At 35.7% G+C, this 131284-nt stretch overlaps 2 protein-coding genes across 2 annotated transcripts; one reads left to right on the top strand and one right to left on the bottom strand.

Moving 5' to 3' along the window:
• Positions 1-10018: 10018 nt before the first annotated feature.
• Positions 10019-21052, top strand: pccb (propionyl-CoA carboxylase subunit beta). The gene is made up of 15 exons (XM_056475929.1): positions 10019-10290; positions 10386-10505; positions 11643-11711; positions 11802-11858; positions 11957-12070; positions 13631-13741; positions 13832-13940; positions 15544-15664; positions 15754-15835; positions 15912-16035; positions 16906-17013; positions 17142-17242; positions 17322-17420; positions 20193-20292; positions 20577-21052. The coding sequence occupies exons 1-15, from the start codon at positions 10060-10062 to the stop codon at positions 20696-20698; spliced, it is 1668 nt and encodes a 555-aa protein (XP_056331904.1). The 5' UTR covers positions 10019-10059; the 3' UTR covers positions 20699-21052.
• stag1a (STAG1 cohesin complex component a) lies at positions 21041-110446 on the bottom strand. The gene is made up of 34 exons (XM_056475916.1): positions 110356-110446; positions 58947-59088; positions 56676-56790; positions 56421-56573; positions 54731-54827; positions 54545-54621; positions 54259-54463; positions 52478-52629; positions 52237-52310; positions 52030-52153; positions 49958-50056; positions 49798-49877; positions 49615-49722; positions 48246-48360; positions 48019-48136; positions 46345-46448; positions 46161-46253; positions 45988-46077; positions 43217-43420; positions 41052-41122; positions 40862-40949; positions 38281-38361; positions 37986-38078; positions 37722-37896; positions 35837-35976; positions 35400-35501; positions 35173-35321; positions 34952-35080; positions 33297-33502; positions 32214-32385; positions 29967-30080; positions 29771-29885; positions 25967-26047; positions 21041-25450 (listed from the first exon to the last, which is right to left on the bottom strand). The coding sequence occupies exons 2-34, from the start codon at positions 58973-58975 to the stop codon at positions 25427-25429; spliced, it is 3777 nt and encodes a 1258-aa protein (XP_056331891.1). The 5' UTR covers positions 58976-59088; positions 110356-110446; the 3' UTR covers positions 21041-25426.
• Between the last annotated feature and the right edge of the window lie 20838 nt (positions 110447-131284).

Genomic DNA, 131284 nt, shown 5'->3' with positions numbered 1-131284 from the left:
CCCCCCCATACACTCTATACATATGATACCCCCCGTACATTCTATACATATGATACCCCCTACATTCTATACATATGATACCCCCCATACACTCTATACATATGATACCCCCCATACACTCTATACATATGATACCCCCCTTACATTCTATACATATGATACCCCCCATACATTCTATACATATGATACCCCCCATACACTCTATACATATGATACCCCCCTTACATTCTATACATATGATACCCCCATACACTCTATACATATGATACCCCCCCGTACACTCTATACATATGATACCCCCCTACATTCTATACATATGATACCCCCCCATACACTATACATATGATACCCCCCATACACTCTATACATATGATACCCCCTATACATTCTATACATATGATACCCCCTTACATCTATACATATGATACCCCCCATACACTCTATACATATGATACCTCCCTTACATTCTATACATATGATACCCCCATACACTCTATACATATGATACCTCCCTTACATTCTATACATATGATACCCCCCCCTTACACTCTATACATATGATACCCCCCTTACATTCTATACATATGATACCCCCCGTACATTCTATACATATGATACCCCCCATACACTCTATACATATGATACCCCCCCTTACATTCTATACATATGATACCCCCGTACATTCTATACATATGATACCCCCCATACACTCTATACATATGATACCCCCCTACACTCTATACATATGATACCCCCCGTACATTCTATACATATGATACCCCCATACACTCTATACATATGATACCTCCCTTACATTCTATACATATGATACCCCCCATACACTTTACATATATACACTGCCATAGACCATACATATACACACATGAAACATATACACACATGAGACATTGCCATGCATTAGGCACATACATACTTATACATATAACCATTCTATACATGATACACTCCTGTCAGGGTCTGGGATAGAACCCGGGTCTCTGGTGTGAGAGGTCAGTCCACATTACCACTCAGCTACTGGAAGGACACATGATACAATGCATACATGTACACCCCATACACATGATACCCCCCATACACTCTATACATATGATACCCCCCATACACTCTATACATATGATACCCCACTTACATTCTATACATATGATACCCCTCATACACTTTATACATATGATACCCCCCATACACTCTATACATATGATACCCCCCATACACTCTATACATATGATACCCCCCTTACATTCTATACATATGATACCCCTCATACACTCTATACATATGATACCCCCCATACACTCTATACATATGATACCCCCCTTACATTCTATACATATGATACCCCTCATACACTCTATACATATGATATCCCCCATACACTCTATACATATGATACCCCCCTTACATATGATACCCCTCATACACTCTATACATATGATACCCCCCCCCGTACACTCTATACATATGATACCCCCCATACACATGATACCCCCCATACACTCTATACATATGATACCCCCCATACACTCTATACATATGATACCCCCTTTACATTCTATACATATGATACCCCCGTACATTCTATACATATGATACCCCCCATACACTCTATACATATGATACCTCCCTTACATTCTATACATATGATACCCCCCATACACTCTATACATATGATACCTCCCTTACATTCTATACATATGATACCCCCCGTACATTCTATACACATGATACCCCCCCATACACTCTATACATATGATACCCCCCTTACATTCTATACATATGATACCCCCCATAAACTCTATACATATGATACCCCCCATACACTCTATACATATGATACCCCCCCCATACACTCTATACATATCATACCCCCCTTACATTCTATACATATGATACCCCTCATACACTCTATACATATGATACCCCCCATACACTCTATACATATGATAGCCCCCTTACATTCTATACATATGATACCCCTCATACACATATACACTGCCATAGACCATACATATACACACATGAAACATATACACACCATGCATTAGGCACATACATACTTATACATATAACCATTCTATACATGATACAGTCCTGTCAGGGTCTGGGATAGAACCCGGGTCTCTGGTGTGAGAGGTCAGTCCACATTACCACTCAGCTACTGGAAGGACACATGATACAATGCATACATGTACACCCCATACACATGATACCCCCATACAGCTCAAACTTACTTACGTATTTGGCAGAGCCAACATGATCTACACAATCATCTATTCGAGGTAATGGAAAACAGTCTGGTTTGGTAAAGGAATTTAATCTTCTATAATCTGCAAAACTGATATGAACCAGCAGGTTTGTTCACCAATACACAAGGGGAACTCCAGGAACTAAAACTTTGTTCAGCCAAATTATAAGCAAGTACGTAATTCACTTCTCTTTTTAAAAGCTCTCGTTTTGCTGGATTGACCATATAAGCATTTTGATAGGACAAGAAGTTCCTACATCAATGTCATGTTCAATGACAGTGGTGCGACCAGGGACATGTAGAAAAAGTGAAGGAAATGACACCACTAACTCAATGATGTCATTGTGATGTCATAAGTGAATTTACACTGTATTTAAATGATGATGGTTCAGGATCAACATTAGTGAATTTACACTGTATTTAAGTGATGATGGTCCAGGATCAACATTGGTAAATTTTTTTTCTAATTGTTATTTTTTGGGGGGGGGTCACCTTTAATCGATAGGATGGTAGAAAGTAGAAAATGTGTTCAGCCAACATAATAATAACTTTTTGATTTAGTGGCTAATTCGTACAAATTTGTACAGTTTAGTACAATTTGCTCATCCCCCAATGACGGTTGGGTTTGGGGGTGGGGTTAGATGCCACGCCTCCTTTTTAAATTGTACAATTTCGTACGACTGAACTCGTACTAATTTGCCACTAAACTGACAAAAACGTGAAATACTTGCATTTTCTTGTGAGATCAGGCTGGTTCAGCAGAGAAGTATCCAGCATAGGACTGAGAATCAAACTCAGGTCACCATGAGCACCAGAGTGTCACGTGCAAACACACTAACCACTACACCATTGGTTCTGACAATTTTCATTGTATTTACATGATGATGATGGTCCAGGATCATCATAAGTGAATTTACACTATTTAAATGATGATGGTCCAGGATCAACATTAGTGAATTTACACTGTATTTTTATCATTCTTATTTTTCACTTTTAATTGATAGGACGGTAGAAAGTAGAAAATGTGTTCAGCCAACATAATAATAACTTTTTAAAATAAATATAATATAATATAAATAAATATAATTTTTATCATAAATTTAATTAATAGGACGGTAGAAAGAAAAAAGTGTGTTGAACACAGAGGTTGGAAGGATCAGCATAGGATTGAAAGGTGAGAATTGAACTCAGGTCGTCCTGAACACCAGAGTGCCACAAGTATACGCACTTACCACTACACCATTGGTGCTGACAACCTACATCGTATTTAAAAAATGATGATGGTCCAGGATCAACATTAGTGAAGTTCATTTTTAATTGATAGGACGGTAGAAAGTAGAAAATGTGTTCAGCCAACATAATAATAAATTTTTGATTTAGTGGCTAATTCGTACGAATTCGTGATGGTCGAATTCAGGATCATAATTCGTACAGTTTAGTACAATTTGCTCATCCCCCAATGAAGGTTGGGTTTAAGGGTGGGGTTACATGCCACGCCTCCTCTTTAAAATCTTACAATTATGTACGACTGAACTCGTACCAATTAGCCACTAAAGTGACAAAATGTAAAATACTTATGTTTTCTCGTGAGATCGGCCTGGTTCTGCAGAGAGGTATCAGCATAAGAGTGCGAAGTGAGAATCGAACTCAGACCACCATGCACAACAGAGTGTCACGTGCTGATGCACTATCCACTACACCATTGCTTCTGACAAGTAACATGGTATTTAAATGATGATGATGGTCGAGTATCAACATTAGTGAATTTTTCACTGTATTTAAATGATGATGGTCCAGGATCAACATTGGTGAATTTTTTTTATCATTGTTTTTTTTTTGGGCGGGTCACCTTTAATCGATAGGACGGTAGAAAGTAAAAAATGTGTTCAGCCAACATAATAATAACTTTTTGATTTAGTGCCTAATTCGTAGGAATTCGTACGATCTACTTTGTACAGTTTAGTACAATTTGCTCATCCCGCAATGACGGTTGGGTTTGGGGGTGGGGTTAGATGCCACGCCTCCTTTTTAAAATTGTACAATTTCGTACGACTGAACTCGTACTAATTTGCCACTAAACTGACAAAACGTAAAATATTTATATTTTCTCTTGAGATCAGGCTGGTTCAGCAGAGAAGAACCAGCATATGACTGAGAATCGAACTCAGGTCACCATGAGCACCGGAGTGTCACGTGCAAACACACTAACCACTACACCATTGGTTCTGACAATTTGCGTTGTATTTAAATGATGATGGTCCAGGATCAACATTAGTTAATTTACACTGTATTTTTATCATTCTTATTTTTCACTTTTAATTGATAGGACGGTAGAAAGTAGAAAATGTGTTCAGCCAACATAATAATAATTTTTTGATTTAGTGGCTAATTCGTACGAATTCGTGATGGTCGAATTCAGGATCATAATTCGTACAGTTTAGTACAATTTGCTCATCCCCCAATGACGGTTGGGTTTAAGGGTGGGGTTACATGCCACGCCTCCTCTTTAAAATCTTACAATTATGTACGACTGAACTCGTACCAATTAGCCACTAAAGTGACAAAATGTAAAATACTTACGTTTTCTCGTGAGATCGGCCTGGTTCCGCAGAGAGGTATCAGCATAAAAGTGCAAAATGAGAATCGAACTCAGGCCACCATGTGCAACAGAGTGTCACGTGCTGATGCACTATCCACTACACCATTGTTTCTGACAAGTAACATGGTATTTAAATGATGATGATGGTCGAGGACCAACATTAGTGAATTTTTCACTGTATTTAAATGTTGAAGGTCCAGGATCCACATAAGGGAATTTACACTGTATTTTTTAATCATTGTTACTTTTAGGGGGGGTTTCACCTTTACTTAATAGGACGGTAAAAAGTGTGTTGATTAGTGGCTAATTCGTATGAATTTGTACGATCTAATGCACACAATTTAGTACGATTTGCTCATCCCCCAATGACGATTGGGTTTAGGGTTGGGCTTAGATGCCACGCCTCCTTTTTAAAATCGTACAATTTCGTATGACTGAACTCGTACGAATTCGTACAAATTAGCCACTAAACTGACAAAACGTAAAACTCTGATGTTTTCTCGTGAGGTCAGGCTGGTTCAGCAGAGAAATATCAGCATAAAACTGCAAGGTGAGAATCGAACTCAGGCCACCACGAGCACCAGATTATCATGTGCTATCGCACTAACCACTACACCACTGTTATATAAGGTTACATAGTATTTAAATGATGATGATAGTCGAGGATCAACGTAAGTGAATTTACACTGTATTTAAATGATGATGGTCCAGGATCAACATTAGTGAATTTACACTGTATTTAAGTGATGATGGTCCAGGATCAACATTGGTGAATTTTTTTTATCATTGTTCTTTTTTTTGGGCGGGTCACCTTTAATCGATCGGACGGTAGAAAGTAGAAAATGTGTTCAGCCAACATAATAATAACTTTTGATTTAGTCGCTAATTCGTAGGAATTTGTACGATCTAATTTGTACAGTTTAGTACAATTTGCTCATCCCCCAATGACGGTTGGGTTTGGGGGTGGGGTTAGATGCCACGCCTCCTCTTTAAAATTGTACAATTTTGTACGACTGAACTCGTACTAATTTGCCACTAAAGTGACAAAACGTAAAATACTTATATTTTCTCTTGAGATCAGGCTGGCTCAGCAGAGAAGTACCAGCACAGGACTGAGAATCGAACTCAGGTCACCATGTGCACCAGAGTGTCACGTGCAAACACACTAACCACTACACCATTGGTTCTGACATTTTTCTTTGTATTTAAATGATGATGATGGTCCAAGATCATCATAAGTGAATTTACACTGTATTTAAATGATGATGGTCCAGGATCAACATTAGTGAATTTACACTGTATTTTTATCATTCTTATTTTTCACTTTTAATTGATAGGACGGTAGAAAGTAGAAAATGTGTTCAGCCAACATAATAATATAAGAGTAACATAACAGCATAAGAGTGCGAGGACGAAATCGAACTCAGGCCACCATGCGCACCAGAGCTAGGACGATTAATTGATGGGACGATTAATTGATAGGACGATAGAAAGAAGAATGTATGGACAGCACAGAGATGGGAAGGATCAGCTTGGGACCACAAGGTGGGAGTCAAATTGAGGTCGCTGTGAGCATCATAGCGCCACATGTTAATGCACTAACAACTACACCACTGGTACTTACAATTTACATGGTTTTAAATGATGATGATGGTCCAAGATCAACATTAGTGAATTGGGGGGGGGGGGGGGGGGGTAGAAAGAAGAAAATGTGTTCAGCCAACACAATCTCACAGCAATTGGTAACTTTTTGATTTAGTGGCTAATTCGTACGAATTAGTACGATATAATTCGTCCAATTCGGTATGTTTTGCTCATCCGCCAATGACGGTTGGATTTAAGGGTGGGGTTAGATGCCATGCCTCCTTTTTAAAATCATTCAACTTCATACGACTGAAACTTAAAACTGAGAATCAAACTCAGGTCACCATGAGCACCAGATTGTCATATGCTAACGCACTAATCATTACACCACTGTTATAACAAATTACATAGCATTTAAATGATGATGATGGTCAAGGAACAACGTTAGTGACTTTACAATGTAGTTAAATTTTGAAGTCCAGGATCAACGTAAGGGAATTTACACTGTATTTTTTATCATTGTTATTTTTTTGGGGTGGTTTCACCTTTAATTAATAGGACGGTAGAAAGAAGAAAGTTTGTTGAGCACAGAGATGGGAAGAATTAGCATAGGATCGCACGGTGAGAATTGAACTGAAGTCACCATTAACACCAGAGTGCCACAAGTTAATGCACTTACCGCTACACTATTGGTATTGACAACCTTCATTGTATTTAAAAAATGATGATGGTCCAGGATCAACATTTGTGATTTTTTTTTATCATTGTTATTTTTGGGGGGGGGGGGGGGGGGGGGGGGTTCACCTTTAATCGATAGAACGGTAGAAAGAAGAAAATGTGTTCAGCCTACATAATCTCACGGCAATTGGTAACTTTTTGATTTAGTGGCTAATTCGTACGAATTCGTACAATTTAGTACAATTTGCTCATCCCCAATGACAGTTGGGTTTGGGGGTGGGGTTAGATGCCACACCTCCTTTTAAAAATTGTACAATTTCGTACGACTGAACTCGTACTAATTCGCCACTAAACTGACAAAACACTTACATTTTCTCGTGAGATCAGGCTGGCTCAGCAGAGAAGTATCCGGCATAGGACTGAGAATCAAACGCAGCTCACCATGAGCACCAGAGTGTCACATGCTAACGCACTAACCACTACACCATTGGTTCTGACAAGTGGTAGCGTATTTAAATGATGATGATGATCCAGGATCAACATTAATTTAACATTTAATTGATAGGACGGTAGAAAGAAGAATGTATGGACAGCATTGAGATGGGAAGGATCAGCATAGGACCACGAGGTGGGAGTCGAATCCAGGTTGTCAAGAACACCATAGTGCCACATGTTAATGCACCACTGGTAGTTGCAATTTACATGGTATTTAAATGATGATGATGGTCCAGAATCAACATTAGTGAATTTACACTGTATTTAAATGATGATGGTCAAGGCTCAACACACATTTATTCGATAGGACGGTAGAAAGAAGAAAATGTGTTCAGCCTACATAATCTCCCGGCAATTGGTAACTTTTTGATTTAGTGGCTAATTCGTATGAATTTGTATGATCTAATTTGTACAATTTAGTATGATTTGCTTATCCCCCAATGATGGTTGGGTTTAGGGTTGGGCTTAGATGCCACGCCTCCTTTTTAAAATCGTACAATTTTGTACGACTGAACTCATACAAATTCGTACAAATTAGCCACTAAACTGACAAAAGTAATGGGTTGGTTCACCTTTAATTAATAGGATGGTAGAAAGAAGAAATGGGAAGGATCAGCATAGGATCGCAAGCTGAAAATTAAACTTATGTCGCCATGAACACCAGAGAGCCACAAGTTAGCGCACTAACAACTACACCATTGGTGCTGACAATCTACGTTGTATTTAAAAAATGATGATGGTCAAGGTTGAACATAAGTGAATTCACACTGTATTTTTTTATGATTATTATTTTTTTTTTTTTTGGGAAGGAGGGGGGAGGGGATCACCTTTAATTGATAGGACAATAGAAAGAAAAATGGAAGGACAGCACAGAGATGGGAAGGATCAGCATAGGACCACAAGGTGGGAGTCATATCCAGGTCGCCATGAACACCATAGACCGTCTGTGAAAAAGGCCTATTTGAGCCACTGAATTTATGAAAGCCAATTTTTGAACTGAAATAAAATGAACTGAAAATTGCATTTAAATAATACACTTCGTATTTTTAAACAGAACTGAATATTTTGCAAGTAAAATCTGGAAATTGAATATGAAATATTCAATTTAAGTATGAAAATGTGTTTTGAATTGAAATATTCTCAGCTTAAATAAACAGCTATGTTAAATTTCAGGACCTAAAATTACAAACCCTGGCAATTCAAATAATTAAAATGCCATAGATATATACATTATATGTTGCCTACCCTGCTGTTGTCTGTTAGAAGGAATGTGTCAACAGAGCCGCCATTTTAGTACAGGGTAACACTCCTTTGAAATAAATGCGGGTACCAAGGTGCAGTGGAGGACTGTGGCCAAACAGAGCCAGAGAAATACACATATATACATATATCTATGATCAGTAGTTTTCCTGGTGGTCAGTATGCATTTTTTTTTAATTACAAAAATTATAATTTTACATTACTTTTCCAAATTGATAAAATATGTGACCGCATGGGCATTCCTGACAAAGAGTGTGTGTTTGTGTGCATGGAAATGTACTATACTCCCTCCCTGTTAAATTTGATCTAATCCGTGTCCTGAAACAACCCCCCCCCACCCCCACCCCCCCGCTTTCACTTCTCATTCTGACTGAAGGAGTGGTTTGTTTGTGAATGAATCTCCGTTATGAACGACTCGTTCACTTAGCAGACACAAGTTTGCTTATTTTATACAACAAAACTAGCTTAATCCTGGTATTTAGTGTGAGTTGGTGCTCCTTTGCCTTATGGTGAATGCAGTAAGAGATTGTTTTATCAATAACATTACTTGTTAAGCACAAAAGTTCATAACATATAAAAACGTAAAAAAAAACGAAATCTTACCTTTGAAATGTGACACCTTTGTGCTTTGTTTTCTTTGTTTGCTCGTTTCTACACCTGAACACAGCGCTAAAGTCCAACATCTTCACATTGGCACACTGTCTTGACCATGGTCTTGACCAGTGCGGTTGAATGACATTTGTCCTGGGAGCACTGTACAAATGTGGCGGCGCTATTGACGCATGGTCCGTATGCGACATCAAGTGTATATATCTATGTTACATTTTTTCGGTTAGTGCTAGTGCACATGCTTTTTATTACAATATTTTTGGCATTGATTTTGTTCCATACAAATGCTCATTTTCACGCTAAGTTTATCCTAAAACCTAATGCTAAGCGATTTTTCACATCTCGTAACGTCTGGGAATTGTAGTTTATTATTTGACATTAGCGTGGACTACATCTATCAAGTTCGCTCAGCTTCCCAAATTTCTGCAGTGATTGGTTCAGCCCCTCGCCTCCCCTTCGTCAACCGAGTCATGATTGGCTGTGAATGGCAGGATCTCGTAGTTGATTGGCCAAAGACACCACAGGTTTTCTAACATCATCCTGTCCTGTGTCCTCAGCAAGTGCAGGAGCTATGGCGACCTACAAGTTAATGCGAAGCAGCTTAGGTCTTTTAAACAGTCTAAAATGTCCTTTTAAATGTGTAGGTCAAACTCCATATGGCGTGTTTACCCAGTCGAAAGTGCTGCAGAACGCGAGATGCTATTCCTCCAGCCACATGTCCGTGCAGGAGAGAATTGAGCAGAAACGACAGGCAGCGCTCACAGGAGGAGGACAGTTAAGGATAGCAGCACAGCACAAACGGGTAAGATTTGTAAACACACTACAGGATGCTACTGACATAAGAGAAAGCTTAGGAGTCTGGAGAAGAAGAACTGTACAGTTCTGTGTTGTGCTCAGGGTAAACTGACAGCGCGCGAGAGAGTGGAGCTCCTGCTGGACGCGGACTCGTTCGTGGAGTATGACATGTTTGTGGAGCATCGATGCTCAGACTTTGGCATGGAGGCAGATCAGAATAAGGTAAAGACCTTTTAAATTGGTACAGATGCAACAAGGTTTTTTTTTCATGACGAGACTGCCATAAAAGTTATATACTATATGAAGTAAGTAGTTTTGAGCAGGTGGACAGAAGGACTCACTGTGGAACATTGAGGTAAAGTTGGTTTTATATTCACTCATTCAGACTTTCTCCTTAATAACACAATTCATGAAAGTATTATTTGCAAATTCTAAATAGGGAACTCATACTAGCAGCCAATGACGACAAAAGTACAACGTTGTTCACAGTCAGTTAAATAGTGCAAAATTTCTAAAGTCATAAATGCAATTTCATAAATAATATTCAGATTAACGTGGCAAACAATATAGGCAACATTAAAATGAATGAATGTGAGAATATAAAACCAATCCCAACCATACCTCAATCTGTGGAACTTGGTTGTTGTTAGAAGAAGAAGGGATACTGCTGTGGCCGGAAGTTATTGAGTATTAGTCATATTATTTATTAAATTACCTATCCAGTTGTATTTCATTAACGTCTACACCATATCCCAGCCCTAAACCCAACTGTCACAATAAAGAAAAAAACAATAATTAAACTGACTACTGTTTTGACTTTGTTTAAAATATGTATATTTGCTAATGAAGTTAAAATAAATAGGTTGGTGATAGGTGACAGCAAAAAAAAAAAACATGAATTTGCTGGATATTTAGCAAAACTAAACCTTAGCATGAATCATTTTTCACACATGTGGATGATGGAAACTGCTGTAGGACACTCATTTCCTCTTCGTATGCACCAGACACTTTCTTATAAACACTCCATATTACTAGAGAAATATTGTGCAACTCTAAGCGTGCTTCACACAGGTGAGTGGGCTGGACCAACCAACTGTGACACACTCTTTCCGCATTCTTTTCTGTATACCCCTGAGACTTTACTACAAACACTCCATTACAAGGAGTCAATAATAGTAATAGCTATTAAACTTTTCATGGCATCTGTATATTTCTGTGCTCTGGTTCTTTTATCCTCATTCATTTGTAAGTTGCTTTGGATAAAAGCATCTGTTAAATAAATACATGTAAATGTAACGTAACTCATTTAGTTAATAAAAACACATGACTTTTCTGTGCTCACCATCTCTGTGTGTTCAGTACCCAGGAGACAGCGTAGTGACCGGACAGGGACGGATCAATGGCAGACTGGTCTATGTTTTTAGCCAGGTATTGTAACAGCTTGCAAACCTCTAACTGCAGTGCTGAAATATTCTGTTGATGAATAACAGTACCTCAGAAATGCTCTTCTATTCACAGGACTTCACAGTGTTTGGAGGCAGTTTATCAGGAGCTCACGCTCAGAAGATATGCAAGGTAAGGCTGGCTGCTGAGTCGTTTACATTAAAAACAGATGCGTAATGCTGACAGATTTTTGGAATTTTTTTTAACACCCAGTGCAATTTAATTTCCAGATTATGGATCAGGCGATGTTGGTGGGCGCGCCAGTGATTGGTCTCAATGACTCTGGTGGAGCCCGCATTCAGGAAGGTGTTGAGTCTCTTGCAGGATATGCTGACATTTTCTTGGTAAGCTTGAATGGTTCAATATATCAATATTTGATATATGCGTTTTATATGCATAGTTTGTCAAGATAAGTTTAGGTTTAGACAAAATAATAATAACACTCAAAAACAGTGACGCTGTTAAAAGATTTGTAAGTTTTTGAAGTACTGTATGGCATATCAATACAATATCATTTATTTAATCAAAAGTATAGTAAAATGTGTAATATTTACATTTACATTACATTTACATTACATTTAATATTATGATATTAATGTGATTTTAAATAATTGTTGTTCATTTGAATATACTTTTGAATCCAATTTATCCTTGTGGTATCAAAGCCTTTCTTCAGAATCATTTCTCTAGTCTTCAGCGTCACATGATCCATCACTACTGGATCAACTATTACAGTAATCATGTACTATGTTAGATTTGATGCTTAAGAAACATTTATCATTATTAAATATGATAGTTGACATTATATTCAATGTTTAATGAATGGAAAGGAAAAATGTGGCATTTAATTGAAAACTCAAAATTAGAAAAAAAGTGAAATAAAAAAGTCTTTATGGTCTTTAAAATAGACTTAAAACACTTAATTAAAAGCACTTAATAATTCAAATACAGATTTATGGCTGGGATTAAAAAAATGGCTAACTCCAACTTTGTATATCACAATACACACATACAATTTTTTTTTTCCCTCACAGTTCAGATACAAAAGTCAGCTTGTTACAATAGTTATTTTATAAACCTATTATTAAGGATTACATCCTGGAATTCTGATACCTCTGAATTGTGATGAAAGAAAAAAAATCAGAGCTTCGGCTTCCTTACAATTTTGTGTTCATAGCTCACAGGTCACAGACAGATTTGCAATTCTGAAGAGAGTCATCCCCATTCCCAAGCATTCCCATTACTTTAAATAAATTATTATTATTTTATCTATTCAGTGGTGAAAAGAAGATTCTGTAACTTAAAGCTTTTTTTGATAGATCAAAATTTTAATTTCCTTTTAAATATTTACGTTTTATCAGTAGTATGTACACTACCAGTCAAATGTTTGGGGTCGGTACAATTTTAAAAGGTTTTAAAGTAAGCTTATTCTGCTCACGAAGGCTGCGTTTATTTCATTAAAAATACAGTACAAATTTTTAAATTGTGAAATGTTATTGCACTATAAAATAACTGTTCAAAAGTAGTTTATAATTTAATTTAATCATTTATTCCAGTGATTTTAATGATGAATTTCAGCTTCATTACTTAAGTCTTCAGTCACATGATCCTTCAGAAATCACTCTAATATGAATTATTATTATTAATATTAATGGTAATAGAAATAAAAATAATAATGACTGGATTAATAATTTCATTTGAAACTACATACAATAATAAAGCAGTTAATTAATATTTTAAGAAATATTTAACTTTTTTTTTTTTACATTTTAATAAAAGCCGCCCTGATGAACACAATCATTTAAAAAATAAAAATAAAAACATGGAAAAAAAAATGTTCCAAAGCATTTGACCGGTAGTGTATGTTCCAGCACTTACTGGTGGTGTTCATATTTGTTTTACAGCGTAATGTGATGGCCTCAGGTGTAGTTCCTCAGATCTCTCTCATCATGGGTCCGTGCGCAGGTGGAGCTGTGTATTCACCTGCTCTCACAGATTTCACTTTCATGGTGAAGGTAAAACAGTTATAAGTCGTTCCTGACGCATTCATGTTTCATTAAATGTTGTAGGTTGTCAGCTGATACACATTTTACCTGTGGTTGCAGGACACATCATACCTTTTTATCACAGGCCCAGATGTGGTAAAGTCTGTTACAAATGAAGATGTTACCCAGGAGGAGCTTGGAGGAGCAAAAACCCACACCGCTGTGTCAGGTACGCCTGTTGGTAGCAAAGCTGGGTAATATGGGTTATATGTAATCTGCAGGGTTCATACGGTCATGAAAAACCTGGAAAAGTCATGGAATTTTGACATGGCATTCTCCAGACATGGAAAAGTTGTGAAACAAACCAATAAAACTTTTGGAAAGTCATGGAAATTTGTTTAACATATCTCTATACTTGCATATGTTTCTATATAGAAATTAAATTATATAGTTCTCTCATTATTCTAATGTTTTGTGTCCAAATTATGCTTAGTTGTTGCAACCGCTTCTCTATTCTTGGCCAATCACATGCTCTCACTTAATTTAGCTAAGTCTTGTGTGAGCATTATCTAAATAAATTTGATTAGTATTATAAATTACATTGATTGTCATGTATTTTACTATATATTGTTATAAATATGCGTTTCTTATTTAATATGAATACATAGACATTACATGAAACGTTATGTCATGAATATTTTCCTGAACGTCTTGGAAAAGTCATGCAATTTTAGTCGGGAAAGTGTGTACAAACCCTGAATCTGGATTACGGAATCAATTCCAAAAATCAAGTAGTTGTAATTAAACTACTTTTTTTAAATACTTGTAATCAGACTTCTACATTTGATGGATTACAGATTATTTATTTACACAATGCCAATAAGTTGTTCAGAATTCATGGATTTTCTTTCTATGTTTTCTCTTATTCTCTCTCTCAAATATTTTAGATTAAATATTTGATATAGCAGCAATTTTATGAATTCAATTTGTTTTCCAATATTGATTTTTGTAATGTTTTATAATTAAATTTTGAGTAAATGTTTTAAAATCAGCTAGGCATATTAAGTTTAATATTTTTAAATGTTAACTGTCCATATAAAGCTCCTCAACAGCTGTTCCTCTTTTGTAATATAGAATGGCTTTTTTTTCTGTCAAAATAGTACAAGATTATTTAATTTAAATATATGTGACATTAAATAGGGGTTAGCACAAAAGTAATCTAAAAGTAATCAAATTACATTACTATAAATGTGTGATCTAAGAGATTTTACTGACTACTAATTTTGTCATGTAATTTATCAATACAATTCATGGTAAGTCTATTGCACATTTTGTTTACTAAAAGTTGCATTGCAACTACATGCCAATTACTTCTCATTTGAGTATTGGTAGACTGTCTGCTTGGTATCTGCTGATACTGCTCCTTCAATAGACATTTAACTCACTATAAGAAACTTTGCAAGCACATGTCAACTTACACTAACCCTAACCCAAACCTAACAGTCTACTTCTAATCTATTCAGAATTAGTTGGCACGTAGATGCGATGCAAAAAAATGCATTAAAGAGACCATCAAAATAAAGTGATACCCAAGTTATAAGTAATCCACCCTGATCTGGTCGTTAGACCTGTCTGAGAGTTAAATGATGAGCAAGACTTTAAGTATGGCACTCAATGCAAAAAAATAAAAGAAATCAAAGAAACAAAATTTTGTCAAACATGCTTCTTCTTTTCACACCCCTAGATATATCAGAACATGTTTTATGCCCCCACTTAAAGCATTTCAAACTGTTTTTATTTTATCTTGAATGTAAATATTCATTTTTTTTCAGGTGTTGCTCATCGAGCCTTTGAGAATGACGTTGATGCCCTTTTGAATTTGCGAGACTTTTTCAACTTTCTCCCACTGAGTAACAAAGATTCGGCTCCAGTCGTTGAGTGCCACGATCCTCGGTGAGAAGCCACATTTCTATTTTTCTTCGTCTTTGTCACTCTGTTTATCTTGACCAAGTCTTGATCAAGTCTTTTTTTTTCCCCCTCAGAGACCGGCTGGTTCCTGGTTTGGACACTGTTGTTCCTTTTGAAAGCACAAAAGCCTATGACATGCTGGACATTGTTCATGGTGTACGCACATTTTACAACACAGATGGTTCAGATAGTTATGTAAAAACTCTAACTGTTTCTTATGTCACCCCTTCAGATCGTAGATGAGAGAGAATTCTTTGAAATCATGCCCAACTACGCCAAAAATATCGTGGTGGGGTTTGCTAGGATGAATGGTCGGACAGTAGGCATAGTAGGAAACCAGCCAAAAGTGGCATCTGGTGAGTGATTTTATAATTATAATGTAAAAAAAAATCGCATTTACTTTTGTATTATGTGTTTCGATACTTGGCAGATATGTTTGATTAAAACTCTGCTGTGGTTGCTCCCATTAATGAAGCATATATGTCATCTGAGCCTCTGTGTAGACCAAACCAAAACAGAGCATGATGTCACAAGATGCAGCCATTTTCTGCCTTTGTTCCCACTAAACAAATCTAGAAAACTAATGTACAAGTGTGAACACAAACTGAATTATTTTTGGCTATCTTTATCTTCTGTGCATCACATAATCCTGAAAAAAAAAACACTGCTTCCTCTAATGTTATAGCACATTTCTGATTTGTTAACTTAACTTAAAGGGGTAGTTCACCCAAAAATGAAAATTAACTTGCAGTCAATTGGTTCAGAACCTTTGAGTTTTTTTCCTCTGAACACTAAAGAAGATATTTTGAAGACAGCTGAAAACCTGTAACCACTGACTTCCTTTTCAATTATTAGTTTTCAGCTTTCTTAAAAATATGTTCTTGTGTTTAACCCAAGAAACAAAAAGTCAAATGGGTTTGGAACAAGTAAATGGCAGAATATCTGAACTATCCCTTTAAGACTGGATTAATGGCTACTGAAAGATGTGTCTGCATTTAATTGCTAAGCCATTTACAGGATTAAATGCATGACAACATTAATTAAAATAGGAATATTTGAAGTTGTAATGATATTTTACAATATTACTGTTTTACTGTAGTATATATTTAAATTAAGGCCACATTTGTTTGCATAATATAATTTTATTTAAAAGTAAACTGTTGTATTTTAATGGATATCATACAGTATGTAAAATATTACATCTCTTTTTTTAATCTGTATTTCAGGCTGTTTGGACATAAATTCATCTGTTAAAGGTGCTCGCTTTGTACGGTTCTGTGACGCCTTCAACATTCCCATCATCACGTTTGTGGATGTGCCTGGATTTTTGCCAGGTGTCCAAAGACTTTTTTTCCTTACCTCACTTTTGCATTTAATTATTTCCTTAATTTACCCTGAGCGCATTTACCTTTTTGTAATAATAATAATAATAATAATAATAGACAGAAAATTGTTTCTACAGGCACAGCTCAAGAGTATGGCGGCATCATCAGACATGGAGCCAAACTGCTATATGCTTTTGCAGAAGCAACAGTTCCAAAAATTACTGTCATCACTAGGAAGGTAACAAGGAGACAAGATGAATTGTGTGTGTGTTTGTAACTGGCTTGTGTGCTGAACTCTGTGAGTGTCTTCACTCCAGGCTTACGGAGGTGCTTATGATGTGATGAGCTCCAAACATTTGAGAGGAGATGTAAACTACGCCTGGCCAACTGCTGAGGTCGCAGTGATGGGTGCAAAGGTAAACTATCGCACTTATGAGCTAAAGTGTGCGACACAGCTAATGCACTAACAGTAATACATTTGATTTATGGGGCTTTCTAGTAAAAAAAAAAAAATTCATTATTGATTCTAATTTGATGTTGTTCAAATGTGTTCAAATTGATCAAGTACATGGATTATATTGTGTGTTGTTTTTCTATTAATCTTGATTTCTCACAATTTAAAAACACCAACAGTTAAGGTCAGGATTTTCATTAAATGTGAATCAAATTTTGCCTTCTTTTCAACAAACGCTATTGTATAAACGTAATGTATTTTTTGCATCTTAAAATAAACTTAGGTTTGTATTTGAATATATATATATATATATATATATATATATATATATATATATATATATATATATATATATATATATATATATATTAGGGTTGGGGCAATAGACAATGCTGAGCCAGCATCGCCGATCCTCCGCCCTGCACCCGTCGTAAGCCCGCTCGTGAAAAATACACACTTATGCCCTGTTTACACTAATACATCTTGGTTTTAAAATAGCATTTTAGAACGAAAATGATCCACATCCACACTGTGTTTTACCTAGCATTTCTGAATAGCCCTCCGGACAGTTTATCAAGGATGTACCGCTGGATCGCGTCTCACTATAGTTGTTAAACGTGATATTCAGACATCCCAAGTCTCCCGGAAGTTCCGGGAGTCTCCCGCAAATGCATAGAGACTCCCGGATGCCTGTAAACGAGTGAAAATCTCTCAGAAATTGCACGTCTCCCTCCTGGTCCTCAAATAAGTCGCGCACCCTTCTCACCCCTCACCACCGCATCCCTCCTCGCTCTTCAGACACGTCGCGCGCACTCTGTCAAACACCGCCTGTGTATGTGTGTGTATATATATATATATATATATATATATATATATATATATATAATGCGCGCATACACCCTCCCACACACACATATATAAATACATGTAGATAAACATTAAATATTAATAAAGCACCAAAAAATGAAATACTTACTATCATTTTATTAAACTTACCATTTACTCACCCTCAAGTGGTTCCAAACCTATAAGATATTAGATTTTTTTCTGTTGAACACAAAAAAGATATATTAAGTTGTTGATAGCCAGTAAATACTTTGAAAGTCAGTGGTGTTCAATTATTAACATTGTTTAATTTATGTTCCTTTGTGCTCAACAGAAGGGAAAAAAACAAGTGAAGGTGAAACATAGTAGAAATTTCAGTAAATTTCATTTTTGGTGAACTATTGCTTTAAGAAATTGCTAATCCTGTAAGCAGAAAGTTAGATGTGAGAGCAGTATATCTATGTACAGGAGCTCAGTGAACGCTGATATCCACTTACACTGCAGTAATGATCAGTATGCTTGGCTCAGTCTGGTGTTAATTCTGCATTTGACCGTCACTCCTGCTCCTGTCATTTCTCTGCTGAAGCTCAGCCTGTAAGTCTGGAAACTGCTGACTCGGGTCATGCTGGTTGTTTAAAATACTAACTGTAAATATTTCTGTTGGGTGTCCATTAATGACACTAAAACAACAGCGATGGGCATTGATATTGCTACACCATGTAAAAAAGTGCACTTAGTATGAAGTAAACAGTTGACACACAGCCTTTTAAAGTACATTTCATTTGATAGCATGTGTGAACATTTTTTATAAGTGATAAAAATGTCGATTTAAACATTTTCACTCCCTCACGTAAGCACTTTTGGGCATAGACATCTATTGTTTTTTACTGTCTTCAGTAGTTTGTTGTTTGTGTTCAGTCTCAGTTTCTTTTTCAGCTGTGAATCAGTGGTCTGCTTCTGTTGACACCTTGTGGACAAAAGAAGTAGTGCACAAAAATTAAATGTGTTATAGATGTGGTCTTAAAATATGTGAACACTAGCATGAGCATAAAGATTAAATTGATCAAAAGTGACATTAAACAAGTTTCACAAGATTATGTTACAATTAAGTTTAAAGTTTCCATTTCAAATCCTTTAGAAGTTTCTAAAAATTAAAAATGTTTCATGGTGTATCATAGCACAACTATTTTCAACTTTGCTAATTAAATAGTTCTTGAGCAGCATATTAGATTGGCAAAGTATCACGTCACATGTAATGGTGCTAAAAATTCACCTTGCTATCACTGGAATAAATAACATTTTCAAATATATTACATTTAAAAAGTTATTTAAAATTAATAAAAACATTTTAAAATATAATTATTTTGGTAATGAATTTTGGAATCATGTGTTTTTGATGAATGTAGCCAAGGTAAGCATAATAACTCAAAAGTAAATAAATGATCTTGAATTTGAAAAAACTATGTGTAATTGAATGTGTATTTTTAAATATTGGAAATTATAGTTAATATTTAGTATTTATTATTATCATTCTAAAGGATCACGTCACTATAATGATGCTAAAAATTCACCTTTGCTATCACTGGAATAAATAACATTTTTAAATATATTAGAGTAAAAAAGTTATTTAAAATTATAAAAACATTTCACAATATAATTTCCTGTTTTGTTAATGTATTTTGCAATCATGTGTTGGTAATAAATGCAACCTAGATGACCATAATAACAAAATTAATTAAGCTTTGAAATTTTTGTAACATTTTTGAAATTATATTAAATTAGTTCATCTTTAGTGTTTATTATTATGATTATTATATATTTAAACATTTTTATCAATCCAAAAACAGGACAATCCTGTAAACGGGCCAAAGAGTGTAAAACTATAAAGCTGCCTTTTTCCTCCTCAAAGGGTGCTGTTCAAATCATCTTCAGAGGAAAGCAGAACCAAGCGGAGGCTGAAGCTGAATATGTGGAGAAGTTTGCCAATCCCTTCCCTGCTGCTGTCAGAGGTGCACAAAAACCCATTCATCATTACAGCTCTCACTCAACACATTCACAGATGTCTGTTCTCTCTAAATCAATGGTCTCAAACTCAATTTCTGGGGGGGCCACAGCTCTGCATAGTTTAGTTCCAACCAGCTCCAACTCACACCTGCTTAATAGTCTCTATTAGTCTTGAACACTTTGATTAGTTGGATCAGCTGTGATTAATTACAAAACTATGCAGAGCTGCGGCCCTTCAGGAATTGAGTTTGAGACCTGTGATCTAAATATTGTTTCATGTGTTTCGCAGGCTTTGTGGACGACATCATTCAGCCCTCGACCACCCGCAAGAGGATCTGCAGAGACCTGGAGGTGCTGGCCAGCAAGAAACAGACCAACCCCTGGAAGAAACATGCTAACATTCCCTTGTAAATCTCACTTTAACACTAGCTTTAGAGCAGGGGTGTCCAAACTCCTGGGATGTCCTGCAGAGTTTAGGTCCAACCCCAATTAGACACAACTGAACCAGCTAATCAAGCTCTTTCTAGATATACTAGAAACTTCCAGGCAGGTGTGTTGAAGGAAGTTGGAGCTAAACTATGGTGGACACTGGCCCTCTAGGATCGAGTTTGAGCACCCCTGCTTTAGAGCATTTCACAACAGCATCTGTGGTTAGACTGGAGAAAACATCATGACTTCACATGGTTCCTTGTGCCTTATCCCCATCCGTATGCATTATTTAAACATTCTGTAATCAATAAAACACTCCCACGGTTCATGATTACACATTTAATTTTTTTTTCTTTTTCTGAAAAAGGGAATCGTCCGTAAGTTCACAGAAGAAAAGTTTTAGAACAGTTTTCCATTAAAAGGGAAAGTGGTACATCATTTCTAGGTTGTACAAAAAGAAAACCCATTTCATATTGAAAATGTACAATTTACAGGAACACTAGCAAAACTAAGCGAGGCTCGGGATGGGAAGTCATGAGCATCTTGGGAAACTTGTGTTGTCGACGGTGTAACGTTTCACTTTTGGAGAGCACAGGACCATAGAGCACTGAAACGGGCCTCTGCAGTTTGATCCACACAAAAACACCCTGCCGTTTAGACGTTTCACACAAATAAACCTCACCTCATTAGAACTAAATCTACTGGAAATCATATACTGACCATTCAAATGTTTCTGCAGGCCAAAATTACACGACATGTAATGAAACGCACCTTCAGGACAAATGTGTCATTGAGATTTTTGGCTCGGTCTCGTTTCTGACAATAATCACTGCATTTTTAAAGGCCTGTTCACACCACGAACCACAACTATGAAGATAACAATAAAAATATATTAGAGGCCATGAATAAATCTTTTTAAAGTTTGCCAGTATGGTGTTCCATTAAGTTGTTAGAGCAGCTGACTGTAGTATTGGTAACCTAGTAACCAACAGTAAATGGGGCAAGCATAATTGAGACAGCTGATTAGTGTATATTTGGCAAATGCGTTTCCATCTCCCATTATTAGTGTTAAACAGGTTTTTTTGTGGGGGGGGTTTTTTGCGATTGAAGTGATTTTTCTTTGAAATGTGCTGTTTCCGTCATTGTTTTTCAAGATACTTTAAAATGCTCTGTAATACAAGGTGACGAAAACCCAGCTACTGATTCATGACAACGTTCTATTTATTAGCTCATGTGTGTTTCAGGAAAGCAATCGTAAGCTGTCAGCTAAGATTAATGCATTCAGTTGCGTCTCCTGTGAAAAGTTGAATTCAGATTTCATAGTTTATAATGCTTTACATTGGTTTTGCGCAAGTGCTCAGTGCGATAAGTATTTTTTGAATGAACAAAATTATGTTTTTTTGGGAGGAAAGCAAGTAAACGAAAAAGATGTGATTGGCAACTACCATTTTGAATGTCAATCTTGTTTTTGGATTCTTACAACACATCCCTTAACAATCGTGTGTATTCAGAGAACTTTTTATTACTCTTTCTGGATAATTTGAGCGTGTGATTACACTAAAAGTGGACAAACTAGAATCGTCTTAGACCTCATTTAGACCAGCATTTGTGACCTGATTGATGAAGTTGCACCTTAAGATTGGATGTAAACTGTAAACGGGGCTTCATTAGAGCTGACTGCATTTTTGTTGAATCTTTAAAATTGTTTTCTATGGATCTTAGTCACGATTTTGCCATTTCTAAATTAAAGGCCTTAAAAAAGGTCTTAAATCAGAGCAGAAATTCATAGTTTAGCAATAAAGTTTGCATGTACTTTTTTTTCCTCAATAAAACAATTTAGAAATTTCAAAGTATGCTTTTGATTTAAGTTCCCTAAATCAAGACATTTTCATGGGAACAAAAATACATGCTGAAAAAAGCCTAAAAGTCTTGTTTTCAGCTAAATTGATTGATGAAATGGTTAAAATTAAAATACAAATCTGTTAATGAGCTCAGAAAATTTGACTAAACTGAAGCAGGAAGGCTTTCAACCATCAAACAACCTTCCAGCTTAAATGTAGTTGATTTATTGAGCATATTAACAGATATGTGTTCTAATTTAAACCATTTCATTAATCAGTTTTACGGAAAAACACAAGAATTTTTACCTCATGTTTTTCCTCAAGAAAATACATTTTAGAAACTATACATTTTTAATGAAAACAAGACAAAAATAACCTTAAGTCATTTCCTTTTTTAGTGTTTAGAATCAGAGTTAGCCTTTATATGTAAAAATAGTGATGGTGAAATGAAGCTTTCTGAACCAGTGAACCGTTTGACTCAATTGTATCGGAAAAAGATTCATTACTCGAAGCTTTTCAAATCAGAGCTCGATAAGGACAAAATGTCAAATGTTCACAACTGACCAACTCACTCATGTAGTAACACAACAGTAACATAAACAAATTACTCAATTACTATAGTGTTTTTTACGTATAAGATATCTTACATTACACCACAGATGACGGTAGTAAAATCCAAGGTATTCAAAAATATTTATGTTCATTAATTCCAAACAGTCCTACAACCATTCATTTGTTCCGAACGGGGATCGAACCGGCGATTCCTGTACGGGAGGCGAATGCTCTAAGGAGGAGGCTATCAGAGTGAAGCTGTGAATTGCACTCATCAGCTGTCCTCTGTTACACACTATACTACAATATGCAGTGGCCTTCTTTAAAAAAAAGTTGTAAATAATACACTAATACACTTTAATATGGTCCAAAAGCTTTTACTATAAATTACTATTGTATTTTAGTTGGATTTCTGGTGTGTGGGACCAGTGCAGTGCTTTGAAACAGTAGAAATGTATGTAGCGATAGGGTTGTCGCGAAACCATTAATTCAAGACCACGATACTATACCAGCTGAAGTATCATGATACCAAGTAGTATTGTGATACTGTAATTCATAACTCAAATCCATGAAATAAATAAAAATGTCAGAAATACTATATTTTATTTGTTATAATTGGCCTACTTGAATTGAATAATTCCCTTATTATTGAAAAAAGTATTTGCGTGTTTCTTTATCTAAAATGTATTCGTACCAGCAAAAAATACATTAAAATAAAGATACAAATTATACCAAAGGAAATTCGTTATAAAAAGAGGATTTTTCCAAAAAAATATATGAAGTAGCCAAAAATTGATTCAACGTTTCTTGTTGCTATTTTGGGTTTTTCATCTATTGTTTTTTTTTTTCTTCTTCAATCGTTATCAGGTAAGAATCCAAAGTATTTTAAAATTTCACTTTGTGAGTTGTTCTTTTTAAGAGATTGTCATGGTTGTTGTAGCTTTTAAATATTGACAGGAGCAGAAATGTTTTGCAACCTTAGAAGGCTCCATAGCCTATTAAAATACAATGGTCTATTGTTGCCGAAACGTGAGCATTTTACTGACTTTTCCACATGCAACATTATGTATTGTAGACAGACCGTTAATGACGATACTACCATTTACAAACTACAGTGGCACTGCCAGTATTTTGGAGCCATAGTGTTACGACACTACCATAGTACCGGTAAACCGTGCAATCCTAATGTAATCGATGCCTAATCTCTCACTATACACTTTACTAACCCGCAAGGGTGTTTAAACCTTTGAATCAAAATTCGAAGCAGTCACGTGGGTATAGGCGAAAATGAAGCTTCGGACGTCACTGATCACATGATTATGGCAAAACGAATCAAGCTTCGATACACTGCTTCAATGCGAGGTGCATCTTTTTTTTTTGGTACATGCTTCAAAGCCTCGGTGCACAACATCACATCACTATGTAAAAAGAATTAAAAATTAACAGATCTGTACAAGGTAGTATTTTTTATATATGAAGTGTTGCTATTACAGCTGCACATATACTTTGGAGAACATACTGCGTTCCCTTCGGATTAAAAATACAATATTGTTTGATTTGTCATTTAAAAAGTAGTAAATTGATCTTCATAAAACCTGTATAAATCTCTGAATTCTGATTTCTCCTCACTGTTTTAATACCTCACTTGCTAGAAAAAAAAATAGCTGTGAAGTGATTACAACAATATTGTTTGTCTTCTATATTCATAACAGCTGATGTGATGTGCCTGCTATTCTCTTATGCTTAACTATTTTTAAACCCTTTAATATTATCATCATAATTCTCATCCGTGGCGTGAACAGGCCTCAACACTGACCAAACGTAACACACTTAACCAGAATTATGGCTATTGAATACTATTGGGCGTTGTGTAAATTTAGACCACCTGAAGATCGATCAACATTTACTACTGTTGCTTTTGTTGGACTGATAGTTAAAGCGACTTCATCATATTCTAACTGTACAGGGCTTCTACATAGTAGGATGGATAAACACAAATATGTACATCTTGAACATATGGGAGCGTACATTCTTACATGATAAATCTGTACCACGACGTAAATCCCATTCAGTGCGATTCAGATGAGCTGATGAAGACGGGACATTTCACCATACGTGACGTGATGGGACTGCATCTGGGTGGGGGGAAAACTCCTTTGATGTGGTGCTTGATGAAAGAGGACGATTGAGGGTTTGTGGAGAGTTTGATTCAGAGTCACTGAACATGGACATCAGTGCTTCCTCCGCTTTGTGAATGTCTCTTCAGCCCTTGCTTCAATCAAACCGAATGCTCCTCTCTTCTATCTGATGTGGCACCTCAGAACATGGGCATCGTGAATCCCTGGTAAAAAAAAAAAAAACAATTACAGATGATTCATTTTTGAGAATTTGGAGCTGCATTTAATTCACAATTAATACCCAACTGTGATTTAGCAGATGAATGTGATTTGAGAGGGGACTTTTGTAAAGGCTGCAAAATTTGATGATTATGTATATATTGTAATAATTCCCACTAACTATGTGTCCATTTATTTATTTTAATGTGCATACTGGAGTATCGCATAAAAATGCTTAATGGAAAAGCCAAGATGTGCATAAACTTTGAAAATGTGCATAAAAATGTATACGGACAACTGAGTAGGATACCGTTTTTATTCGCTATGAAAAAAACGTTCATAAACAACGATTGAAACAAATTTACTGAATAAATTCAGCATCAGAAAAGTCATGCTTGAACAAAAATGGGTGCAATGAGGCAGCATCAATGGACAAACCAGTGGACCAACTGCATTATAATACATTTGAAATGCTGTTGTGGTCATTTTAAAATCTTAAAATCGAAGATCCTGATTCTTACCGACTCATCCTCAATCATGGCTGCAGAGTCAAAGAAGTCTGGTCTGAGTTCTGCTCTCTCCCGCCGGTTCCTGGATGGAGGCTGCAGAGGATTTAACATCATCTGATATTACCATCCATGCAGAAACAACCTGAAGCCTGACTAAAAACATATCCAGTGTTTCCCCTACCATTATATTAGGCGGGCGCTAATACTCAGAAATCATGGCGAGATCAATGAGCAAGAGAACAGATCGCGAGAGGCATAGTGATGGTCTAAGCATTACATTTCTTCGGTTAAATGAATACAGCTGAGTGAAAATCCCCCTCTCTCTCTCTCTCTCTCATTGAGTGATCTGCTGTCAATAGTTGGAGACCAGCAAAATATTGGAACTGTCTTGCATGTATTTAAGCCTTTTTACATATATAACAACTGAAAGTTCTGTTTTGACAATATTGCAAATTCACTTAAGTCTGGCTGGAATTATTAGATAAATAAAACTTTATATTTTAACATGAATATTTAATCATTTAAATTCTTGTAACACACTCATTGCTATAAACAGTAGTTTATAGGCCTATTTCCTTTTAGTAAAGAAGTATTAGATTTATAGGTGTATATTTTAATTCTTATGCATCAAACATACGCTCCAAACTTGTTCTTGATTGAGATATGTTGAATTCTTCTTTTATCATTTGCATTGTTTCCCTAATTGCATTGTAATTTTTCATAATAATATTTATATCTGTGTTATATTATCTTCTGTGACGGTTCATTCCGCTGTGGCGACCCCAGTGTAAAATGAATGGATGAATTATTTTCTGTAAAGCTGCTTCAGGCCATGACACGTTCACACCTAAATGGTTATAAGAGATGTGTTTAAGGGATTATATCCAGCATCCTTGACTTATTCTCTTAGGTAAGGCAAGATCTTCTTTTAAGGTTCATACTTAGAGGGAAAATGTACTCAATGTCTTATAAGGCTTGAAGCATTAAAATTGGTGCTCAGTATCAGCCGATCACCATAACAAGGAATCGGTACTCAATATCAGCTGCAAAAATCCTGATCGGAGCATCCCTAGCTTTGACCCAACTTGGCTGTCAGAGCAGCAATACTCCCATTGGCTGTACAAGACTGATCTTGGTAAATCAGTAAATGCACCCTTAGGAAAAAGAAGTATACTTAAGTAAAGGTCAAGAATAAAAGTATACTTTATTTAGTAAGTAAATTAGCCCATTAAGATACACTGCAGTGATAAAAGCTGCACACTTTGTGGATAAAATTATATAAAAATAAATGTTAATTTTTTGCTTGTTTTTAGTTCAAATAATTGTTCAGTTTTTTACTGCTGTCATTAAAAGAAACCAATTAACACCATGACTCCTTGTGTCTGTGTCAGTCTGAACAGCCTTGCCACGCCCCGACACCCCCCACCAACTGTAAACCTAGGGGAAACACTGATTTTATTGATGTACTTTTTAAAAAAAAAAAATTTAGGACTCTTAAAGTGATGGTTCACCCAAAATGAAAATGTGTTCATTTACACTGTAAAAACTTCTTGCTGTTTTAATTGTTTTTTAAATTAGATGGACATAACAAGCGATTATAACATGTTCATGCAACACACTGTAATTTGTTTTGACAGAAAATACCAATGAGAATAACGTTCGCGCAGCATTCCAAAAATTGAATCAACATTTAAGAAGTGATAATGTGAACAGCAATATATAATGCTGTTATTTCCAATATGGCACTCAGAACAGTTTATTTTGTTGCGTTGGTCACAAAAACCCAGTTCTCAGCCCCTGGTTACTAGTTTCCTGGTTTAGAGCCAGTGCTTTGGGTGTCAAAATAAAAAGAAATGATTTGGAACAAGTCTTCGGCTCTGAACCAGCGCTTAAACTGGTGTGGTGGAACAGATTTACAGTGCATTCGGAAAGTATTCAGAGTGCTTCATTTTTCCACATTTTTTATGTTACAGTCTTATTCCAAAATGGATTATATTACATTATTTCCTCAAAATTCTACACACAATACCCCATAATGACAATGTGAAAAAAAGAGTTTTTGAAATTGTTGCAAATTTATTTAAAATAAAACACCTGAAAAATCACATAAGAATTCACAGCCTTTGCCGTGAAGCTCTAAATTGAGCTCAGGTACATTCTGTTTCCACTGATCATTCTTGAGATGTTTCAGCAGCTTAATTGGAGTTCACCTGTGGTAAATTCAGTTGATTGGACATGATTTGAAAAGGCATACACCTGTCTATATTCACCTTAAGCTGCAGTCACATTCATCAGACTTCCATTCATACGCATGCGAGTTTGTCAGAACGGAAACGCAAGGTTATGCGTCACGTTTCGCAGGTCGATGCGGTGCAGAATTCAAGCTTGGTGAACTCTGACCTGCGAAATCACATCACTTGACTGCGTGAGACCAATCGAGGATCAAAACATGACCTTTCTGGACAGAATTTTAAAACATTGGCCAATCGCTCGCTTTTTTAAATGTCTAATCATCTTGTTTAATCCCGCCCCTTTTCACAGTGCCGTACGACAGAATTTCGCACACACAAACTCCAGTGTGACCGCAGCTTTATTCTCCGAGTACGAGCGCAGGTGCAGCCATTTAAATAATTTTGGCTTGAGACTTCCGGTCACATTCACTTCCATTCATTTTTAGACGTTTAAACAGCTCATTTTGCTGCTTGGTGTTGTAAACTAATATTTTCTTATTATGTTATTCTACTTTGTCTGTATTGTCATGCAAACACTTGTTTGTAGTGTGACCGTGTTTTGCCGTTTATTATTCCTAGTCATTTCTCACATAGGCAGCTGAATCGAAAGTTCTAAAACAATCGCAAAAATGAGCGCACTTCCGCATTGAAGAATAAGGTCAATAAGGTCCCTGGGTTGAGTGTGCATGCCAAAGACCAAACCAAGCATGAAGACAAAGGAATTGTCTGTAGACCTCTGAGACAGGATTGAGTCGAGGCTCAAGGCTGGGGAAGGCTACAGAAAAAGAAGAATGGATGGTTCATCTTCGAGCAGGACAATGACTCAAAGCACACCGCCAAAATATTAATGGAGTGGCTTCACAACAACTCAGTGAATGTTCTTGAGAGGCCCAGCCAGAGCCCAGACCTAAATCCTATTGAACATCTCTGGAGAGATCTGAAAATGGCTGTACACCGTCGCTTCCCATCCAACCTGATAGAGCTTGAGAGGTACTGTAAAGAGGAATGGGCAAAAATTCCCAAAGACAGGTGTGCCATCTTGTGGCTTCATATTCAAAAAGACTTGAGGCTGTAATTGCTGCCAAAGCTGCATCAACAAACCGTTGAGCAAAGGCTGTGAATTCTTATGTACATGTGATTTTTGGGGTTTTTCTTTTTAATAAATTTGCAACAATTTCAAAAACTCTTTTTTTCACATTGTCATCATGGGGTATTGTGTGTAGAATTTTGAGGAAATAAATGAATTTAATCTATTTTGGAATAAGACTGTAACATAAAAAAATGTGGAAAAATGAAGCACTCTGAATACTTTCCAGATGCACTTTAAATGTGTCAGGAAGCTCGAGATTGTTGAGGCTGAGATACTAAAACTGTAGATAATCTTTACTTTCTAGCACAGACCAATCATTTCACTTCCTTACACATAAGTGTTTTGTCCAGAGCCACAGGTATTTATTTTGTATTATTTTATTTTATTTTACCACTCTTGACGTCTTAGTAGCCCCAGACATAGCATTTTCTATTTAGGTGTGAACTGTTTAAGCAGACAGTTTAGTTGTCACCAGTCAATCGGTTTAGATCTTACCAGATCGATGACCATGGTGTCCTCAAACTCCTCACTCATGTCCTCCAGCTGTCCCCGAGACGACATCATGACGTCCTCAAAGATGGGCTCCGCGTCATCCTCCATTAGCCCACGTCTAGATCACACAAACCAAAGCAGCATTAGCTTCAGCAAATTCCTCATGTCCAACATCCCGAACAATGGTGTCTCCACGTACACAGTCTGTCGCACTCCTCCACTGCGGGCCTTTATGTAGCTCATGGCTGTCCGCTCTTTCCTGCTCACCTCCTCCATCTTCTGCTGGCCGAGCCACGACATCTGCATCTGAGGACTGACCGAGAGGGAAAGCACTTTATGCTCAGCAAACAATAGCTGGCTGACATAATACAACCACTGAATGCCACTTGCTGCATTCCAATTCGCATACTATCCATCCTAAATAGTATTCGAAAATAGAATTAGTATGTCCCCAAACAATAGAATGTTGCAAAGAGTATGCCAAAGGTTCCCGGATGGTCTACTATAGAACCACCCATACTCTAACCACTAATATTGCCCACAATACATTGTGCGTTGGACGTGAATTTGATTAGAACTACAAAGTAGGGTAAAAAGTGTAAATAAACTACAAACCTGGCAGACACGCAAAGTAGAAAGCCTCTGTAAAGTTTATTGAATGACTAGTAATTAATATCTAGTCAACTAAAAAATTCTAATCACGTTTTCTGTGTTATATATCACCTGCAACAACAATGTGAACTTATATCAGGATATGTTTGAACATTAACTTCTGAATGCAGAATTATTCAAAGACCTAAGGAGATTTCTCTGCATGAAAGACTCGTGAATGGCAGATTAACCGGCTGCTGCTTCTCCAATAATGTAGGAAGTTAAATATGAAAGAAATGTGGATGATGTGTGGATGATTGACAGGGGACGTAATCAACATAAAGATCTGTTAACGAGGAAGTAGTATGTCTCAAAGCTTGCATACTCTTCTGTTACACACTCAAAAGTATATACTTTTCCTTCACAAAAATTATATACTTTTAGGGCGTAGTATAAGTATGTGAATTGGGATGCAGCAACTGTTAACTACAACTGGTCCATTAACATCTGTGTTTTCACCGTTATATGGTAGGGGGCGCTATTATGCCTCTTCTGAAATAATAGAGTCTCAAAAACAATCAAAGATGCATCAGGATGAACAAAGAATGTGCTTGTGAATGTAGGCTGGTGCGATTGTCAGAAATTCATTCATTTGTTCATTTTCTTTTTGGCTTATTCCCTTTATTAATCCGGGGTTGCCACAGCAGAATGAACCGCTGACTTATCCAACATATGTGTTCCAGCTGCAACCCATTACTGGGAAACATCTATGCACACTCATTCATACACATACACTACGGACAATTTAGCCTTCCCAATTCACCTGTACCACATGTCTTTGGACTTGTGGGGGAAACTGGAGCACCCGGAGGAAACCCACGCCAACACGGGGAGAACATGCAAACTCCATACAGAAATGCCAACTGACCCTGCCGAGGCTCAAACCAGCGACGTTCTTGCCGTGAGGCGATCATGCTACCCACTATGCCACCATGCTCCTGATGACGGACTCAATATTTCATCATTTTGAATATGATGCAATGTGTTTATTGATTAAAATTGGATTTTCAAAATTCACCTGTTTATACAGAAGTAATGTACGCAAAGGAAAAATTATAAACTATTTAAAAATCATGTAATTACTATTTTGTATTCTCATAAATTCATATAAGATATTCATTTATATTCATTTCATTAAAAAGTTAATGAAATGAATATTAGATTTTTTAAATCTGGATTAGAAATGTAAAAAAATGTATAAATTATAACTTGTAACAAAATGTTCCAATGACCAAAACTTTACATTATTCAAGGGTTGAGGAAATCAAAAAACAATGATGATAATAATAATAGCACTGACAAAGGGATAAATGACTAAAATGTAAAATACAAGGAAAATAATAATAAATAATGTATTAAGAACAAAGTTAACACAAGTTATACAATAAACAAAAATCTACATAATACATTTAATACGATTTCAAATATTTCGGATACTTTTCAATTACATTAATTAAACATCTCTCTGAATAAAAATGTGCATTTACATTTAAAAAATGTCACTCATAGCTAAAAGGTGAAGAACCACCATCATGCCTTCAAGTCCTTAACAATAAAAGGCATGATGGAGGTTTTTCACCTTTCAACAAAATACATTTTCTAAAATAGCTAAATAATGACTTACTAAATAATAAAAAAAAATGCATCTTACAATTTATTTAAAAAAGACTGGTCTTAATTCAATGAATAATACTTAAAAGCGAATACAACAACACACAGCACAGAATAACTTTCTATTAATGATGAAGGTTATGATATGTAATGAAAACGTCCACAGATGTGTTTGAGCACTTACTTATGAACATAGTCCGACTCCGAGCCGGGCTCAGTGTCCTGCTCAGGCAGGTGTTCGGCAGCCTGTCGAGGGTTTTCACGGAGAACGGTGGAGGTTAGCTGAGGCGTCTGCAGGCCTCCGGGCGTCTGAATGCTGTCATTCCTCATCATCCAAGAGCCCTCCATGCTCTCCTCTACAAAAACAACACAACACACAAAAAAAACAGAGAATGACTATGAGTCTTCTCAGTCAACAGAAGCATCCTGCAGTCTTCTACTCTTATTCTCACATGGCTGAAAATAAGTTTAAGTAGAAATACTGAGTGGACATTTTAATCAGTTTTAAGCACAAATATCAAGTATCTGAAAAGATATTTGAGTAAAAGTAAAAACAAAATACATCTTTGTACAAAATGAAAGAGGAAAGTCATGTTTCATAATATAGTACTATACTTTAATGTAAATTAAATATTATAATTTATCAGACAGATATAAAAAGGTTACGTGGGAATATATATTTACATTACGTTTATTTATATAAAATAAATATATATATCATTGGTTCTTGCATATTAATCTTTGGTGCAAAAGTTTCATCCTGTGCCAACTAAACATTGTTTTCTATAAGTGTATTGTGTAGTCTTTGACTTTACACCCACTGGCACTGCCATTCAGCATATCCTCCACGTCATTTAGCAACAAATAGAAAACAATGTAAAGATGTGGAGTACGGCAGTGGGCTTAAGAAACATGTCCAATCAAATGCAGCCTGGGGCATGCATATTTTTGATCTTAGGTGCAACGCAACAGTTTGTGTTTTGTTCCAATTGGCCTGATTTTAACAGGGATTTTACACACTCATTGGATTTACATGAGAACAAGGAGAAAATGGTGTTTGAGGCAAACAGTATGTCATTTCCATATACTGAACTCAGCTATATATACCTTGGTATACCCAGATTTTCACTATATGGCACATTTAATTAAAAATGTATAGAGTGAAAAGTACCGTGTCTTCTTCCAAATAGTACAGTAATCAAGTAAAATGACTGAAGTATTTTACACCCATGTATGTTAGTATGAGTATGTGTGGTGTCGTCCTGACCCTCAATGCGTTTCTTGTGCAGTGGCGGTCGGCCCTTCTTGCTGCGTATGGATCCAGCTTTGCTACTGCTGCTCCCGCTGGTGATGGACATGCGATCTTCATCCCCACCCGTCAGCAGAGAGTTCCTGTAGGAGATGAGTGGAAGCCAGATGTCCTCCCGCCGCTCCATCATCTGCTCCGTCATGAACTTCTCCAGATACGCATGTCTGCAGAGCCAAACACAAACATAAAACATGTATGATGCAAATATCCACTGATGCTCCCCACCCCCCAAAAAATAAAAATACATTTTACGTCTGCTGATGATGATGGGGAGAAGCAGAGAAAGATTAGGAGTGCCCCTGGCCAATGAGGAGTCATTAACACAAGAACTACCAGAATTCTGTAACTAGACTGGCCATAGTGGTCATTCTGACCTTTAATATAAGACTGTAAGAATAAGAATAAGAATGTAATATAAGACTGTAAGAATAAGAATATGTTTGCATACGAATAGAATTTATTTTAATTTTAAATTAATTTTTCAATGTCTGTTGTCACATTTTATGAAGTCATTACCCTAAAAAATTTATTTTTGTAATACGGCCTGTAATTGTGTACATGTTACTAGACTGCCCATAGGAGGTCCATGCATCACTTTGTCCAGTAAGTGAGAAGGTAAAGTTTTTTAAAGGTCCCGTGAAATAAAATAAAAAAAGTTTAAATATTAGTTTCTGTCTGTTAGTTTTAAGGATATCTATTAGCTAGTGTGCTCCAAAACTGTGACAAAATTTGTCTTTAGAAGATATAAACCTGATATAAACATCTAAAGCTTGCAGTTTGTCACTTCCGCCTAAATCGATCAAATTTTCACATCACATCATACTTCAGTTTCTCATCAATTATTGACCAATCAAATCCTCTCTAGTATCTGACATGCCTCCTTCAAGGTGCTTTTCATTTGGTGCACTTAATCTCAACCACTCCTGGCTGAGCTGTGATAAAAACTAAATGCTATTGGCTCTTTTTTTAAAGGGGAGAAGCCACTATATGTCCCACCCTCTCTTCATTTTTTAGTTAAGATTACATTAAACATCGAATAAAAAAACGCACCTTTCAAAGCATTTCACGGGACCTTTAATTTAATTGTTTTTTGGATTTTTTTGCCATTGTTGTATTGACCTTATTCTTTTCGTACGAGCCGGTGCAGCCATTTGAATCTTTTTGGCTCAAGTCTTCCGGTCCTATTCACTTCCATTTATTTTTAGATGTTAAAATCATCTCGTTCCGCTGCTTAATGTTGCATAGTCATAAACACTTGTTTGTAGAGCAAGTTGTTTGATCGTTTTCTGACGTTTATTCTTTCTAGTCATTTCTCTCATAGGCAACTGAATCAGAAGTTCTAAAACAATCAGAAAAAGCTAGCACACTTCTCCTTTAAAGAATAAGGTCAATAGAACAGTAGAGTTGAGACAGGAAAGTGTGGGCAGCAGAGAGAGGGGAAAAGGATAGGCAAAAGACCTTGAGCCGGGAATCAAATTCTGGTCACTGTGAGTAGGGTGGGCCCGATCAAAAGTTATTAAATTACAACATTTTAAAAATGGTCAAAATGAGCCTTTGTACTTTTAGTGTTAAGCCTACCTTCGACAATTTAAGTGCTCTTTAGAGCAACTTACACTGTTTTCTTGTCTTGGCGAAGCAGCTTGGAGGAAAATTCACAGAGAACCTCAAGAAAGGCCAGATTGGGAGGAGGATACTCTGCTCCTTTTGGATTCTGGTACTTGAAGGCAAACTCAATCCCATCTCTAAAAATGATAAGAAACAAGCATGAGAGGTAGAATAAAGAAGAGGAGGTCTTTAGGCTGTATGATTATTAATAACTCAAGCTTGAAGTTACTTGTGCAGTGTGGCTACAGCCTCTCTGGTCTTGATCTGATCTAATCCGAAGGTGAGGGCAAAGCGGCGCGCCAGTTCCTTAATGCCACTCACATGAGACGAGGTCCTGTCCAAGTTAGGCCCCTGATCTTGGATCAGCTCATTAAATAGCTGAGGAACAGAACACATAACGGGATCATTGCAATGATCTGAAATGATAATGTGGCGTCTTATATGCTGTGGTCTCACCTGTTGTAAACTCAAGATGAGTGTTTTGGCACACAGTATCTTGTCCGTCTGTCTGGTCTTACTTAGAGTCTCCTTGATGATGTCGCCATAATCGTTGTAGTACTACACAGGGTTAATAACAAGTTCAGCAGTATGAAGCATCAAACTCAAATGTTAGTGTAACGATTTAAGATATAAGTAATCATACATGTCCACTGGCATTGAGGGAACAGTAATAAGCAGTATTAACCAGGCAAGCTAGGATTATGATATTGACATGAAGATGAACGCAGATTAAATCACATAATAACAATTAAAAACAACAGAATTTCTTAAATCAGATTGCATGAATGACACTGTCTGATTTCAGATGTAGTTTGTTCGTACACTACAGTCATCTGACATTTCATTTCCTCCATGACAGTGGACACACATCAAGTAATGACCGTCTCTCTTACCCTCATGTAGTGTTTAAAGATGTCTGCAGCAGCAGGCATGTCTATGATGTCATAAATGATGAGTTTGCTGAAGGCAGCTAGAAGGTTCCTCCTCTTGTGTAAGGCCTCAATCTTGTTTGCTTCATCCTCTTCATCACCCTCTGTGTAAAAAAAACAACAAAAAAAAAACGTTAACACATTTTTTTAGCATTATTTATTTAAAACCTCAAATTTCTAATCTTTCTAAACTCATTGATGACAAACATAAACTCATAAACTCTGTAGATGATTTTAGAGCAGAATTTCATATGATTGATTTGGAATTCCAAAGTCAAAATAAAAGCACCGCACCAGATGTCTACAAAAGTCCATCGATCAAAGATGAATACAGCAGTAATAAATATCTCACCAAAAATATATGTATGTGTACATAATCATGGAAAATTGTATGCATGTATATTCAGATGCCCATGAGCATTTAGATAGCAGGTGCACATTTAAACTTTGCATTGAGGAAGAGCTTTCTCCTAAAAAACATTTTCGCATTTTTCTGGCACTTTTCATGGCCTCTAAAGTAGCATAAAAAAAAAAATACATTTTGAGGTGTTTCATACCCTGTATATCCATGCAGAATTGCATTACTGCTCACTGATTTGGAAATCACCAGGTCATAAATCATATTGTATATCACTACATCTGACCAATTTTTACACAAGTTCACTTGTGACATGTGTGTGTAAGCCTACCTTTAGTTTTTGGTGTTAATCTGGCACTAAACTCCACCAAACATTTCACTAGCTATGTTTACATGCACCAATTTTTGTCAATCTGAATTAACTGAGTCTGATTGTGGATCTGTTTACATGCACTCTAAACAATGTAATCTGAAAATGTGTTTTACATACATTCCAATTAAAACGCTTATATTTTCTGTATTTTTAAGCAGGCTATAGTGTCTGAAAAAAAGTTTCAATTTCGAAAGTCCATTCTACATACAGTATTCTTTATGCACATTAATAAAAACAATTTAATAGTTTAAATGGCATTTCTTGCAGGTGCCCCAGAAACTTCTGAATACTTTTTCAGTAGTATTCAGAGATTTCTTTAGTAAAATGGGCACTTCTTGTGTGTAATGCCTCGTCTTGTTGAATCACTGAATGTCTCCTCAATTGTAAGTCGCTTTGGACAAAAGTGTCTGCTGAAGGACTAAATGTAAATGTCAAGTGAGCTGTTCTAAAATTACTGAGGTCAAAGGGATAAAGCTTTCAGCCAAAGTAAAAGAAGTTGCTCATTCTAAATCTGTTTATTTTGAGAAAATTGTATCTCATATTTCAAAATGAAATGTTATGCCAGGTAATGCTGTAAAGTATGTTTTCACTCCCGTTATGGGGATTGGCGAGTTCATTTTTGAAAACTACAGTGGAAGTCAAAATTATTAGCCCTCCTGTGAATTCGTTTTTTCTATTTCAAATATTTTCCAAATGATGTTTAACTGAGCAAGACATTTTTCATAGTATTTTCTATATTATTTTTTCCTCTGGGGAAAGTCTTATTTGTTTTATTTCGGCTAGAATAAAAGCAGTTTAGAATTTTTTAAAAAGCATGTTAAGCTCAATATTATTAGCCCCCTTAAGCAATATTTTTTTTCGATTGTTTACAGAACAAACCATCATTATACAATAACTTGCCTAATTAACCTAGTTAGGCATTTAAACTGCACTTTAAGCTGAATACTAGTATCTCGAAAAATATCTAATCAAATATTATGTACTGTCATCAGGGCAAAGAAAAATATAAATCCGTTATCAGGTATTAAAACTATTCTGTTTAGAAATGTTCATAATTCTGGAGGGCTAATAATTCTGACTTCAACTGTATATATCATCAGTGTTGCCTGTAGGCTCACCTATGCTCTGGTTCTCGTCATCCTGATCTATAAACACATGATCAAGGATGAAGTTGAGGAGCTCGTTCTGCAGCGTGCCGTCTGGGATGAAGACTAGTGGCTGCAGACCCTCTCTGGAGCCTGTGGTGAGCTGGTGACTGAAGATCATCAGCAGGTCACAGAGCAGCATGAATGCCTGGGGCAACATGACAAACACAGCATGAATTACTTTTGCACAGAGACGTCGCTCCTGGATGAATGGAGGAAGCATCTTTAGCTGCTCACCTGCTCTTTTACCGGCGTGTTGACGTTTGATAGACACTGCTGGCATATAGCAAGAAAAGACTTGACGACCCTCCGTAGTGCTAGGAGATCGTCCTAATAATCAAGAAGAAAAGAAATGATGCCTGTTTTGTGCTTTAAATTATGCTTGTTCACATTCAATAACAAAGAGATCGCAAATGTGAGAGGGTCATTAAATGGTTTACTTTGTGTGACGGTAATGAGAAAGTTGCATTATGTTTCAAATGCAACTGCTAAATTATGTGTTAAACATTTATTAAAATGTTGCCTTACAGACCTTGGACGGAGCTCCCTCTGTGATCTTCACCAGCTGCCAGAGTATGGAGTAATGAGAACACTGAAGAGCCTGCACTGCTATCTGCACACACACAAACACACGCACACACACACACACACACACACACACACATGATTAGGATTATATCTTTCTAGTAAAAGGTTGAATTTTACAAACATGTCTACAAATAACACGGAATAATGTTGAGGGGGAAAGTGGCTGAAATGCTTTGAACTAAATTGATTTATATATAATCTGATCAATCAGAGTATTGTGCGGTGAATTGCATTTGTATTATTATACTACAGTACATAATACTGAACATGTTTAATGATACTAAATTGATTAATGAAAATAAGCATTTGATTTTGTCAAATGAATACAATAATATTTAATTCTCAATACTGAAAAATACTAAAAAATTCTAAAAAGCAAAAACGAAAATACTGCTCTGCTTGTTAACATGCCCTATGTCCTTTTATTTCTTATTTTTAAAATACAGAGTATCTGCAGGCTTTAAACCAAAATGTTTTAGGGCTCCATTTTAAAGACCTGGGTGCAGAGTCTAAACCGCATGGTGCAAAAGCATTAAGGGCGTGTCCGAATCCACTTTTGCTTTTCTAAAAAGGAAAAATTACACTCTGTGCCTCTGCGCATGGTCTATTAGGGTTGTGCTTATTCTCTTAATAAGCTTAAATATAACGTTCATTAAACCAATCAGAGTCTCATCTCACATTGCCTATAAGAGTCAGTCGCGTTGCGCCATGGTGCATTTGTTATTTACATGGTGGACTTCTTAAGTGGAAAAACTGAACGCTTCACTAGCGAGAAAAGAGTTAAACAGACCATCTGCAGCGCGCAGATAAAGAATGAGCCTCCTCCATTCGGCCTCTTTGCTTTCTCTTTACTTTAACTCTATACGTTAATCCTTTATTTTCGTGGAATAAGGAAACGGTGTTGTAGGCACTCCACTGAAGACATCCATTAGCCTACATATTTAATTTTGTTTGTTAAGTACAAAGATTTGTTTCAAAACTAAATTCAGTTCTAATTTCCAGCAAATGAATAAATGAACAATAATAACGAAGTGTGGTCAAAATACTTGTTTTTTTCTTGAGTTGTTTTTATTAAAACAAATATAAATATATTTAATAAATAATACTGCTAATAATAATAACATTATACAAATGCAAATTGTCATGAATAAACTGAAAAAAAGCCTCTCAACATGAAAAAGGTTTAGAGGCAGTAGTTTTTATATTTATATAGAAAATAGTATTTTTTGTAACATTTTAATCCTTAAATTTTTTTAAATGTAAAGATATTTGTGTATTGCTGTATATCCGGTGTGTATTAAGCAATGTGTAAGCATTTTGGATAGACATAGATGCTTAACTAATGTGCTGCACGCTGGACTTTAGCCCAGGTTTTAGTTGGTCAATGGCGCAGTCTATTTCAGTTCCTCAAAATAGCAACGCGCCAACAATGCACCTTAACACACCTCCTTTATAATCCAGCACACACATGAGTCCACAAGGTGACGCAAATGGATTTGCTATTTAAACAACATGGTGCAAAATGTGAAAATTAGGGTTGCACTGGTCTGAAAATAGCAACAAATAGCAACAAACACGTCTTATTGTGCCAGGTGCATGATAGGGCTCTTAATTTGTAAAATCTAATTTAAGGTTTTTTATGAAAAAATGTAAGACCAGCATTAATAAAACTATTGTTATACTATTACTATGCCACAGCCATATCACCCTGCAGCCCACCGGTTACTCACTGAAGCTAAGCAGGGCTGAGCCTGGTCAGTACCTAGACGGCAGTCCACTTTGGAAAACTAGGTTGTTGTTGGAAGTGGTGTTAGTGATGCCAGCAGGGGGCGCTCAACCTGTGGTCTGCGTGAGTCCTAATGCCCCAGTAAAAGTGAAGGGGACACTATACTGTCAGTGGGCGCCATCTTTCGGATGAGACGTTAAACCGAGGTCTTGACTCTCTGTGGTCAGTAAAAATCCCATGGCACTTTTCGTAAAAAAGTAGGGGTGTAACCCCGGTCTCCTGGCCAAAGTCCCTTTATCTGCCCTTATGATCATGGCCTCCCAATCATCCCCATCCGCCGAATTGGCTCTATCACTGTCTCTCCACTCCACCAATAGCTGGTGTGTAGTGGCGCCGTTGTCCTGTTGCAGCTGTCGCATCATCCAAGTGGATACTACACACTGGTAGTGGTGTGGAGAAACCCCCCCCCCCTCATGATTGTAAAGTGCCTTGGGTGTATGGCCATACACAATAAATGCGCTATATAAAATACACATTACATTACATAAATTACATACATCTGATACAAACTGATTGCAAACAATTTAAATGACTTTACAGTAAAAATAAATCAATATACAAACACAAAACGCTCCATAACTTTACTGTATTATTAATGGTTTATTTAGTACTATTTTTTAAACTCAGTACGCTCTAAACATTTTTGAAAGAGGAAATCCACCTACAAGGTTTATTCACAATCACATTAATCAATGTTGCTGATGAAATGTTACCTAGATATGTTTGTAAACGGACACACCTGCTCAGGCATGGAGCCCTGCTCTATTCCTGTCCTTAGCAACCTGTAGCAGTTTCCAAAAAAATCCCATCTGGTCAAATCGTGAGCGCTGTTGGAGAGGAAAGACAGATACATTGCTTGTTCCTTAGGTTCATTAGTGGTCAGAAGCAAGCCATTTCTCCAAAGTGATTTAAATAGACAAGAGTTGTACTTGTGAAAGGCTGTGAGTCTCTTCAGCGTGGAGAGAACATTGTAGATGTCATCATCATCCGCCTCTTCCCCCTGTAAATGAGGCAGACATTCAGATATGTTTGACTCGTCGACTGACACAATTTTATGAATCATACACAACCATTTACAGACTGTGCTTTTGGTAAATATGTGTCTGGGAGATCTAAAAGCAGAAGAATAGTTTTAAGCTCTGTGATGTGAAAGCACAGAAGAAGCAGTTCAAACAAAGCTACCTGATCAAGACCATGTGTTCTGAAAGTATACAAACTGATATGTGAAATCTTTAAAGGGATAGTTCACCCAAAAATGTTTAAAAAAACATTCTTTTTTGTCATTTACTCACACTTTATTTGTTCCAAACCTCTTTTTGTTCTGTTGAACAAAAAAGAAGATATTTTGAAGAACGTTAGAAACCAGTTATCATTGACTTTGACAGTGTGTGTTTTTCCTACTATGGATGTCAACGATTACTGGTTGCAGTAATACAGCTGAGGGTCTGCTGTTTGTCCAATCATGATTTTTTCTTCCGTCAAACAAAAATATCAGGCTACCTCAAATCAATCGCTCCACAGGAAATATGCATTTAATTAATGCTCCGCTGTTATTATTTCACAAAACCTCTGTCAACATTTTTAATAAAAGTCATTAGATTAAAGATTATGTCTTATGATTATGATTTATTTCCTCCGTCTCACTCACGGTTCATGTGTGCGCGCGCTGCGTGTGATGAAAGAAAATGACAATGAACCTCAAGGCTCATATGTTGACTTTTTGTATAACAATTTTGTCATTTATATATGATACTGCATTAATCTGCATACATGTTTTATAAGCTGAAAAATGAAAGCCTCAGTTTTGTGCAGAGTTATTCATTATAAAAAAATCAAGAAATTCTTTGTATTTGTTTAATTCGTAGATTATGTAGGCTACTTTAAAAACTGATATCATATAAGAACTATTAATAACTGTAATTTTCCAAATGGAAAAAAAGCTTGGTTTGTTGGTTGTACACTAAATCATCAATAGCCTGTCTGTTAAGTTTATGACGCGGCTCCAGGCAGCACAGAGGCGATCAGCATCAGCATTGGTTTATGTCAACTCATCTGTGTCAAACTGTGACCAGAAATAACTTTCTTTCATTTTGCTTCTTTGGCAAAATACCTCTGTAGACATGTGTGTTTGCACGTGTTACTGTCCCGCGAGTAAACAAATATTTGTTGCACATTTAGGGGCCGATCACAAAGAGCGCGTCTTACCGTTACAAAAACGCGAGGCGCACCGCACTGCCTTTTATGTTGACAGAAAAAAAGAAGCGGTGCTCTTTTGTATGTCACTAGGAAATGACAAAATCAGCTCACCCATACTGTGCGCGAGTCGTGTTGCTGTCGTTGTTATAATTGTCATTTTTAATAATATTGTGATATTCAAGATCTGTAAAGTCATACAGCTCTGGATAACCTGAAACAGCGACCACAAGTCTCTCCTCCATCACTGTTCACTGTAGTCGCCTTGATGACACAAACCCTGCTGTCACCTCAACAGAAACCCAGCAGTGCTTTCATTTGATTGAAGAATGAAAGACATTTTTCTGCTACCATTTTCTACCATTAATCGGTTACAAATGCACCCTTTCGGTTAACGGTTAATCAACTATTTTGAGCTACCCTAATTAAACAGCATACGCAGGCTCTAAAATATTTTTTGTTTTTCCCTCACGGCTGCATGCCAGAGATCCAGCATGGTCCCGGAATACTTTAAGCCCTGGTCAATGGATTCCATCAACCAGCATTTTCTAAATATCTTCTTTTGTGTTTATAAGCTCATAAACAAATTGTCTTAAACTCAGTTCCTGGAGGGCCACAGCTCTGCATGGTTTAGCTCCAACCGCCTCCAACTCACACCTGCTTAATCGTCTTTATTAGTCTTGAACACCTTGATTAGTTGGATCAGCTGTGTTTGATTAGGATTGGAGCAAAACTGTGCAGAACTGTGGCCCTCCAGGAATCCACTTTGAGACCTATTTTATAAAGGTTTAAAACCACATGAGGGTGAGTAAACAATGAGGTCATTTTCAGTTTTGGCTGAACTTTCCCTTTAACAAACAGTTTCACCTAAACCTGGCCGTCAGCTCCACAGAGCCCTCACCGCCTGCAGCAGCTCCTCCACCGAGTGGTTGAAGCGGTCGGCTAGTTCATCGATCAGTTGACTGCGGGCGATGTCCACACGGTTCATAATGGTGTATTCTTCACTGCACAGGATGCTGTATGTTTTACTGCAGGCCTCCAGCACTTCTATGTCCGTGTGCTTCTCCACTACAAACTTGATCTGCTTTAGCAACGCGTCCAAGTGCTGGAAAAATGATATTCAGTCTGTTAGACAATTTATCACATGTTTTCTGTATGAAATCACTGTGTTTTAAATTGTGTTGGATATCCTCTAAACAAATCATTTTGAATCATTTATGAATCATTTTAAACCATATGCATGGTGAAAACTGAGTGAAAGGTACTTTATATTTTCATCTGTTATGAAAAAAACATTATGCTTGGTTCACACTGCGAGGCCTAAAGCTCAAATCTAATTTTTTTCTGAGACCTGATTGTTTTGCATAGCTGTTCACATTGTTGTTATAAATGTGGACAATATCAGACTTCCAGTGTGAAAAGATCATGGTCCTAAACTGACCCGCATGAGCAAAAGTACAACTACGCACAGCACATAAATGTGTATAGTGTATGAAGTGAATAAATCACTTCATCTGCACGTTGTCAGATTATTTTTAATATGATTACTGTCATTTTTACAGACAACCGCTGTGTTTCCATGAACTGTAAATGATTGTTTTGCTGGTTATAATGTGTATTTCAGTATTTGAAACTTCTGAACATTTTTTTGCAATCGAAAACACTGATTTGTCATTTAATACAAGCGCGGGCGTGTCTCTCTGACCACCAGTGTGTAGTGAACTCATCAAGGGTTAATGAAGAGCCTCAAACTGAACTGTGAAGGCAGGGCTCACACCTGGTTCATCGATGTTGAAAATTTTATAGTTTGAAGCGCCGAATAACCTAGCCTACTGTTAATTCATTTTAATTTGTTATAAACAACATAGGCTGTATCCAGTTTATAGGCTAATGGTTAATGTTTGGTTAATGAGCGCCAGTTGTTATTCAAATAATATTCAAAATTAATTTTCAAATATTCAAAAATGTTCAATTTTTGGAGTAAAGTATTTGCCCTGTGTGCTATTCTGCTATGCTGCTGAGGAATACATGATGTTTGCAGCACAAACCAGTAAAAAATAATGACGTGTGTCGATTAAAAATTATGTAAAAGTCACATGAACTCCTACATAACCGTTCACACTGCGGTCACTTTGCAAAACATCAGATCAGTATCTGACTCAATACCACATATAAAAGTGGCACAAGTCGTAATTGAAAAGATCAGATTCCACACGGTTTGATCTGTTCACACTGTCATGACAAAAACAGATCTGAGTCACAGGTGGGCAAAAAACTCAGATTTAGGCCACATTTGCCTGCAGTGTGAACGTAGCCTCTGACAGAATGTGGCAGACAAGTTTAGCAGACATTAATGAACATTCTATCAATTCTAGACATTGTCTATATCAATTTAAAATGAATACATTATTCATTATTCAAAAATAAACTACAGTACATGAATGTTCCAAAATATCTCACCTCTTTGTGCCAAATGTAATTCAGTAGATGCTGATCTGTTCCATTGTTTTATTTCTTGTTCCAAGACACAAAGCAATAGGAATGGAATTTTTGAAGAGCCAATACTTTTAATTATGGTATTTTCTGAACAAATGCATTCATTATCAGCTACACAACACAACTTGCTCGCATACAGTTTTACTACAGCCAAGACGTTATTGCTATGATTTGTGATATGATTTCTATTTTACATTTGGAACATGCTAAGTACTGAATGAAGGACCTGAGCCTTTTGACAAAATCTGGCATCCTTTTCTTGTTAACTTAATAAAAATCATCAGTACCTATGTTAAATGTAATGTTTAAATATTTTTTATCCTACTTTGCAGTTTAAACAAGTCTTGTAAACAATCCAGGCTCAGTCTGAAAATGTACCCCTATGTACATTCATGGAAACCGTCAAATACGTCCCAGGAGCTGTGTTTTTTTGCATTTTTTGTTTTTGCGAATCCACCAGAGGCCGCTGTGTACGCTTTTTGAGATTTCAAATTTCTCTCGCAAGTGCCATTCGAGCCTGCTGTTTTCGTGTAAATCCACCAGAGGCCGCTGTTGACTGACTGTTTGACTGACTGACTGACTGACCGATCGACTGACCCACCCTCCTCCTTCCCTAAACCCAACCAATAGTACTTTAAAAAGCACAGCTTGCACAGAATGCATCCATAAGTACTTCTCGCAACATAATTCGCAATCTCCAGAAATGTATATAGGGCTACGTTTTCAGAAGGAGCCTATGTTGCTTGTAAAGGATAGTTTGTGATGTTGTTGTTGTTGTTTTTTTCTCATTTTCTGCCTTTCTGTCTTTCTTTCTTTCTTTCTTTTAATGCCGTTGTACTTTGTATATAATGTGGACAAAACAAAACTTCAATAAAACTTATCTGACAACACTTTTGAGTTCACTGTGTTTTGTTCCTCCAGATTATTTCCTGCAGTACAATAATATTCAATATAGATCCATAATATTGCTGCAAATGGTTTTTGGGGTCATTCAAGGTCTGCTGAAAGTAGTTTGTTAATGAAAGAACTGCGAGGATAATAATAGCACCTCATTGTACCCATTTTCAAAGAAAAGCACTTCATAATTGCTTAAAGTTTAATAAACGTTACTCTCATAATTCATGCAAAGTGTCATGGGGTGTAGAAAACGCAGATGTAGATGGAAAAACATCTCACCTTCTCCATTCTCCCAGCGCTGTACACGTCCAGGTCAAAATACTGTGGGATCTGCAGAAGATTAGCTACTTTCTCTGAATCTGTCTGGTACTGTAAGTGAAAAACAGCTTTATTAATACATAAATGCACAGTTTTTATGTATGGAAGCAAGAAAACAAAATACTCTGTCCTACTTTTGAGAGCAGCATGGGGAGAGCCATGATGAAGTGCTCTGTTAATTTGTTTTTGTCATCAATCTGCATCTTCCTCTCTTTCGCAGTCAAGACCTGCATAATAAGACAGACTAAACTGAATACCTTTTGGTTTTTAAAGAAAATTTTACTAAACACAGTAGCTTGCGAGATAAAGGTATTTTACCCTTTTCCCAGTCCCTCTCCCCACTGGTGGATGGGCCTCTGCGGCCTGACGAATGGTACAGACAGTCAGTTCAATCAGAGAGCTCTCCTGCCTGTCTGCCAACACTGAACACAAACACAGAGACACAGAAAGACATAAATATATTTAGGAGACAATGAGGGTGACTTGTCTAGTTAAACTAATTAACCTAGTCTTTAAATTGAACTTAAGATGAACACTAGTATCTTGCAAAATAACTAGTAAAATATCATGTTCTATCATGATGGCAAAGACAAATGAAATTTGTCATTAGAAATGACAATGACTTATATAATACACTTATATGTAAAATGTGCTGTCTCCCCTTTAAACAGCACTTAAGAAATATTTTTAAAAGTATAAATTATTAGAAAGCTAATAATGTGGTATTCAACTGTATAATAACCTCAATACCATAAAAAAGCAGCCAAACTGTATGATTTCTATGGCATCTGTTATGAAAACAATAACTTCAAGACACTGCAAGTACTAATGCTATGACATTACTATAATGACATGAAAATAAGCTAAACGGATAAAGTAAAAACAAAGCAATTATATTACTCATTTTTTGTAATAGGCAAAGATTAATCGTGATTATTCGCATCCAAAATTTGTATTTTTTTCATAATATATATATGTGTGTATTATATATATTTATTATGTATATGTGATACACGCACATACATAAAAACAAAACTACAAAACAATTTGGTAATATAGACATTTAAATGTATATATTATTTGTATAATATACATATAAATTTTATATCTAAATATAAACAAACATTTTCTCAAGTATATGCATGCCTGTGTGTATTTATATACATAAAAAATCTACACAGCACATACAGACATTATGTCAAAACAAACTTTTGGATGCGATTAATCTTTGCCCATCACTTTAATAAAATAATAAAAATAATGGAACGAAAAGCCTTCTAGCCTGATTGTTGCACTTTGTTTCAATTATTTTACTGATCATCATAATAGAGCACCACAGTGCTACAGATAAATAGCCCATTAAAAAAGGACAACACTTTAATATAAGGTAATGTAGTTACATCTGTTCCATGCACTTACTATAGTAATTATAATGAATTATGCATAATTGCATGTACAGTAACTAACCCTAACCCTCATTTTAACTCCAACCACATATAAGCACATGCAATTATTAAATATTAAGTATTAAGTAGTTAAATTAAAAGTTACAATACACTGTAACTACGCCACCTTAAAATAAAGTGTAGCCAAAAACGTTTGTGCTGTTTTTTGATGCATTCTCCAATTTTTCAATCAATAAAAAGGCTATTTGTCACATACACATCCTTAAACAATACAACATGTAGTGAAATGCTTGGATATTGTGCTGACATTCTGTTGCATATGATGACATTCTCAGTTCTGCCGACTGTTGCAAGCATTTAGTCTGAGTCTTTAGCCATGCAATGATTCCAACTTCTCTCTAAAAATAATATATATGGCACACCTAAGGTGATAGTGATAAGATGGGGCTCCTTTTACTCCAGTGAATGTCTTGCCATTCAAATGTATTTGTCAAAGTCATATTTAATACACTACTGATCAAAAGTTTGATCAAAACTATCCCATGTGCTTTCTGTCAACCAGGATCTACCGGCAGGCTGTTCGTACCCTCCTCTCCCTGCACTGGCTCCTCCAGCAGCAGTTCAGTCATGCACTCCCAGTCCTTCAGCAGCTCCTGAGAGCTCTCCCACAAACTGTCCACTAGATAGGCAGCATGTTCATGCAGCTGGAAACACAAACACAAGAGACTCCATTTAATATTAAAGGCTGGATTCTAGAGACACCTTAGGAGAAAAATATTGTGTTTTATTGTCAAAAATCAGTTGCGGCCATACCTCACTCTCCAAAAAGAAAAGCACCAGCATGCGGATGAGGTTTCCATTTGGGCTGCTCCTCCCTCTGCGTTTGGCCAGAGCTTCCTCTGCCTGAGGATCATGTCTGCTGAACAACCTATGCATGACACAGTGTTAAAAGAGTAAAATACTTTTAGTTTGTTTGTTATTTGTTAATTAAAAACCTTTAACAAAATAACAATCAATCAATATATTAATTAAAATGTAAAATTAAATACAATCACATTTTAAATAATTATAATTAAATAAGCAAAAAGCTCATATAAATAAAATAATTAAAATAAAATAAACCAAATTAAAACAGTCAAATGTACAAATATATTCAAGAGTTCACACTTAGCTGATGATTGAGAATAAAGCATATTTGGCATGCTGTCCTGGGAGGGAGCCCTGAGCTCATAATATCCTCAAGCCCAGAGCTCCCTCCCGTTTGAAGGGCGAGAGGAGATTTTTAGCTCAGGTGGTTCTCGAGAACTCCCCTGCTTGTGAACATGCTGAGATATATCTGGCTAAGGGTTGTCTTAAGATGCTATTATGGAGTAGTCAATTTACTTATGGTGTATATTTTTGGATGGTGGGAGGAAACTGGGAAACCCAGGGAAAACCCACGCGAACATGGGGAGAACATGCACTCCGCACACAATCGTGACTGGCCCGGTCAGGGGTCGAACCAGTGGTGTTCTTGCTGTGAGGCAACAGTGCTAACCACTGGCCGCTGTGCCGCCCTATCAGAGAAGGGGAGGAGTATGGGTGGAAGGGGGGTTTCTTCAGGACGAAGATGACCGGAGTGGAAAGCTCTGGTTATTTATGGTGTGTCAGTATTTGTCTGATTGGTGCAATGTACGAAGCTGATGGAGTACCAGCTGTGTTCAATCATAAACACGTGATCCTCTTGAAATTAGTTTAGAAATAAACCACACATAAAATTTATATAAAAATTCTATTGCAATTTAAAATGTAATTTAAATAATCAAACATCAAAATAAAATAACTTATTAAGTAAAACAAAATATATATTAATTAAAATTTAAATTAAATGCGTATTAATTTATAAAAAATATTTAATTAATTTAATATAAAGATAAAAAACTAAATAAAATAAATAAAATAAAAACAAGTAACAACAAAGTAAAAAATAAGCAAAATAAAATAAAAAGAAGTACAATCAACAAAATACAATATTAATAAAATAAAACAAATATACCATTAGCAGTTAAAATTATAGACAATTTAAACAAAATAAAATTTAGTTTAGCATAAAAAATACAATATTGTAAATGTTAAATGTAATTAAGAAAAAAAATTAAATAAAAAAGCAGATTTTATAGTCAAAGATGTTTAGCTGGCTCACTTCCGATGCAGAAACTCCCCAGCAGCCACTGCCACAGGCCTGTGAGCCGAGTACACCAGATGATACACATTCTCACAGTCTTCATTAGACAGAGCGTCCTCGCTACCCCTGAACAAATCAACAACATTTGATGAAGAAAAGCATCCAGTCTCCAGTCACAATCAGAATCTGAGCTTTACTTACTGCAGGATGAGCGTGACCAGTCTGATGGCTTCCACAGCAACGTCATACTCTTTATCCAGCGTCATGGACACGATACGGTCCTGTCAGGACAGTTCAGCAAGGTAAATATGGAGCGGACATTCAGAGAACACTTAATTCTGCCTCTGAACAGCACTCTTACCTTAAAGCGGTTTGTGAAGAGCTCAAGTTTTGGAAACAGTTCGCGGTTTGTGTAAAGGTTTTGTAAGGCTTTCAAACACTTCAAGCGCACTTCACCTTGCTGGGAAAAAAGAAAGTTCTGACATTAAGAAGAGACAATGGGTAAACACTGGATCTCATTCACTAATAATTAGAAAAAAACTAATAAGTTTTTTGTAACTTGTCACAAAAGCATTCTGCCTAATTCACTTAAAAATGAGTTTGTTGTTCTTTAACTCATTCTTTTGTTAGTGAATTTGGAGTGTTTAGTAAAATTATGAATTAAGAAGAGACTATTATGGCACTGAAACGAAGGGAAAAAACTTTTAATAGTAATGAAAGTTTTGAATTTGGATGTGGAACATGCTTTTAGCTCTGAAAACACAAGGTGAAACGCACTGCATTTTTGTTGACTTTAGAAAAGACTACACTTTTTATGATGCTGGGCAACCACACTATCAATGCTCTTGATGCTTAGGCCCTTTTTCCAACTCCAGGTGAACAATGAGCTCCAAACATCATAAGATAAGATAAACACCATCTTAAAGACACCTCTTGCCACAATAAAAAAAGCTCTTGTTGAGATCGGGGTCTGAATATCCATTCATCATTCAGAAAACATATCTGTATGCTCTCTAAAGGTGCAGTCACAGATGCCATGCCTCCAAACTCAAGGTGAGACACAATAATCATTCTTTATATAAGGATGGAACAAAAGTTTTAATGATTTATTAACGAAAACATCTATATGCACATTTTTCACATAATTTTGTATGGTGGCATGGTTAGTGAATGAGACCCACTGTCTCTTAACATATGCTTCAGAATATATGTAACTCATAAAATATGTCTAAACAATGGCTCTTTTAGTTTGTTTAGAATTACTTTAAATAAAACGAAGAGACTGTGAAATGATGATACATAATAGACATAAATTATATTATCAAACCTTTAAGTTTAAGTTAAATAAAAATGCAAATGTATTCAAACTTTTGTTTCATTAAATTGCGTTTGACCAACTCAACTGCATTTAATTGTGTATCTAAATTTATTGGATAGAAATCCTGCCCTCAATTAAATTGAGTTCATCCAATGAGTAACTTTTTTAAGTCCACCTAAAGTTTGAGATTTCTGAAAAAAAAGTATCAGTCTAAAGTAAACATAGCATTCAAAATACAATCTTAAGTGTTACTTTTGTGGCACTTTATGAATTTTAGCTAATAGGTTTCAATTGCATTTTTAAAAAGCTGTCAAAATGAGTTTTTTTTCTCCAGCACCAAGCCATAAATCTCCAAATCAGTATCACTTACATACACTAAACCTCAGTTTTATTCATATATGTTTTCTTTGGGGTTTTTTCTACGGTTAAAATCAAATTCATTCACCCTCCTGAGAATTTTTCTTTTCTTTTTTAAATATTTCCCAAATAATGTTTCACAGTCAAGGATTTTTTCACAGTAATATTTCCTATAAAATGTTCTCTTCTTGAGAAAGTCTTATTTGTTTTATTTCAGCTAGAATAAAAGCTGTTTTTAATTTAATTAACAATATTATTAGCATCCTTAAGCAATATTTTTTCGACTGTACAGAACAAGCCACTGTTATTCAATGACTTGCCTAGCTAGCCTCATTAACCTGATTAAGTTTTTAAATTGAAATTTAAGCTGAATACTGGCATCTTGAAAGATATCTGGTCAAATATTATTTACTGTCATCATTGCAAAGAAAGAAGAAATCAGTTATTAGACATGAGTTATTAAAACTATTCTATTCAGAAATGTGTTGAAAAGATCTTCTTTTTATAAAACAGAAACTGTGGAAAAATAGAGAGGGGGGCTAATAATTCAAAAGAGCTAATAATTCAGCTTCAACTGTACATGATTTGGCCAATTTAATTTTTTATTTGTATTTTTTCTGTCAGTTTACACTGTTTTTTAAATAATGGAGTGAAAAAATAGTTACTGAAAATCCTGTGTACATTCACTGTGTAAAAAAACAAACAAACATTGAATCCAATGTCACAAAGAAACATTAAACCAAAATCATAAGCCGTACCCGGTCATGTAAGGTCCAGCCCACGTACTTCAGGTAGCTGTCGTTCAGGAAGGCATCGCTGTACATTTTCATCCATACACCGATCTCCTCTATACAAATGGCTCTGATTTCAGCTATTGCATCCCTGGCAGAGGCACAGAAAACCAGATCAGAGCTCCACACTCATCCACATGTGCTATTACTGAGAGCAGAAACAAGTTTGAGCACCTATAGCGATGAACAAAGATTCCCTTGAAGATGGAATTCATCATGTTTTCGATTTCATCTTGGTTTTCTTGAAGCTGGGGAGAAAGATTATTTATGTGAGGAAATGATCAATGTTTGTAGCCACAAAAAACAACTCTGGAGTGGATTTAATTTATAATTAGCGTACATAAAAAAATAATGGTAAGTTATTGAATGATGAATATGGAATAATGAAAAGACGGGGTTGCTGAAGATGTAATACCTCTTTCCTCTTTTGAAGCAGGAGCTCAAGCTTCTCAGTGGCTCTCTTTCCCACTATTTTGCTGCGTTCAGCTTCGTACTGTCTCTGTGTGTTGTCCTGGTTAATGCTCAGGTTCAGAGCCACGTTCACCAGAGCTGTCATCAGCTTCATGGCTAAAAACACAGAAATAATAAATAGTTTTTTTTTGTGTTTTTTTCTAGAGAAATATATCGAAGAAACTTGCTTGTTTTTTAAAAAAAGAGTCATTCATTCCTTTTCTTTTCGGCTAAGTCCCTTTATTAATCTGGGGTCGCCACAGCGGAATGAACCAGCAATTTATCCAGCATATGTTTTACGCAGCGGATGCCCTTCCAGCTGCAACCCATCACTGGGAAACATCCATACAAACTCATTCACACACACACACTCTGGACAATTTAGCTTACCCAATTCACCTATACCACATGTTTTTGGACCTGTGGGGGAAACCGGAGCACCCAGAGAAAACCCACGCCAACATGGAAAGAACATGCAAACACCACACAGAAACGTCAACTGACCCAGCCGAGGCTCAAACCAGCAACCTTCTTGCTGTGAGGCGAACATGCTACCCACTGCGCCACAATGCAGCCCTTTTTAAAAAGAGTATTTAATAATAAAATAATGCTATTTTTATTAGAACTGTTATAATTCTCAGCCTTGTTTTAGTATTAGTTATATTTTTTACAACATTTTTTTAAATTAGTTTAATTATTATATTTTAGGCTGTACATTACACTTTCAGTAATTTGCTGAGCATTTGTCTTATTTATTTTTTTATGTCTATCAAGTTGTAATATTTTTATTTTAGTTTTTATTTGAGTTACTTTAGCATTAACTTACATACAAAACATTTTACACTATTCTAAGCTGAAATAAGCTTTCAAATTTCATTTGTTCAGTTAACATTTGATTCAAGTAATGACTTTAGTGTTTTAACACTAAAGCCCTGCTACTAAACTGAGTAACAATTAATATTAAACAGTAAACAATTAATATTAAAAACAACAACAAACTAAATCGTTATTTTATCAAACAACTTTTTAAAATGATTTACATAGTTATATAGTATACTTTGTGGTTGTTTTTTCTTTTTTCAATTTTTGTCAAATTAAATTAAATGAAAATAACATAAATATGCATATTTTATTATTATTATTATTATTATTATTATTATTATTATTATTATTATTATTATTATTATTATTATTATTATTTGGTTTGTATAGTTTTCAGTACACTGTAAAACCCAACAGTCAACTTTATCAAATGAAATGAGCATAGTTAACTCAACATTGACTGAAAGTTAATTCTACTCATTTGAAAAGAGTTTTGAACTCAGTGTTGAAGGTAATAAGTTGAATACCTCGTTACTTCAACTTAAATGTTCATAGTTCTCATTGTGATTAGTTTTTTAATTAAATGGTTTGTAGCAATCGGTTTCCTCAAACGGTTTGAGTTGCCTTAACTTATTGAGTTTTACAGTACTCAGTTGGTTTGAGTTCTCTTCATTTATTGGGTTTTACTGTACTCAAATTGCTTCATTTACTCAAATGGATTAAGTTCACAGTACTCATTAGGATTAGTTTTTGAACTTAAATGGTTTGTTGCAATCGGTTTCCTCAAACTTTAACTTTTTGGGTTTTGCAGTGTGGTTATATGTTTCCAAAAAAACCTATAAAAATAAGTATATTTTTAAAAAAAGAAACCACCAATCATTTACTCTGGCAGTAAAAGATCATTTTCACAAAATCTGTCTGTACCTGCGAGAGTGCTGGTGTGTCTGAAGGCTCGGACCTGTGAGTCTGACAGGCCTGTGAGCAGAGAGATGACTGTGTCCATCATGTACTCATCGTAGATGATGCTGTACTGGCATTGGCGGATCAGCACACAGATGAACTCACAGAAGTTGTAGCGGAACTTCTTCCACAGAGGGCCAGAAATGGTCAAAGGGTAATCGCCACTGTCCTGCATTGAAGCACAAAGATGAGCTGCTCAAGCTGGGGTACAAAGCTCATTCCACAGCATAAATCAGGGGGAAAATAATACCTCATCAAACTCTTCTGTCATTTTGCGGATGATTTCAGCATTTTGCATATTACGAAACATTTCGATTCTTACAGTGCCTGAAACGAAGGAAGAGTGTAATCACTACTGTTAACAATTACTAACATTATTATTATTGTTATTGTTTAATAATTCAGATAGACATTTCTAAGCCTGAATTACTAGTACCTTTACAGCCAGAGCACTGGATGAAGAAGTTGATGAGGTCCAGAAGTGCTAGATCTCTGTCCTGCTTATACGACTCGATCCAGTCATCAACCACAGACTGAAAGAGTCAAGAGTCAACATCATTAACACATTGGAAAAATTGCTCAATAAAAGTTTTCCAGAAAAAAAAAATCATCTGAATTTCAAAGTTATTAAGTGAGTCTGCTTGTAAAATCCCTTTAATAAAAAAATACATAATCTCTGTTGAAAAGAGTTGTGAAGGCTTGTAAATGCTATTTGTTGAAGGAACTTTTGATAAACCAAAACTAAAAAGAAGAGTATTTATTTACAATTAGTGTTCTTATAATTTCCTTCAATTTTCTTTATTTTGATCATTTTATCCTTTTAAAAGTTTTTTTTTTGCAAATGTGATGTATTTTGTCAGAATATTTTTATACTTTAATTTAAAAACCAAATATTTAATTATGTCAATATTTATATATATATATATATATATATATATATATATATATATATATATATATATATATATATATATATATATATATATATATATATATATATATATATTATATATATATATATATATATATATATATATATATATATATATATATATATATATATATATATCAGGATTTCTGCTGGTTTCACAAAATGAAATTTAAGATTTTTAAGATCTTTTTAGGACCACGAAAATTGAAATTTCAGACTTTTACATGGGCTAAACGCTAAAGAATTTTTATTGGCCCGGCCCATAAAGAAAAAAAATGTACTTGCCCTATCTAATCTGATTTGTCTATGATTCTAATTAGTTTTTTCTTAGCCACGCACTTTAAATAATGTGTCAAAACAAGTAGACCCTAGTTATATACATAAATTTTTTGCAAAATAACTATTAAACATAATTAAGAACATAAAAAACTCTTTAAAAACTAAATGTATGCACAACAGACTGTTGTAAGAGACTGTATTCAGATGTATTTGTTGGTGACTGGATGTGTGTTGAATCGATTGGGTAGCTTCACATAAACAAAGGAACATTAAGACCCATTTAAAATGATTTTAGACTTTTTAAAACCCCGCGGATAACCTGTATATATATAAATTACATTTTTATTTTTTTGACAGAATTACAATTTTTTACATCATGTCATTTTTAACACGTCATTTTTGACATCATGTCATCTTTAACACTTAAGTTTCATTGCTAAATAAAAGTAAAATTCAACAAAAAAATCCAAATGATTTTTTTAAATTGATAAATGAAAGCAAAATAAAGGAAAATCTTACCCAAAACATTTAATGGTATGGTTCAGGTTTAGTGCTATTACATTTTTTAATATTGTTTAGCACTTCATACATTTTATTCAGTTAAAATCTCATCAATTCCAGAGCATGCAAATTATGAAAGACACTCTATGTATAATAATTCTATACATGGTGAAATGATCAAAGCCCAACAAACAAAATCCCTCCTACATTATATAATTTTAGACACAAAACACAAATTGGTTGTGCTGCTCGAAATGTTTTAGTATCTTTGATGAATAAAACTTAATACAAAAGCATTTACTTAGCATTAGTGTTCTTTTAGTAGCAAGTAACTAGTGTAGTTTTTATTGATGCACATAATGATTAATAATAATGTTTTGTTGTTGTTGTTGTTGTTATTATGTTAGTTGCACACCTGCATAGCACTCTTTCCCTGTTTGACCACTTCAAACAGAGTAACAGGATCTCCCTCTCCATTCTGCTGGCTAATGCCATTGGCCTTTCTCCCCCTCTGGACTGCCATAAAGCCCTTTTCTGATGGAGATTTCCGAGGCTTCTTGTTGGCTGCCTGGAGTCAGGGGGAATAGAAATGCTGGGTTATATCAGAAATAACACACACAATACTTTCTACTGTTATAGGTCAAGAAAGGAGTGCTTATGTGAGGCATACTGGTGGTCTGCCAGGTCTTCCTCTCTTCTTCTTGATCTTTCCGTCTCCAGGGTCGTCCAGCTCACTCATGCTCATACTGAGACTCACTGTGTCCTGACCCGAATCCCCAGTGTCCCTGACAGAGAAAACACACACACACACACACACAAAGATACACACTGTCATCTCTTCTTGAATTCAGATCAACATGTGAGTCACTCAATCACATACTTTTTGTGACGACATTCACAAAACACAAAAATTTGCTGTGTTTTGCAACCTAAATTCTACAAATTAATAACAACAATAATTCAATCCTTTTTACTAATTAAATATAATGAAATAAAAGATAACAGAAGTTTCCAGAATATATAAAAAAGCTTTTATGGAACCCTTTATATGACGATACAGCATGATTAATGTTAATAGAATTAATATTTTCTATTCATTTATTTTTACAATGGTATATTTTTGCTGTATTTACCAGAATATTGATTGTTGTTATTTTAAAATATTTAAATTATTTAATAAATTGAAAGTTCTAACTACAGTATTAATATATAACTACGACAATAATGAACTGTAAATAAAAAATGCCTTTTACAAAAAAAATTATCATAAATTAATAAGCATTACTATCATTTATTATTCTCCTTATCTTTCTGAGTTTAGCATCATTGAATAAATATTGTAGTTTTTATTAATAGTTCAAATAAATCTTTCAGTTTTTGCTGTTTGCATTTTTTGTATTTGCTGTATATATACATCACAATACATATATATATATATATATATATATATATATATATATATATATATATATATATATATATATATATATATATATATATATATATATATACACACACACACACAAATATATAATACTTTTATGGCAAAGAACAGGATCTTTTCATTGCCTTTAAAGTGAAATAACTGAACATGAACATAGGCGGCTAAGAAAAATGCTCATTTTTGATGAAAAATTTAAATGCCACTTTGAGGTTTTTGCATCTCAACTCTTCATATTTATATATATATATATATATATACACACACACACACTCATTTTAATAATCTAAAACTTGCTGCATCAAGTCAGAATTATTAACCCCCTTGAATTATTAGCCCCCCTGTTTGTTTTTTTCCCCAATATCTGTTTAACGGAGAGCATATTTTTTCAACTAGTTTTAATAACTCATTTCCTAATAACTGATTTATTTTATCTTTGTCATGATGACAGCAAATAATATTTGACTAGATATTTTTCAAGACACTTCTATACAGCTTAAAGGGACATTTAAAAGCTTGGCTAGGTTAATTAGGTTAACTAGGCAGGTTAGGGTAATTAGGCAAGTTATTGTATAACGATGGTTTGTTCTGTAGACTATCGAAAAATGATAGCTTAAAGAGGCTAATAATTTTGACCTTAAAAGGTTTTTAAAAAATTAAAAACTGCTTTTATTCTAGCTGAAATAAAACAAATAAGACTTTCTCCAGAAGAAAAAATATTATCAGACATACTGTGAAAATGTCCTTGCTCTGTTAAACATCATTTGGGAAATATTTAAAAAAGAAAAAATTAAACGGGTGCTAATAATTATGTCTTCAACTGTATATTCCAAAGCAGCTTTTAATTTCACTTTGAATCAATTTGTTTTCACTTGACATTCACAATGAATGTTGTTAATACACGTTTATGTACATGCCATGTACAGTATATGTCTGTGTAGATAAAATTATAAATATTTTTTATAGAAATACTCAATGAAATACGTGAATGAAATACTCTGTTTGATATCCTGGATCTCCTCTTTGCCGAGGAAGCACCTTCTGTTCATTGAAATACTATAAAATAAATAAAATGTCCTTCACTTAAATTAAGCGGTGGAAGAATAAAAGAAAATAGTGAGTTTTGATCCTGTCGCACCTTTTATTGAGCTCATAACAATAGTGTGCTGTCACTTTGACAATAAAATGAAAAAATTAAATGACATTACTTTGGGTGATGCCGAGTTTTTTCCCATTTAAGATTAATAATGTTTTGTTTGTCATGCTAGAAAAAAATTGTCTGCGCATAACACATACACAGTATACATTTTTATGATGTAAAATTAATTATTCCGTCTTTACTGATTATATCGGTTTAGACAGCAAATGCAATTTTTAAAGTTGTTCTCTTTTCAAAACTCTATTATGTTTCACAATCGTACCTTAACTACTCTTAAGACAGAAAACAGATAGTTTATAGTAATAGTTTAGTGTGAAAGTGTAAGTGAAGAGTGGACTCACTGTAGCACCGGGAGCTCTGAGGTGATCATGATGATGGAGGGTCAGATGTTGTGTTACAAGTCTGAAGTGTGTCTGCTCTGTTGGGACGGGTCTTCAGTGTGCTTTAAAAGCTGATCACACTATTAACATGGCGACTCTGAGCCTGCAAGACATGAGGAAGAGACGAATACATCAAACATTTGTTTGTTCAGAATGGACCACAGGAAAACATGCATTCTATATATTTATACCACTCTAAAGCTGAAGGTTCTGTCATTTTTTACTCACATTTTACTAGTTCCAAACCTGTTTGAGTTTCTTTTTTTCTGTTGGACATGAAAAAAACATATTTTGAAGAAAGCTGGAAACCTGTAACCATTGACTTCTATACTTCTTTTTCCTAAAATGCAAGTCAGTGGTTACAAATGTTTAGTTTTCTTCAAAATATCTTTTTTTAGTGTTCATCAAAAGAAAGAAATGTTAAGAACTGCTTGAGGGATAGTAAATAGTGAGTACATTTTCATTTTTGGGTGAACTACCCCCTTTGACAAATCAAATATTCCAGTCAAAAATGAGAGATACATGTTTTTACAGACATATATTCCATATAAATGTAACATTATGTGAATCATGCTCCTTTCAGCTGTTCAAATGTTATAGACACGTTTTTGCGTCTATGTAACCTTGAAGACCCTCTGCAGCACTATAACATAGGCGAGAAGTCAAGTTTAAAAGGCTAAACAGCGACACCAACTGGTGATTTAATGAACTGCAGCAGCACATCATCAACAGAAGTGTCAATCTACATAATCCCTGTAAAGAGCTACAAACATACACACACAAACGTTAGGATTTCTGTTTTTATAAATAATTTTTAAACCTATTTAAACTCACACTGACATCACCAAGACCAATATCTACACGTTTTAAGTTCAGATAAATCTTTTGTTGTTATTGTTGTTCATAAAATCGCATTTTGGTATATTAAAAACAGGGTTAAATAACAAATTTGCGTCACTGACTGACCGAAAGTGAATTCATTTCATTTCTTATAAAGTTTTCACCTTTAAAACACAACAGAAGACTTATAAGTGTCAGTTTAACAGTTTATGACAACACAGTGGCAAATAATATCAAACATTTAATTTTAAAAAGTTTTAAAAATAATAAATTAAGTCAATTAACTGTCATGTGCACATTATCCTGACTAAACAACTATCACCACTAGGGGCAGTATGAGCCATAAAGTATTTGACCTTTAATGATTCTTTGAAGCGATTGCAAAACATCTTTTTTTGGAGAATTTCCAAAGCTTTAAAAATCTAAATTAATGTTCTTTTGACTCTGATAGAGGGAGTAGGGCTCACAAACCCACTTTCTGTGCGATTTTCCTCTCACTAACCCAAAGCTGAACTCCAGAGGATGTAAAGCACTTCTCGGGCAACAGTAGGGGGCAGGCTAAGAAAGTTTTCATTAAAACGTTCCCTCTCCACCAACACTTCAATGTGAAAATGCACACAAGTTGAATCACAGTATATACACTCTTCATGTTTTGTTTCAATCCTTCCTTCTATAATGCAGATAAACTCTTACAGTGATGCATACAGAAAACCAGGCCATGGTGAGGATTTCCAGAGTACTATAAACTCTGAATTTACACTCTCAAAAATGGTACAGAACGTGTAGCTGGATAAAACGACTCTTTAATATAAACTATCTTTATACAGAAAATGTAATTTGTCTCATTTCATTGAATCTTACTGAATTGTGCACTACAGGTAAGAAGATTGTAAAAGTGGTGTAAAAAGTAAGGCTTATCCACTTTAAACTGCCACTAGATGGCTGCACACTGTAGGTGTCCTGCAGGACTGGCTTTTGCAGGTGCAGTGAAGTTAAATTCGGTCGCTTTTGCACAAACTCTTGTACAAAAGTCCTGTTTATCTGTGTATTAACAACAAATAAGTAACATTGATGTTGTCAAGAGTGTGTTTGAGAGCTGCCTGGTGTGTATTTGACCCTGTGGCCTCATCCTAAGTGGCGTCGTGCGAACATGAGAGCATCTAAATATGACCTCCCCTCCCCCATTGCTGACACACTGCTGCTAAAACACTTACGAGCAGCACACGGCCACACATTACATACAGTGTGCTGCATCACACCACGGCAACACTAGCAAACACACACACACACACACACACACACACACACACACACACACACACACACACACATACATATGTATGAAATTAAACAGACACAGGTGGAAGGCAGATTTGTTTTACACTGTTATGTAACACTGGAAAGATTTCATAGTATTCAACCTTGGGCCAGTTTAGGTATTAATGTAGTAGAAAAGTAGTAGAAAAACACATACTTTTTTTAAAGATGAAGAAATACGGTGCATGTGGTAAAATTAAACTGAACGATGACTCATTCACTGAAAACTATTGACTTTTTTTCTTTAAAATATTAAGTAATAGTAATAATTAGCCCAACTAAATATTGTTGCTATTTAAGTGTCATTAGTGAATTTTTTAGGTTATTTTATGTAGGTTGTTTTAGTATTTTATGTCTATTATAAAATACTGTAATTGTTTTAATCATGTGTGAGCAGACATTGTCAAGAATGTTAAAAAAAACAGCAGACACACCACGTCACACAAGATACTAATATTAGGTTAGATTTAGGTTGCCAGCCTCTAAGGACAATGTTAATTAGACCTCCAATACCGACTTCAAATGATGTTGATATTTGGTTGATTTTAGGTTGTGTTGGAAAGTGAACAAAATCCAACGTCGAGCCAACGTCTTAAACCAATGTCATATTGATGTCAAATACTGACATTTATTCGTCAGGCATGGCAACCAAAATCCAACGACTGATAGACGTCATAGTGGTAACTTCCACACAACGTCAAGCTGTAACATCATTATACGGTGGCATCAATAACTTTTCAAAAGCATTGATTAATGAAGTCTATATAAATGCAGTTAGAATGGCTTGAATCATAATTCAAGTTAGGGCTGCACAATATACAGTATCGCTTCAGCATCGATATCGCAATGACTGCATTTGCCATAGTAACATCGCAGGATATGCAATGTTGAGTTTTAATCATAGCTGACCCAAGTTTAACCATAATAGAGTGAAATTTTATCATTTGCAAGTGTTTCAAGGCCTGTGACTGAGCATTTAAACAGAGTTTAAAACATTTGGGCACAAAATATAGGATGTTAGGAGGTGTAACAAAGATTAATTGTAGTTAATTATTTATACAATTTATGGAAAAACTTATTTCTAGTGCAAATATCTAAATTTTAACGCAAAAAATAAGATTATTTTTACTCACCCCATTGAGATAATTTAGCTTGTTTTAAGGAAAATCTGTTTCTTCTAAAGGTGAAAACAAAATAGTTTTACTTGATTTGAGAATTTTAGAAGTAAAACGTGACAAAGCAAAGAAAGAAAAGTATTTTTTTATATTTATACCAGTTTAATAAAACATTCAGTTAATATTGCGTGAGTTACATGTTAGACCCAATATAATATATTTAGAGTTCAGAAAAAGACAGAGCAGGGGTGGCATTGTGGTGCAGTGAGTAGCACTGTCACCTCACAGCAAGAAGGATGCTGGTTCGAGTCTCGGCTGTGTCAGTTGTCATTTCTGCGTGGAGTTTGCATGTTCTCCCCGTGTTGTTTTTTTTTTCAGGTGCTCTGACTTCCCCCACAAGTCCAAATAAATGCGCTATAGGTGAACTGGGTAAGATAAATTGTCCATAGTGTATGTGTGTGAATGAGAGTGAATGGGTGTTTCCCAGTGATAGGTTGTGGCTGGAAGGGCATCTGCTGCATAAAACATATGCTGGATAAGTTTGCAGTTCATTCCGTTGTGGTGACCCCTGATTAATAAAGGGACTAAGCTGAAAAGTAAATAAATGACTGAAAAAAGCCAGAGCAGAATCTTTATGCATCTCAAAGAAACACTGCAGCACTTCTTTCTTAAATTATTAAATTTTTTCTCAAATCATGGCAGATTTTGTCATATTTACTCATGACAGGCCTAACCCAGCCAAGGTATCAGCTCAAAAATACACTCATGCATGCATTCAGCTACTAGGATGATTTGTCTGTTGAATACTCAAATACAAGTGTCATTTTCCTGGCTAAATCCAAAATATCTTGTGCTCCACAATAGAAATGTCATAGACAACGATATGAATTGACATGAGTAAGCAAAGTTCTTTTGTGAAATTTCTGTGATATGTTGTAGAGCTGCATGATAAATCAAAATGAAATCAATATAACAATTTATTAAAAGCTGTGATCTCTAGTAAATCTCTCTGAAGACCAAAGGGCACTCTCGAAGCAAAGTGAACATCTATCAAACAGAGAATTTAACTGCTTCTATTGATTCAATGACACTCGACTGAAGTTATTAAGTGAGTTTGGGGTAAAAACACATGTAGTGGCAGATCACTGAGAAGCTGTCAAATTATAGACTAATTATCTTCAATTTCAGGATCACGCAAACTAAATCATCCACAGTTTTTGAGTAGCTCATCAGTGAACTATGACTCCAAATGAAAGCAGGTGCTGAAGATTTACAGCTATTTACTGAACCGGCTTTACTGACAAAATGTACTTGACAATTGCCTTCAATTAATTGTGCAGCCCTAATTTACTATGAAATGACTGGGTTTTCATTAACCATTGTTTTGTGACTAAACATACTTTTTTCATCTCTTGCATGATTCGGTAACACTTTAGTTTAAGTATCGTTTCCCACTATTAACTACTGGCTAATGAACTCCCTATTATTAAGATATTGTCTGTTTATTAGTACTTACATAGTATGATCTTATATCCCTAATCCTACCCAACCAATACCTTACTAACTATTAATAAGCAGCTAATTAGTAGTTTATTGAGCTAAAAGTCTTAGTTAATGGTTACCTTAAAGTGTGGCAAAAGATTTTATTGCAAATTTGATAAATAAGGCCCTGATCACACTGAACACAATTTTTGCGTTGAGAGGTGCTTCTTTAATTTGGCATCTTTTTTTAAAAAGAATTATTTTTGGCATTTTGCCTTTATTTGACAGAACAGTAAGTTGACAGGGTGAAATGGGAGAGGGGGGGGGCTGTAGGACTGAGAAAGGTCCACAAGCCGGGAGTCTAATTTGGGATGTCCGAAGTACTGCTTTACCATATGTCGATGCACTAACCACTGGGCTATTGCACCGACTGAATGGCATTTTTCTAATGGCAGCGAGGTGACAGCAGTGTTTGTGTTGTCAAGACGACTATGGAAACTTTTAAAGTTTGAGTTAGAGGTCTGCATTCCCAGAGCTGTACCACAGGAGCCGCGGGACTTTACCAGATTTCTTGCGGCACGGAAATACATTTTTGTATAAAACGTGGTAGCAGTCGTTAACTCTCGTGTAATTTGAACGGGAGTGGGCGGTCTAAAAATATAATGATTTCCTCATTCCTATTGAGCAGCGATGGAGCTAGTAAACGCATGGACCATTGCTTTCTGCACGTGCATTTTATTCACAGTCTGTGTGCGCATCATCTGCAGAACGGTCCTCTAAGCGGGCTTTACCAACATGGGAGAGCAAAATGAAAATGAGCTGACTTTGCAGCTTGCATTAGTAAACTGATGTTTAGCCTACAATCCTTGCACAACCTACAGTTTTATCTGTTATCTCTCTCTTTTCATAGTACCTGATTTAAACCTGAGATTTTGGAAACCAGATCTAAATTTCGGGGTGAGTAGAAAACAGGGCAGGTCGGGCAGCGGGTGAACAAAGGCTGAATATACGGCGGGAGTGGTCAAGTGAGGAATAAAACCTTGTGGGAGCATGGCTAATTTTTTAGGGTCGCACTCCCACCCAGACCTCTAAATTGATGAGAGACTTGTGGTCGCTGTTTCAAGCTATCCGGAGCTGTATGACTTCACAAATCTCCAATATCACAATATTCTTATATATTATGATTACAACAATATCAACAGCAAGTTTGTGCACAATACGCAGCAAGTTCAGTTATTGCCTTGTGACAACAGTTATTGCCTTGTCAACAAAAAAGGCAGTGCAGTGCCCCTGGTGTTCTCAGAAAGGGAAGGTGTGTTCAATGTGATCGGCCCCTAGTCACTCAAAACCCACCTCATGTGAGTGTAAAAATCATACTGCAATACATTACTTTCTAAACTTACGTGCTTCTTTTCAATACACAGTTTCAAATTGCGCAATTTGCAAGGTAATGGAAATGCAGCTAAAGATGGCAAAATGTTAAATTATCCACCTACAAAAGCATCATGCTGAACACAATTGATTATAATGATATTTTTCCATTTTCAGCCCAAAACATCACCTGCTATCACTGTAAATGCGATGCATCACCTGACACACACTGACCAAAACACTTATTATAGCCTCAGTTTTTCTCAAAGAACAGAAAATGGCAAATGCATCAGCTATTTTCCAGATCTGCTGAAGGACAGGATGAGTGATCACTGTCTAAATAAAGGTCTTGTAGAGCTTGTATTTGGAAGTGATTCAGAGTTGTCCGTGTCTGTGTTTTATTGATTCTCCGTTACAGAATTCACAGTCTGACTCACTCAAAGAAAACATGAGTCAATGCACACCATTCAACCCTACAAACATATATAATTAATAACAACATCGAAAATGAAGAGCCGCCGAGCTAGGTTCAATAAATCTTTTTACCCACACCATGAGGGCTGGAGGAGAGGAAAAAACGAAAATAACCAACAAAAAGTTGCAGTATGAAAGCATTAAGAGCGTGGGTGTAAACAGACGACCTTCATCTGCTCCTCATGTTCAGCAGAATCAATCTGAGGCGCGGTGAAATGGCCTAATGCAGTCGAGACGGACCCTCGCTTTCTCTCTCTTTCTCTCTCTCAAGTGCTTTATTGGCATAACAAAATTGCTTCCAATTGCCAAAGCAATAACAGAAAATACACCAAGAGAGCTAATGAAGCAAAGAACTTAAACGACTGGGACAAAATTCGAATATTACACAAATAATTATTTATAGCGATTAACAAACAAGAAGCATAATGTCTAAATGAACTGCACATAATTCCTATTTTTCTTAAAGGTGCTGTATGTAAGTTTTTGACTCTTCTAAAGCCTCAAAATAGCATAATATGTTTGCAGATATTTCAGAAACATGCTAAGTGAACAGTCTTGCTCATCTGAAAAACAATGCTGAAGTCAGATATTCTGCTTTGAAAATGTGCGTTAAGTGCTGAAATGTCTGTCTTTGTTTTGGTCCCTTTAACCTGCTCAATGTCACTTTAGCCAATTATATTTTACACTTCGATTTGCCTTTGTGGAAAACAGCATATTTCATTCATTCAGTAAGAATGGCTCTCAAACTGTGTGTCCACGACCGAAATGCGATCTCCGGTAGACCGTAGGACACTCCGAAATGCAGATCTAGAGTTCCACATGAGGTTATTAATTAGCAAAACATTAGGTGAGCAGGTTACATTGTAACCCCATTAGGCCGGGCCCGTTTAAGTTTCTGACGGTATGATAACCCTGGACAAAAATATCATGGTTTCACAGTAAGATGGTCTCGTGATTACTGCTCTAAAATATGTTGTTTTTAAATGTCTGGGTAAAAAACAACTACTTTTTTCCTACTTTGAACACAACAAGTTTTATTTTAATAAACATTTCAAATATTTTGTAACAGTAAACATGTCAGACTGAATAATTTAAATATCCCGTTGACCTCTGCTGTCTTCATTATTTTCAAAAACACTGATTTCTTTACATCTTTGGAAATCTTTCTTTCTTTGGATATAAAGTAAATCCACTGCACTGCTTAGCTCTATCGCTTGCTTGGATGTTGGTTTATAAGCGATTTGTTTTTTAGATGTTTGCTGAATCAAGGACTGACCAATAGCTGTTATTGTGGAGATACTCTTGCCCCAAAAATCTAAATAAAATAGTCTTAAAAACACATAAAAACTTATATTTTATCATAGGAACGGTATTACAGAAAATTATAGCAGTTTTACAACCTTGACTTTTCCAAAGTCAAAGACTTTTGGATATCTCTATGTTCTCCCCGTGTAAGTCTGGATTTCCTCCGGGTGCTCCGGTTTCCCACAAGTCCAAAGACATGTGGTATAGATGAATCGGGTAAGCTAAATTGTCCGTAGTGTATGTGTGTGAATAAGTGTGAATGTATGTTTCCCAATGATGAGTTGCCGCTGGAAGGGCATCCGCTGCGTAAAATGTATGCTGGATAAGTTGGCAGTTCATTCCGCTGTGGCGACCCCAGATTAGTAAAGGGACTAAGCCAAAAAGAAAATGAATGAATGAATGGCATGCTGAATCACTGTGTTGGTTTGCACTGAGTAACGGTTTATTTTATTTTCAAGATTTGAGGTGAACTCCTGCTGCTTTCAGTAGTCTGGCAATAAATGTCATGTGAAATGGCATTCAAACTCAAATTATTAGTATTTGACACTGACTAAAGCACGTGAGGTGTACGTGAGGTGATCATTGTCAGTTTATCCTGTTGTTCAGCTGTAAGAAATAGAAGCCATTTCTAAAATTTATATTTCAGGTATTGGTTTATTAACAAAAACTCATATTTTTATGGAAAATATTCTTTTTATCACGAGCCGTTGCTTTTATGTAGAACACGGTTTAAATCAGTCTTAAATAGGCATGGGATGATAACCGTTTTCAAGGTATACCACGGTTTGAAAAAGTAATTTTTTTGTTATACTGTTCTTAAGGTAAGTGAAAGATTTTTTTGGTTTGTTTTTTAGGACAACAGTATCTCCAGCAGAAAATAAAAACAAAGATGCCGCTTTAAATTGATGTCTGTTTTTGACATAAATAAATATTTCTGTTAAACCTATTTTCTGTTATGGAATACATGTTTTTTACATTAGTGACCAAACATCAAGATTCTTGTTCAGCAAAAAAAAGATAATAATATAAATGTGCTTCATAAAAAATAAAGCATAGACTTAGAAGGTGAGGTACTTTGGTGCTCTCTCTTATTCTCCAGTTGTGTGGAGATATGATTAATGAGCACTACTGAGGAAAAAATAGTGTCTCTTCTTTTTTTTCACAAGAGATCTGTCTTCTCTGATATAACCACCTCTGTTTCACAGCTCTCACAGACTTTCTGAGCAATCCTTCCCTTCCTCCCTCAACCTAATAAACCATAAAATACATTTTAAAAAACTCTCAACCTTCTACCTTGTTTAGGAGAGGGGTAAACTCTAGATGCAAGCTGTGATAAACTGACCCGTAAGCTAGAAAAATGTATGAACGGGGTGAATAAACCTGCACAGGTAATTGTGATACAGTAATTTACAACATAAATTATCGTCGAAGTGTAAGTAGATGTGCAGAAATGTCTTGATGGCTTAGTTCACACTGTTTCATGCATGAGGTGCTAAAAAACAAGGCAAGATGTAAATACACTGTCAAAACATGTCAAGTATGTTTAAACAATGGAAAAGCAAAACAGAAATTAAGAAAAACAATCAGTTTCATATTCATTTTCTTTTCGGCTTAGTCCCTTTATTAATTCGGGGTCGCCACAGCGGAATGAACCGCCAACTTATACAGCACATGTTTTACACAGCAGATGCCCTTCCAATCTATCTGAGGGAAACCTCCATACACACTCATTCATTATGGACAATTTAGCCTACCCAATTTACTTTTACCGCATGTCTTTGGACTGTGGGGGAAACCGGAGCACCCGGAGGAAACCCACGTGAATACAGGGAGAACATGCAAACTCCACACAGAAACGCCAACTGACCCAGCCAAGGCTCAAGCCAGCGCCCTTCTTGCTGTGAGGCGACAGCACTACCTACTGCACCACTGCGTCACTTACGTTTCATATTTCATATTTTATTTTTATAAAAGCTGTCTTAACTTTGTGTTAACCAGTAGTCTTTACATTTTATTTAATGTTATTTCTCAACATTTCTCAGCTATGTTATGACAGGTTTATTGTAAATAAATAACAAGCCATTTGCTCTACATTTGCACAATGCTGACCATGCCATGTGTGCAGCACTTGGAATAAAACATTAACTAGATGGTTAATATTGAACGCTTTTTTATTATTATGTAGTTAAATTTGTATTTTGAAATGTGAATTGTTTTTTCTAAAATCTCTAAAATCAATCAACAATTTGGATTTATTTTTTCCCATATTTCCCAACAATTTTTATGATGTTAAATTCTCATATTAAAAAATACAGTGATAAATTCATTCTTCTAAGATTTTGACACAAAACAAACAAACAAATAAACAAACAAAAAAACTACAAATTACAAGCCATCTACCTAAAGTTTCATCGTATTCTGTGAATTTTTGGCAGAAAAATCCAGTCAAATCATTTTGAATGCAACCGAGAAATTAGCAAAAGAAAATAGGCAAACTAGTTTCCCACAGGTTGGTGAATCGAAAATGACATAATGACAACAAAACGCAGAACAACAATTTTGACAACAGAGAATTAACTTTGCAAACAAAATTGAAATTTTAAAATAGCAATTTGCTTTACTCTATTACACTCTTGCTGGATTAAAAACGGCTTTACTCATCTGATTAACCCTTTCCTACTAAAATCAGGTTTGTGTTTCCACTGTCAACTGTGTTTTCCACCTGGGGATACTCATTCCGAGGTCCCTAGAGACTATGCAGCGCCATTGATGCGATCCAAGACCTGTGAAGAGATGATTCCAAGGTATCCATAATCCTGGACCAAGCCGTATTCCGAGCTGATGCAGTGGTCGTCATGGAGGAATGGAGAGCTTGAGACTGATTCCTGAAAAACCACAGTGACAAACGAGTCCCCGCATTGATCCTGTGGGCTAGCCTGACCTCCCGCCAGAGCCCTACCCACACCTGCACCTTCTCCACGATGGACGTCCTGCTTCTCCAGCCTCTGGAGCCTAGACTGCAGCTCCACACATGAAGTTTGTCCGAAATAATAAAGGTCGTGCCCAACAGAGCCTCGCTTCTCTCTAAGTTTTTTTTCCCTTCACTTCGTCAATTGGTGAAGTTTTTTTTCCTCGCCACGGTCACCACTAGCTTGCTTGGTTCAGGACTTGTGGAACTGCGCTTTAGTGGATTTGCTCTACAGTGTTTGAACTTTCAGCAGTGAAATTTAAACATCACTGAACTAAACTAAACTAAACTGAATTTCAACTCTGAAATCTGGACTTCACTAGAACTATGTTAAGCTGCTTTGACACAATCTACATTGTGAAAAGTGCTATATAAATAAACATGAACTGAATTGAATCAACAACAGCATTACTTGCAACACAGGTTCATTGGGAATATGTGCCCAGGGCTACATTTTTGAGAACAGAGAAATATGTACTCATGGGCACATGTGGCTGAATTTTGTGTGTAAAACAAACGCTACAGGGCGCTACACTGACTGACTTTTCTGGTGTGACTGGTTTGCTCAGTAGCTCAGCCTTGGATGGTTCCAGAAACCAGGTAAAACGAAACCCCAAAAAAGCAGTGTGATAACATGGTAAAAATACTGTGAAGGCTTTTCTATTATAGTTTGCTTTTGAAAACACTATCACTTAGATTTAGGTGGGTGGGTCAGTCAATATCATGTTCATACATTATGCACGAAACAAGAAGAACATTGAGAAAATAAAAATATACACAACGGCCTCTGGTGGATTCACGAGAAATCGCACGTATGACTAAAACATACCTTGGTAACGTATTTGAGATTGTCAAAAATGTACACGATGACTTCTAGTGGAACAAGACATAGTCCAGGGAACATATTTCTCAGTTCTTAAAAATGTAACTGGGCACATATTATGTCCCAAAATGCAACACAATTGCGACACCACCACAGAGTAGTTCCAAAGATTGCTCTGCCAGTAGTGGACACTTGTGTAACGTTATAAATGGCGTACATCTGAGGGAACGAGACGGAGGAAAGTTTGTGTGTGAAAAGCATATTATAATACTGGGTCTGGGCTGGAAGGGCATCAGATGTGTAAAACATATGCTGGAATAGTTAGCGGTTTATTCCGCTGTGGCGACCTCTGAAATATAGACTAACCCTAAAAAAATGAATGAATGAAGGAATGAATGTTACTTAATATATATCTAACGTAATACATATAAATTATGTAGTGCTTCTTGGACATAGGGGCTGTTGGCATATGCCTGGTATAATATTTAATTTTAGTTAAAAATACAAAAGATTGTGTGTTTTATTTTTTTGAAGGTTTTTTTAAAATGTTACAATCACAAAGATGTTCATTAAACAAGTACGCTACCACAAGATGTTTTGTTGATGTAAAATATACCTCATTTTCACATTCTAGCCTTGTTCATCTTTAATACAAAACAACTATTGCAATTTATACATTTTATGATGTATAATGAATCAGTGTTTCCTTTAAGATTTTTTCTCTATCTACCAACTAACTCTGGCATTACTTTTATTGACAAATGTCGTGAGTCGAAATCGCATTCATGTAATACGAGCATGCAAATCTCTTTGCTTGCGTGCCGATTTCCTTCTTGTACCCACTCAAATATATAAAAATTTCTTGAGTGAACTGAACCAAACACTGCTAAATTGCGATTTCGTGTGTTTATGTAAGAAGTATGTATCCAACTTTATTAGATTTACTAGGAATATTTATGAATTCTCCAATAGACCAACAGAACGACATTGATCTTTCCTAAAGTAAAGTGAAACGGCCCCTAAACTCCAGCAAGATAAAGTCATTGTATGCAGAAGCATAGACCTTTATCTATAGATAAATTATAATTATGTGTTATGTGATATAATTATGTGTTCATTATAAATGAAGGCTACGTCATGTTTGCTAGCCTCACACATCGCGCAGCCCTGTCACTCAGTCAGCATGTAACCTTAAAGGGTTAAATAAATAACACTCAGCACTACTACGATTACAGAAAAGTTTGCTCTGTTATGATTCACTTACATTTTAATACATTTTGGTGTGATTATAACCCGCTATATATATATATATATATATATATATATATATATATATATATATATATATATATATATAAAACAGCAACAACTGAAGGTTTTGAATGAGAAGCTGTAATGTAGCCATGGTGGGAATGAATTTGATGTGGCGCCCCACCATGGAGAAATGAATGTAGCGGAAACAATGTGAATAATATTATAATGGGTATAGCCCCTTATATTTACCATGAAAGTGATATCGAATATCGATATTCGTCCGGGTATCTATTGTGTCAAAGTTACAAATTCCAGTATCGTGACAACACTATTAGTACAAGACTACTATTACTGTACAGTACTGAGTCGTCTACCACCACTATATTTTATGTATTTATTACATATTTATATTACCCATAAACTTGACCTTTTATGTAGGTAATTTATTTCACCCTTTTATGAGTCGAAAATGAAGTATCTGCAACTTTACCCATTGGCATTTTATGTTGTTTTTTTGAGTAAATTTTACTGTATTTCATTAAAGATAAATTTAAAAAGGAAAATACATTTGAGAAAAAACTGCTGAATTATATGTTGTTAAAGTATTATTTACATTTTTAATGAAAAGCACGTTCAGATCAAAACAATCAATGAAACCAGCACATTTACTGCATTTATAAGCTTTATTTTTGATCAGTAAGTACATACAAAGCTGTAAAGAGGTCTTGCCAGGGCACATTTTAATAGCTTATCACTCACTCAGAATATAATTAAATTACACTGGTGGTTTGAGGGCAAAGACGAAATTGTGCAACATTCTCAAAGGGATGCAAACAAATTATGTCAGAGGTTTGCAGTGTGTTACTGTTTGCTCTTCAGTCACCGGCTGCCAACCCAGGACGGCTGCCAAGTAGAGCCGACAAAATATTATTGACCATCGGCTGCATTTTAATCCATAATAGCCTGTAACAAATGCACTGACCCAAAACAAGCCTCCAAAGAGACACTGAGCAGTGTAAAACACAGACAGTTTTGAGAATAACAACCTCTTGCTCAGGCTGATCTGTTGAGGCCCTAATGAAGCAGCACAACTTGAGAATGAATCTACTACCGTATGTTGAATTTAGGAAATTTATTTCTTCAAATATGTCAGAAGAACAGTAATAATTAGAGCTGGAATGTGCCCGAAGTGAACTAAAGCATATTTTTTTCTTTCTCTGGATGCATTGGCAATTAAAGCAGCTTGTTTAACCTTGGATTTGCTGGAATAAACATTGTCTTTTAAAGACAAACATTACAAAACCAAACGCAAAATGATGATTAAAACTGTTTCAAATACTACATTAAGGATTGTAAATGATGATATGAACTTCAATATATTATAACAACATGTAATAAACACTCCAAAAGGTTTGTTTTTAGAAGGTGGGAACAAAATTGCTGTTCACAGATGCATTTGTTTTCCTTAAGATGCTGAGTTTCCACAAGCTATTCCAGTATCTGTTCATTCCAAGCTGCACATTTGTTTCATTAACAGTAACCTTCCAGCTGCGAAAAGTCAAGCAGGACTTAAAATGACATAAATGGGACATTAATCACTGCCAGAGTACAGCTCAAGCTATAAAACAATGATGCACGTGAATTGAGAAAAGCTAGAATCTCCTCCTTTGTGAGCAGCATTAAAACACACAGACCAACATTACTTCATATTAGGACTGCACAATATTGGAAAAAACTGATTGATTTATTGCGATGTGAGCATTAGTTCACAAGACTTTTAATTTGTGATTTAACATTCATTGGATGATTTTGTAGGGGAGTGCGTTTGCATAAAATACACAAAATATACAAAATAAAATGAATTAAAGCACAAATGAAAACAAAACTACAGAGGTAAAACAAAATTTCGCCGGAGTCTAACAGTATTCATATACAGAAATTAAATAATCAAATGCAAAATAACAATTATTGTTAAAGCGGCAAATGTTATAATTTCCATTGTCCAAATGGCTTAAATTCGCTTGAATTTGTACTGTCAGAGACCTTACAAACACATCTAAATAAAATTTGTTCACACTATTAGATTATAGTTAAACATGACTCTACAAGTCATGTGCTCTGAACTGTGGTTCCTGGTTAATTATAATCCCAATTTGACATTGCAGGTCCTGCGATGTGACGATTGCAAATTTGTACATTGCAGCATAACAATGGCTTCAAAATGCAAGAATCAATCAATTTAGTGCAGGTTTTTCCAACATAAAACATTATGAGGCAGCCACCCAATATCTTCTCCTCCACATCAGGTCAGGGTGCATGTATTTTTAAGAGGTTTTTTTTCCACCTAAACGTTAGCTCAGTATTTGTTTAAAAAAAATTAAATTTTTGTGCACAATAGCTTACAATACGAGTATGTTTTATGTTTAAAAAACAATAAATGAATGTAATTTAAATTAAAAGATTATTTAAAATTACATTTAAGTCCCTTGTTATATGGGCGAACCTCCAATTGAGCAAATTCAGTTAATTGCAATTTGTTCTTGTTAATTCCCTACATATTACTGTTAATTCCCATATATTCCTGTTAATTGCCACAGAAAGATTTCAGCCTTAAAAATTTTTGAAATTCTGCAATCCCCACCAAGTTGGGACTATTGCTGTATATGGAGGATCAGAGAACTCTCAAACGTAGTATTGTCACGATACTGAAATTTGGTCCCAATCTGTACTGAAATTTTATGAACGTCCATTTCCTGCTAACATTTTAATGCTGTTGAGCACGTTCTTAAACACTGCTGATTTGCCATTGTGTTCAAATGCTCAACAGAAATGACAGTGATTGGCTGTAAAGGTCATCAGAACTCACCGAACTCACCGCTGTTTACTGAGCTTAACTACAGATACAGGGAGACTGGAGCATTTTAAAGCTCTGCTCAACAGCGCTCAAATGTTAACAGGAAATAGACGTTTTTACAATTTCAGTACCGACTGGTACCGAATACCATAATCGTGACAACAGTACTCAGATGTCATCTAAAACATCTTAATTTGTGTTGTTAGGTCTTGGGGATTGGAAAAGCATGAGGGTGAGTAAATAATAAAAGAATCTTTGAGTAAACTAACCTTTTAATGTTGTGTCTCATTTTCATCTTTGTTAATATGACATAAAATAAAATGTAAGATTACTGTAAATAATCATATTGTTTTTTTAATTTAATTTAATGTTAGACTTTTAAAATAAAATAACGTTAACTTAATGGATTTGCTTCAAAGACTGTACCACCATCAGGGTTGCAACGGTTCTCCGTAAAAAAAAAACTGTATCGTGCAGTTGTTCTCCCACGGTTCGGTGCGCTCTGTGATCCGTGGTTCAGAATATGCATTATCAATATATTTGTTAATAAAAACAACTGCAGCAAAGCAGTTCCGCCTTTGTACACTTCCGGTTACCTTTTCCATCCATTGCACGTGCGAAGACCTGTCCAATCACCTCTTAGTATGTAAATCTGTGGTTGATATCATGTTTCCTCACGTGTCAGTGTGTGCGTGTGGAGTTTCTGTGTGTTTCAGCATGGCAAGTTAAGGGGATAAAGCGCAAATGCGCAGCTGAGGCCAAATCACAGTGCATTGCTGTCAGTGTTTCAACAGACACTCAATATAAATTCAGACAGACACAAAAACATAATGAATGTCGTTTTTTGTTGTTGTTGCAAAGATAGCCTTGATCAGTGGTCACTAACAGGTGGATTGATGGCTGTGTCCAGACCAAGAGGCGTCCCATACGGACGCGGACATTCAACATGTCTGTTACTTCAGTCCCGCTCCTTCTAGGTGTTTTTCCACACCCAATCTCTCCCGCTTTTCACTCTGTTTACAGACTCTGTTGGACTGTTCCCACTGAATTAAGAGAGAAGAGCCGAACGCTCTCTCTTTGTTTAAGTTTCATTCACTACGATGGTGCTAAGGGAAACGGAGCTCTCTGGAATCATAATAAAATCATATAGAAATCATAAATAAAAATGCATTGTTGCTTTGGTAATGCAAGCATAATGTAAACAGAAGTTTACAGAAGTTATTGACATAATTATTATCTGCATAATTGGTTGAGACTGTTGAGTCAAGATGTAAAATAGAAAAAAGGGAAATTTAAGCTTATTTTCTTAAACAATTTATTTAAACATACAATTATCAAAAGGCCCTACTTTTATTTAATTAATGCAAGAGCTGGCAAATCTACAGTCATATGTGTGAAGCTGTTGCATTGTCAGGTGTTTGTTACCCAATAAATATGTTTATTGTTCTTTGTATTGTTCTGTAGGATTTTTTTTCTAAGCATAGCACAAACCGTACCGTACCGAAACCGTAAAACCGTGATACTTACCGAACCGTGATTGAACCGTTGCAACCCTAACCATAATATGTGAGTGTTTAAATGTAATGGAAAGAGGTGTAGACCAGATTATAACTGGTCTGTATTCATAGACAAATTTTCACAAATAATTATTTGAAGTGATTTTTTAAGGCTGAGAGAGAGCATTGAATATACCAAGATGGTTAATGAAAAATGTGATTATTAATTTAGAGTGAATCACAGTGGAGACATTTCATAAGAGGAGACATTCTTTATTAATTCTTAATTTCTTCAGTTTTTTTTTTAAACTAACTCCTACATGTCACAAATTTTCCATTTTTATGCTGTGATATAAAAACCACTGAGTGGGTGGAAATGTGTGCCATGCAGCAGTAGATATGTGTCAACTGATATGAATAAGGGCTGTTTATTAAGCACATTGCAAAAGAAGTTCATTTTTTTAGATGCAAAACAATGTCACAACGTCTTGGATTGTTATATATTATTACTTATGAACAAGCTTTAACCCAAAACCCATTATACATACACTGTGTCAACAGTAATTACTCAACATCTGTTAAAAAATCCGAAACCCTTATTAGTAGTGACACAAGTGGCCATTAAGTGAACTACAGCTAGCAACTCACTGCTAATGCATAGACTAAAGCAGTTAGAAAACAACAGTTAAGAAAGCATCTGAACATTTTTGAAATGTTTCACAAGTTCTGAAATTCAACAGCATCAAGCTGACAGATGAGGTACCTAAAATGACACTGTTCCGACTAGCATTGTCAAAAGTATCGAATTTGGTACCAATCCGTGATTACATTTTTAAAACGTCTACTTCCCACTAACATTTGAGCACTGTTGAGCATGTACTTGAACACCGTTAATTGGCCATTGTGTTCACATGCTCAATAGAAATGACTGTGATTGGCCGTGTGAAGGTCATCAGTTCACCAATCTTCACTGCTGTTCACCAAGTGCAAACACAGATACACTGACTCTGGAGCAGTTTAAAGCCGTAGATCAGTCAATCCATCAGTGGATCGCTCATATGTCAGCTCAAAGACAGACCAGCTGATCGACGTCACTTTGCAATGATCCAGTGACCCTGTATCTGTGCTTGCACTTTGTGAACATCGGTAAAGAATTGTGAACATGGCCAATTACAATCATTTCTGTTGAGCACAATGGCCAATCAGCAATGTTTCAATACACACTCAACAGCGCTGAAATGTTAGCCAGAAATGGACATTTTTAAATTTCAGCACAGATTGGTACAAGACTCGATACTTTCGACATCCCTAGTTACAACAGTTCATTGATTAAGTATATTTGAGTCTCTAGACTATATATAGATCTGCCTCATTAAATCAGGCTTTTACAGACAACCTGAAGTAGAGGAAACCTTCCTTTTTTAAGTTTAAAAATGTTCACAAGCTAAATAAAATATGATAAAACTACTAATAAAATAGTTGTTAACATATAACATATTACGTACAGCCAGTGTGCAAATTATACATTCGCTGTGTCCATCGTGACTATGATGGTGTCAATTTTTTTTCGTTAATGTTAATTTGTTGGGGGATAAGCAGCCTGTGTATAGCCCATTTAAATATAACTGAATGTGAAATACTACTGCTGTGGTCAGCTATACTTTCAAACATTTCAAAACCTCTTTTCAAAATAATGTTTTTAAAAGATGTTTTTCACGATAAAAACTGCTTAAAATTACTGTTTTAAAAAAATTGATGTGGCTTGAAATGTGCAGTTTTGTTTGCCATATGACGTGATTTTAACAGAAGCTTCAAGACAGAACAGGACTTATTGAGTAGCCCCTTCAATGTTGTTTTGTTTTTGTAAATACAACATACATTTTTATACATCACAGCTCGGCCAGTTATTTGGGTTATGTGCATCTGACTCATGCCAGCCGTCTATAAAAGCAAGGCTGAATCTGTCTAGAGGTTTTTCCATTTCAATACAGCATTCAGTATTTTTTCAAACTCAGAATTCCTAATTTATATGGCAACACTATCAATGCCTAAAGACAGCACCTAAATGAATCTACTGTATGTAGGTCAGGTGGCACAGTGGTCACATCATCAAAAAATTCCCAGTTTACAAGTTGTAATAACAAGATGTAGTCACTCTTGAATGCAGCTAGTAACCAATTTCAGTCACAGCTTGTAGTGGCACTTCACATACTACAAAGCATTTGATTGGTCATAATAGCTGCACAGACTTATGACCATAAGAAGCTGCACAGTGATGATGTCATTAAAAAATATTGATCCATATTAGAAAAAAGTGAGAAACTGCAAGTTTTGAATGCCTGTATTCTTCATTCATTTTCCTTCAGCTTAGTCCCTGATTTATCAGCAGCCGCCACAACGGAATGAACCACTAACTACTCTGGCATATGTTTTAGCCAGTGGATAACCAATAGAGGGAAACACCCATATTCTTTTAAATGACATTATGTGAGTTTTGAAGTACACCAGTTTACATAACCTTAAGATTAACATAGAACATGTTAACATTGTTTGTGATTTTAGGGGTACTTTAAGAAACATTTCTAATTATTACAGTTAAAAAAAAAATCGTTATATGTTTTTTCAGGATACTCTGAATTATAAAGTTCAAATGAACAAATATCATATTTTAATTTTAATGTATTTCTGCTAAATAATTATAGAGATTAATAATTATATAGTATGTATAATTATATAGATTTTTACACATAAATTTTAGTGACTACACTTAAACGTCAAGAAAAAACAACAAGCAAAACACTTAAATTAAATGATGTACTAATTCATTGCATTATCTAATATAAATCACTCAAATCAATAAAATGCTGTGATTGTGGCCTATTCTTTTTATTTAAAAGGCACCTATGATGAAAATCATCTTTTGTAAGCTGTTAGGACAGAACCGTGTGCACTTATAGTGTGTCCACAGTCATACTGGAGTGATACTGGAGTGACCTCCTATTTTGAGGTCCACCGCAACGTGACGTAGGAGTGCGGTTTCCCTGCCCACTGAATTGATTGCTGCGTATTAACATGTCTCCATAGTATAATCGCGTATAATCATATCCATATCTACAACACAGGATGTGCGCAAAGCAACAGGGATTAAAAGATCTGTTCAGCTCTCTGCGATCATCAGCACCTCAAGAATAAGTATTACAAGTTTAAAACATTTTTAAAACAGTGCATGTTTATAATAAAGACAGTAAAATCGCTGTAATTCATCACCACAAAGGCATAGTGTCAGTACAATTATAAAAGAAGACACTTCAATACCTGATCATGGACTTAATTATTATTATTTTTTATTTATTTTGTACATTAACATAATGAATATCCATACAGCAGTAGATATTAACGTGTATCCTGTCACATTTGCTGTGCAAAAACTGTGCAAAGCTAAACGTGTGTGACTCATCGTTGCAGAAAGGCTTGAATTAACTCCACATCAAATATATCAAATAAAAGTTGGGGAAGTTATTTAAGGGAGATCTGCTTTATTCTTGTCTGTCACTGTGCTGTTTATCTAGGTGGAGGGTACATGATTTCAATGGCTCTGACATGCATGTGGGAACGGTGGGCGGGGAGAACCAGTTCATTTGCTTTAAAGGCCCAGGCAACAAAAACTGATACAATGTTATAACAGCTCAAATTTCAAATATACAGAAAGGTATAATAAATAATCTGATGGATATTTTGAGCTGAAACTTTACAGACACATTCTGGAGACACAAAAGACTATTAATAAATCTTGGAAAGGGGTAAAACAGGTGCCCTTTAAAATAAATGAATGTGCTATAACAACTATGGGCATGCTGTCCAATAGTACTGTAAAACCTGCACACAAAACAAACATGCATGTGAGGAAAAAAAATCAGAAGGACAGAGATAATCTTTTCTCACTTTACACACACATACACACAAACCAAAACAGCATCCAGTACTGCAGCTCAAGCACATCAAAAACCAATCCCAATCCACAAAAGAGAAATAAAAACATGGATCATGTTTAAATACGGCAAGCCAGAGCAATTCTTAATATTGCTCTGCTTATGAAGATAAAACAGCTGAGGAGAGAAATCAGATTGGTAGAGCAGATCCAAAAGGACATCCTGTAGATAAACAGTCCTGCACGCTGACTGATCTCTCCCGTGTGCGCCTGCTTCATTCAGCCAATCAAATCAAACCTGCAGCTTATGACCTACAAGGGTTGCCATCGCAACGCCTGCCTTCTGGAATACATGTCATGCATGTTAAGTGCTTTACAGTAAAAGCAACACACGCATGCGTGGAGCACATTCACACCCCTGCCAACTACTACCTCTCTCTCTCTCTCTCTCTCTCTCTCTCTCTCTCTTTCACACACACACACACACACACTATACTAATCCACCAGACACACACGTGAGAAATAGTGGGAGTGCTTTCACAAATATTGACCGCTACAGATTTTATGAGTAGGCTTTTAATTAAAATAGCATCATCCACTTACAGTCAACTTGGATGTAATTTGATGCATCCAGAGAGAGAAGTTCATTCAATAGCTGAAGACAAAGCGCTCACATATACTACCGTGTTTGAGGAGGTGGATCACTCAAGGACATGAGCTCCGTCAGACCATTCACAGTGAATTGTATGTAATTCAAACATTATACAGCTGTATTTTGAGGCTGCAGTGCATGAGAAGACTGAGGAGAGTGGCATTTGATGACCAAGATTCATTTCAAACCATTCCTGATTACACAATTAGGCAAAACATTTCGTATAATCACATCTTTTAAGAGCTGAGTATTAGGCCCTATCCCAATTCTACTCCTTAGCTTTTCCTTTTACCCCTCGTTTTGCTCAATTATGTGGAGAGGTAGGGGTGTCCCAATTCGCTTTAGCCTGAAGACGTAGGGCTAAGGGAAAGGATAGATAGCCCTTAAAACGGATATTTACCAGGACGACACTCGAAACCAAGGGGTACAAAAATTTCCCAGAATACACCAACTACAACGGCAATATGGCTGCAAACGCGAGTCAGGAGCAGGGCTGTGCGATTTGAGGAAAATATCTAATTGTCATTTTTTTGACGGATATTGCAATTTCGATTTGATTTGCGATTTAATTCTGTAGTCAAGCTTCAGCTCAATAATCTGTATTGTAGATTCTTACTGCTAAAATGCTGTGAGTGTTAGTTGAAAAACAGGAACTTAAAAGATATTCATTTATATCTGCAAACATCTCTAAAATTGTACTTTGCTGTTGAGGTGTGAACCCACACTGGTCTCACGGTCCGGTTACGATTATCATGCCATTGATTCGGTTCAATTCAATATCTCTGTGCATCACGGTGTATTGATGATGCTTTTTATACACAGTTTTATATTTTCTTCACAGCACAGCAGTTCTTGTATTAAAATTTACAAATATATTTATATTTTTATATTATTTGTAATACAATTTTTGTCCTTTAATACAAACAGTCAGATATATAAACTGCACCTTTAAAAACTCAAGTACATGCACAGAACAACATGAGCATTTATAGCAATTAAACAAATATAAAAATCCCGTTCGCTTTCTGAGCCTTGTCTAGCGAGCTCAACAGAAAGGGCTGCGATTGGCTCTAACGCTCTGGCGCTGTTGATGAGTGACACTGATAAACGGCAGCGGTGATCACAGCAGATCCATGATAGACGCGAAGGCGAAAACTGCTCTGCAGACAAGCTCGTGTCTGTATCCAGAAGTATGTACGCTGTAACAGCCGAGAGGAAAGGAAACTTTATCTCACCACAGCATGTCAAAGGGGCCACAGTGAGAGAGTGAGAGAGAAAGAGAGAGAAATGGAGTTTACTTTCATTTTCTCAATTGCAGTGAAATAGGGGTTTCTGCTGTATGTGTCAGTGAAAGACTGTCCAGCAAACACACACGCAGTGAATTGTGCACAGTTTCTGCATTTTTAAATAGTAGGAGCGTTTTAATTACTCGCGCTTGCCTCACTCGCCATGGTATGCTACCGCAATATAGCGCATATGAGATAAATGACACCAGTACACAATAACCGGTTATGATCATTCCTGAACCAATACCAAATTGTCTGTGTCTGCATCACGGTGCACTGAAGAAACAATTCATTTTGACACTTACTTGTAGTTGACATTTTAGCACTCCTCATATAGCCGCCTATGGTGCTTTTTTCGGTGCTGGTTGTTGTTTTCCTCATTCTGCGACAGCTCTTACAAATTACCTGGTTTTGTTTGGTGTCTATGACTTTGAAACCAAGATATTCTCTTATTACCGACGTGCTGTTTTCTTTAATATTAATTAGTCTATAATTGCTTCCCGTTCGCGCTTTCCTGTTTGTTTGTTTTTTATTGTGGCCGTTCCACATAGTTCGGTGGTGCAATTCTGATTGGGCAGAACGAAAGTGTCCTCACTAAACTGGCTAATAAGACGGCAGTCACACATTTGTTAAATAATATATATTTCATTTCGCAGCCTCTTCAATATTTCAAATCGCAATTGCGATTAGATTTCAAACAGCGTCGGGAGATGCTCAAATTTGTATTTTTTGGCATTATTAAGTATTTTTACAACAAACAAGCATATGTTCTAATACATTCATGATGACATTCATGTTTTTCGATAAAGCTTTAAAAAAAAAAAACAATAAAAAAACGTTACATTTCACTATCTATAGTCCATAATAATAACTCCTGTATAGTAGTCCCACAATATACCTTCACATCTGTATACCTTCACACATATAATGACGTGTGCAGGTGTTGTAGTGCTGTCCCATTTTTAGGGGTAAATTTGAAGACCGTCCCCTTCACACTCTATTTCAAGGGGTAGGGGTACAAAAATAGAATTGGGATTGAGGCTTAATGTCCAGGTGACATAAAATGTGAAGGTTTAAAAGATTTCTGAGGAGCCAGAATGGCATTTTTTGTGACATCTTTTAAAGACATATTTTAAGAGTTGAGTGTTAATGCAGAGTGACATAAAAAGTGAAAGTGTAAACATGATCCACTGAGGAACCACAAAGAAAGTCTTTGTGATGTCTTTTTTAGTAATCTTTTTTTTAAGAGTTAATGTCTTTTAAGAGTTAATTAAAGAGTTAAGAGTTTAAGTATTAATGTCCAAGTGACATAAAATGTGAACGTTCAAAAAATCTCCATTGAGGAAACAGAATGAAACTTTTTGCTATGTCTTTTTTAAACAATTATATAGTCAACATTCATGCATGTTTTGGATGACTTTTTAAAAAAATCTTATAACTCTTTCAAATAAATCAGTTTATTTTCCAACAAACCTGTGTCCTTTATCCCCATTTTTATTTTTCCTCAGTGGTGCCATAGTCTGCAGATTATTTTTCTATTTGAATAAGAAGAATTGTTACTTGCCTTCTTTCTCATATGCATTTCAATGACACAGCTTAAATATTATAATTTTCTTGGGCATCTGAGGAGTCCAGGCTAGAAATTTTGATTTGCACATTGAGAAAGAGAAGCTCATAAAAGCAGTCCCTCCATTCAGACACTGAACGTGATTTGATTGTACAGTAGACTTCCAAAAATGGGCCTGAACTTCTAGACACTACACAGACAAGATCTGAATTTCTCCCTGACGTCACATATATGGTGGGCTAGTTAATGTGGTAACATTAAAGTATGTTACTATCTGCCTACTACATATTATAAAAATGTGGGGACACATCAAGCCAATGCCAAACAACTAGCGCCAACAAAACTCAATTGTAATTTCATCATGTCTGGACCAAAAAGCTACATGTGAACACACCAAATTGACGAGACGGTCATGAGAGAACTCGTCTTTCCACACCTGCGGTGGGCAATTAGTCTGTTTTCTCATTCAATAAGGAGAACCGGAACTTGAAACACACACGCACAAAGTTACAGTCACTTCAGTTTTTGATCTTGTGCTCTGATTCACTGCTGAATAACCAACCAGAGATTTCCCGAGAGCAGCCAACGACTGACATTGATACTACATGCTGAATCACATGAGGTGACAAGTGGAACACGCCAAACCAACTAGCCGAAACAACGCTGACCGACAGCCAGACAAAGCCCAACAGCCGATCGCCAGCTTGGTGTGTCCCGGCCCTAAGAGTGTAAGACTACAATATAAATGTGCGGTTCACAAATCAATTCATATCTACTAATGAAAAATTAGGTTATGGAATAAAATTATTAACAGATACAAGGCTACACTATTTAGACACTATTCAATTCCTTTCAATTCAAGTTTGTTTATATAGTGTTCTTCACAATAGAAATTTTCTGAACCGACTACACAAAAGCTGTGCATTATTACAATCAAAAGCATAAAAATGTGAGTAGGGTGGACACTGGATATATATTGGTATAGCTGTCAATCATATAATTGCAGATGCACAATATAATATACGTTTTCATGTCTATTCTATGTCTTTGTAACATACTGTTTTAGTGTGTTTAGAAGAAAGTGAGGATAGAGAGGTTATCTAAAGTTGTTCTTACTATTCTACAATATTAGTATTTATCTACACTAACTTTCACTTAAATTGTTGCAGTGATAAAATAAGAAATAAGCTAATTCTATAGAGAGACTGGAACATTTTAAATTTAAAACATTTAATAAGAGGGAGCTTATTGTTACTTATTCAGCCATTTCTTAGATTATTGGGCAGATATTCTGCGCAGAATCGGACAACTGTTAAATTATCAAGAAGGTGCACTTGTCGATATAGCCACAATGCACAGGAATAAAAAAAAAATCAACTCATGAAGAAAACATGTTGGAATGAAGCCCAGCAAAACATCAGCAGAGCCAGGCAAGGTTTAATCACTGAAAGGTCATTTCTGTATTGTTTATTCATTTCCTCTAACACAAATGTTTTGTTAAACAAAAATACTCTGCTAACTAAACCCAAACTGATATTTTTTTCAATTTTGTAATTTGTTCTTTTTTTATCAGTATAATGTAAGGCAGGGGTCACCAATCTCGGTTTAGCTCCAACTTGCCTCAAAACACCTGCCTGGGTGTTTCAGGTATACCTAGTAAGACCTTGATTAGCTTGTTCAGGTGTGTTTGATTAGAGTTGGAGCTAAAAACTGCAGGACACCGGCCCTCCAGGAACAAGTTTGGTGACCCCTGATGTAAGGTATTGAGTTCTATAGCAATAAATAATTATTACGGTTTCGGGTTTTAATTAAGTGCATCCAGAATATTTGGTCTTGGCTTAGATTTGTCAATTTTGTGCATTCCTAATGCCAAACCAACTAATTAGGAATGCACTGTTTGAAAAAATTTGTTTAGTTTGGCCAAAGATAGACAAACTGCACTGCAAAAACTTTATACTGCAAAGTCTATAAAGCAAATGATAACAAAGATCAGAGAAGCTAAAGGAGAACAGATGCACCAGATAGAAACATGACAATCCTGACAGGCTTTCTATGGTCTGAGTACAGGTGACAGCAGTGCTACATGGAAATTTCATTCTTCTGTGATTCAACTAGTATCGTCAAAAGTATCGACTTCTGCACCAATTAGTACTAAAATGTAAAAATTGTTAAGTTCCCGCTAGCATTTTAGTAATGTTTAGTGTGTTCTTAAAAAATTGCCAGTAGATGTCACTGCGATTGGCTGTGAAGGTCTTCAGTTTACCACTCTTCAACGCTGTTCACCATGTGCAAACACAGATTGGTGATTTCCAAATGACATATGTCAGCTCATAGGCTAACAGATCAGCTGAACGACGCAGTGAACACAATGACCAATCAGTTAAGAACTCACTCAACAGTGCTCAAATGTTAGCAGGAAAATTTTGTAGTGTGGGATTTTATTAAAGCATTTATGAGTGAAACATACTGTCATAATAAAAGTTTTGACATTTTCTACAAAACTACAATTTACTACATTCACTACTACAACAAAACCACATCAAAACAAGCGAAGGAATTCCTCAGTCAAATTCGGAGGAAATCCACAGTTGTGCATCAGGTACAACCACAAGTCTTACATCTATAGATTTCAATGTTTTTTTTTTCATATTGGTAACGCTTTCAAGAGTTCCCACTTAGATATAATTGGCGTTTAAAATAGGTTTGGCATGCTGTCCCAGGAGAAAACCCTAAGCTTGGAGATATTTGAGCCCAGGGCTCCCGCCCAGTCAATAAGCATATCTGGAGATCCGAGATCAGGTAGGTCTCGAGAGCTCCCCCTTTAGAAAAGGGGGGAAAAGGAGGAGATGGGGTGGAAGGGGGGATTCTTCCAAATGAAGATAGAGCAGTAGGAAGAAAATTATCCATTTATAGTAAACTAGGATCACTCTGATTGGATTATTACTAATTACAGATGAGCAGCCAGTCGTGCTCAATCATATCATGTGCTCCTCTCGAAATTAGTTTATGAAACTTCACGTAATGTACAATTCATCCTATTAACAGACCATTAACTAAAGCTATTAGCTCAATAAACTACTAATTATCTGCTTATTAATAGTTAGTAAGGTAGTAGTTGGGTTTAAGTATTGGGTAGGATTATGGATGTACAATAAGTAGCGTTGGGCGATATGACCTAAAATTAATATCACGGTATTTTTCATCTTTTGAACGGTGACGGTATAATATCATGGTATTACTTTAAATAGCAAAATAATATACATCTCAAGGAAGAACGGACAAAAGAAAGTCTCACTTCTATCACTCTTTAAAAGTTTTGGTTTGGGTCATTGTAAATGCTCAGTCTTGTTATGAGCTGATCTTCATTTCTCTGTGTTGGTGGAATAAAGCAGGTGAGTCAGCTGCACCAATTTACGAGCAGACAGAGCAGGATTCTCGCGATGACCACCAGCGCAATTCCGCTCTTTGTTATGAGCCGTAATTTCAGTGTAAACTTAGTAAAGGCGAGTTTCTTTGGCGATGATGTGTACAGTGTTAGATTTTATATTTAGCGGACATTTGCGCTGAACACGCGGTGAATGCAACGCATCAAGATTCGGGCACCTTCTCCGAAAACACTCGATTGATCTCAGCTGGCGGATCAACATTTACCTCATGTCATGATCGCTGTCATCTGCGCCATTATTATTATTATAACTTTAGGTGAGGTTTGGAAACCTGTGCACTTTTCACTCTTCAGCCGTTTGCATTTCCTGCAGTAACAAAAGCTCCCTGTTATCTGAAAGCGGAAAGCATAGATAGAGCTAATAAGAACCAATACAGCAGCAGGGTAGAGCGATTCAGCAAGTTTTTTAGAGAAAATCAAATCAGATTGCACTACAACCATTATATTCAGACACACAAATGCTCCCAAATATATTATGAGGGCGCAGATTAAATTTCGGGCGCTCATGCGACCAAAATGGTTGCAATTTCGAGCCCTGTAGTATAAGGACATGTATTCAGACCACAACTGAACGTTTGAAGAAAATTGAATGCCTTATTATTTAGAATTAGCGATTATTGATGTAAATGCAGCCGTTCAAGGCGCATAATTGATTTATTACGGTATTGACGGTATTAGAAAATCCATGTCGTGGCGCAATGTCACACCGGTGATGACTATGACACAGGTGTACCGTCCACCCCTAACAATAAGATTTATAAGTACTAAAAAACTGTCTCCCCGTTTAGTGTGAACCCTGCATAAAAGTGTCATTATTGCCGCCTGTTGGTTCGGGGTGCCCTTAACATGTATCACAGTGCGTTTTGGCATTTTCATGTGGAAAGAGACTTTTCAAAAAATGAAAGCGGGAAAACCCTAATTATAAAAAAAACAGTGTACGTATGGACATGGCCTGAGGTACATCACATAGATTTACATTTTAATGAAAATCAAATAATACTAGAGAATAAACGTTTGAGCAGTAGGGTTGGGTACCGAAACCCGGTGCCAATATGGCAACGGCACCCAAGTAACCGGTATGCACTTGACCGAATTTTGGTGCCTAAATTCGGTGCCACTGGTGCTGCTACAAGGACGTAAGAAGCATCAAGGGGCAAAACAAAGGCACACATATGCACGCTTTGTGTCACACCATCTCTATAGATTTAATTCTAAACAACTATGAAGGATACAGACACCGTCAACGATGTTAGGCATTTATTGTTCTTGCTTAGCAACGTATAGAAGGCAACGAATGCAGTACAGTGCTTCCGGTGAGCGAGATCAACTCCCCTCAGATTCATCAACGCGCATGATCTCATTCATCAAATTTGCTTAAAATATGCCTATATTTTACACGCAAGAATTCTGACACAGCGATGTGCAGCAGATGCTTTCTAAAAGTTGCATGTAAGGGGGGAAACACGTCAAACTTAATGAAACATTTGCGAGCACAAGGAATCAACTAAAAGGCAGAGGAATGCACATCACTTTCAGTGACTACATTTACATGGACATCAGTAATCTAATTATTTGCCTCAATCTGAATAAGACAATAATATGATTAAGCTGTTTACATGAGTTGCTTCTTGAATGTTTCTTTCATGTGTTACATGTTATAGCACATAGATCAATTAAACGTTGTTGCGTCACCACACTATCAAACGTTTCCTCTGGAGTTTCATGTAAGAAAAAAAGAAAAAAACTTTCGCAATGTGTGTGTCTGTGGTTCTATAATGTCTCGGTGGATGCAGAGAATAGTGTCAAACAGCTGCATGTGTATATGGACTATCCTGTCACAAAACGTGGCGAAAACAAGGTGGTAATAGTTTTGATTACTTTGATTGCTGCGTTTACATTTCTGCACTGCACTTCAATAATACAACTAATGCGAGTCATCCACCATAATTTTGTGGCTCAAAAGTATCGGTTCAGGCACAGTTTTGGCACCGGTACTGTTTTAAAAGTGAAATGATCTGCAGCCACGTTCCAAATGTGAAGGCATTAGCTGAATGACTCCCTCCATTCGGTCAAGGGCAAAAACCCTATTAAGAGTAAATCAATGGAGGGTGATGGGAGACTGGTGAACAGGCACAACTGATTGCCTCTTAATGTGTCACAGGGCAGAAAAAGAGGGTTGAAATGACATGCTGGGCTACCGCTGTGTGGATCACACATAAACCTTTTCCGTTTTCCTTGACTCTGACATAAATTACAGATGAAAGACTGTCAAGCAATTTGTTAGTTCACCCTTACCTCACACAAAGTAATGAAAATGAAATGAATGCAGCTATGGGGATTTCAAAGTCTTACACTACAACAGAACTGCAATGCTCTTTGTTGGCAGCACAGAAATTACACTCATTTTCTTGACTACTAAAATCCCCATCTGTTCTGCAGAGGAAGAAAACAAGATAATGGCAGCGTGCGATTTTAAGGTTATGCAAAGGCACTGTTTTCACCCAAACTCATGATCCGACTGAGTGGATAAGTGGACACTTTCTGCCTTACAGAGCAGGAGAATTACATTACATGACAAAACACATTACTGAAACGGGATCTGTGTAAGGCAGCAGCTTGACTTCTCTGTTGATTTGTTCACCACAGTCTGTAATTCCATCTGCTCCCCTTGATTCGCACATATTTCGGGACCCTCGGTCTCGTCAGTGGGAAAGAGCCCAGAGTGAACGAAACATACGGAATGTGAGGAAGTAACAGTCTTAGTCTGTACATGAATTTACAGAGTGCGCTTTTAACAAAGGGGCTTTGTTGAGACAAGCCATCGTAATGACGTACATTACAAAAAGACCATTCACCTGCAGGAGAGGAATGTCAGGTGAAAGGATAATAGCTGAATGAAACGGAGAGACATTTTACAAATCAAACATAGCACAGACTGAAAAAGAAAAGCTGAGGGTGAACTGCCAGGATATGGGAATGAGCTGAAAATAGGAACCAGCAAAAGTTGAAGAGATGTTATTAGTTATTATCAGACCAGTTCCAGTTCCTCTATGGAATTGCAAGAGCAAAATAGCCTGCTCAGTGTTACTTTAGTACGGTTTAGATTTGTTTATTAATTCATTGTTATTATTAGCCTTCATTTTTTGTATTTTCCATGCCATTTAAATATTATTACAAATGTTAGTAATTATGTTGCTTTTGTCGTTAATAAATTAAGTTTTTCTTAATGTCTATATCATTTATTGTTTGGTTGCTTTGGAAATTGGCCAAAATAAAATCAGTTGGTTATTGTTTATTAGGTTTTTTTCATGTCAACTATGCAACATAGATTAATTCTGAAAACATAGCCCTATATACATTTCTGGAGTTAGCGAACTATGTAGCCAGTACGTAGGGCTGCATTTCGTATTTAAAACAAACGCTACGGGGCGGTATGACGCCGTTCCTTTTCCCGCTAACAGCTGACCACTTCTCTCCATATGGATGGGCTTTCTTGCTGTTACCAGTTTGTCCAGTTAGCTCACCATGTATGTCAGCAAACTTGAGATGCAGAGAAGTTTACCGTGACAACAGGGTTCAAGTCCGGCAAAGAACGGTGATTTTTAAAACACTATCAGTTGGGTTTAAGGAAGGGGGTGGGTGGGGGTATTGGACAGTTGGTCGGTCAGTCGACAGTGGCCTCTTGTAGATTTACACAAGAAGAGCAGGTGTGAATGGCACTCGCGAGAGAAATTTGAGATCTGAAAAAGTGTACATTGATTGATTGGTGCAAAACAAAAACTGCTAAAAAAACGTAGCTCCTGGGACATATTTCGAGATCTTCATAAAGGTATATAGGGCTACGTTTTCAGAATGATCCTGGGTTGCCACTATAATAACATTGCTCACTATGTCAGTCTAGGATTTAACAAGACATTACTAGACAAAATTAACATGATAAAATTATGTCCTTGGCTCAATGTAAAGTTCACACTTTGCAGTGGAGCAGAGACTAACATTTTCATCAGTTTTATATGTTAAAATTATTAAAGTAATTCATTCTTAACACAAAACTAACTGAGATATTATTATACAGTTGAAGTCAGAATTATTAGCCCCCCTTTGAATTTTTGTTTTCTTTTTTAAATATTTCCCAAATGATGTTTAACAGAGCAAGGACATTTTCACAGTATGTCTGATAATATTTAAAGTCTTATTTGTTTTGTTTTTTTCAGCTAATATAAAAGCAGTTTTTAATTTTTATGAACAATTTTAGCCCCTTACTTTTACCTTTCTTTTCGATAGTCTACAGAACAAACCATCATTATACAATTACTTTAATAATTACCCTAACCTGCCTAGTTAACCTAATTAACCTAGTTAAGCCTTTAAATGTCACTTTAAGCTGTATAGAAGTGTCTTGAAAAATATCTAGTCAAATATTATTTACTGTCATCATGGCAAAGATAAAAAAAAATCTGTTATTAGAAATGATTATTAAAACTATTATGTTTAGCAATGTGTTGAAAAAAATCTTCTCTCCGTTAAACAGATATTGGGGAAAAAATTTACTGGGGGCTAATAATTCAGGGTGGCTAATAAATCTGACTTCACCTGTATGTTACCCATATTTGTGATCTGAAGCAGGCTAATATTAAATAGTTAAAGTATAGTTTAGGAAACAATTCCAGTTACCCATGGGCCTATATTAAGCAATCTAGCAGTATTCAAGTACAGAAACTGAACAATAGAACATGAAATAAAATGTGAATTCTGACCATATATCTACCGTATATGTTGGCGTTTGGTGATTTATGCCATCAGTTATTTTGTTGTTGCATCCTTTAAATGTGTACTTTACCGTATGTTTGCAGGACAACGATGTACCAAAAAGGATGTTTTTTTAACAGAATATTTGAAAAGCTTTGCATAATTACCCATTCAGATGGATGCAAAAATCTGTATTGTGCATGCCAAGCCAACAGTTGAAGATGTCAATTTGTAAAAAAAACATATCCTGTGCATAATGGTCCTGTAGTTTGCCCTTTTTGTTTTGTTTTGCATGCCTACAAATTGAACACAAAATCCTGATTTTGTCATTTTAAATAATAATGGTAATTTTAAAGAACAATTATGGTATTGTTTTCAAAAACCTGTGCTTTAAAACACATTAAATTTAGTGATGCTATATAGTTTTTTAAAAACAAAATCCTGATTTTGTCATTTTAAATAATGATAGTAATATTAATAAGACAATAATGACATAACTCCACACTTGTAATTGTAGAAAAAGCTGCAATTGTCATGCACATGTTACCCTCAAATCATTGACATTAATGATATACTACATTACGCCCTGTAGCGTTCATTTTAAAAATGCAGCCATATGTACGTTTGGCTACAAAATCACGATCTTTAGAAACGTATGCAGGCTACGTTTTCAGAATGAGACTGTGTTTAAATTTTGTCACTGCCTATTTCTTGAACATAATGTACTGGGAATGTACCAAATTATCAAAACATTTCACTACATTAAATTTAGTGATACTATATAGTTTTTTAAAAAACAAAATGCTGATTTTGTCATGTTAAATAATGATGGTAATATTAATAAGACAATAATGGTATTGTTTTCAAAAGCCTGTGCTTTAAAACACAATTTCAAAAGTTTAAAAATGATTGTTGCTTTGTAAATAAATGGAAAAAAAATATTTAAAAAAATAAAATATAAATTGTGTGGTCCTGAGAATCTGCTACTGCTATAAAAACACTGCATACTCACACACGTAAACAAAGTTGGCACATTTGAGTGCAGTTCACTTCAAATAAGCTGTAAGCTTTGAGAAAAGATATAAAATCATTTGCTGGCAGAAGCCACTTGGCTTCAGGTCTAATGCAATGACATTCATACATTTTTAACTGCATGTAAATATAAAGGAGCCTGTCTGTAGCAGCCACTCTGTGTAACATTTATTTCTCCCAGACACAGTACACCGTTTAAAGCATAAGGCTTTAACTGCACACTAATGAGATGAGGTGCTCCAAACAGCAGATGACTGACCCATGGGACACGAGAAGCCCTTAATCTTTAGGGATCTCGGGATTAAACCTGAATGCTGGGCTCGCTATAATCTTCCTTCATCACTGTCTGCTAAACAGTACTACATGCCATGCAGCAAGTGGAATAGCCCATAATAAAAGCTCTCTTATTGGTTCTCTTAAATTTGAACATGCTGCAGGATCAGATCATGTACAAACTATACTGTACATAGTTTTTCATCATCACCGGTGGACACCAACATTTCGGTTGCACAATAAATCACACTTTTAATTTAGTAAAAGCTGCAACTATCATGCACATCTTGTCAGAAAATCATGGTTGTGTGCCGCATTAAATCTCCTTCGAAGGCCAGAGGATGCTCGCACAAGTCAAACGGAACCACCAAATAAGAAAAATGGTTTATGCTAATATTGACTAAAGCAGTGACCAAAACATTTGTGGTTCTCTGATAATGAATTTCGTCATTGCCTATTTCTTCCACATAAAGCATTGGAATGTACCAAATTATTAAAACATTTCACTACATTATATTTAGTGACACTATATTGATAAAAAAAAAACTACCATTATTTAATTATCAGCTAACGTCCAAGATTGTTTGTGATATAGGCTTGGCTACCTTGTAAGACAGGACAGAGCAGAAATTTACACATGCCATAAATTTTCAATCACTCAAAACAAATAGAATTTGAAATGATCCTTTGCACTGAGCCCTGTGGATATCAGTGTTGTTATCTCTGAATGTAAAATGTGACTAAATGTATAAGGACATGGCACTAATGTTAGCATTAGCAAACCTATAGGCCATAGTTCCAGTGGGAGCTCTCAGTGTCATGTACAGAGTAGACTAAGCATGGACTAAAAACTTCTACTAAAAGATTTTTGTAAAATTAGGAAAACTGCAGAGGCTTCGCAAAATATTGAATAGCATACATTAAAGCAATAATTGGTCCCATAACCTCTGTATTGGGATATACATCAGGCTTCAACGCTAAGTATTTTTACTACAGGCTCAATCAGACCAGTGGCTGAGATTTTTACTTTTCACTGGCCCCACCAAAAAAGTTCATAGCCATTTCTTAGCCACATATTTTAAAAATAAAGTCTGCCAATCTAGAATTTAAATATTTTTACAATGTTAATAAATGTGTAATGAGCAAAATTCTAAGTTTTATGCAAGCAAAACAAGAAGTATGGAAAATACAGGTATTTTATTGCAGTTCTAAATGATTTTAAAAAGTGGCTGACCAGCCAAACTGATGGCAAACTGTGCAAAAAAGTCAATTCATTTTTTGCCGTGTTGTACCCACATAAATGTCTGCTTCCAAGACGTTAGAAATTTTTTTAGCCTCATAATTTGATGTTGCTGCCATGTTGCTGCCTCTTTTCGTTGTACTGGTTGTTACCAGGTTACAGAAAAGAACATGCTCATAATATCCAATCAGATAAGAGGAAACGAAATGCAATACACAGTTTACGACATCACAGAGAAGGTAGCATTTAAAGGCTTAAAAGCACAAACTGTTTCTTGATTGTAAGACTGTATTTGCAAGCAATTCACAAATAATTGCATTATTAAAAATGAAACTTTAGTGACAAGGCAGCGATTGGGCCAGTAACGATCCTGTCTACTGTCCTGAGCGTCTCTCAGGCTGGCCCTGGGCCATTGGGCAGTCCTTATTGTTGAGCCTAGAGTTGAACGATTTGGCCATAAAATCTAAATCTTGATTAATTTAACATTTAACTTGATTATGATTAAAGTACGATGATTTTTCTTAGATTTTTTGCCTCCGTGTCGAGTTTCTTCACGGGTGTTTTGTTTTTTTCTGAATGCTACCATAATGTACAAGTAGCTCAAACTCGCATATTCAGAGGTGGGAACCGGCAGATGTGAAACAACAATCATAAGGTAAACACAAAACAAAAGTTTCCATACGGAGCTCCTCCACAAGACTCGACACTGGTAAACACTTACTCCATCAGGCTCTCAGCTCCACCCACTAAAATGACCAATCACACAGCTTGCGCTACACATCGTTGAGACGTGTAGTTAAATTTCTTGCTCAATGCAGAAGTATAAATCAGCTTTGACAGAGCGGGGTCACTTGACTCCACACACGGTAGGGAAACTAATAAAAAACACTTTGATCAAAATTTGATCGATTATAGGTTCCTGCACATCATGTTACATAAGATTCGTGCCAATACACAGTCATACTTGTTTGACAAACAAGTGAACGTGCCAGAAATCTGGAGGCACTTCACTGTGAACAAAAACAACACTGGAGCGTAAGCAAATGGGCTAAGCTGAAATATCAAAAGCCGATTCACTGCCTAAGAGGTTCACGAATACCTTATTCAATTCATTATCTAAAAACATTACCATGAGTTTTATTATCCGATTACACAATAGTGGGAAAAAAATGACACAGCAATATTTAATTTTTTTACGATAAAATATTATGATTTCACCATATATACAATTTCACCAGATGACAAACAAAGAATATTTCATGCACATCAGACCTAATAAGTAAAGGCAAGCTGTGGACTAGTGAAAAATCACTTTACTAGGTGGGGTGCGTGAATGCAGCTGTAGCTGTGAGGCATGTCATTGTGCTGACTTCCTGTTTTTATTCTGAAGGGATTGTTCAGCAGAGACACCAAACGCACATTAACTGTGAAAAAGGTCCTGAGGACTGAGAAAGACGTTTCCCTTTCTCTAACAGACGCACACACCGGCAGCTGTATGTGTGAGTAACTACAGTAATAACTGATGAGACAGATCCACTGGGAGTTTCACTAGAGGCAAGCAATGCATTTCACCAGAGGACAACGCTCCCAGCCATTAAATCCTGCACAAACAACACTTTCATCCCCACAGCAGTGAGTCTGTGCCGGTCACAAGCAGTTGAATGGCATAGGAAGAGTGTGCTTTTGTGTTGGTGTCACTGGAGCACAGTCATGGCCGCCTCTCTGCAGGCGCTCACAAAATGGAGACTGCAGGAGCGGGAGGAGAGACACAGCATGGAGCCTTCTTACTCTCGCTGCTGCACTTTAACAAGCTTCAATCACGTTCTTTCACCAGACACAAAGGCCCCATTCATCTCTGTTTTGAGAGTAACGTCAGAGAGGAAGATAATCACATATCCATACTGTCAGTTGTATCCGGAGAAGTGTGAAGACTGAAGGTGGCAGGTGAAATAATTGGTAATCTCGCAGATCTGCTACAGACACCCAGCTGACGGAAGAACAGTTACTGGAAATATGAGGGTGGTTCTTCAAATATAGCCACTTTTATAACTAGGCTTTACCTTTAAATATCATTGTCATTTTACGCACATACAGATTTTTCTGTAATTATTTATAATTATATAAGTATTACATAAACTTTTCAACATAATCTAAAAAGAAACATAAATGTTTAGTTTCACTATTTTACAGTGGTTCTATACCCACATTTTTCTAATTAACAAAAGAAAAAAGATCCAAAAATGTATATTTTGTGAAATAATAAATTAATGAAATAATAATAAATAAGAATTTATAAGTTCAATATTGTGAATAGGTCTACACGATTAATCGGAAAAAAGATTGTGATCTCGATTCGACCCTACACACGATCTTAATTCAGCTTTTCTACAAATCAGCCAATTTTATTTTCAAAGTCAGAAGAGAAGTGTAGGCTGCCGCCCTCTTCGCATTGTTTTATATATATGGCTCAGCAACATGGACAACTCCCAAATGGTGTTAAAAGTGTCACATACTGAACAATGGGAGATAGCCCTTGAACAAATCCACAGATCATCGGTATGCGCAAGACATGGCCTCATACAATTTAAAGTAATACATCGTTTACATTGGTCCAAACAAAAACTTAATAAGATATTTCCAGAAGTAGACCCTGCATGTAATCGATGTGGACTAGAACCGGCGTCACTGGCCCATATGTTTTGGCGCTGCCCAAAATTATCATCGTACTGGGAAAATATTTCTAACATTCTCAAAAATAGGTCAAAAGCCGATAGATCCAGATCCCCGTATAGCAGTTCTAGGCATTACTGATTTCGAGATAGCTAAAAACAATACTGAACAAAATATAATTCCATTTGTCTGCCTACTAGCACGAAGATTAATATTATTACACTGGAAACAGAAAGCCGCTCCTACATATACACATCTAATGAGGATGTAATGAAACATATGGAACTAGAGAAAATCAGATTCTCCCTAAAAAAGAAAGAAGACAAATTCTATAAAATCTGCCAACCTTTCATGGCTTACTTTAAAGACATAAATTCGACAGGAAATAGTCAAATTGAAGAGGATTAGACCAATTTAGTTTAAAAACAGAAGAGTATTATTATTCTATTTTAAATTTTCTTTACTCTTAATTATTATTTAATGTTGTATTTATAATTTGTTTTCTTTTTGTAATTTTAATTTCAATTCAAATTATTATTATTTTTTTATTATTACTATTTTTTGTATTAATCTATTATTACCATATTTATATACAGATTGTTTGTATATTACACGCTTCATTGTGAATTGTGGTGTGAATGTTTGTGTTTGTTAGTCCAAAGATGTAAGTTGTTGTGTTATAAAATCAAAAAAACAATAAAGAAAGTTATAAAAAAAATAATTTTAAAAAATGTCACATACTGCATTTATAAGGTATAATTCACCCAAAAATGTCTTTTCTGTCTTAATGTTATGACATAATCGGGACCGCAAAATCACGTATGAGCTGACGAGTTGTTTGTTTACAATGAGAGGACATGCGTGTGCTCGCCAATGAAGTCTTTAGTGAACAGAACCTGCATAGGCTGTGAATAACAGGTAATAAAGTTGTTAATTTGTAATTGTCATGTTTCTCAAAGTGATGACAGCCATGACAGGAGCGCTCTTGGCAGTGAAAGTAAAAACCGGCGCGCACATCATTTAAATAATCATATTGCATTTTAGAGTTATGATTATGACAAGCATTTGATATGTTTTTGCTTTCATAGTGAACACAAAGTGTTGTGCCTGAAAATAAATGTTTAACAGTGTCACTATAACTACCCCAGCCTATTCAACATTGAATATAATGCAGGAGAGAATCTGATAATGACAAATGTCTCATTTTACTAGTGAAAAAATGGTCTAATAATGTTGTCAATGACAGATTGCAAGTATATGTCTCAAACATAATAATTTAGAATTTCATAATTATGAATAGTTATTCTGGTGTAATCACTTTACGCATTAACAACCAGGATCAAAATCCTGTAAAGTCTGTTCAAGTCCACCATTCCAAGTATACAAATTTTAGCATTTTAAGCAACAATAGAACTACACAAAGGCCTAATATTATAATAGCTGTTTTACCTTTTAACATATGTTTGAGAAATAACAGTAACAATGGGTTACTCATATTAACCTTTATTTTACATCTACAGAATCGTCATCTTGATTTTAAGCAAAAAAAATAAAGTGATTCTCACTTCAGCCAAAATTGTGCTGCCCTAATTGTGACCAGTTATGACTATCCAATAGGGTGTTCAATATTTAAAAGTAGTGGTTTTGTGCTTGAACCTGGCTAGTTTATGCCTGTCTTTATGAATGAATCATTGACTTTCTTGATTCTTTCAAAAACACTGATTTAGGAATAACAACCACAGAATTCTCTCAGAGTTTGTTTGCACAACCTACAGTATAACCAGCACAACAATGTAGCTAAAAGGAAAGGTTTTCCTTTGTGCATTGGTGTTTAAAAGGCTTGTTGTTGTACAATGATGAAACAATTGCTATTCCCATGGATTTGCAACAAAAGGTAAGACTAAAATTCATTCCAGGGCTTTAGTCGATGATGCTACATTGTAAAAAAAAACACACATACAGTCCTGTAGTCTGCCATCATTATTTTCATCGTCACATCTCACAAAAATATGTTTTTGTTTTTTTTTACACTGAGATGATACTAGATAACAGTAGCATGGAGGCAATAGCATATATGCATAGCTAGAGTTTTTCCCCTACCGATAAACTTCCGGTAACTGGTTAATGTGACTTTTTTCAATTTTATACGGTTCCTTTTTCCAGCAACGATGTTGTAATTGAATCAAAATATAATCAGTTAAATACACTTAAGCATTGATTTAGTTGTTCGAGTGCAAAACGAGACGAAAAGCTGTTTACATGCACGCAGCGTCAGAATCAGCAGACTACAACAGAAATTCCACTGAAAATACTGGTTTTAAAGACATGGTGCAGAAAAATGGAATTTAATGCAGTGCTTCTTGTACATTCTGAGACCCACTTTCTATCGTATATCAATCATGCAGTGAAGCTCATTGTTTTTTAAATAAAACAGACCTTGAACGAGGCGGTTTTGTAACAGCATACAGTTCACCGGAAGCTCTTCACTGGATTACCGAAAATTAAAGGTCCTTCTATACCCTACAGTAGAACAAAACCTGCTCTTAGGAACTCGTTTTCAGAAGTCTATTGCCATTTAAATAAAAGGCAAAAAGGCAATAAAGTTTTTCCTGTTGTTCTTTAGGCCATATAAACTGACTTTCTGTGATCAGCCTGTGATTCACCTTATTTGAAAGTATTTTAATTAGCAAAACAGCCAGGCAATATTGTCTTATCTGCAAAGTCTAAACTATTTAGAACATGGCTGCCTGGTGGTACAGTGCATATGTCAAACTTGTCCATGTGTATAAAGACAGCTTTGTGCAAGATAGAGTGAGATGCAGAAAACTACACCCACTCAGTGTTAACTTTTTGTTTGTTTAACAGTTTTATTAAATCAATATTACATTTGCAAGCATATTTTTACCATATCTTAATTAACAACTTTTCCCCAATTTTTTGTTTAAGATCAATGTTCTTGTTTACAGAAGTAAGATGAAGTATAAAAATATGATGTGATTTCCACTTCTTCACACACCAAGCACTGCTTTAGATGTTGTGGAAAAGAAATTGGTGGAAGAGACTGCATTTATGACAGTATAATTCAGCTGATGTTGCTGAACACTGTTATTAGACTAAATAAATTAATTATAAATAGACAGAAAAGAGTGTTTAAAGAGAGTTAATTTTCAAAAAATGGCCATAGTTGAAGAAACATTTATGAATTTTAGTGTAAGTCATTTTGTACCACCTGATGTGTGAAACTGCCAAACTATTTTCAATTCCAGCCAAGTATTTTACGTATGGCCACTACCAACACTGGCTAACCCGTACAATTTAATTTGTACAAAAATGCACAATATTTAAAAGGTGATGTGACCCCAAGCCCCACCTTTAAGCCCAGGGTTTCTACAGGTTTCACAAAGTCAAATTTAAGACTTTTTAAAACCTTTTTAAGACCATCAAGAATGACATTTTAGACTTACATAGGGCTAAACGCTACTGATTTTTTAATAACTTTAAAAACTTAAGAAACTAAATGTATGCACAATATACTGTTATAGTATCAGTTATAAATAGAGATTTGCTAAAACTTTGTATTATTGGTGAATAGATGTGTTGGATCAATTGGGTAGCTTTACATAAACAAATGAAAATTAAGGCCTGTTTAAAATGATTTAAGACAAACAAGACAATATTTCAGTGAATTTAAGATCTTTGACCCACGGACACCCTGAAACCCAACTGTCATTGGTGGATGGGCAAACTGAACTTACTGACTGTACATCACACTGACATAATCATCATAGTGACAACAGCCAATTACATCCAACTTGGTCCCTGACACAAACAAGGCACAGAAGTAGAACTAGCATCAAGATAAAGATTTATCATAAAGTGATTACCTACCGTGAGAATAAGCTCTGCCTCCATTTTGATTCTCTGGTGTTGCGTGAATGCCAATGTTTCCCCTACCATTTTTTAGGAGTGCGCCCTGCCCCCTTTAAAAGTCAAGTTTATATTATTATTTATTTATATAGTGACAAAAAGAAATCTCTCTGTATACCATGTGTGGTGAAATTCTGCTCAGATGCACATGCTCACACAACTGACCAGCACATTCCCACCAGTGGAGATACAGTGCGTGTTATAAAATATGTTGCATCAACTAGATGGAAATCAGCAGAACCAGGCAATAAATCCCAATTTAAATCAATGCAAACATGTGAATAATGGTTAATTATTGCAGCACGGCATGTATGACACCGAACGTGAAACGCGTTTGCCACAAGCGCGCAGAACTTGCCTCAATTGTGCAAGTTGTGGGATTTATTTACTTTCATGTGTGATGCGTGTGACCCCTGTCATATGGCGTTATGACAACATCCATTCAGCCAAAGCCTAAGTGCATTGTATCAGACGCAAAACTTCTAACAGATACCAAATACGGAGTTTATGCCATCATTCTATCTCTATTACACACACACTGAGTGGCTTTATTTATCATTTCAGCATCGATATCGCAGTGTGATCATTCACAATAGTCGCATCGCAGAATGTGAAATGCTAAGTCTGTATTATAATTCATCATTTGCATATGAGACCTGTGACAGTATAAGGGTTTTAAAAGCATTCAGACATAAGAAATTTAACCCTTTGTAACTTTAATAATGTTTCATTATATTGAATTATTTATACCATGAAGACTACAGTATTATTTTACAATTAATTATTCAATTACTGCATGGTTTCAGCTACATTCATTCCTCCGTCGCGGGGCGCCACACCAAAATTCATCCCACCATGGCTACATTACAGCTTCTCATTTAAAACATTCAGTCGTTTTTTTAATAGCGAGTTATAATCGCACAAAACTATATTAAAAGTTAAGTGAATTATAACAGCGCAAACTTTTCTTTAACCGTGGTGGTGCTGTGCGCTATTTGTTTAACTCTTAAAGGTTACGTGCTGACTGACTGACTGACTGACTGACTGACAGGTGCATGAGGCTAGCACGACGTAGCTTTCAGTTATGATGAACAGTTTCCATCTATGGCTCTGCATATAATGACTTTATCTTGCTGGAGTTTATAGCCGTTTCACGTTACTTCAGGACGCAATATCACTCTGTAGGTCTATTAGAGACATGCATAAATATTCCTAGCAAATCTAATAAATGTTGGAGACATGCTACTCACTACACAAACGCGCTAAATCGCACTTCAGCAGCTTTTATTTGAGAGCGCACAAGAAGATCTGCGCTTGAGCAGCGTATAATTGAAGGGTCGTGCAAGAAGTTTTGTGCACGAACAGAGGAAATCGGCACGCAAGCAAAGAGATTCACATGCTCGTATTAATGTAATGTAATGAAATGTAATGTGTATTTATATAGCGCAATTATTGTGTATTACATGAATGCGATCTCGGCTTCGCTCACGACATTTGTTATTGAAATAACGCCATACATAGTTTTGTAGATCTGTGTAAAAAAAAGGCCTGCTGCCACAGCTGGAAGAAATTCTAGAGGAAACCAGAGGGTGCTGGGTACACTTTTTAAGATCTCAATTTTCTCTCGCGAGTGCCATTTGCCCCTGCTGTTCTCACGTAATCCCCCAGAGGCTGCTGTCAACTGACTGTTTGACTGACTGAGCAATCCAGAAAAAGAAAAGCCCTCACCTGATTCTTACCACATTTTACCACATTCTCACCCAGTTATTTACTTGTTTATTTTATGGCTTCTGTTTTTGTCTTACGCGCTTTCTGGAACCGTTTTTCGCCGGACCCCATCGTCGTGGTCAACTCCTCTCTGCGTCTCATTCCACCAACGTACATGGTGTGCTACTGGACAAACTGGTAACTGTGGGAAATCCGTCCATACGGAGGTAAGCGGTCAGCTGGTAAGCACGGAAAGGATCTGCGCCATACCGTGATGTAGCATTCGTTTTAAAGATAAAACGCAGCCATACATACTTCTGGCTACATAATTTGGGATCTCCAGTATATAGGGCTGTTTTCAGAATGAGCCTATGTCGGAATTATATTTCCATAATGAAATATAACACTAGTAAAATATAGAATGCATATAAATTTGATGTATTTCTCTAAATCCCCCAATCACTAATCACTTATGTTGTATCTAGCATACTATGCCATGAGCTCTAAGTGATCGGAAATGAAAATAGCATGATTTATATACACATTAATGCCAATTTACCTGGTTTGAGAAGATCTATCTCTAGATAATATCCTAACAGATGGGGTTTGCCTTACTCAGATGAATTGATTTTTCCTGCATGTCTGGTCAGTAGACTCTGTTAACGTCATTCTGAACAAGCAGACTTGCAATTATAAAAAAACATGTACAATCACACGTGCATTCTAACCGACTGTTAGGAAGGAAGATGTCATTATGATTGTTTTGTTGTGAGAAGTAATGGCAAACAGATGGAGAAGAACAGGTTTTCGCTGCTAAAAGACTTGGTGAGCCACAGTTAAACTAGACGTCACAGCTATTAAAAGTAATGTTGAAATTAAATGAATAGGATAAAGAATATGTAGAGAATGAAAACAACAACATAGCCGGCTTGTTCTATTTTCAGTCTATTTTTAGTCAGGTATGCATTTCAGATACTGAACTGGAGTCAGTTTTCTCCAGATGTTTTTTTAATGGCCACACTTTCAACCACAGGATGTGCTGTGTGCTTTTGTTGACTTCTTTTGGGTAAATCTGCACAAAAAAGGCAACATCATTTGCACATCACAGAACAAGTCAGCAAGTGGTTTTCCTGCTTGTCTTGAAGTGCAACACTATTCTGCAAGAACAAATCTCTGCAACATCACTGTAATATTACAATTCTGACATAAAGACAGCGGAGAGACCACTGATGTTATCAACCTGATCTCATGGTAAAGCACAACTACTTTGGTAATACCATAAGCTTCCATTAGTTATGTTAGTTGATGTATTTAGTAGCATATCAAACTAAAAATTAGCAATTTAGTTAATCAATTACTAATGCATTGTTAAATTCCACAGTTGTGCTTACATTATAGTTAATGAACTGCGAGTTAACATGAACTAACAATGACTACGTTTACATGGACATCAATAAAATTAATAAAATGCGCTGCAATTTCTCACAATGCAAATAGAATAATAGAATGCGGTACATTTTCTCACAACGCAAACAAATTAATAAGACGTGCTGCATTTACTCACAATGCAAACAAATTAATGAAACACGCTGCATTTTCTCACAATGCAAACAAATTAATGAAACACGCTGCATTTTCTCACAATGCAAACAAATTATTGAAACACGCTGCATTTTCTCACAACGAAAACAAATTAATGAAACACGCTGCATTTTCTCACAACGCAAACAAATTAATGAAACACGCTGCATTTTCTCACAACGCAAACAAATTTTAAAAACGAGCTGCATTTTCTCACAATGCAAACAAATTAATGAAACACGCTGCATTTTCTCACAACGCAAATAAATTAATAAGTGCTGCATTTTCTCACAATGCAAATACATTCATAAAATGCGCTGCATCTTCTCACAACACAAACAAATTAATGAAATGTGCTGCATTTTCTCACAACACAAACAAATTAATAAAACGTTCTGCATTTTCTCACAATGCAAATAAATTCATAAAATGCGCTGCATTTTCTCACAACACAAACAAATTAATGAAACGTTCTGCATTTTCTCACAACGCAAATAAATTCATAAAATGCGCTGCATTTTCTCACAACACAAACAAATTAATGAACCTTGCTGCATTTTCTCACAACGCAAATAAATTAATGAAACGTTCTGCATTTTCTCACAACACAAACAAATTAATAAAACATTCTGCATTTTCTCACAACGCAAATAAATTTTAAAAACGCACTGCATCTTCTCACAACACAAACAAATTAATGAAATGTGCTGCATTTTCTCACAACACAAACAAATTAATAAAACGTTCTGCATTTTCTCACAATGCAAATAAATTCATAAAATGAATTATCCTACCCAATACCTAAATTCATCTACTACCTTACTTACTATTTATAATCAGTAAATTAGTTGTTTGAGCTAAAAGTCTTAGCTAAGGGTTTGTTAACTGCAAGAACTGTATCTTAAAATAAAGTGTGACCCAACTTTCATTTATTAATTTCAGTCATTTTCTTTTCAGCTTAGTCCCTTTATTAATCTGGGGTCGCCACAGCAGAATCAACAGCCAATTTATCAATGACATGTTTTACGTCATTAATAAAACGTTCTGCATTTTCTCACAATGCAAATAAATTCATAAAATGCGCTGCATTTTCTCACAACACAAACAAATTAATGAACCTTGCTGCATTTTCTCACAACGCAAATAAATTAATGAAACGTTCTGCATTTTCTCACAATGCAAATAAATTCATAAAATGCGCTGCATTTTCTCACAACACAAACTAATTAATAAAACGTTCTGCATTTTCTCAAAATGCAAACAAATTTTAAAAAAGCACTGCATTTTCTCACAACGTAAACAAATTTTAAAAATCGCACTGTATTTTCTCAACGCAAACAAATTTAAAAAACGCACTGCATTTTCTCACAACGCAAACAAATTAATGAAACACGCTGCATTTTCACACAACACAAACAAATTTTTTTTTAAATCGCACTGTATTTTCTCACAACGCAAACAATTTTTAAAAAACGAGCTGCATTTTCTCACAACGCAAATAAATGTATAAAATGCGCTGCATTTTCTCACAATGCAAACAAATTAATGAAACATGCTGCATATTCTCACAACGTAAACAAATCTTAAAAATCGCACTGTATTTTCTCAACGCAAACAAATTTAAAAAACGAGCTGCACTTTCTCACAACGCAAATAAATTAATGAAACGCGCTGCATTTTCTCACAACACAAATAAATTCATAATTTAATTTCTTGCTTCTCATTTGTTTGTTATCAAATGCCTGACAACTGCCATTTGTGTATCTTGTCGCAAAATATAGTGAAAAAATATTACAAAACGGTAATAGTTTGATTAAAGGTGTTTACATCTCTGTACTGCACTGCAATATTGTTACCAAAATTGGCATACTTGAGATGTGGCACAGATTCGCTTTCTGTTTAGTTCGATTATGCCTTAGTGATTATAACTTATGACAAAGTGTGTCTTAACTGTATTAAAATATAAGTATTGGTGTCCATGTAAACGTACTCACTGAACAACTTTAGGTAAAACTTCAGTTTAAGAATCAATTGTCATTAATAACTACTGACTTATTACCTGCCTATTGTTAAGATATTGCTAAGATAACTTAATAAACGTTCTGTTTGAGCATTATCTACTCTCCGTTTTCTGTTTAACCTTGACAAATTTGCTGTTTAATATAAAGTATGATCTTATTCTACATTCCTAATCCTACCCAATACCTAAATTCATCTACTACCTCACTTACTATTTATAATCAGTAAATTAGTTGTTTGAGCTAAAAGTCTTAGCTAAGGGTTTGTTAACTGCAAGAACTGTATCTTAAAATAAAGTGTGACCCAACTTTCATTTATTAATTTCAGTCATTTTCTTTTTAGCTTAGTCCCTTTATTAATCTGGGGTCGCCACAGCAGAATCAACAGCCAATTTATCAATGACATGTTTTACGCAGATGATGCCCTTCCAGCTGCAACCCATCACTGGGAAACATCCATGCACACTCATTCACACATACACAATAGACAATTTCGCCCTCCCAATTGACCTATACTGCATGTCTTTGCACTTCTGGGGGAAACCGGAGCACCCGGAGGAAACCCACGCAAACATCGGGAGAACATGCAAACTCCACACAGAAATGCCAACTGACCCAGCTGAGGCTTGAACCAGCGACCTTATTTCTGTGAGGCAATCATGCTACCCACTGCGCAACCATGACACCCTGACCCAACTTTATTTTTAAAAATTAACATTAGCAAAAATGCATAGCTAGAGTAATAAATGCATTGCTTATTGTTTGTGGACGTTAATAAATACATTAACAAATATTTACTTATGCAAAATTATTGTAAAACATTACCACTTAATCTTTTGCACTATTTTTAGAGAAATTTATCTACAAATGGGACAGCAAAAAGTCATACAAATTAGCAACTAATTCACTAAAAAAAGGCTGACATGATAGTGTATTGGTTTTACATGTCTATATGAACTTAACATTACAGCCCACTGAAATCATAAAGATCTATTCAATTCACTATACACTGATTGCATTATAAATAACATCAGCTAGCCAGCATTACCAAAATAAATCAAAAATATGTCAGACAGGAAAATCTAAGTGTACAATTTGACATTGATGTTTTAGACGATAACAAAGACAACAATTTCTAAATTAGATTTTTTACTAAAAAAAAATGCTAAAAACTTGTATTTCACAATTGTATATTTACAAGAACCAAACTGCACATCTAGAACAACACTAGGGGTTCACACCATGGATTATGACCAATAACATTTTTTCTAGCATTCAAAATCTAAAGATTTGTTTTAATCTTTATCACTGTCACAAAGCTTATGGATGTGCATATATGTTATAAAGCAGAAAATAATTTTCCAAAACTTTTCAAATATATAAATATACATACATTAGGGCTGCACAATTTACAATTTCAGCATTAATATCACAATGTGCAAATCTGCAATTTAGTCACATTTTTACTACATTTTGCAACAGCATGTCACAGGATCTGCAATGTCATGTGGGGATTAATAAAACTTGACCTAATATAATAGGTTCTGATATTAGGAAAGGCTTTTATTTTAATGTATTTTAATCCCTGTGACTGTAAGATTTCAAGCAAATGTAAACCATTTGTGCACAAAAAAATTCTAAAGTTTGATGTTTAACAAAGATTTATTCTTTAATACAGTGAACTCTACACGGTGTTAATTTACATTTGATTATTGTGTTTCTGAACTTCAATGCAGTTGGACCCCACTGAAAACTATGAAGTGCGGCTGTTTATTTCATTTGGTTTATTTGTGTAGCAGATGCGCTTCCCTAAAATTAAAAATACTTTCCAAATAGTTACTTAAGTCATCTTGTGAAGTTATATTCAAATTGCAATGTATATTGCAGAAAAACAAACTATTGCAATTTAAATTTTTTCCAATATTGTGCAGCCCATTTGTATATTCATTTGATTAATACTATGACCAGTTAGTGACTTGCTTTTAAATGTTTTATAATCCAGCTTGGAACTTGGAATTCATCAATACATCAGTGTCATTGGTACTTGTTAAGGCTGCAAGATATTGGAAAAAATTTAACATTGCGATATTTTATTTAGCTGCGATATGATTACAATCTCGGCAGATGACTTGAATAGCTCTATTTGGAATGAAATCATTAACCTTGATTGGAATAATCTTGTAGAGAAGTGAATCAAAGAAAATGCAAGAATAAAAAATAAGATAGAGCAAAGATTAAAGGGAAATAAGTAGTCAGATATTCAGATACAGTAATACGATATTATCATGATATTTTGCCCCCGATAATGATAGATCACAATATCAGCAATATATGACAGGAAATCCATCCACAATATATCATGTTATTTGTAAATGAAGAAGTAAAAAGGCATCAAACAGTTGTAAAATGCATCTCGTTTATTAACAGCACTTTTATTTCTTAGAATTGCAACATTGATATATGTTCAATCCGCCATTATGAGAAACGCCACCTCATGCATAATCGCTGTTTTGTCCTGCCCCTACCGAATAATCAAATATAATGTAAAACGTAAATACTGCACGTTCTTCATAGCTGATCAACTATAATAATTCCAACTCCACATTGCATACGATGTGACTATTGTGAATGCACACACTGCAATATCCATGCTGAAATGATGTGCGCCCTACTACTTATATATTACTACACTTTACTTTAAGGTACGATTCTTGCTATTAAAAAAAACATTACCTAAGAATTTTAGCACAATAAAGAACTCCTTTCCTGCTCTTATTAAAGTAGCTGTGTTCAGATACTGGGCAGGATTATGGATATAGAATAAAACCATATTTTATAGGTACTAATAAACTGTCAATATCTTAATAATAAGCATGTAATGAGCCAGTACTTAATTTGTTACCATTTTGTATCTTCTGTAATCTTCATTATTAATTTGTTTTTAAAATATATATTTAGCTTACTTCATTTTGCTGTTTCATTTCATTACAAAAAGTTTCTATCATTAAAGCTTTAAACTTTTCTCAACAAAACAAAACAAATATATTGGAATTCTGATGTACAACATAGCCTACACCATAGGAAGCAAGCATGTTATGCAAGAGATTGGGGAATGTTCTTGTGTTTGTGAAATGAAGCCAAACTTTACTGAGAACAACAGCTCCCTAATATTTCCTCCACATTCACCAAAGAGCCTCCAAAATCATTTATAATTCATTCGCCTCTCAGGTTTAACCCAAAACACTGCAAACCTGTCTCAGTGAAACAGAGAAATGACAGCAACAACACAGTTAAAGTGAAGTTTCACTACTAGTGTGATCTTCCTTTAGTCTGACAAAAGCACAGATGAAAACAAAAGGTGAAACATCCACCCATCCTCCTCGTCCTCCCCATCACCACACATTTACTCACAAAAGTCTCTCACATACATATTCCCCTATTACAGCAACAGTATTACACCTGTCTGGCTCCTTCTCTGCTCATCACACTGGGATTAATCATGTTAGCATGACTCAAACACACCAGATTACATTTTAAGCCTGCTGTTGACAAGTCAAATCATTTTTGGCTTTTATAGTTTAAATAACAGATGTCACACACACACACAAAAACAACTTGAAAAAACAAGCCAGCATCTACTAAAGTACCCAAGCCCGTAACAATCAGTGTTTGCCACAAACTGCTCATTATATAATGAGTGCAGATAACAGTCTGCGACAGAGCCGTTGCAGCTCTGCAAATACACATGAGCTCAATAACATTAGTGCATTCAGAAAGCCAGCCTCATGACCGGGATGTGTGTGCTCTCCTGGCCGCGGTCGAGCTGCTGGAGCCCGGCTGCACGAGTGAGGATCTGGCCTGAGGAGATGCAGCCAGTGCGAGAGCAGAGCAGCAGCACAGCCCATCCCCCACCAGCGCCACCGTCCTCCATCTTTAATCTCCAGACCCTCTACTCTTCACACCCAAATAACGGCACAAAAAACGCATTTAACTCACCTGGGATGCTCATGGTCGTAAAGGTCGGCGTTCCCGCTATTCGGAATTCGATAAAAGTTTTGCTAAATATGGATTTATTAATTGAAAATTGGACCAGGAGATGGAACCGCGCCTTTCAGAAGAGCAGCAATCCTAAACCGCCATCTGGTGGCATTTTCCACAATCGAATGGCGCGAGTCGAGACCGGAGCCCGAGCGCCCTCTGGCGGACACAATTGAGAACAGACGACGCTCAGCGGGCGGCGGGGGAGGAGGAGAGAGACCCTGATAACCAGGACGAGCAGACGTGCAGTTTACACGCTAAATAGCGCTAATTTACTGTTGATGTGTGTAGTTTTTATAAAGACGTGCTTTTCCTGAATGTAGGCGTCACAGATGTGAAATGATAAAGCGTATTTGGACAACGCTGTGATTTATTATTGATGTCTCAGGAGCTCCGTAAATTACAATCAAATATGGCGATAAAATAGCACGAATGTGTTGATTTTGTGTATATTATTTATAAAGACTTCGAGTTATACGTGAGAAGGCGTTTAAAATCAGTAACTGTTTTATTAGTTTTATATTTTATATATTTTTCTAATTTAATGTGAGCATATATATATAGCCTCTATATATATATATATATATATATATATATATATATATATATATATATATATATAGTTGAAGTTGATTATTAACCCCCCTTGAATTATTAGCCCTCCTGTTTATTTTTTCCCCAATTTCTGTTTAAAAGATTTTTTCAACACATTTCTAAACCTAAATAAAATTTAATTAAACAAAAAATTAAAAGCTGCTTTTATTCTAGCCTAAATAAAAGAAATAAGACTTTCTCCGGGAGAAAAAATATTATTAGACATACTGTGAAAATTTCCTTGCTCTGTTAAACATAATTTGGGAAATATTTAAAACTTTAAAAAAAATAAACGGGGGCTAATAATTCTGATTCTGACTATATATATAGTTGAAGTCAGAATTATAAGCCCCCAACACCCCATCCCATACCTCCCCCCCCCCCCCTTGAATTTTTTTTCGATAGTCCACAGAACAAACCATCATTATACAATAACTTGCCTAATTACCCTAACCTGCCTAGTTAACCTAATTAACCTAGTTAAGCCTTTAAATGTCACTTTAAGCTGTATAGAAGTGTCTTGAAAAATATCTAGTCAAATATTATTTACTGTCATCATGGCAAAGATAAAAGAAATCAAATATTAGAAATGAGTTATTAAAACTATTATGTTTAGAAATGTGTTGAAAATAATCTTCTCTCCGTTAAACATAAATTGGGAAAAAAATAAACTGTGGGGCTAATAATTAATATATAAATTAAAATTATATATATATATATATATATATATATATAATATATATATATATATATATATATATATATATATATATATATATATATATGACAGATTGACATCATATCTATATTGTCATATAGATTTGACAAATGACAGATTATGAAACAGATATATAAGTCTGTAAGGCAAATGTATATAAGAAAAAGTATAATGTGTTTTATGTTTTAGATTTTTTAATATTTCATTTTAATTTTGGATATATATATATATATATATCCAAAATTAAAATGAAATATTAAAAAATCTAAAACATAAAACACATTATACTTTTTCTTATATACATTTGCCTTACAGACTTATATATCTGTTTCATAATCTGTCATTTTCAGCTAAAACTCCGAATTGTTGTACTGAAAAAACAAAGTTACCTCATGATAAGTAGTCTGTAACAGTAAATTACTTTATTAATAGGTAAACTATCCATTGAAATAATATTCTAATTTGTATTATAATGATTCAATGTATTCTTTATTCTAACTTTTTCACAGTAGCCTATATCAAATCCTACTTAATGATCAATTGAATTATATGTTTTGCATCCTTTTTATTCCTCTCTTCTTCTGATTGCATTAACTGATCTTGTCAGCCAGATTTTCTTCAGCCTTATGCACTTCCTTTATGTGAAAACAACATATTAAAGCTCTTGCTCTTCAGTAATTGACTAATCTGTGGTGACCTTTGTGTAATTGCGCTCAGGGATTGGAGTGTAATGTATGTGGGTGGTCTTCACGCTGAGATAGCCTGAAGCTGTGGTCTGGTCCATACTGGTCCTCCCATCCTGTTGCAAGTGTGATGAATCATTCGAACAAGGAGAAAGGTCTGAATCACAAAACACACAGAGGATGTGCCAATATATAAAGTTTAATAAGATGACAATGAAATGTCTTTGTGATAGAAATAAAACATATATGCAAAACAAAGCCTTACAAAGTACTGACAGCCGATCGCAAAAACATATTTGTCACATTAGGATATTGTCAGGTGATTCAATACAAATTTGCATCTTAATAGTAAAATAATAATTGTGGTTTGTCTGAATAATTTTCAAGCCATTTGCGGCACTTGTCATAAATAGTGACATTAGAATAGCTGATCTTTAGATATACTTTATTTAGATACTGTAAAATGCTGTTTTAGGATGACTGCAGCTATTAAATAATGGTCTTTAAAAAATGTATACTTATTATAGTTTTGTCAAGTTTTCAATGTAATTTAATTTCAGTTTTTACACAAATATATACGTGATGTTGAATGAATATTATTACACTGATACACTTATTTTTACACTTAGTTTTATTTTTTACTGTTTTACTTTTACATCTACCTTTACTTATGTTCAAACCTATTTTTTGTAGCACAAAAACGTCTCATTACACCCATATACAGTAAAATTTGTATTTTTTAAAAATATTTTTAGGGGTTTTTCACTTTTATTTTGATAGAACAGTAGAGAGTTCAGACAGGAAAATATTGGGAGCAGAAAGAGGGAAAGGATCAGCAAAGGACCTTGAGCTGGAAATTGAACACAGGTCACCGTGAGCATATCGGTGCTATATGTTGCTGCAGAGTACCACTAGGTTATTGGCGCCGACATATATACACGAGTAAAATGTAACTTTTTTATTTTACTTTACTGTTTTGAAGTTATATAGAATTTTGTCTTAATAAAGTAACAATGATTTATTTTAATTTAGTTTCAAAAAAGTAATTTTTATAATATTTTATAAATCTAACAAAACTTATTTTTAATACGACCTGCTAGTTTAGGACTCACAACATTATTATTTTTGAATAAAACATTCAGGGCGACGCAGTGGCGCAGTAGGTCGCTGGTTCGAGACTTAGCTGGGTCAGTTGGTGTTTCTGTGCTCTGGTTTCCCCAAAGACATGTGGTATAGGTGAATTGGGTATAGGCTAAATTGTCTGTAGTGTTTGCGTGTGAATAAGTGTGTATGGATGTTTCCCAGAGATGGGTTGTAGTTGGAAGGGCATCTGCTGTGTATGACGTGCTGGATAAGTTGGTAGTTCATTCTGCTGTGGTGACCCCAGATTAATAAAGGGGCTAAGCCGAAAAGAAAAGGAATGAATGAATAAAACATTCATTTTCGGCTTAGCAGCTGGATGAGCATCCACTATATAAAGCATATGCATAATGTTTTACATAGTGGATGCCCTTCCAGCTGCAACCCATCATTGGGAAAATCCATACACACTCATACACTACAGACAATTTTGGCTTACCCAATTCACTTGTGGGGGAAACCCACGCCAACACGGGGAGAACATGCAAACTCCACACAGAAATGCCACCTGACCCAGCCGAGGCTAGAACCAGCAACCTTCTTACTGTGAGGGAGTGCTACCCACTGCGCCACTGTGCTGCCCCAGAATAAAACATATGTATAGATTTTTTTTTTACTAGCAGGAGATTATATTTAAATGTTTCATTAATTTATTAGTGTTTTTGAACAGAGTTAGATGAGCGTTAACTGAATACTGGGGTATTTTAAAGGGTACTTTACCCCTTTTTCAAGATTTAAGATAAGTCTTTTGTGTCTCCAGAATGTGTCTGTAAAGTTTCATCTTAAAACACCCATCAGATTATTTATTATATCTTTCAGAATATTGGAATTTTCTGCTCTGAACACAATGTAGCTGTTTATGTTGCCTGTGCCTTTAATGCTGGTTCTCCTCGTCCACCGTTCCCATGTGCCTTTCAGAGTGTGGCTCAATCTCCGGATGCGTCAGATAAACACAGTGACAGACATGAAGGAAGCAGATCTCACGTAATGTTTACTACAGTTAGAACTTTCCCAATGATTATTTGATGTATTTGTTGTGGAGTAAATTCAAGCCTTTCTGCAATGATGAGTCACACACAATGACATTACAAAGTTCACGCACACACACAGACACAAACTTTGCACTGTTTAACTTTGCAATGTTTTTGCATGGCAAATGTGACAGGATACATGTTAATATCCAATGCGATATGCATATCCATTATGTTAATGTACAAAATAAACATGACTTAACGTCTTTCCATTTACTATGATCTTCTATGTGAAGCTGCTTTGACACAATCTACATTGTAAAAGTGCTATACAAATAAAGGTGAATTGAATTTAATTATACGTGTTACTACGGAGACATGTTAATGCGTGGCTGTCAATCAATTTGGCGGGTGGGGAAACCACACTCCTATGTCACGTTACGGTGAGCCTCAAAATGAGAGGGATTTGGATCTTATTTTTTAAATCAGGAAATTAAAAAAAAAAAATTTATATCACTCCAATATGACAGTGGACAAACTATATCTACACACAGTTATATCCAAACAGCTCCCAAAAGATGATTTTCATCATAGATGCCCTTTAAATTAAATTAAATTAAATGTAAATGAATATGAATATATCCAATATCAGCTGATAAAATAAATAATAATAATAATAATAATAATAATAATAATAATAATAATGGTACTGATATACAGATTGTATTTAGATATATAGATATGTCCTTATACTGACATAATGGCATATGTCAGTTATAGCTGGTTTAATGATTCTCTGAATGAGAGTTCTCCTGGGAACGGTGTGAACTTCCTGCTTAAGGAGCGAAGTACGATGTATGTCTCCTTCATGCCCCATCTCCTTGCCATTCCCTTGCTTGACGATTAAAAGGCAATGTGATTCACCTCGCCTGGCCGCCTGTGAGCGCAGCAGTGTCTCTCAGGAGCTGTTAATTCTGCAACAGAGTCACAATCTCTGTGGGGACCGATCATAATCTAGAAGATATATCCCTCAATGCAGACCTCACACTGCAGTGATATCCGACGCCAAACAAGCAACTCTGTTTGTCGATTTGCTGTTTCACACTATTTACACTGCAGATGATAAGGACTAGCGTATACTGGATATGACTGCAAAACCAGTCATCTGTGAAACTGATAAAAACCTGGTTAGTATTCTCCTCACAAACACTTCAGGCTAAAGAGAGCCCTTTTTATCCATCTAAACTCGTACGCTTATGCATTTTGTATTTCCTGTTCAAGGCCTTCTGTTTTTTTTCTGCCCAGCTGCCTTTATCATTACATTAGAGGCATTGTTGTTTCTGTACACCAGTATCTCTCCCCAGCAGTGGCTTTTGTCAGAAGGCTGATGGATTCGAGACGCTCTAACCTAATTAGCTGACTCGAGATTTATGAGCAGAACAAAAGAGAATTTACTAGGCCTCCCTCTTCTCTTGGGATAAGAAGGGAATGGAAACGAGGCTGAAGTGGAAAAAGTGAGTCACTGATGGGAATGGAGACGGTGACACACATGGCTTCTGACATTCAACGCACACCTCTGGAAGACCTTTATATTTCTAAAAGTCTCATGCTCCAGAGTGCTGAAGCAAGAAGCAAGTATTTTGTATTGTAATGCTTTACTATGGAATGAAATGCAGAAAAAGAAAAAATTTACTTTGCCCATCAGATATATTTAATAAATTGTTGTGGTTTGCTATTGGTTGATTTCATGTGAGATCAAACAAATTCAAAACAAAGATACGCTAAAACATGTCATCCCAATTCTTATTCTATGTCCTATTTTACCCCTTTTATAAGATATATGATGTAAGCCTTTGGTGTCTCCAGAATGTGTCTGTAAAGTTTCAGCTACAATTACCCATCATATTATTTATTATAGTCTCCAGAATCTGCCCATTTTGGTGTCTGAGTATACTGTTAGGTTTTTGTAGCCTGTGGCTTTAATTGAAAATGAGCTGCTTCTTGCTGTCCACCGCTCTCACGTGTGTGTCAGCTTCTCATCATGTATTAAGTCAGATAAACAGCAGTCAGTGACAGAGACAGACTCTGATGAAGTTGATATACAGCTCATTAGTCAAAAATACCAAGTAAGTTTATTTCATGTATTTGTGGTGTAGTTTATTCAAGCCTTTCTGAAATGATGAGTCTCACACAAATGCCATTTGCAGTACACACAAACAAATCAAATCACTTTTATTGTCACTTCAGCAGCAACACGTGTACTATGACAAGTGTAAAGCTTAGACACAGATGTGCACGCTTACTGACACCATGCAGCCATGGTGATTATAGCGGTTAAGATTACATAGCGATTTTATAGGCCTGTAGCCGGGGGGAAGGGGGAGGGGGTTCGGGTGTGTCCGAAGACCCACCCCTCACTGACAAAGGTCCAGAATTTGTCCCATATATGAGCTCATTTGTCCTACTTTGACTACTATGCCATCATGGTGAAAATAACCCATCGAAAAAAGGCTTTAAGACCAAGCTGAGTCCTCTGTTGGCGGTCGCTTCAGTGTGACATCAGCTAATCAGTTTTGGTCAATGCTAACAAATACTTTTCCTGTGTCCAACATCCAGCTGTGCAAAAAAACATACAATCTGACAATCTTTCACTACATTGTTTTTAAATAGAGACAATATTTTACAAGTGTTTTATTGTAAATCTTGGACCTTTTTCTTGAAACAAAAAATGACCAATAAAAACATGTGAAGGACCAAAAATGTTCATTTATTCATTCATTCATTTTCTTTTCGGCTTAGTCCCTTTATTAATCTGGGGTCGCCACAGTGGAATGAACCGCCAACTTATCCAGCATTTGTTTAATGCAGTGGATGCCCTTCCAGCCGCAACCCATCACTGGGAAACACATACACACACTATGGACAATTTAGCCTACCCAATTCACCTTTACCGCATGTCTTTGGACTGTGGGTAAACCGGAGCACCCGGAGGATACCCACACGAGCACAGGGAGAACATGAAAACTCCACACAGAAACGCCAACTGATCCAGTTCAGGCTCAAACCAGCGACCTTCTTACTATGAGGCGTCAGCACTACCTACTGCGCCACTGCATCGCTGCACCAAAAATGTACCATATTAAAATTGATTTTGAAAACTATTTTGGCTAAAATAGTCAAGAAGTGTGGTTATGATGACCATCCGACAAGCTAACTCAGAATAGTGCTTAAAATGTCACTAGAAATGTCATAATTAAATAGAAAATGAGGCGTATAATTGCAAAAAGGTCCACTTTTTGAGGAAAAAAAAAGAGCCACCCCATTCACCAGGCTAGCTACGGGCCTGTTTTACTGTCTTGATTAAAAGCAAGCTCTGTTATAAAAATGTTTTAAACTTATAACACTTATAAAAATCACAGAGAGTTGGAACAAATATTTTAATTCCAGTTTATTTGCAAAAAAATTATGTTCTGTGGACATGTGTATTCATGTTATTATAGAAAAATGGTCCCTGTCAATTAATTCGGTGGGTGCGGAAAACCGCACTCCTACACTCCACTCACATTGCGGTGGGCCTTAAAATCACTGGGATTTGGGTCCTATTTTAACGTCAGGAAATTAAAAAAGCAGAGATTTGTTGAGTTTATATCCCTCCAATATGACAGTGGACACACTATACATACACACAGTCCTGTTTAAACAGGTTACAAAAGTTGATTTTCATCGTAGGTGCCCTTTAAAGCAGATTCTTTTTTGTGAAAACCTTTGAGTGTGTAACAGAAGAGTATGCAAGTTATGAGACATAGGCTGCATCCGAAACCGCCTACAACTCAGTAGGTACTTCATTTGAATTTAAACATACTAATCACCCGTCAGAAAAGTATGTTCTATACAGTATGGATGTAAGAAGTATGAATAAAATTCAGACATACTACATCCGCCATTTTGTCATTGTCATGTGACCTACCTGCATCAGTTGCGTCACTTCACTCCCATTCATGAATTCTCTCATGCGGCATCATGGGATAGCGCAGCGTGCATGAGATGCACACTTTAGAATCTCGCCGGAAGGAGTAAGTCGATTGGTCTCATGCGTGGGTCATGTGTTAAGTTTCGCAGTTCGCTGCGGTGCAAAGTTCAAGCTTGGTGAACTCTAACCTGCGAAATCGCATCACTGCGTGAGACCAATCGAGGATCAAAACAGAACCTCTCTGGACAGAAATTTAAAACATGGAGCAATCGCTCACTTTTTTAAATGTCTAATCATCTTGTTTAATCCCGCCCCTTTTTGCAACGCTGCACGACACAATTTTGCACACACAAACTCTGGTGTGACTGCAGCTTTAACTAAAGCAAGCACAGGTGAACATAATCGGTGATCCATTGACTAACCAACTAGTAATAAACAAGAGAACGAAAAGAATCATGAACATGGACTAAACAAGGAACATCCCTAAAAGGTAAACATTAATAAAACGTATCCAGTATTATGAAAATAAGCAATAATTGAAATAATTTTCTAAATCGTTTACTATGATTCACATCACAATACATTTTGCTCCTATTTCCACAACAACATACAATGTTGAAAATGCAACTATTTGTAAATATAACTAGCTTTGTCCATCATGTGATCGGTCACAATTGTGTAAAATGTATGTGTCCATTTGCAGGCCACATTAAATGATCAAGTAGACAAATTAGTGTTATTGCTGTTAAAACTTTTTTTGTCACATCACATCATGTTTTCACAGCCATAAGCTAGCTATTCAACTATATGCCATGTTATTATACAGTGTCAAATGAGCAAATTGTGCAGCTAATTAATTGTTTCCTGTTTACAATCTAATACTACAGGCAATTCAAACAAAGCCGTTCCCTGAAGCCATAAATGTTTGCTCTGATTGCTGCTCTCCTCTTTGTCTCCATAGCAACTTGACATAAGGGATGTAATTACCCTGACCAAAAGTCCTTGAAGATAACTCTTCCCTCACTTCCTTTCCTCCGGGACACCATCAATGGGAGGGATCAACAACAGGTGGAAAAAATTGCAACAATTTTACCTGACTCACGTGTTAGACATGTTAGATTCAAATCACGTTATTATCCTGCATAACTGGATGCTGTCGTAAGTGAGTCATATGCTCTATACTTAGATTGATGACATAGCACATGCTTTTCAGTTTTGAAAGAGGACAATCTATAGACTTCAGATGTATTCCTTAATATCGCTGTATAGATTTGTCTGAGCTTTAATGATGCAAATTTCCCATTCCACTACATCTGCTGGTGGTTCAGGCCATTTGAGTATTGAACTCAAACTCACTGCTGTGTTCAAGAAACAAATCTGAGATGATCTGAGCGCATTGTCCGGCTGGAAGTAGCATCACAAGAGTTCACGTGGCAGTTAAGTGAAGCTCTATTGGTACTGAGATGAACAAAGTGTACCAAGAATGCACTGTTAACAATTCCCTGTAGAATCTATAGTAACTTACTGGCAACCGTTCGCCAGTAACTTACTGTAGATCAATTAGAGTAAAAATACTGTATTTACATTTACAGCACCATTTATCTTGCTCTATATGTATTTCAGTATTCTATCTTTACTGTAAACTATACAGTCATTTTCACAATGTAACTTTAAAATACAGTAATATACTGCATTACTGTCCTACATTAAAAAAAATTCATATTACAGTTAAATACTGTGTAATTTACAAAAATCCTTAACAGTGTACATTCACCATAGCATTGCTCTGTTTTAACTGGAGTCAGAATTATACAAGCCAGGATGAATCCACGTTGTTTATCTCAAATTCTGACCATCTGAATGTTGCTGGAGATACTGAGAATTCAAATCAAATTGTCCAAATTTGGTAAATAATCATGTTTTTAGCTGACAGGCATGTCACTGGTGTGTTTTTCATGCACATCTGTTTCAAGTTTGAAATGTTCAGAAATTATCTTTTGCAGACCTCATCTTAACAATTGGTTATTTGATTTTCTTTTGTTCTTTTTTCCAGCTGAACCAATCTGGTCTTTCTTCTCTGGCCTTCGGCATTCGCAATGCATTTCCTCCTACAGAACTGACACCCACTAGATCTCTCCTGCTGTTTCTTTTTTAGAGATAGTTGAGGGTGAATATATATACACCACATATTCATTTTCTGAAATTCTAACAGCCATACAGATTATAAATCTGAAAGATACTTGAAGAAGGCTTATACAAGATATTGATAAAAATATCAAATGAGTTCAAATTAAGTGAGCAGATCCTTGTTTGAAGGACCTCAGATCACCTGTGGCCACAGGTCAGGGCATCGCTAGTCTTTCAAATCACTCTGCTTTGTCTGTTGTTCAGTGTCCATTGTTCACTGATTGTAATGGGCTATTTAGTCAGAAATTTAGCCAAAGATTTAGCAAAGGATTTTCCAGAGATTTTCAGCTAAGTTTATAACAGGTTTCTGGATTGGTCATTTCATTGTTTCAATGTTTTCAGCTTCAAGGAACTGCTTTACTCATTTTTATCTGTGATCTTGTGGGATTCGTTGTCCTGCATCAAAATTACTGGTTGATGGAGATTTGAACACATGGAAAGAACCACATATATTTATACTTTCATAAATAAATGACAGAGGGTTGTCACTTCAAAAGATACACTTTTTATCTAAAGGCTTTATAGACATTATTACCACATAAATTCATAATAAAAACTATTGTACTGTTTATGTAATGTGAACCCTTTAGGTGCAAAAGTGTATCCTTTGAAATGTTTCTGCCTCTGTGACAGATCATAAGAGATTACGAGAGAACGAACTACTGCTGTAAAAAGTGTCCATCAAACCATGACATTTCATCACCTTTACTGAATTATGTGTACACTTTCATTTCAGTCTGTATACTGTTTGGAAACAACCCCAATTAACACGTTCACTAAAGTGAACTTTGAACCAGTTTTCTGTCCACACAACATGTTCATTAGCAAAAGTTAGGTTAGCTCTCAGTCCAAATTCTCTTAAATGTCAACAAACTGTATGCTGAGACAGGTACTTAACTGTCTTTACTGAGGTAGCAGTTCAAAAGTGTTAAACTGATTGCCCAGTATCCTGTCTTCTTGTTTATTTATCGGATGTTGATTAATAGCCTTTTTGGGGAGATTTGAATGGTTTCAATGGGAAAAGAGTACATATATAGTACAGTAACTACTTTTAAAACTGATAGGATAACTTAAACAGGACTAAGTAGTGACTTTGTGATGTAAATTGATGATTTTTAAAAGCTTAATCTCCTTGTATATATTTACCATTTTGTAAATTATATATATATATATATATATATATATATATATATATATATATATATATATATATATATATATATATATATATATATATATATATATATATATCATGATGGGGTGACACGGTGGCTCAGTGGTTAGCACTGTCACCTCCCAGCAAGAAGGTTGCTGGTTTGAGTCCCAGCTGGGTCAGTTGCCATACCTGTGCAAAGTTTGCAAGTTCTCCCCATGTTGGCGTGGATTTCCTCCGGGGGCTCCAATTTCCTCCACAGTCCAAAGACATGCCCTATAGGTGAATTAAAGAAACTAAATTGGCCGTAGTGTATGTGTGTGCATGTGAGAGCATATGGGTGTTTCCCAGTATAGGGTTGCAGCTGGAAGAGCATCCGCTGTGTAAAGCATGCTGGATAAGTAAGCAGTTCATTCCGCTGTGGCGACCCCTGATGAATAAAGGGACTGAGCCGAAGGAAGATGAATGAATATAACCATTTTTATAAAATGTTAAAGGTTACTATGATGGAGATTGAGCATTTTTTAATGATCTGGCTGATTTGTTGCATTACTGCTTCTATTGCCATGAGTAATTTCCTGATTTCTCAATCAGTTTTAATGCTTTTAATGGTTAATTATGAATGCTCTCTTACATCTTGAATTGGCAAATCAGGGCATTTTCATTAAGGAAGAATGGAATGATCAGAAAGCAGATAAGACACAGTGCTTCTGTCTGCTATATCTTTAAAGCTTTGTTTCCGAACAGCTAAAAGCTGAAAGACCTATAGTCTGCATAAGCAGCATCTGAAGGGGCAGTTTTTCATTCTTGCCATCACGATTTTAGCCTTTCACAACTACATTGATTTAATCGATTAAATTCCATTAAAACATATCATGCTTTTTTTGCTATATTGTCATCATATCCATAGAGGACATGTCTATGTCATTTCCATACACAAAAAAAATGAGAGAGAAAGGTCTCTGCCTCATAAAGCTTTGTTGCTTTAGCTGTCCATCAATTCACCTCTGTGATCACAGTTCATTTATGCAGGGCAGTCATCTATGAGAAAATGCTGCCATGTGCAAAAACAATATAGCGTGAGATGTCAACACTCCCTTCGCCTTAATCACAGAATGTGCAGCAAATGTCTTTGAAGCAAGGACAGCAAACAGCAACCATGTCCAGCAGCTTTGCTCTATTTTTACAGTGCTGTAACCTTGCTCTCAGCTCTCAAAGCAGCTATTTTCCCCCTTTCATTGGTGGCTGCACATGTGACAACAATAATAAAAATGCATGAGGTTGAAAACACTTCATATAGTGTACACCCCTGCTAGTAATGATGACCAAACACTGGCTGGTCAGATCAAGCCCACAGGCTTTAACACTCATCCTTCAGACTTTAACAAGCATGTTGGAGCGCAGTATATATTGGTACCTCAAAGGTATATATTAGTACCTAAAGTTCTTAAGAGGTACTTTTTTGTACTTCTTAGGTACTAATATGTACCCTTGAGGTATTAATAAGGACCCTTTAAGAGTACAAATATGTACCTTTCAAAAAGGTACCACCCCAGTGACAGCTCTTGTATCTTTATTTCTGAGAGTGTACACAAAATTTTTTTCAGAATTGTTTTGATTTTGTTTATTTGTAATAAGTTGGATTGTATGAGTTTTAACCAACATCTGGGTAAATTTCAAATCAACATCCCCTTTAGAAACATATTTACCAGAAAAAACACCCTCTGTGTGTGGGCGGAAAGTATCCGTAAAGTATTCATAGCGCTTCACTTTTTTCTCATTTTTTTATGTTACAGCCTTATTCCAAAATGGATTTCCTCAAAATTCTACACACAGTACCCCATAATGACAATGTGAAAAATATTTTTTGAAATTGATACAAATTTATTAAAAAGAAAAATCTGATTTACATAAGTATTCACAGTCGTTGCTCAGTACTTTGTTGATGCACCCTTGGCAGCAATTACAGTCTCAAGTCTTTTTGAATATGATGCCACAAGCTCGGCACACCTGTCTTTGGCAATTTTTGCCCATTCCTCTTTGCAGTACCTCTCAAGCTCTATCAGGTTGGATGGGAAGCGACAGTGTACAGCCATTTTCAGATCTCTCCAGAGATGTTCAATAGGATTTATGTCTGGGCTCTGGCTAGGCCACTCAAGGCCATTACCCTAGTTGTTGTGAAGCCACTCCATTGATATTTTGGCAGTGTGCTGTCGGTCATTGTCCTGCTGGAAGACAACCCAGGACCTTAACCCAGTCTGAGGTCAAGAGCACTCTGAAGCAGGTTTTCATTCAGGATGTCTCTGTACATTGCTGCATTCATCTTTCCCTCTATCCTGGCTAGTCTTCCAGTTCCTGCTGCTGAAAAACATTCCCACAGCATGATGCTGCCACCACCATGCTTCACTGTAGGGATGGCATTAGCCTGGTGAACACAAGGCAAGGACTGTTACATTGAGTTGCAATTGTTTTTCTAAGTTTATGTAAAAATGGGGTAAAAAAAATGTGACTGACAAGATAAGTAAGGTCTGAGGCGGATAAGAAAATATGTAGGATATAAGCAGACTAAAACAGAAAGCTGGTTCTGCTACAATACAGATCAGCAGCATTCGTGGAGATGGGAGCAACTGTTTGTAAATCATACTTATCCATTTATTTTTATTTTATGATTGTGAATCTTATTTAATTTGAACTTGACCTACTAAAATCTTAAATGGAACATCTGAAAAAAAAACAGGAACTTAAAATGACAAATTACATTCAAGAGTAATCTCGCTTTTTATTGAAAAGGTACATGAAAATATCAATGATTCCATTTGCAAAGCCTATTCACAAGAATCCTAGCTGTGTTTCAGTATCTACATTCAACAAGACAGCTGCATCCTGCCTGCAGCCTCTAGATTTATAAAAACACCTGCTCCTTTTGTGCATGATGAATGTACCTTCCTTCATCTTCTTTGTTAGCACGCCAATGTTAGCATGATGTACATTATAAAAACATTTTTTGTATTGGAAAGGAATAACCCGAAAGAATGCAGAAGTTGTTCTGTTTAAACCATATGTTTTGTAAGCATTTAATTTCATTTGTTTGTTAAATATATAAATCAGTGTTTGATATTTAGGTTATTTTCACTTATTATAATAGCTTACTGTATGATATTAAACAACAGAAAGAATGATTTTTGTAACAGTGTTTAAAAGTGTTTAAAGGTCTGAATAGCGATGGATAAAAGAAAAAACTGCTATTCTGTATTGATTTTTCAGCATCATTTTCCATTAGTTTTAGGCTATCAATATTTTCCTGTGCATAATGCTTTTCAAACAATGCAAGATGGAATCTATTCATTAGTAGCAGCTCATGTGAAGAAAGAGGGGCTATTGTTTACAGAGCGCTCCTCTTTACATGGTGTTAGCATAGGCAAATAATCAATATGGGTAAAAGGGCAAGTGCTCCGGGGCACCAACACTGAAAAAAGTAATAATCAAAGTATAATTTAACTTGGTTCAAACTATAAAATTTTATTTAATCTAAATCAAATATATTTATTGTGGTAAAGAAAAGAAAATTACATTCACTCAAAGCAAAAAAACTATATTTAACATAGAGACACTGAGGCTGCATGGTGGCGCAGTGTGTAGCACGTTCGCCTCACAGCAAGAAGGTCGCTGGTTCGTACCTCGGCTCGGTCAGTTGGAGTTTCTGTGTGGAGTTTGCTTGTTCTCCCTGTGTTCACGTAGGTTTCCTCCGGGTGCTCCAGTTTCCCCCACAAGTCCAAAGACATGCAGTATAGGTGAATTGGGAAGGATAATTGTCCGTAGGGTATGTGTGTATGAATGTTTCCCAGTGATGGGTTGCAGCTGGAAGAGCATCTGCTGCGTAAAACATATGCTGGATAAGTTGGTGGTTCATTCCGCTGTGGCGACCCCAGAATAATAAAGGGACTAAGCCGAAAAGAAAATAAATGAATGGAGACACTGAATATATATTTTGCTTTAGTACAAAGTTGTAAAGCTTTGCTGTAATTTGTTACAGCAAAATTTATAAATTATCCTCAAATTTGAGTTCTGACTTGGTTGAAGGTGAAAAAATGTATTTTAATATTATTCAAAATATTTGTTTGGCCCAAGGAAAAATACATAAACTCAAAGGTTAAATAGTGTTTATATAGACGATGATTATTTAATTGAATTACTCTGGGCCAGATGCAGAATTATTTATGTTCATTTGGCACAAGTGTGTTCTGGTGTGTTCTGGATCCGGTTCAGTGCATTGTCAAATTTGAGCCAAAACATGTTGTTTTGAATTTGGTATATATGCTATGACTGTCTGAAGCACATTTGGCCCACACTTTGGAATCCACATCAGAGCTGGCCTAGTGTTGGTGTGGATAAGTAAAAATGTTTCTGTGCCAGTATTGGCCCATTGTTCAGACTGACACCGGCCAGAGTCCTTTGTGCAGATCTGGCACAGTACTTCTGAACTAACTGGGTCAGATGATTTTTGGATCTGTTTTTACACTGTATTTCCAGCTCAGTAACCTGAATGTGGTCTGGATCTGTATTAAAGGCATGAAACCGATGTGACTGTAATGCATATTTGCCAGTTTAGAAATGCATCCGGCGCTGTCTGGGTAATTTACAAAAAAAATAGGGGCCTAGAGGCACCATGAGATCTTGATACACCAATAAATGAGAGTGAAGCTCAACTGGTTATTCCAGATCTGGTTTAACCATCTGGCCTATAGAGAAATACTCTGGAACTAAGATTGTAACAAGTGAGTTAATTATTTATTTTGTGAGAGGGTCAGACAGGACCTTAAGAAACGGTGGATGAGCATTTAAAAAAAATCTCTAAATAAACTGCACAAAATATTTTTTTTACTTAAAAAAAATGAATGAAATGTCAGATGCTCTCAAATATTTTCCCACAAATATTATTTACTAGTAAACTGATATAAAATTCATTGGAAAAATCTTGATCTTAAATTATTTGTGATTATTGGCTGCATTTATGTTAACGGTCACCAGTGAAGCTAATACCAATTTTTCATAAGTAAAACCTAAAGTGCAAATAACGAAAAGCTAAATTGTCACCTTGGAGTTATAAGGTTCTATCAGCGTTCTGAATGATTTTGAGATATTGAGCTTCAAAGTTTTTGCATTCCATATAGCAAACATCATGTGTGTAACATTTGTTTTTAAATAAAAAGTCTTAAAATGTAAAAAAAAATCCCATAATGTAAATAAGTTGTCATTTAATAAGAATATGTCAATAACTCAATTTTGACAAAAATGTCAGATAGAACCTTATAATTCTAAGTTGACAAAATGTAGGTATAAGTTATGTAAGTTAAGATACCAACCAGTTAATTCATCTTCAAAGGACATTAAAGCACCTTCCCTGTGCTGCAGAAAAATTGCACTGATGCCTCGGCTTTGTTCTTGTGTCTGTGGAATGAATTTCATCTATCATTCTTCATAGCAGCACTGAGAACAGAGCTCAAGGGTGTCTGAGGATTATGCGCTCACTGAGCTGTCACAATGACTGTAAAATGGTCACTGAATAGCACAGAGTTCAGACATCCTAAATTTATGCATCTATATCATATTAAGGCAGGTGAAATATATTACTGTATAGGTGAAAATGACAAAAAAGTAAACAAACCATACTGTACTTAGCTAGTTAATTAATTACTTTAACAATTGCAAACATTTATATTATATTACATATAGAACCGGGCAGAGATTGATTGCAATTAATTGCATCCATATTTGTTTTGACATAACATATGTGTGTGTATTTTATATTTTTTTTATGAATATGTGATACAAACACATACAGTTAGGGAAATAAGTACTGAACACATCATTTTTTTCCTGAGAATAATATTTATAAAGAAGTTGTTGATTTGGAATTGAACCAGATTTTGGTAAAAACCCAAACAAAACAAACATACAATTTTTTTTTTTATCTGGAACATGAGTTATGTGTAACAATGAAATGACTCAAAAAGAAAGTACTGAACTATTGAAATGTATTTAATACTTTATATAAAAGACTTTTTTAGTGATGACAGCTTAAAGACGCCTTTCATATGGAGAATCATGCATCATGCATTGCTCAGGTGTGATTTTTTTTCAGATTGGCTGGACCATTCCACAGCTTGATTTTCTTTCTCTGAAAGCATCTGAGAGTTTCCTTGGCTGTGTTTTGAATCATTGTCTTGCATTGCTTGTTTGGTTTCAACTTCATCATCTTAGACTGAAGCAGCTAATGTTAATTTAAAATGACGAAGGGCAGAGGGTTGCTGAATAACTACTGGAGATTTCAGCTGCTGTCTGGGCTTTCACTGTCTTTCTACACCTCCCTTTCTTCATGTGTTCAAAACTTTTTCCCTGAGTCATTTCATTTTATTACACATAATTTCATTTGTAAACTAATTAGATTTATTTATAAGTCAACAGCATCTTTAGAAATATGTTTTCTGAGAAAAATGGTGACGCTTCCCCATGTAGAAAACTACATTAGGAAAATTGTTAGAAAGATATTTAAACTTATATATAATTTAAATCAGATACATATTTATTGTATATCTAATTATAAATAAACATTTTCTCGAAAATGCATGTGTGTATTAATATATATATATATATATAAATAACAAATGTACACAGTACACACACACATATCATGTCAAAACAAACTTTTATTTTGGATCTGATTAATCAATATTAATTTTTGCCCAGTACTAATTTTTACTGATTACGAACAAATCTCTCAGAAACAAAAAATGGCAAAGTTTGGTGTGTGTACAATAATGTTCAAATCAGCCTTTGATACGTTTAAAACAGCCGAAAACAGCCTTTTTTAGGTATAAAACAGCCTAGATCAGCCTTTGAAAAGTATAAAAACAGCCTAAAACAGCCTTTGAAAAGTAAAAAACAGCCTAAAACTGCATTTGAAAAGTATGTACTGTACAGTGTTGTGTACTGACACAACTTAATACATTTTGATAAAGAAAACACTTAAAGTCATTTTAAGTGGGCCAGCCTGATCACCCACCGGTGACCTACACACACCTGCAGCTTCTCCACAATGGACCTCCAGCATTCTCCAGCCTCCAGCGCCTAGACTGCAGCTCTGCACAAGACGTTTGGCCAGAGGAGAAATGGTCGTGCCCAACTAAGCCTGGTTTCTCTCGAGGTTTTTTCCTTCACTTTCGTCTATTGGTGAAGTTTGTTCTTTGCCACTGTTGCCCCTGGCTTGCTTGGTTTGAGACTTGAGGAGCTGTGCATCAATGGATTTGCTCTTCAGTGTTTGGACTTTCAGCAGTGATTTTTTTATCAAACTGAACTGAACTAAACTGAACTTCAACTCTGAAAACTGGACTGACACTGTTTCAATTTACTAGAATTTCTATTTTAAGCTGCTTTGACACAATCTACATTGTAAAAGTGCTACAGAAATAAACATGAATTGAGTTAAATTGAATATTCCTGTTTCCAATCAGACTAAAAGCACTTTGTGAAAAGTTTAAAATCTCGACAGCTGCATGAGGAAAACAGCATTTTGAACTGCATTGTCTCATCTTAATGGTAAAAGTAGAAACTATAAGGCAGCATTATCCTGATTCACCTGATTCTGTGAAATCAATGAGAGCTGAACACTAATGAGAAGTGAGTGTGATGTAGTTTCCTGCCTGACTCAAGAAAACCTCATTAGCCAGTCGTGACAACACAAGCAGGGTTGGTATTAGTCTTGATGACTATGTAGTGTTGACAGCATGTAGAACATTGCCTGTGTATTGTTTATTCAGGGAGCTTCACATGCAGCCTCTTTAAATCATGAAAAATAAAGACTTTAAGATAAATGGCTGGTCCTCTGGGTTGAACTGCATGTTCTGCTGAACTACTGGTGTAGTTTCTATGGAAACAGGGCCTTGCTATTTTCTCACACACTTATAAATATTAAAAGCTGTGTGTGTCTAATAAAAACAAGGCAGCAATGCAAACTCACTCAAGACATGGCAAACAACTTTTATTAAAAGCATTTTGTAAATTTATTCACAAGTTTTATAGTACAAAAGAGAGTAAAAATTGAGCTGGCAGGAGATCCTACCCTCCAAACAATTTAGTGTTTAATCAATGTCTAATAGAGGTCTATAAATGTCTTGGCTAAAACAAAGCTAAATTTGGGCTGTCAGTGGAACTCCAATAGCTCAAAACTAGTCATCAAATACACAGATTTGAAACATATGCATTTTGATGTGACCTGTGAAGTCACATGAGTTGACTTCACATGCAGGTGGCACATGTAAGGAAGCACAGGTGTGCAAGTGAAGAATAAAGAGCTATGTTTCCTCCAGCTTGCGAGTCTATTGTCATCATCACAGAAATACATAAACATCACAAGATTGGACAGACTTCACATGTGTGGTCAATCTCTACTGTCTAATTGATGACTAGTCTAGTTGGGCTATTCTTATTTTAGTCTATTTTTCACAGATGAGATAAGCCAAATTTAGCATTGTTTTAGCCAAGCCGTAGACGTCTATTAGACATCCATTAGACTTCTATTAAACACACAAAAAAAGGATTGCTGGTTAATATTGTTATTGGAAGATAAAATCTGGTTGTAAACCTTTTATTTTAAAACATCAGGTTGCAGTCGTGTCTCATAATCCTCCAGCTGATGGGAGGTCAAAACATGCTGAGATCTCACCTCATTATTGTAACACAAGTCACAGGAATCAGATCGTATCATGAATTATGAATGAGGCAGTTCTTGGTTTATGGTCACATTCGAAGCATGTTTTATAAGGATGAAAAGGGCAGTGTGGTTTTTAATAAAAGAAACAACAAATGTACTTTGTGGACTTAAAGACTGTCACCTTCATGTTGATCCAAAGTGGTTTATTCATGAAGGTAACACAAAAGAAAAAGATGAATTATATGATGTGAAAGACACCATTACTTCATTTTAATTCTGTATAATTAAAGGAAATGGGGACTGAGGCTGTCACTATGAAAAAGGAAGAAAACCATTTTTAAAATGTTTCACTTTCCCTGGATTAATTCATAGTTATTTTAGTAAAATGTCATTTTTGTTTTATTCTGTAAACCACTTATGAGTTTTCTACTGAATTAAAAAAAACTAATTGGCATTTAGAGCATTTTTCAAAATAAAATTACAGATGGTAAAATTATATACAATTTATATATATATATATATATATATATATATATATTGCATTTTTAGAAAGCCTAATTTTAATCTTTATGTTGTGTATAATAAAAAGTGTCTCTTAATTATTTAATAGTTATATATATTTCATAGAAATAAAAAAAAAACTAGTCTGTTTCTAAATTTTGTCAGCCTAAATATGGACAAATGCAGCTAGCGCTATACCAGTCATTACAATATTAATCAAAATATTGGAGTAATTTACATTCTCAGAACTGTATCTTGTT

This window comes from Danio aesculapii, chromosome 2, assembly GCF_903798145.1.
Source record: "Danio aesculapii chromosome 2, fDanAes4.1, whole genome shotgun sequence".
Taxonomy (NCBI): domain Eukaryota; kingdom Metazoa; phylum Chordata; class Actinopteri; order Cypriniformes; family Danionidae; genus Danio; species Danio aesculapii.
Note: the sequence above shows the minus strand (reverse complement) of the source record. Positions and strands in the feature narration are given on the sequence as shown.

What these genes read in the sequence shown, in the direction of transcription:
- pccb (XM_056475929.1), top strand. Translation starts at nt 10,060, where the DNA reads ATGGCGACCTACAAGTTAATGCGAAGCAGCTTAGGTCTTTTAAACAGT. An exon ending in TGGTCTATGTTTTTAGCCAG is followed by an intron (nt 11,712 to 11,801) that starts GTATTGTAACAG and finishes TTCTATTCACAG; the next exon opens with GACTTCACAGTGTTTGGAGG. An exon ending in GTTGAGTGCCACGATCCTCG is followed by an intron (nt 15,665 to 15,753) that starts GTGAGAAGCCAC and finishes TTTCCCCCTCAG; the next exon opens with AGACCGGCTGGTTCCTGGTT.
- stag1a (XM_056475916.1), bottom strand. Translation starts at nt 58,975, where the DNA reads ATGATCACCTCAGAGCTCCCGGTGCTACA. An exon ending in TCAGAGCTCCCGGTGCTACA is followed by an intron (nt 56,791 to 58,946) that starts GTGAGTCCACTC and finishes TTTCTCTGTCAG; the next exon opens with GGACACTGGGGATTCGGGTC. An exon ending in GGGGAGTTTCTGCATCGGAA is followed by an intron (nt 48,361 to 49,614) that starts GTGAGCCAGCTA and finishes TGTCATGCATAG; the next exon opens with GTTGTTCAGCAGACATGATC.